Below are 144,179 nucleotides of genomic sequence, written 5' to 3'. Positions count from 1 at the left end.
TCTTTTAATTGGATAATCTAGAAATTGTGCTTGTAATTTAATAATTTGTACAAGCAATCTCACAAACGCCAGGTTGCGAGAATATAATAAACATATAGGAGACCATATCGTTGATGCATTAATTAACACCATAAAATATCTAAATGGTCCACATGATATATCTATAAGCCCATATATATCACTATGAATTTTTTCTAGAAATACCTCTACTTTATGTGATGAAGGTCTAATAATTAACTTTCCTTACATGCAAGCAACACATGAAAATTCATTTGATTTTAATATCTTTTTGTTTTTTAATGCATAGCCGTGTATGTTTTCAATGATTCGCCTCATCATTATAAATTCAAGATATCCGAGGTGATCATGCCAAAATTTTAAAATCATTAGTATTAGTAGACTTCTGATCTACTAGATGATGTATTTGGACTGCACTTATCTTCCTATCTACTAGATGATGTATAAGTCAGAAGAGAGTAAAGGCAACCTTTCTAATACACTTTTTTTTTTCAAAAATAGTACTTGTAATTAATAAAAATTGACCATTTGTCTCATTCATTGTCTCGTATGATATACATTTATGCAAATATCTTTAAAGTTCAATAAATGTTTTCGAGATTTGGGAAAGAGTGCATTATTTCTAATAAATTTAGTTCATCTAGGCAGAAATATGACAGGGTGCCGAACGTGTGCAATAATAAAAACCTAACTACTACCAAAAGCAGTCAACAATCAATTCCAGGTACTGGAGCAGGGACTCTAGATGTGCAATGGGTTACTTGATTCACCTTGGTTCCAAAGAGTTTGTTTAATCTGATATACCAGAATTAATTAACTGACAAAATTTACTAACTAGTAGACAGTGGCAAGCAGGGTCGTCTCCCCAGGGACTGGAAAAAAGTTCGTTTCTTTTTAAGTGAAGACAAACGGGGGGTTTGAGGATTAAATGTTAATAAATTGTTAATTAAATAAATTAACTGCAGAAAATAATTAACTGAGACAAATAATTGGGAAAACTCTAGTCAAAGATACACTTCAGAAATGGTTCATACAACTGATTATTGATTCAAATATAATCCTAACATTCATTAATAAGTAGGTTTTTAACTGTCAATATAATCTGACAGTCAGTCTCTCCTTACCGTTTCGATAGCCAAGGTACGACCATTGACTATTTCCCTAATTTAGGAATAACCCTAGGTACGACCATAAGATTTAATTTCCCAATTGCATTAGAAACTAGAGAAACTCTACCCTAATCAATAAATACACTACGAGAGTTTATTTAAATTAGATTATATGTTTCCCTGACGTAAACCCAATTATACAAGTTGCTACTGAGACGAAAATAATCGAACAATTACGGATTTAACTACCCTCAATTAGCAAATAGACTATGTGAATAATTAAATATTGCACAACTATTCAATCATACATAGTAGCTATAACCATTAAAAGCAGAAAACATACAAATACCAATGAACGAAAGAAGCGATTAAAATAATTTAGATCTCACAGTTATTGTTGAATCAAATCTTCAGTTGTCTCTTTGATTAGAAGTATGAAATTAGTTCTCCATAATTGGAGAGCAGGCCATACGAAAAGAATTGGGAAAAGTTATTAATTCTTGTCTCCAAAAATTCGATCACAAAGGAAAAGTAAAAGACAAGAAGAAGACTATTGCTGTTTCGTTGTTTTCTTCCCAATTTTTGCCAAAAGGCAAAAAAAGTGAAAGACCCAAAAGTGAAATTGCTCTCCTTTGCGTTTCTAGCTACACAAAGATGAATGAATGTCTCCTTTTGTGCGGCCAGGCCCACCAGGAAGAAACTCACGCTCCAGACTTGGTAATAGTCTAGAGTCCTTGTTCTTCTCAACTTTCCTAATCTCACCAAATCCTAACGTGAAAAAATGAATGCTAATAGCACTCAACTACCCAATAGAAAAAAGCAGTAATTATTCTAGCAGAGCCTCGGATTTGGAGTCCATAATTCTTTGGAAACTGCCCCCGTGCGTGTGAAATCCCGACAAACCCGTCCTAGGGACGTGACTTCAGCGTGCCCACACCTAACTGTCAGCAAGTCTTCTGGAATATTAATTTTTAGTACCTTTCTTCCATCAATTTCTGTAATTAACACCAAACACAAAACTTAAGTAGAATCCTCCAAATAGTGCAATATTTAGTCCAAACAATTATGAAAGATATACGAAATAACCCACTAAAATGCACCCTATCAAAATATAGTGGCTCTTTTAGAGTCTTCAATTAATTTTGCACTGTCACATATTGTATTGACATTTGTCTCTCCCATTTTCAAATAAGAAAAATATTCTTTATTTTTAAATATAGTTTGTGTAGTAGCACTATTGATGAGACAAATGTTATCATCACCATTAATTAATCTCACGTATTAGGCATCTATTTCTTCTTCAGGAAGAAAAGACAAAAGAAATTACAAGTAATTATTAATAAAAGATATGACAATAAATATTGAATGAAAAGCAAATTTTATAAAAGATACAAAATATCATAAATTTCTAAACAAACATAGGATATTTGCCACATAACCATTTGGCATCTTTAGGATGTTCCAAGAAATTAGTTACATCAATGTGTGTCGTATCAGTATCATCATCATCATCATAATCATTCTTTTGATCAATGTAATTTGTCTCGATTTTTTTGTCTTTTTTTTTTTCAATGATACTTGATAGAGGTCAACAAGATGATCAGTCGTACAACAGGTACGAGACTAATGATCTACTATGCCACACCGGTAGTATTTTTTTTCATAATTTTTCTTTTTTCCAATTGTTTTGGCATTATCATCCCACTTCTAGGAGACATTTAATTTCATGTTACGATTTTAATCATTATGAGGCATGTATCTATCAAGACTGTGTCCACGATCATGGCCATGGCCTCGATTTCTACCATGACCACGTTCATGACCACGACCAGAATTTTGAAATTGAGTCGCATTCATTTCAGGGAATGGACTAACATCAGTTGGTCGGGGCTCATGATTTTTTAGTAATAATTAATTACTTCATTCAACTAAAAGGAGGCATGCAATAAGTTGAGAATACTTCTTAAATCCCTTTTCTCGATATTGCTGCTGTAGAAGCATATTCGAGACATGAAAAGTAGAAAATATTTTTCTAACATATTTTCATCAGTCAAATTTTTGCCACATAATTTTAACAGAAAAGTAATTCTAAACATTGCTGAATTATATTCACTAATAGATTTAAAATCTTGTAGTCATAAGTGAAGTCAATCATACCGGACCTTTGCGAGAACGATCATCTTCAAGTGGTCGAATCTTTCTTTCAGATTATTCTAAAGTTCAAGTCGATCACTAATGGTAAGATATTCCACCTTTAATCCTTCATCAAGATAATGACGAAGTAATATCATGGCTTTGGCACAATTTTAATTTGAAGATTCGTTCTTTTTAATAATAGTATTTTCAAGACCCATTGACTAAAGGTGAATTTTTACATCTAGTGTCCATGACAAATAATTCTTTCCAGACTTGTTTCATAAGATTAGCCATAAAGATATAATAGATTAAAGAGGAAAACTGTTATTTCAAAAAATTTAACCAAGAATATCAACACGTGCCAAAAGTCAACCCAAAGTTTGAACTCGCATTGATCTCTCCAGTGGTTGAATCTTGTATTTTACCTTGGCTCAGGAGTAGAGTCCTATGTTGATAAAGTATTGTAAAACTATTGCTAATATATCTAAGTTGGTGGTGGTTTGTAGTTGTTGTAAATTGAACTATATATTAATAAAGTAAGAAAGTATGTGAAGAAATTGAGAGGAAGAAAATAGACAAGAAGTAGAGAGAATTTTATACTTTCATTTACTAGTTGTTCCAAAACTTCAGGATTACAAATCAAGTAGGGGTAACTCCTATTTATAGCGAGATCAAGATAGGAAATACATGGATTTTAATTAATAATCATACATGAACTTTCTTTGATGATAATTCATGGATCTACAACTTTAAGAATATGTATGTAGTAATTTCAAGAATTGATTAATGTACCAAATGTATCTAGGGAGAATACATGTATCCATCTTAATAGACATCCATATTCATGAAATTTATTCATAACATAAAAGAAAAGAAGATAAAGCAAAACAAAGAAACAAGAAAAGAAAAATATGTGAAATTATCAAATTACCATTCTATACTATAATTCACACCCGCTTACCAAATGTGTGCAGTTCACTCTTTGTTAATTTAGATTATTTTTGTCTATTTTCTAGATTAGTCCAGAGTACAAACGAGTAATATGGGGGTTTTCAAATAATGAGAATGCTCGTGACTGAATCTCAAACCACAAGGGGATTTTCTATGTTTTACCCTTAAAAAGTTGATGTTCAGAGATAAATATCCATGTACAACTTCCAAAATTCATATTTTTTATGTATTGATGAGTCTTTTCACTATATTAAGGAATGTTAGGTGTTGAGATGGAGATACAATAATAGGTTTATTTGGTTAGTGGGTTATGAGCAAAAATTTATCTATTTTCAACCATCTTTTTTATCTCACTTATATCACATCAAAAAAGTACTATAATTTTTTTTAAATATTCTAAATAATTTACTATCCAAACATGTTGTTTTAACGAAAAATTTTTTAAAAAAAAAGAGATATAATGAGAGGAAGTTTGGATGGAAAGAAGAGATACAGATTTTATTTAATTTCATTTTACATAATATGAAATTCCTTATAATCAAATGACCAATTTACCTTTTATTACTCTTAACCATAACAAAAAATTTGACTGTTCATTCTAACCAAAAGCACAAGGGAGTTTTATGTAGGTTTCAAAAGTATAGGGGGTTAACGTGAACATTTGGATTACTATAAGGAGGTCTTTTGTAATTAATCCAAAAAAAAATTATAAAGAACTATTAAACAATATCACCAACTCACTATAAGAGTTACGCTTAGGGAAAAATACGAATCGAAAAGTTGCACCTCTTTCAATTTTCTCTAATTCTTGGAATTCTCCTCCATAACTATCTCCATGATGCTATAAATCAAATCTCCCCATGAAAGATTCCCAAATTTCACTCTCTCCTAATGACAAATTTTGAACATGGTTAGTGAAATTCTTCTTTTGCAAATGTTGGAAAAGCCATACTGGCTCCTCCTCCTAATCATAAATCCCTGTAAATAGTAAACAATATCATTGATTTAGAGCTCAAATATAACTACAATAATCACAATGTATGCCAAGGATCATGGCCAGTTCCTCATTTATGCATTTTATTTTAGTTACAAGTCTTAGTACATAACAACCAAAGGAATAAATGTATGTTGAGGAATATGATGCTAGACCAAACTAATTGTCATCATGACTCCTCGAAGTACATTAGAATTGAACTAATAATAAAGACTTCTATAAAGTTCAACTTCCTATAAAATTATCCTTAACTCCAATTTGTGGCATACATTTAGCTAGCAAGGATTGAATTAATTCCATAATACAAGCATCTCTTCTCCAACCTACCATTCGTATTCACTTTCTTCATGCATAATAAATGAAATTTTAATCTAAGAAGTATTACTAGATTTTCTTAGAATATCCAACTCGTAAGCCTCCATGAAAGGACCTTTCAAGAGAAAAATGATCTTTTCAGCAAAATGATCACTTATTCTAGATCTTTTGTGGAAGTCTAGCTTGAAGTTGATTTTTAAAGAAAAAAAGAAACAAAACCCATTGGTTAGCAAGAGTCGAGAAGGGTGTTTATGGGTTCCATAACAAAGGAAAAGTGGAGAGAAAATAAAGTAGAAATAACAAGGCAAAACCAAGCAGAGGTCGACTGAATAATGTTTAACTACTCTTTATGGGGGATAAAGTGTATATGTTTAAGTTGAAGGGGGGCAAAAGGTGACTACCCCCTCAGTTTAGGAAGGCAAAGTGTTTCATATCTATTACTACTAGGGGGCAATTCCCACGCCTTGTGCGGGAATTTAAACATATACATTGGTTTTTGTATACAAAATTATAGATCTTTATAGTTATAAGTATAAGTGTATCAGTTGTAGTGTGTGGGAGTTTAATTTTGTTGGTGAACTCAAGCAATTTGTAAAGAAGTATAATTGCAAGAAAAGAATTATGGACACTATCATAAACAACCACAACAAATTTATAATATTTACAATAAGCACGTCATATTATTACAAACAATCATAACAAATGGAGCATAAGACATATTAAATTTAGCTAAATTGAATTGGAAAAGACTTGGGTATAAAGATATTCTACAACTAAAAAAGTAACATTTCATCACTAAACCTGACTGTCATGATAGCTGTACTTCTGTTGAGTGCTTCTCGCAATGGATTGTTGTGTTGCGCCTTTTAGACTTAATCCCCCGAATCTAACACATAGAAGACCAAAGTGCTACTGTATGATTCTGTTACTTTATGAATCTGAATTAACCTATAAACTAAAACCGTGCTATGAGATATACTCACCATTCTTCTTTATCACGGTTTTAAAAGGAGATCCTACATTTTTGTTGGTTGTTTTACATCTCTTATAACCTTGATGCTATTTTTCACAAATTTTTTCTTTTTGTTCAATAGATAATGAAGCATATCTCTTTTTTGATCGTTCATTGCGAAATTTTTTTTAGCATTGAGTTTATTATTACATCTATCCATTTTAAATTTCGGTGCAAATAAGGTAAAATTTGCACCTGCTATTATAACAATGCCAAATAGATAAGCGTCTAACAATTTAGATCAGTTCTAACCAACAACAATATAGTTCCAACCAACAAAAGTGAGTTCAAAAGAATGATCACAAAATAAATCGTCAAATCAATTGTTTTGTAAAATGGGCTAAATGAAGCATTAAACTCAATAAAGAACAATATGTAGATACACCTTCAAAAACACTCGTAACATTCAATAAAGAATAATTAGGACATAATTAACAATAAATAATTGATATGTACCACTTGTGAAGTAAAGATTGAGACCTTACCTTCACTACAAAATTCTATTAGGTAGATCACTTTTATCCATAGTTCAGTCGGCTACAAAAATCAAAATGACATTTTGAAGATGCAATTAGGAGATATAAAAAGGTTTTCTATGAATATTAATAGGCATTATGTATTTCTTAATGAAATTTTTAGATTCATACAAAAATTTATAAGAAAAAATCTAGATCTAATTTACTTTCTCAACACCACAAATGCAGAAATTGAGAAATAGAGTGAGTATACCTTTCCAAATTGCAGTAACAACAAATAGTCGACAAACATATAAACCAACATTCTCAATATCAACAGCCTCCATTATTGCAAGGAAACTCAAAAGGATTGCAATTATACTTATAATTGAGTGCAAATGATTTTTCATTTGCTAAAGTTACACTCCCAATCAGTTACACAAGTGTTTTTCTACATAGCTCGCATTAAAGCTCTCTTTAACAGAGTTCAATTGCTCATTTATGTGAATCCCATGCTTTTTAGAATTGAACTCCATCTCCCTAATTTTGACTTCCTTCTCATCTGATAGAACACTTACAACTGATTTTTCATTGTTGAAATATGATAACTTTTCCTACAGATTTACTAGATTATATTTGGTATCAGAATAATTTAGTTAGTAAAAGAATAAGTGTATTTGTTAACCAAAAAATCATATTGGTTTGTTAACAAATATTTTAGTTAAGATTTGTTAGGTAGAAAATCATGTTATCAAATAGTTTTTTTTGAGATTTTTAGGATAATTATTAGTTAGATATTTAGTTAGTTTGTTGCTTATAATCATTATAAATAGAAAGTTAATGAATGAATAAAATAAACTTATTTTCAACTTCAATACAAGTCTCTTATATGCTTTTTTTGCAATACTAACGTGTTGTTTTTTAGTTTGTACCCCAAAAAATCAACAAAACGGTATTAAAAGCTTATGTTTTAAAGGCCTGCATTTTTTTTAGAGCGAGTGTATTAGGTAAGGATCATTTATAAATTCAAGACCACGATAGGAATGAACTTTTCATCAAATGCTTCAATTTTTAGTGGTCAAACTTACCAAATTTGAACCATTAAATTTTGGACTTATTTGGTAGTCAATGATCTATGGGATATAATGGAGACAAATTTTGTTTCACCAGTATTTGAAGAACTGATAGATACACAGATTAAATACCACAAACTTGCAGTTAGACAACTCTCCAAGGCCAGCGCTCACATATTATTTTTTGATGCTATTTTCACAAGAATAATGGTTTAGGATTTGATTGAGAATAGATTATTCTCAATTAAAATGAAAAGTAAAAGTTTCACTTTGAATTAGTCAAATTTTGACAATTTTGAAGTGAAATATGAAGAAATCAAGAATTCAAATCCTGAAATATTTCAGAGGAGATCATTGATAAGTCAAGAGTTTTCAAATTAATTCTTAATATTTATCAAGATTATAATGCTGCTATTTTTGAGTCTACATGATGTGGGCATGCGATTCAAACTTTTCAAACATCACATGACTCAAACGGTGATGCAATTCAAGTTTCAATGGGACCGATTATAAGGGCTCGTGCAAAAAAAATGAAAGATGCACTTCAAGTGTTAATTTGCTTCAAGTTAATGATGAAACAAACTACAGATCATATTGTTTTAAAGTTTGGAAGGCATTGGTGTAATTCATCGTCGAAGAAAAGCGCGAAAAAAGGTAGTGAACCAGAAATGCGAACCAAATCCGCGATCTCTAGTCCATGGATCTAGCATCACAGATCTACTGTGCATTCCTTTTAAGGTGATGTCCGGTCATTTTCGGACCAAGTTTCCTAATTTTTAGTGATTTTTCGGAGTTTTAAATTATTTTCTATTTCTAGCATCCGTTTGGGTCTTGTAAACTTATTAAAAGGCATCTCAGCATGCTTGACACAAATATTAGTGTTATTATGATTTAGAAAGTTGTGTTTTGTTAGTCGAATTAGGAAACTTATGTTATTTCCAAATAAGATTAGGGTTTGAGTTTTGTAAGGTTATAAATAAGCCTAACTTGCAATGTTTTCTTTAGAGAAGAGAAGATATTTTATCCAAATTTCCAAATTTTCATTCTTGTGAGAAAGAGTTCTTTTGGCATGTGAAAGCTACCCTTGAGCATCTTATAATAGTCCTGAGGTGATTTTTAACTTATCAAGCAAGCAACACACTTGGTTGTGGCGTCATTCTATTCGTTTTAATCTTTCTTGAGTGGTCCAAGATTGATCAAAAACTTCCATCCCAAACATTGAACCTAATTCTAGATTCAAAATTGTGAATCGTGTTCTTGATTCTTCTTGGGGGGGGGGGAGTCGAGACTTGTATTAGTTGGTGTCAGAATTAGTTGGTAATTTTCTAAATTATATCCTTTTGATTTAGGAAGTCACTAGGTCTGTGGCGACCCCACTTTCCCCTGAGGCGAACCAAAGGGTTGGCGGATCGTCTGCCCAGCTCTCGCCAGGACTCAAGCACGCATTTCAAACCTGAATTCCTCCGAAGAAAAGTCTAATCTATTACATCAGCAATTCTTCCAAGTAAAACTTTATAACTCCACAGTATCTTCAGGGATAACAGTGACATAAGTCAGCCTTTCGACGGCTCTTAAAACTATCGTTCACGCGCCTTACAAGAACAAAGTCGTACAATCCTAACGTACAAAAACCCAAACAGCGGAAACATAAAAAAAAAATACCCAGCCATAGGTCACCACGAGAGCCACACATTTTCCAGCTTCAAGTGGTAACACAAAGGCGAAAGTACGCAAGCAGGATTACACGTTACAAACTGAAATTTACAATTCTTAAAAACCACATTGTCCAAACACACGTATAACCAAATAAAAACAGCATCCAACTTCTCAAGCCTCAAAACCTGTAAGGAAAACAAATAAACGTGGGGTGAGCCGAAGCTCAGTGGTGCCCCAAAACATGCATCCAAATAAACATTTAACAGATAGAAATTTGCAGCATTAAACAAGTAGGAAAGCGAGTAACAACACAGGGTAGGATACAGGGCTCTCAGGAGCCAATTTCCACGCTTGATTAGATACCATCGTAGTTGACCCTCCGTCAACTTTCACTACTTATAGTCCATGTAGATCCACTTATTTTAATCCTAACCCGTCACCATTCATACCTCTGCTTTGGGCCCAAACTTCATCTACCGACGCAGTATACTCGAGATATACCCGTAATAAATTTGTCGAGGGATTCACCCAACGACGTTTTGGTAGTTGGATTCAGATGTCGAGGGATTCACCCAACGACGCAACTACAGATTCAGATGTTATGGTAGTTGGATTCAGATGTCGAGGGATTCACCCAACGACGCAACTACAGATTCAGATGTTATGGTAGTTGGATTCAGATGTCGAGGGATTCACCCAACGACGCAACTACATTTAGATTCACAGATTCATTAGAAAATGTTTCACACATGTCACCACTCGAACGGCTAGTGCGATAAAGTACACACTGCTCACTTCGATGGATCAAAATCATTTATTGCATTTTGACAATTATCACATAGCGAATTGATAAAGCGCTTAACCACATAACATAGAACAAGCAGGGACACTCACCAAGAGTGAAGTTCAGATATTGGATTGAGGATCGAGTTCTGCGTCCTCGTAAAATCCTAGAATATCAGAATTTAAGCCATAAGTTTTCTATTGGAACTTTTGGCTTGCACATGTAGAGTTTTCTAGCATGTTGCTAGTTTACTTTTTCTCAAAATATTTTACTTGGAATCGAGCTTGTGAGAACCGTACAATATTTCTTATAATATTCCTGGAATACTTTTCCTCGAAGGAAATACTATTATTATTTTCTTAAAATAAGTCGGCAAGATAATTAATATCAAGGCTAAAAGTATACCTTGGAAAAAAAAGTTCACTGGAGTGGTTGTGCCTACAAAAATCTTTGCTAAGGCTTTAGGGTAAGGTCTATTGAAAAATGTTGCTAAAATAAGGGTTTTTTTTTTTTTCTTCTTGCCAAGCAGGTTTCTATGTTTAAAACTAAAGTGATCGAGTTTCACCTTTTAAATTTTCCTTAGTTCCGACTAGCCTTAAACGATTTATAAAGAAGGAAGGAATTTGGAACAAAACTAAGGTTTTGAGTCTGGGAGAATCATTTTCCCAAATTGATAAGGCTAGTCTAACTTAAGGGATAAAAGTCATGTTGCCCAAGTTTCTAAGGCAAAAATAGTAGACACTATGGTTAGCAATACGATGCTAAATCTGTACCGCTCGAGACTTAAAGCAAAATATTTTTCATTTACTTAGTCAAGCGTTTACTTGGAGTCACAAGGTCGGTACAACTTCTCACATTTTCGATTCCAATCCAAAATCACATTTCCTCAATATTGCACAATTAGAATTTAAACAGTAATAACACTAGGGCTCGTCAATTCTTAGCCCTGTGTTCCAACAAATTTATATCTAAGCATAAGCAGGAAAATTTACCAAGGCTTCGTCAATACTTAGCACTTGGTAATCAGTACTTATATCAACTCACAGTTTCACAAAATAGTAGCACAGATTTCTAAACAATTTCAGCAATTCAGTTATCCATGCAGGGTGGGAATTCATAGAGCCCACCACCAACCAATTTCCAATAAATCAACCATCAATTCAAAAGTGGGAATTCGTAGAGCCCACCGTCAACAATTTCGACACATTATGCTCCAATGAAAAATAATGTCGACCATTAGCTTTGCGGACATTGGAATACAAGTAGAAATTGTTTCACTAGCCAGGCTTAAGCATACGTTTAGCAAGTACCTTCTTACTCTCTAATTCTTTGAAAATTTCAGGAACACCCTAGGGTCAAACCACAATCATTAACATCAATATTTTCCATGTGTTTCCAATCATTAAGGTTCAAGGAATAACTTCACCATCGAGCTGGAAATTCTTACTCAAACTTTGGCAACCACAAGGAAAATTTCCAGCATTGGTACACCCACATTTTTGGTTGAATCTTTCTAGATATCAAAACGTTTCATTGCTAAACAGCTTTCACAGATTAACGTGTACATTTTGTCATGCGTCTCGAGCTCATAATCCCCCAAGGAAAAATTCCAGGAACCACTTTAGAAAAAATTCAGTTCAACCTTTCGGTCATTAAAATTTCCAGCACTTCGTTGTTTATAAATTCACAATTTTCGTGGCTAAGACATGCTATTAAGCTCTCAGCTTCATCATACACTTTCTTAGCTAAACAATGAACATTTTCAGTTCAAGAGTTGAATTTAAACAACTGTTATAATCTTCAAAATTTCCAGGTTCAAATTCACGGCAGTTTACAAAGAAATTTCCAGCAATTGTATGTTCTTAACTCCAACTTTTCTTTGGCCAAAACAGGGTATTAGGCACTCAAATTCAACATGCCACCACTTAGCTAGGTAATTAACATCTCTCGTTCAAAATCAAATTCAGTTAACAACTACAAACATCCCAAAAGTCCAGGAATTCATTCGGCTTTTCTTGGATAATCTTGCATGTAGCAGATTTTCTTATTTGTTTTTGTTTCTAGATTAGCCGGACCAAAACACTTCATGCAAGGCTTAATCCTTTAGTTTTAATTAGTCAAACACCTAACCAAGTGGAAATCAAACACGTTCCAGCAAATTCATGCTAAAATACCCAAGTAATTTCCCAAAACAATTTCAACGGCTAATCTGGAAAATCAGTTCAGCAGTCCAGAAAATTTTTTTAATAAGTTTTCCAGATCAAGTTCTCGGTTTGAGCTGCACAAAAATCCGGTTGCATCTTATTTTTATTTTCAGTTCTAGCTCAACTAATTCAGCTACATGCAAAGCTAAAATTTCTTGTCATTAGCTAGCTAAATATGATTATTGGCTTAAAACAACAAAATTAAACCAAATCAAGATGCATTACTTCCAAACAACCTCACGGCAGGACCATTACTTCCAAAACAGAATTTCTAACAATTTGATTTCATCATCCAACTATATAAAATGATCATGCAAGGCCCTAATCACAATAATCATCCAAGTTCCAGTTAATTTATCACCATTTCAGGCTCAAATCACTTCAGAAAAACACATTAAAATCATCTTCTCGGCTAAGACATTTTCCTCTTAAAACAGAAGTTTCTTAAGCTTTACCATTATCATCCGAAAGCACAATCTACATGCATGGTCTTAATCATCCAGTTTTCATTCAGCTAAATACACTTAGGTGCTCAGATTACTCAAGGAAAACAACATTAGAGCTGCACTATCAGCTCGGCTTCTTGGCAGAAACATCAACATCCAAACAGAAATTTTCTATTGGCTTAATATCATCATCCGACTGCCTAACCACTCATACCTGTTACTAGATGACTTGGACTTCTTGTTTTCAGGTGATTAATACACAAATACAAACTCTGATCATCCCACAAACAACGAATTAAAGATACAACATTCCAGCTCAAGCTCACGGCATTTCCACTTCTTTTTCAAACAGATTTTTCTGTGACTTAAACTATCATCTCACCACACAACTATCACATGCAGGCCCCTAATCATCATCATTTACCCTTAAACACTAGTCTAGTTCCAGAAATTACCTTAGCTTGAAGCCTACAACACACAACTAGCAGCTGCAACAATCCTCCACTCTCGGCTGTCCAGAAAATTTTAGCCCGCTAGCTCTTCCTCTCCCTCTTCGATGCTCGCGGACAGAACCAGAAATGGAATTGCAGCTCTCAGCTTCCTCCCTCACTCTCGGCTATATAGAGCAACTCACCTTCCTTCACTCTCGATCGATGATAACAATGTGAAGGTGAAGTGTGGTCTGGGATGAAAGGTTGCAGAAGATATGGAATGGAGGTGGAGTGTTGGTGAGGGTTGAGTGCGCAGATGGTGAAGGAGAGCATTGGCCGGATGGAGAGGTGCATGATCATTGTGTCCGAGGGAGTGTTTGGCTGTGCAGGGAATTTCTGCGGTAATGTTATGGTGGTGTGGAGAGGAAATAGAAATGAGCTACGGATGAGAGTTGAGTGTGCAGGTGGAGAAGTTTTCTCATTGGCCAATTGGGGCGGTAATGGAAGGCTGCAAAAGGAATTGTTTGGCCGTGCATAGTGATGGTTGTGGTGCAGTGGGGATTTGGTGAATTACGAAGGGCATTTTGGTCCTTTCACTTTGCCCCCTAACCTCTTCTCAATCCTCAATTCTATCTTAATTCCAACAATTGTCCCCAAGTGTGATTTGATGGCCTAATATACGATAGTATACTTAAACCGTTTTATCGAATATTTTTATAGATTACAAATTAGTATTAAGGTTCCCAACATTCTTACTTTATTAGTTTCTTATTAAAATCAAGTTTGACCTTGTAATAAAAATCTAACATTTGATTTTAAGGCGAAAATTTAATCCAACCCTAAAGATATTAATTTAGTCAAATAAAACCAAGAAATTTCATGACTTTGGAAAAGTGTATTATTTTTCACCTAAATCTATTTTTACACACTTAATTGTGAACAATTAAAAGTAATGCTAGAAGTTATCGAACAATGCAAATGAAATATGCACTAATTTATATATCTATTTTTCAGGGTTCTCACATCCTCCCCTCCTTACAAGAATTTTGTCCTCAAAATTCATACTTTCTAATGAAATAAATCAGGATACTTTTTCTGCATTTCCTCTTCTAATTCCCAAGTTGCTTCCTCGAGTCCATGATTTTTCCACAAAATCTTCACCAGAGGAATTTTCTTATTTCTCAGCTCCTTCACTTCTCTTTCCAAAATCTTAACTGGTCCTTCTTCATAGGTTAGTGTCTCATCCACTTCAATTCCTTCTAGTTGCAGCACATGGCTTGGGTCAGGGTAATATTTCCTAAGCATGGAAACGTGAAATACATCGTGAATCTTAGCCATGCTTGCAGGCAATTTCAGCTGGTATGCTACATTCCCAACTTTCCTCAAAATTTCAAAAGGTCCGATATACCTTGGCTTCAGTTTCTTACCTTTCTTAGATACTACTCCGCTCTTCAAGGGTTTAACTCTTAGGAAAACCTTGTCCCCTATTTCAAATTCCAAATCTTTCCTCCTTGTGTCGGCGTAGCTCTTTTGTCTACTTTGGGCAATTTGAAGCCTTTCTCTAATTAGTTTCACCTTCTCCTGGGCTTCTTCTATCCAAGGTATGGCTGTAGGATCTATAATCTTCTTTTCTCCAACTTCATCCCAATGAATCGGAGATCGACACCTTCTCCCGTACAAAGCTTCATAAGGTGCCATTTGAATCGAAGCCTGATAGCTATTATTATATGCAAATTCTACCAAGGTCATATATTTACTCCATTTACCTCCAAAATCCAATATACACGATCTTAGCAGGTCCTCCAAAGTTTGGATTGTCCTTTCCGACTGCCCGTCGGTTTGGGGATGATACGCAGTACTAAATTTCAACTTGGTCCCCAAAGACTCTTGAAATTTCTGCCAAAAACGCGAGACAAACCTTGGATCTCGGTCGGACACGATACTCACGGAAATACCATGTAACCTTAGGATCTTTTCTGTGTACAACTTGACCAATTTCTCCAATGAAAAACTCATGCTTACAGGTAGGAAATGTGCAGACTTAGTGAGTCGATCGACTATTACCCAAATGGCGTCAAATCCTTTTTGACTTTTAGGCAGTCCCGTTACAAAATCCATTGTTATATGTTCCCATTTCCATTCAGGGATTTCTAACGGTTGCAATAAACCAGAGGGTTTCTGATGCTCAACTTTTACTTGTTGGCAAGTCAAACATTTCTGCACATACTCTGCCACATCCTTTTTTTTTCAAACCTTCCCACCAGTATAATCCTTTCACATTGTGATACATCTTGGTCACTCCTGGATGTATGGTATACTTCGATCGATGTGATTCTTCTAAAATCTCTTTCCTTATCTCTTTATCTGCCGGAATCACAATTCGATTTCGGAATCTCAATACTCCTTCAGGCTCTAACTTGAAATCTTGGTTTTCCCCTTTTTGCACTTTCTCCAAGTTCTTCTGGATTGTAGGGTTCGTTTTCTGGGCCTCCTTAATACGCTCTAGTAATGGTGATTTCAAAAACAAATTTCCAAATAATATCTTCAATTTTTCCAAGCGTGGGTTCCAACTAGTAACTTCTTCTAACATGGCCCACTCTTTAACCATTAGCCCTGCTATTTGGGCCTTTCTACTTAGAGCGTCAGCTACCACGTTGGCTTTTCCTGGGTGGTAGTTAATTGAACAATCATAATCCTCCAAGAATTCTACCCATCGCCTTTGTCTCAAATTTAGTTCCTTCTGGGAGAACAAATACTTGAGGCTCTTATGATCCGTAAAAACCTCAAAAGTCACGCCATACAAGTAGTGTCTCCATTTCTTTAAGGCGAAAATCACTGCTGCTAACTCTAGGTCAGGAGTTGGGTAGTTTTGTTCGTGCGGCTTCAGTCTCCTGGAAGCATAGGCAATCACTTTACCATTTTGCATTAAAACACATCCCAAACCTTCCCTAGAAGCATCGGAGTACACGGCATAACCTTCGCCTTCATCAGGTAACACCAAAACAGGAGCGGATGTTAAACGTCTCTTTAACTCCTGAAAACTTGACTCGCATTTTGGAGTCCAAATAAACTTATTACCTTTCTTGGTTAGCTCGGTCATGGATCCTGAAATCTTCGAAAAATCCTTGATAAATCGCCTATAATAACCTGCTAATCCCAAGAAACTTCTAACTTCAGTTGGAGTTTCTGGCTGCTTCCAATTCATAACGGCTTCGACTTTTGCCGGATCCACGGCAATTCCATATTTGGAAACCTTGTGCCCTAGAAAGGAAATCTCCTCCAACCAAAACTCGCACTTGCTGAATTTTGCATACAACTTATGCTCTCTTAGTATCTGCAATACTATCTCCAAGTGCGTAACGTGTTCCTCCTGAGTCTTAGAGTATATCAAGATATCATCTATAAAAACCACTACAAACTGGTCCAGGTATTTCTTAAAGACTCTCTGCATTAGGTCCATGAATGCAGCTGGTGCATTAGTTAAATCCAAAAGGCATGACTGCGAACTCGAAATGCCCATATCTTGTACTAAAAGCAGTCTTGGGTATATCTTCCTTCTTAATTTTCAACTAGTAATACCCTTGCCTTAAGTCGGGCTTAGAGAAGACCACTGATCCTTGCAGTTGGTCGAACAAGCTATCAATCAACGGTAGAGGGTATTTATTCTTAATGGTAACCTCATTTAACCCTCGGTAATCGATACATAGCCTCAAACTTCCGTCCTTTTTCTTAACAAATAGAACGGGTGCTCCCCATGGTGAGTCACTCTCCTTCACGAAACCTTTCTCCAAGAGGTCTTGTAATTGAATTTTCAACTCTTTTAACTCGGCAGGAGCCATTCGATACGGAGTCTTAGAAATTGGAGCCGTTCCAGGCACCAAGTCAATCTTGAACTCCACATCTCTTTCTAGTGGTAAAGTCTTTAATTCATCGGGAAAGACATCCGGAAATTCCCGTACCACTGGTACATCCTCTAACTTTACTTGATCGCTGGGAGTATTGATCAAGAAGGCTATAAAACCTTGAGCTCCTTTAGATAACATTCTCCTTGCCCGTATTCCCGAGACCATAGCAGAAGATGCTAACCTACCCTTAACATCTAATTTCAGGGTCGCTTCTCCAGGTATACAAAACTCCACCACTTTCGCTCCGCAATCAAGCTTAGCATGATGGTGACCTAGGAAATCCATTCCTATGATAACATCATAATCTTTTATGTCTGGAATAGATGTGCAACCCGTTAGATTACCCTTTGACCTTGTAATTAGGACACCAATGGGTAATAAGAAGGTAATCACTAGCTTAGTTTATAAGAATTGCGAATTCTGGGTTGGAGAGCGAAAAATATTAGTGGATCTGATCAGTGGGATCGTTTGCCACGAAACCTTAACTAAAGGAATTTGGTCTTAGTGTTTTCCCCGTAATTTAAGTGTCGAATCGACTGTTTTCCCAAAGTATATAAAAGTTCAACTACTTGAATTTATAATTTATCTGCGCGTCATACTCAATTAAAAATTCTCACCCAAGATAGCATTATCACTCTGACATTATCGCTCCCTAGGCTCTATATTTCTCACAACGGTTTGATTTAAAATAAGTAATAACCAATTATGCATACATACTATTACGGTTAATTTCACTCAATATATATCATTAATACCAAGCAAATTCATGATCAATTTAATTATATCACAGAACAAAGTCAATTACAACATATATCAAGCTCAAGTACCCTCTAATCAGAAATCAAACAAATCTCTTTTTAAAATGCATTTAATATCCAAACATGGCAAAGTTCCGACTCCAACATCCCATCCTATTGACTTCTATCCGTAATAGAGTTGGTAAATCCTTGAAATTCATTCACAAAAGTTCAGTTTATTTCATTTTTTTTCCCATTCACTGGATCTATCAAGTCATTGCTTCAACGTTGGCCTAACCTTTCTTCTAAAGGTATGAGCTGATAAATAGATCGAGTTTACTAACTTTTAAATTTTATTCATGTTCTTACCCTTTCCTATTTCTGGTTATTAATAATGGTTATATCAACAACTTGTATACATGATACGATAACTATTTCTTTAACTCATAAACTACAACGATTTACCAAGACATGATTGCCCTAATAATCACCACCAACTCCATATATTATATATATATATATTTTTTTTTTCATAGTTCTATACACCACTTTGGTTACCAAAATTCACTCAGGTTAGTAATTATTTAATTTCCGGGACTAATAAATATTGCAGCGTTACAAAAAAAAAAATGAAACACGTAATCATCAAATTATATACTTCACAATATAAGTCACATTGCATACCAAATTCACACAACTTCAAAAGCTAGATAATTCACGAATACATTCAATATTTTCATACATAACTCAAACTTCAATCATCATAAACATGAAAGGAAACAATACAACAATACACAAATTATTATAATCACATAGCTAATAGCTCAACTCTTAGTGTAGATTCAACTTAACCTTCATTAGTTTAGTCCTGGACAATCCCACTAGACCCCTTTGGTAACACTAATCAAATTTCCTTAGTAAATTGTAGATCTACTATGTCTAATATCGAATCAAATAATATGATCATTACTTAAGTACATCAGTGGCTCTTAAGTATTCTAAATGATCTCAAACATTTCATACATTGGCTTTTCTAATATCCTAACAACTAGTTATCTTTATCCTTTCGAACATTAGCCCCAATAATCCTCCAATAAAAGACCACCATGTCATCTAGAACTCACCTCTAGTTATTTGCAAATGGTAGCATACTAAACACATGATAAATTCATCAAACTTATCCCTTTCCCAGATCTAAAGCCACTCACAACTGAATAGCTCTTACTTGAACTGCCATTTCACTCAGATTCTAGATCTAAAGCCACATTTTAGGATAAGGGATGGTAAAAAGTTCATTTACTATCATAAAGGCTAGTAAGGCCACCAATCAAGCCTTTTCACTTTTAACTTCCAAAAGCTAACCTTGGTCTCTTTAATTCCTTTCCAAACTTAATCATGGTTTCTAGTCACATCGTAATGCAGTATACTGGATTCTTTTCAATTGCAAATACTCCATTAAATGTAATATTTCGTACTCGGGTACAAGAATCCGAAAATGAGATGATTCACAACTCAAGCTGGCCAGTCCCAAGCATGAATCACCTATATTTGAGATTCCTACCCAACGTACATATCTAATTCCCTTAGCAATAGTAATTAATTCAACACTTAATAGGCCATTCCCCATGGTCCGAGAACCTTTTCCCGGTTTAAGCTCGATAGGAGCTCTGATACCACCTGTGGCGACCCCACTTTCCCCTGAGGCGAACCAAAGGGTTGGCGGATCGTCTGCCCAGCTCTCGCCAGGACTCAAGCACGCATTTCAAACCTGAATTCCTCCGAAGAAAAGTCTAATCTATTACATCAGCAATTCTTCCAAGTAAAACTTTATAACTCCACAGTATCTTCAGGGATAACAGTGACATAAGTCAGCCTTTCGACGGCTCTTAAAACTATCGTTCACGCGCCTTACAAGAACAAAGTCGTACAATCCTAACGTACAAAAACCCAAACAGCGGAAACATAAAAAAAAAATACCCAGCCATAGGTCACCACGAGAGCCACACATTTTCCAGCTTCAAGTGGTAACACAAAGGCGAAAGTACGCAAGCAGGATTACACGTTACAAACTGAAATTTACAATTCTTAAAAACCACATTGTCCAAACACACGTATAACCAAATAAAAACAGCATCCAACTTCTCAAGCCTCAAAACCTGTAAGGAAAACAAATAAACGTGGGGTGAGCCGAAGCTCAGTGGTGCCCCAAAACATGCATCCAAATAAACATTTAACAGATAGAAATTTGCAGCATTAAACAAGTAGGAAAGCGAGTAACAACACAGGGTAGGATACAGGGCTCTCAGGAGCCAATTTCCACGCTTGATTAGATACCATCGTAGTTGACCCTCCGTCAACTTTCACTACTTATAGTCCATGTAGATCCACTTATTTTAATCCTAACCCGTCACCATTCATACCTCTGCTTTGGGCCCAAACTTCATCTACCGACGCAGTATACTCGAGATATACCCGTAATAAATTTGTCGAGGGATTCACCCAATGACGTTTTGGTAGTTGGATTCAGATGTCGAGGGATTCACCCAACGACGCAACTACAGATTCAGATGTTATGGTAGTTGGATTCAGATGTCGAGGGATTCACCCAACGACGCAACTACATTTAGATTCACAGATTCATTAGAAAATGTTTCACACATGTCACCACTCGAACGGCTAGTGCGATAAAGTACACACTGCTCACTTCGATGGATCAAAATCATTTATTGCATTTTGACAATTATCACATAGCGAATTGATAAAGCGCTTAACCACATAACATAGAACAAGCAGGGACACTCACCAAGAGTGAAGTTCAGATATTGGATTGAGGATCGAGTTCCGCGTCCTCGTAAAATCCTAGAATATCAGAATTTAAGCCATAAGTTTTCTATTGGAACTTTTGGCTTGCACATGTAGAGTTTTCTAGCATGTTGCTAGTTTACTTTTTCTCAAAATATTTTACTTGGAATCGAGCTTGTGAGAACCGTACAATATTTCTTATAATATTCCTGGAATACTTTTCCTCGAAGGAAATACTATTATTATTTTCTTAAAATAAGTCGGCAAGATAATTAATATCAAGGCTAAAAGTATACCTTGGAAAAAAAAGTTCACTGGAGTGGTTGTGCCTACAAAAATCTTTGCTAAGGCTTTAGGGTAAGGTCTATTGAAAAATGTTGCTAAAATAAGGGTTTTTTTTTTTTCTTCTTGCCAAGCAGGTTTCTACGTTTAAAACTAAAGTGATCGAGTTTCACCTTTTAAATTTTCCTTAGTTCCGACTAGCCTTAAACGATTTATAAAGAAGGAAGGAATTTGGAACAAAACTAAGGTTTTGAGTCTGGGAGAATCATTTTCCCAAATTGATAAGGCTAGTCTAACTTAAGGGATAAAAGTCATGTTGCCCAAGTTTCTAAGGCAAAAATAGTAGACACTATGGTTAGCAATACGATGCTAAATCTGTACCGCTCGAGACTTAAAGCAAAATATTTTTCATTTACTTAGTCAAGCGTTTACTTGGAGTCACAAGGTCGGTACAACTTCTCACATTTTCGATTCCAATCCAAAATCACATTTCCTCAATATTGCACAATTAGAATTTAAACAGTAATAACACTAGGGCTCGTCAATTCTTAGCCCTGTGTTCCAACAAATTTATATCTAAGCATAAGCAGGAAAATTTACCAAGGCTTCGTCAATACTTAGCACTTGGTAATCAGTACTTATATCAACTCACAGTTTCACAAAATAGTAGCACAGATTTCTAAACAATTTCAGCAATTCAGTTATCCATGCAGGGTGGGAATTCATAGAGCCCACCACCAACCAATTTCCAATAAATCAACCATCAATTCAAAAGTGGGAATTCGTAGAGCCCACCGTCAACAATTTCGACACATTATGCTCCAATGAAAAATAATGTCGACCATTAGCTTTGCGGACATTGGAATACGAGTAGAAATTGTTTCACTAGCCAGGCTTAAGCATACGTTTAGCAAGTACCTTCTTACTCTCTAATTCTTTGAAAATTTCAGGAACACCCTAGGGTCAAACCACAATCATTAACATCAATATTTTCCATGTGTTTCCAATCATTAAGGTTCAAGGAATAACTTCACCATCGAGCTGGAAATTCTTACTCAAACTTTGGCAACCACAAGGAAAATTTCCAGCATTGGTACACCCACATTTTTGGTTGAATCTTTCTAGATATCAAAACGTTTCATTGCTAAACAGCTTTCACAGATTAACGTGTACATTTTGTCATGCGTCTCGAGCTCATAATCCCCCAAGGAAAAATTCCAGGAACCACTTTAGAAAAAATTCAGTTCAACCTTTCGGTCATTAAAATTTCCAGCACTTCGTTGTTTATAAATTCACAATTTTCGTGGCTAAGACATGCTATTAAGCTCTCAGCTTCATCATACACTTTCTTAGCTAAACAATGAACATTTTCAGTTCAAGAGTTGAATTTAAACAACTGTTATAATCTTCAAAATTTCCAGGTTCAAATTCACGGCAGTTTACAAAGAAATTTCCAGCAATTGTATGTTCTTAACTCCAACTTTTCTTTGGCCAAAACAGGGTATTAGGCACTCAAATTCAACATGCCACCACTTAGCTAGGTAATTAACATCTCTCGTTCAAAATCAAATTCAGTTAACAACTACAAACATCCCAAAAGTCCAGGAATTCATTCGGCTTTTCTTGGATAATCTTGCATGTAGCAGATTTTCTTATTTGTTTTTGTTTCTAGATTAGCCGGACCAAAACACTTCATGCAAGGCTTAATCCTTTAGTTTTAATTAGTCAAACACCTAACCAAGTGGAAATCAAACACGTTCCAGCAAATTCATGCTAAAATACCCAAGTAATTTCCCAAAACAATTTCAACGGCTAATCTGGAAAATCAGTTCAGCAGTCCAGAAAATTTTTTTAATAAGTTTTCCAGATCAAGTTCTCGGTTTGAGCTGCACAAAAATCCGGTTGCATCTTATTTTTATTTTCAGTTCTAGCTCAACTAATTCAGCTACATGCAAAGCTAAAATTTCTTGTCATTAGCTAGCTAAATATGATTATTGGCTTAAAACAACAAAATTAAACCAAATCAAGATGCATTACTTCCAAACAACCTCACGGCAGGACCATTACTTCCAAAACAGAATTTCTAACAATTTGATTTCATCATCCAACTATATAAAATGATCATGCAAGGCCCTAATCACAATAATCATCCAAGTTCCAGTTAATTTATCACCATTTCAGGCTCAAATCACTTCAGAAAAACACATTAAAATCATCTTCTCGGCTAAGACATTTTCCTCTTAAAACAGAAGTTTCTTAAGCTTTACCATTATCATTCGAAAGCACAATCTACATGCATGGTCTTAATCATCCAGTTTTCATTCAGCTAAGTACACTTAGGTGCTCAGATTACTCAAGGAAAACAACATTAGAGCTGCACTATCAGCTCGGCTTCTTGGCAGAAACATCAACATCCAAACAGAAATTTTCTATTGGCTTAATATCATCATCCGACTGCCTAACCACTCATACCTGTTACTAGATGACTTGGACTTCTTGTTTTCAGGTGATTAATACACAAATACAAACTCTGATCATCCCACAAACAACGAATTAAAGATACAACATTCCAGCTCAAGCTCACGGCATTTCCACTTCTTTTTCAAACAGATTTTTCTGTGACTTAAACTATCATCTCACCACACAACTATCACATGCAGGCCCCTAATCATCATCATTTACCCTTAAACACTAGTCTAGTTCCAGAAATTACCTTAGCTTGAAGCCTACAACACACAACTAGCAGCTGCAACAATCCTCCACTCTCGGCTGTCCAGAAAATTTTAGCCCGCTAGCTCTTCCTCTCCCTCTTCGATGCTCGCGGACAGAACCAGAAATGGAATTGCAGCTCTCAGCTTCCTCCCTCACTCTCGGCTATATAGAGCAACTCACCTTCCTTCACTCTCGATCGATGATAACAATGTGAAGGTGAAGTGTGGTCTGGGATGAAAGGTTGCAGAAGATATGGAATGGAGGTGGAGTGTTGGTGAGGGTTGAGTGCGCAGATGGTGAAGGAGAGCATTGGCCGGATGGAGAGGTGCATGATCATTGTGTCCGAGGGAGTGTTTGGCTGTGCAGGGAATTTCTGCGGTAATGTTATGGTGGTGTGGAGAGGAAATAGAAATGAGCTACGGATGAGAGTTGAGTGTGCAGGTGGAGAAGTTTTCTCATTGGCCAATTGGGGCGGTAATGGAAGGCTGCAAAAGGAATTGTTTGGCCGTGCATAGTGATGGTTGTGGTGCAGTGGGGATTTGGTGAATTACGAAGGGCATTTTGGTCCTTTCACTTTGCCCCCTAACCTCTTCTCAATCCTCAATTCTATCTTAATTCCAACAATTGTCCCCAAGTGTGATTTGATGGCCTAATATACGATAGTATACTTAAACCGTTTTATCGAATATTTTTATAGATTACAAATTAGTATTAAGGTTCCCAACATTCTTACTTTATTAGTTTCTTATTAAAATCAAGTTTGACCTTGTAATAAAAATCTAACATTTGATTTTAAGGCGAAAATTTAATCCAACCCTAAAGATATTAATTTAGTCAAATAAAACCAAGAAATTTCATGACTTTGGAAAAGTGTATTATTTTTCACCTAAATCTATTTTTACACACTTAATTGTGAACAATTAAAAGTAATGCTAGAAGTTATCGAACAATGCAAATGAAATATGCACTAATTTATATATCTATTTTTCAGGGTTCTCACAAGGTCTTTCTTGATCATCGCGTCTTAGTTTTGTTCATTCTGATAAATTCAATCATTTCTTATTGCAATCTTAGGGCTATCCAACACAGCAACAGGAGGAGTGACGAACCTATTAAGGGCATAAAGTTGAAAATTCCTTCCTTCCAAGGAAAATCCGATCTTGAAGCTTATTTGGAATAAAAGAGGAAGATAGAGATGATTTCGAATGCAACAACTATAGGAGGAGCACTTACAGCTATTGAATTCACTAATTATCTCATGATTTGGTGGGATCAATTGCGCACAAGTAGGAGGAGAAACTGTGAACATGCAGTGGAAATTGGGGACGAGTTGCAACGGTTGATGAGGAAAAAGTTTATATCTAATTATTACCATTATGATTTAGACCATCAGCTACAAACACTCACTCAGGGAACATGTCCATAAAAGACAATTATAAAAAGATGGAGATGTCCATGATGAGGGCCGATGTGCAAGAAGACTTGGAAGTGACAATATCAAGGTTTTTGAATGGAATGAGGTCTGAAATTGCTGAGGTAGTTGAGCTCAACACTACATGAAAATGAACGAAATGTTAGATAAAGCAGTGAAAGTGGAAATGCACCTCAAGAGGAGGGGTAACACTAACCCTAATGCTAACTATCAAGTTGGAAATTGGCATAATCCTCTATCCCGAAGTGAAGACAAGTCCGCGGGGCCTTCACAACAACCAAAGTCGAGGCAAAGTGCTACTATATTTTGATGGTAATAACAAAATTTATGAAAAAACATACAGAATTTCATATTTTCTATACATGTTCAAATATCATCGAATGATGTTCTTTGAACCTATGAGAAGGTTATTTGGAAACATAAAAAAAATGCTATCTCTAATTTAGAGTTTGGCATGAGAAGATAAAAAAAAGTGCTTTGTTGCAAGAATAATGTTTAACTTGTATAAAAATTCAAAAAAAGAAGTTCATTGCAAGGCTAATCATTAGTTGTAGAGCTTTTTACAAAAGTCTTGTCCAAAATAATATTCAAAGATTTGAGAAGACAATTCAAAATTTGCAGCAAAAGTGGCAAGGAGGTGTGATGAAATATGCCAACTTTTCCTCCAAATTTTACTAAATTATGTTTGATATTAGAATAATTTAGTTAGTAAAAGAATAAGTATATTTGTAGCTAAAAAATCATATTGTTTTGTTAACAAATGTTTTAGTTAAGATTTGTTAGGTAGAAAATCATGTTATCAAGTAGTTTTTATTGAGATTTTAGGATAATTATTAATTGTATATTTTGTTAATTTGTTGTTTGTAATCACTATAAATAGTAAGTTGATGAATGAATAACATAAGGTTATTTTCAACTTCAATACAAGCCTCTTATAACCTTTTTTTGCAACACTAATGTGTTGTTTCTTAGTTTATACTCCAAAAAATCAACATTTATCTTACACATTAAAACTCTCTTAAACAGAGTTCAATTACTCATTTGTGTGATTCTCATCCTTCATAGAAGTTGAATTGCATTTTTGTGTTTCCATCAGGTTGTCCATCTAACTCACTCCCTTTCATATTTGTATTATTGGCAAATTTAACAGGTACTAAACATATTAAGCTTATCATTTAAGAGAAGTATAAGCACTTAAGAGAGTGCTCTAGGCATCCATCTTGGAAGGAGTATTACAACATTGTATTCTAGGTTTTATCATTTCCCTCGCACTTGTTCCCTTCCAAATTTACCCTTGTATAGGATAGTTAAGAATCCCCCAACAATCAGCAACAAACTAAGCTGAAAGGCTACCATAGGCAAGACATTGCTAGTGAAAAAATGGCAACATTGCACTCTTCACATAAACTTTGCCAACATACTTTTTCTCTTTTCAAAAATACCCCTACACATGTTAGATGAAAATTTTTCAATAGTTAGCTGCAAACTCCTTTTTATATATGTATAGGATAATAGAACTAGTAATAGATCGTAAAAGTATTCAATAGTTTGAAAAATTTCTATTGTACATCTAAGTATTTTGATCATCCCATTTATCAGTCGAAATTCAAAATTATTATACTTTTGAAGTTTATTTTTAAGGAGAGTATTAAGGAATCGATATTATAAACATGCATTTTCTTTCACATACTCTGGTTTTAAGTTGATAATAAAGATAGAAATCATAATACCAAAACTTGACTTAGTAGATGGATACTTCTTTGCATATCCAATTTTGGGCAATAATTGATTTTCATAACATATTAGTTTTTCCTGCTTTAGAAGAAATTTTATCTTCGTCTATTTCTATTTGTTCTCAAGTGATCACGTATTGAATAAGTTTTAAACCTATATAACTTAATAATGGTACATATGTGATTGTATACTAACTAGCATAATCCTTAGCATAATCCCATCTTGTGATCAATCTTGATGCTTGCCATCCCCGTTTGATCAATTGGCAGTTTATAGATTTTTTTGAATCAAAATTTTTTTCATAATTTGAGTTCTTGTCTCTTTTGTAGATGTCTTCATGCAAACTTCTTATTGTTTAGAAAAAAACTGAAATTGTTTGTGATACATCATTTTGTTTCATATTATATGTCTCTTACGAGAGCCACCAAACAAATTCTATTCTTCGAGCTATATGCATTGTTGATGGCAATCATGTTGTCTTTTGGAAGTAAAGTATCATAGAATATTCTCATTTAACTAATTATTTATTTTTTTTTGGAGATTTATGTGTAAACAAATTAAGACAAATTTTATAAAAAGAATGAAAAGATTACAAATCATTTTAAAATAGGTGCTAATAAGAAAAAAAAGAATTAAATGAACAGTTTGTTAATAAAGAAAAGGGTAATTCGTAACATCTATTTTGATTACTTTCATTTTGTTAATCTTTTGTCTACAATATTATACGTAAAAATAAGACAAATTTTAGTACGATCAAACAAGTACGTGCACTTTATTAACATGCACAGGTACTTTACTAGTGTGTTATATGTGTGTGTGTGTATGTATATGTATATGTATATAAGATTGTCAATATACGTAAAATTAATTCATACAAAAATGATGATAATGAAAACTATGAAAAATCATCATTTTTACTAATTATCAAACTATTACTTTGTTCTATTGAATAAATTGTAATATAATATTCCTTTATTGATCAATCCACTTACCACTTTTATTTAATTTGTATGAACAGTACAACTTTTAAAAACAAATAGTAACCCTCTGTTCCTTCACCAAAACCCACCACAAACACCGTATTCTCACTGTCTCTCACTGTGTGTGTCCCCTTTTTTTTCACTGATTTTCTTGGTATAATTTGTACTATTTTTGTTTTCACTTCAAATATTGGTTAAGATGAATTAAATTTACCAACAACTGGAGCCCTTGGTATGATTGTGCTTTGTTGACGAGACCAGTTAGAGCAGCCTCTGGGTTGAGCTAGCAATGCAAGTACCACCAAAGCTCCATTACTCAATAAACTTGTGTTCCTGTTACCTTCCATTTTAACCTTTTACAAAATAGAATTCAAGAGACTGAATTTCACTTTTCCAAGACGGGGTTGGTAAATAAGTAAAGGAAAATGGGCAGAGAACTAGAGGAGGGCAGGAAAAATTTTGAAGGTATTTTTTGGGCCAGGGGGTTGGTGTCAGAGAGGTGTAGTCTGAGGTCACACTGAAGTATCTTAAAAGCATAAATTCATCAGACTACACTCCAAAACACACGGTATATTAAATGTGCCTACTAAATTATTGTCAAATAACACATTTAAAATTGGATTCAAGTAACTATCCTATCTGAGAAATGGTAATTAAAAACTCTATATTCATCACACACATGTAGAAAAATTGGCATCTGCTAATTTGACCACAATCTCTGTAACAACCCCACCTCCCTCTAGGGTAAATGTCAAGATTTGGCGGATTGCCTACTTAACTCTCGTCAGGACTCACTCATGCACCTTAAAAATAATAATAATAATAATAATAATAATAATAATAATAATAATAATAATAATAATAATAATAATAATAATAATCTCAATAATAAGAGCAATAGCACTTTTAACCTTATTTATGTACATTCATAGATATCGAATGCCCAGACAAGCCCTAAAAAGGGCCAGGGATTCAACCTTATAAAATGAAATCAAACAGGTCTAATATAGACCTAAGAAGTACCCACATGAATAATAACAAAACATAGACAAAGGTTCTGCGTCCAATTCCCACTCTCAAGTTCTCGCCCTCTGTAAGAAAAATAACCGGATGAATGAGTTTTTACCCAGTGAGATTCCAAGAAAACATGCAAGTAAACTAGCAGGTATGATACAATTCACAGATATATATCAAGAAACAGGTCATATCCTGATAAGTCATGACATAATGTACAGTAAAGTAGGTAAACCAGATAGATCATGCAATAATGTACAATAAAGAATACATTCATGTCAAAGGATATAATCTACTCTCAAGAGTAGGTTCCGCAGCAACATGTCCAGGGTCTATTGACACTTTGTCAACCAATTATAATGTCCATAGACTACCACTTGTCTCCAGTTCCGTTTCCACTATTATCTCCCTATACTAGGCCCGCACATCAAACAAGTACCCATGGTTCGTCAATCTTCTCGATCAAATCCTTGCCGGCTCGATTCGACCAACTAGTCATGGGGTTGGGTTTAAAGCCCCGCGTGTTCAAGTATTCATGATTTGGGGTTGAAACTCCAAGTGTTTAAGTATTCACGAGTGGAGTCGTTGGCTGTCACCCAACGCTCAAGCATGTCACGATTGGAGACGTTAGCTGTCACCTAATGCTCCAGTATTCAAACATGTCATGAGTTCAAGTCACTAGTAAACAGGTTAGGAAATTCTTCCTTTACCCAAAGTTGTACAGCTTACCCGACCGCTCTAAGGTTGGTCTCAAGTAAAAATTCCAACGAAGGGCCCAGTTCAACAATTGCCGATCTACATTCATGTATACGTATACGTAACTTAAGGCTGTCTAACTTACGTAGTGTCTTAGATAAGGGTGCCAACGAACAGCCCAATTCAATCGCTGCAAGAAGATATATAGTCGGCTTATATTCATGCACATGTACATTCAAATCCGCATGCAGGATCAGGTAATTCAAGTTCACGGAGGTCGAGTGCGAATAAGTGCACACTCGCCTAACCAAGATCAAGTCGAGTAAACCCAGCATGTCAAGCATTTCAAGTCAAGTTGCAAGTCACATGTATATCAAGTTACTTGTACATGTATATCCATTTACATATAAACAAGATATCAAAAACTCAGTCAAGCTAGGTCGAATGTAATAAAGTACACACTCACCTATGAAATAACAAGGTAGAATCCCTAGCAATTTCTAACAACACATTTGATCAACAAGTAACATAGAACATGCAATTAGAACACTCACCAATTAATCACAATCTTTCCACTTCAAACCCTGGTTCTTTCTCTTGGTCACTCTTAAATCCTGTGGTCATATCATACATCAAGAGTCTAGCCACTTCATGCCAATATAAATGTATAACTATGAGTTTCGAAACTTCACTTAGACAATAAAGCAATTTGCAGGTTTAACCCCTATATAGCTATCAAAAATGCAAAATTTTCTAGTTCAAATCTAGGGAAAGAACCCTCATGTATGATAGATTAATGTCTCAAGTAACATATAGGGCACAAGAACATCACTTATAGTTAAAACTTCAATGAAAATAGGACAAGACCTTTGGGGTACAAAGCTGGAAAATTCAAGCAAGAAACATTTTAGCGAAAACTCATTTTCCTCTTCTTGTCTCTCTTTGTTTTGGCTTAAACCAACATACATGGGAAGATCAAAATCTTGACAAGTGTTTTGAGCAAAAGTGTATTAAAATCACCATACTAATGCGAGCAATAAAACTAAGATTCTTCCAACTATAAAACATGTTTGGGGTAACCATTACTTTCCTCCTTTTAAATCACTTGGTTTTCACTAAAATCCAACCTATGTATGAAGGGAAGGTGGTTGCAATTAACTTAAGTAAAGTAGGTCCAACTCACCCTAAATTTACACCTCAATTCTCACTCTCTCTATTTGACCAATAAGGGAAAAAATTTCAGTAATATGTCTCCAAATTCTTCGAGTTAATCCTCTAAATTTTGACCCAATTTTCATGGCAAAACGTCTAGCAATCAATGTCACTTGTTATGGGGTGTATGGTCTCCGCTCTAGGTGAAGAAAGCCATCAATTTGGGATACATATAAAGCTCTAACCAAGTTACACCAAAGTTGAAAATTTCATATCAAAACTAGCACATCCCCTAGTAAAGTTGAAAATTCATATCAAAACTAGAAATTCCCATATCAAAACTTAAAAGTTCATATCAAATCTAGAAAATTCATCGCAATGCTGAAAAATGCATATCATGGCTGGAAAATTCAATAAACTTAATAAAACTATGAAATTTTCCATAAAATCTTTCATAATCAAGTCATATGTCAACTAAAATGCAAGATAAGAGAAAGAAGAGAAGTTTCTTAGTATACTACCTCAAAACCCTAAGAGAAAATGCAAAACAAGAGCTTTTCTTCCTCCAAAAACTCCACCAAGATCTTCCCTCCAAGTTTCACTCACGATCTATCAGAGTAAATTAGAGTTACTCTTTGAATTTCTGAAGAATCAAGTACGAAATCAAGGTTAGAACTTGAGTTGTTTTCTCTCCCTTTCTCCTCTCTAGTTTCGGCCAAAGCAAGAAAAAAAATTAGCATGATTAGTGAAAAAAGAAAGCCTAGATTGGATAAGAAGGAACTCTAGCCTTGGTCAAAATTCCATGGATGATTGACAAATGGCGCCACATGATTCAAACTTATCTCTTTGTCTCTCCAATTGTCTCCAATCACTAACATATCTAATGCCCCTCTAATTAACTCTTAACACCTCTTGTCACATAATTTCTTTTGCACAAAACTCCCTTTATTCCTCCAAATTTATCACACATACCTCACTAGTTAGTCACACTAGTATCATGCACTATAAAACTTAGCATGCATCACATTCAATATGCATCAAGTTAAATAAGGTAATAGGTTAAAAATCATGATTGAACCAATAAATCAACCAAGAATTCAAGGCAAGTAAGTTCAAATATGAGCTATAAAACAAGTAAAATTTCGGAGTCTCACAGTCTCCAGATATATGGTGCATGATATTAAGGTTATGATAATAAAAAGACTCATTCGTTTTAAATATTGAAGGTAATGAAAAATTGGTCCTTAATAAATTATAGATTTGATAACTTGTGTGATACAACATGAACTTATTACACAAGTTTTTCAAATCTTGTTAATAGAAGTCTGTAGCTTTATTTAAATGCAACAAAATGGGTTATGAATAGATAGCAACAAAATTAGTAACAAATAATCATCAAAAGGGATAAAGACTAAGCAACTATATTGGGAAAGAAATAAATGTTAGAGATTAAATTGGTAGACACCTACTAAGCAAGAGAACCCGATAATCCAAGAATATAAAACAAATACATGAACGTATAACATAGTCTTGTCTATCTTGTGATCGGTAGTAGATATTCACCTCAATTGTTCCAACCACATAAGTTTCTTCTCATTCTACTCCATCCAAGCTATGGTATGAATTCATTTGGCACCAGAGCTAATCTTTTGTTTTTCCTATGAAATGGGCACTCCTATTCAATAAAGAAAGTATGTCTTAGAAACCATCCTCAAATTTTTAAAAGCAAAAATGCTAGCTTTTCAAAAGGCATTTCTAGTTTGGAAAGCAACTACATTAAAGACTTGCTAAATAGTGGCAAAAAGAAAAGGTAGTATCATAATACAATAATTGAAGGACAAAAGTTAAAGAAAACATACGTGCAATTGAAGTGATTGATCGATTCACTTCCTTGTCCAAACATTCGGTTCCTGAATTAAAGTTTCTGACAATATCTCCTTAACATAGGCGAAATTAGGGTTGTTGATTGTGGTGGATGGTCCGAATGTCGACCAAAATGCCATGACTTCTGACCAGTTAACATAAAATTTGAAAGGGTCTTGAACCGGGAGTCCATCTTACATTTCCTATTTATGGGCTGAAAGTCATTATATCATCACATTCCAATGAATAATTTTTTAACATGAATATGTTAACTATGATATGCAAGTTTGTATCTTATTGGTAAGAAAAGTTTACGTATCATGACCAATTTTTCTAAATTTTATCTAAGAATGACATATTTTATAGATCAAATAAAATGTATACAATAAGCCAAAAAAGGACAGGCTTACAGGAGTTCTATTCTTCAATAAAGCAGACATAGCATGAATTTGCTAAATTGAAATCATGACCTTCCAATATCATCAGCATTGCATTTGCTCCTGATCAGAACCAAATACATTTGGTAAAGAACAATTCAATGAATTGCAACATTCCTATAAGATCGGTTGGTGTGAATATTCTGTCACGCTCTGTCATAAACCAAGATAGCTGTGAGAACCCGTATTTCTCATTTTCTAGGTTATATATTTTTCATGGCTTGTTTTCTGCATTTTCGTGATTAGAAAAAATTTCTAGATGAATTTAAGGAGCAAATATAATTTTTAGATGTTTTTCTAGTATCGAATGGATTTTGAGAAATTAAGAGCGTATACCGGACGTGGGACCCACTAGTGCGAAAAGTTCCGAAAAATTCGACCAATTAGGTTAAGTTTTGGATACTGGAATTAATTTATCGGGTGTTAAGAGATAAGTAGAGGTTGCAATTTGGATTGGTGTGAGAGGAAACAAAGTGATAGACTTGCATTAAATGAAGTAACACATGTCACCATTTGAGTGGTTGAACCTTAAGACCACTATTCATGGTCTTACCATTTGACTTAAATAAACCAAAAATGACCCAAAAATCATCAAAAAATCCTCCATGGTAGCCGGCCCTCTCTTTCTCTCTTTCTCTCTCTCTTACTCTAAGCACAAGGAAGAAAACTCTTCAAGCTTGTTCCAAATCATCAAAACCAACCATCCAACCTTAATTTTGCTCCATAAAACCACTTAAGGAGGTGTTGGTGAGTTGTTGTGTGAAGTTATTTGGAAAGTTAAGGTGTCCAATAGTTCTCTCTCTCTTGTTTTAAGGTAAGTTGTGAAGAACCACCCTCCTCCCTTAATTGATGCTTAAATCATGCTTAGTGGTAGTATGAGATGCAAGTTTATGGGTTATTCTTGATTTGTGGTTGAAATGATGAAATTTTATTATTTTTGGGGATTTTTTCTGTTTTAATATAAGCATGATTGTGTGGCTATTTATGATGATTAGAAATGGTATATAATGACTCTAGGAGGTGGAAAAAGTGATTAATTGCAACCAATTTCTGGTTTGGAAGAAATTTCAGAAAATTAGGGTTTTTGAGGGAGCATTCTGCCCGAATTTTTAGCTCCTAGTTAGAGGCTGAATTGGCCTTGGCTTAAAACATAAACGTTGTAGGGAATAATATTTTAGAGGTGCCTACAAAATTTCAGGTCAATCGGAGTAGTGTAGAATGAGAAAAGTCAAAATTACTATTGCTGTTCTGGTTTTACCCGAATGTAAGAATTGCGCCTGTAATTGGTTGTTTTAGCTGGAATTGCTTCCAAATTGGTTGTTGAGGCCTTGTGATGAAATTTAGACCTGTTTCTTAGCTTTCAGGTGATTTTGGAATTTCTGGATTTGGACTTGGAGAGCTTGAGTTATGATGTTTCCGCTAGAATGCGTTTTGGTGAATCTGTTTTATTTTTTTGATGTAGTATCTTGCATTTTGACCTATTTGCACTCAAAACTGGGTTGAGTGACCTTCTGTGATGTTGTAGCCCTGTCTTTTAGCTTCGAGATGGTGGGTCTTGCACCCTCACCCGATAATCGTAGTGAAATTGATGCCATTACCGCAAAATGAGGACAAAAACTGTTTTTTTCTCAGGGCCAAAACTAGTTACATTTCCGAAATTTCTGGTTTCCTTTAATGTTTGTATATGCTTATGGAACCCTATTTGTTTGGCTTTGGTTTATGACTCGTTATCGAGTCTCATTGTATTTGTTTGCATGTTTTAGGACGTGACCATGGTGCACAACGTTCTTTTGACGGAAGTGCATGAAACCACATTTGCGAGCTTGGTGAGTGTACTACTCACTTGTGTGTTATTATATGACTTTGATACTTGAACTTGAGATGTTGAATGTTAATTGATTGAAGTGAGAGTATACTTTATCACTCTCACTTATTGTTTCGCATGTTATTGGAAAGTTATTGGAATGTTATATGAAATGAAATACATGACTTGGTGTCGTTTGGACGAGTCTCCAACGACTACAATTGTTATTCTTGAGCTCAACCCCATTGGTAATTGATTGAATCGAGCCGGCGAGGGCTTGGTCGTGCCAATTAATGTGCCTTGGGACAATGTTATATGGAATCTTGTAGTATGAGAGACTCTCGATTCTGGTTTACTCGAGTAATACCACAATGCAAGTGTTTGGATTTCGGGCCCGGTTGGGGAATGTTAGGTGGAAGGAATAGAAGTAAAGTGGAGTCTACGGTTGGTTATTGTTGAACATTGACGGAGAGTCAATGACGTCCGATCAAGAAATGCAAACGAGGAAAGGGCTCTTGAGAGCCATCTGTATCCTTTTATCACCATATTTGACGTGTACCTTTGCTTATTTTTACTATATTGAATGAAAGTTTGATGCTTATATGCACTTGGTTTCGTAAGTGATAGTATCTCACTGGGCAATTAGCTCACACCGTTCCTTTTGTTTTCCTTACAGGCATATGACTACTTTTGGAATGATTCTTGCTAGTTGGTTGCTGAATGAACTAGATGAATATCTCTTTTGTATTGTATATGAAGTGGGACTCTAAATGTATCTTTAGGGCCGTTTTCACTTGAATTTGGCAAACCAAACATGTAGTAACTTTTGGATTACTTTTGTATGCCATTGTGGCTTGTAATTGCTAAATGTCAAGTGTATATGTGTTTTTGATGTTTGATGGGGTTCTGACGGGTCGGTTACTATTCATGGCCGACTTCGAATTTCATTTTTTTTAATTTTATTTTGGGTTATTTTGCCATTTTGACTTGTTTACGCGCGTTATAAGTTCCGGAACGCAATAGATCGCTCTAAACTGCACCGTTAGTCTTGGCGAGAGTTGGGCAGGCAGTCCGCTAACCCCTTTGGTTCGCTTTAGGGGAAGGTGGGGCTGTCACAGGTGGTATCAGAGCCTAGGTTTGAATTAGCCTGGGTGTTATAGGAATGCTTGATTTGAGGGTTTATTGTTTATGGCCTTTAAGATTATTTATGGTTAATTTCTCTTTCGGTGTAGGATGGACGGATCTAGTGGACCAAGTGGTGACTCTGTAGGCGAGCGACCTCGCGGAGCATTCCCAGTGATTCCGTACCAGATACGGCCAGGAGGGGCCGTCGTGAGCTGGAGCCCGTCTAACCGTTTCCGACGGTGTGAGTGTAAACATAAGTTTGCCTATCCGAACGCTCTCGTGTTTGCAGTGGACAGGGAGCGTAAGGAGTTGGCTGGAGAGAATGCTCGACTTGAGGCCGAGGTGTCTCAACTTAGGGGCGGCCCAGCCGGGAGAGGCCAAGGTGAAAATTTCCAGAGAGGCTCAGGTTCGGCGTCTCGTGGACCTTACGGGTACTGCGGAAAGCCGAATCGCTTTGAAGACAATTGCTGGAAGAAGGGAGGCAAATGTCTGCGTTGCGGAAGCGCAGACCACCAGCTTGCTCCCTGCCCACTCATAACGCAAGACGGAAGGGGAACTCAAACCACGCCAAAGACCAATACGGGACCGAATAAGGGGAATGAGGTGAAACCTAAAGTGCCAGCTCGAGTCTATTCCTTAGAACCTCGATAGGTCCCAGAATCCTCAGAGGTTGTAGAAGGTACGATCCCTATTTTCCACCGTTTTGTCAAAGTTTTAATTGATCCTGGTGCCACCCATTCCTTTGTTAACCCTGAATTCATGTGTGGCATCGATATAAAACCTGCTAGTTTACCATACGACCTAGAAGTTAGTACACCTACGGGGAATCAACGCTTGGTTACTAGTATGGTTTATAGGGATTGTGAAGTGTGGGTAGGAGAGAAAAGATTGTTAGGGGATTTGATAAGTCTGGTCATTAAGGGGTATGATGTGATTTTGGGTATGGATTGGCTAGTCAGGTATAATGCCCAACTGGATTGTAAAACAAAAGTGGTGAAATTCCGCATTCCTGGTAAGGCGACCTTAAGGTTGGATATAAGGGGTAGGTTAGCCTCATCTGCTTTGATTTCGGGCATTCGAGCTAGGAAATTGCTAAGCAGAGGAGCGCAAGGATTTTTGACCTTTTTGATTAACACCTCCACGGAATAAGTTGAAAGTGGAGGATGTGGCCGTAGTGAAGGAATTTCTGGATGTGTTTCCTGATGAATTAGTAGCCTTACCTCCGAAAAGAGGAATTGAATTCAAAATAGACCTGCTACCGGGAGCCTCACCCATCTCAAAAACACCATACCGAATGGTTCCTGCCGAGCTCAAGGAGCTAAAGTTGCAATTACAGGACCTTCTGGAGCGGGGATTCATTCAAGAGAGTGGGTCTCCTTGGGGAGCTCCTGTACTGTTTGTAAAGAAAAAAGATGGTGGTTTGAGGATGTGTATTGATTATCGGAGCCTGAATAATATTACAATTAAAAATAAGTATCCACTGCCCCATATCGATGAGCTATTTGATCAGTTGCAAGGAGCGGTGGTTTTCTCGAAACTGGACCTCCGCCAAGGGTACTACCAGTTATTAATCAGAAAGGAGAATATTCCGAAGACCGTCTTCAACTCGAGATATGGGCATTACGAGTTCGCAGTTATGCCCTTTGGACTAACCAATGCTCTTGCCGCCTTCATGGACCTAATGCATAGGGTTTTTAAGTCCTACCTGGATCGATTTGTAGTAGTCTTCATCGATGACATCTTGGTCTATTCCAAGACCCGTGAAGAGCATGAGCAACACTTGAATACTGTTTTGCAAACCCTGAGAGACCATCAACTGTATGCCAAGTTCAGCAAGTGCGAATTTTGACTAGAAAAAATTGCTTTTCTGGGGCACGTAATTTCTCAAGAGGGTATTTCAGTCGATCCGGCGAAAGTTGAGGCTGTGACTAATTGGAAGAGGCCAGAAACTCCCACAAAGGTCCGCAGCTTTCTAGGACTGGCTGGATATTACCGGAGTTTTATCAAGAACTTCTCCAAACTAGCTGGTCCTCTAATCGATTTGACGAAAAAACATGGTCGGTTCTTATGGAACGCCCGAAGTGAGACAAATTTTCAGGAATTAAAGAAAAAATTGACCATGGCTCCAGTTCTAGTCTTACCAAACTGGGTGGACGGATATGCTGTGTACACTGATGCATCCCGAGAAGGCCTGGATTGTGTATTAATGCAAAACCGAAATGTGATCTCTTTTGCCTCGAGGAAGTTAAAACCTCACGAGCAAAATTACCCGACCCACGATCTGGAGTTAGCTGCAATTGTTTTTGCTCTGAAGAAGTGGAGGCACTACTTATATGGAGTAACTTTCGAGGTTTACTCCGATCATAAAAGCCTGAGGTATCTTTTCTCACAGAAGGAATTAAACATGAGGTAGCGACGGTGGATGGAATTTTTGGAGGATTACGACTGTACCATCAACTACCATCCGGGAAAAGCAAACGTGGTGGCCGATGCCCTAAGTCGCAAAGCTCAGGTCGCGAGTCTAATGATCAAAGAGTGGGAATTGTTAGACTCCGTGTGTGAATGGAAACCCTGCCCTGGGAGCCATAAGGTGATTTTTGGCAATATTAAAGTGACTTCTACCTTCTTGGAAAGGATTAAAGAAGCTCAAAAGGAAGATGCACTGGTGCAGAAATGGGGAGAGAAAGTGGGAAAAGGAGAAACCACTGATTTCAATTTTGGTCCTGAGAGTATTTTAAAATACCGAAACTGAATAGTGGTGCAAAAGGATGAATTGTTGAAAATGAAAATTCTAGAGGAAACTCATCGATCTAAGTATACGATCCATCCGCGTAGTAGCAAGATGTATCAAGATCTGAAAGGAACCTATTGGTGGGATAATATGAAGAAAGAAATCGCTCTGTACGTGCAAAAATGTCTCATATGTCAACAAATGAAAGCAGAGCATCAAAGACCATTGGGCTTGTTACAACCCCTTGAGATACCTGAATGGAAGTGGGAAAACATCACCATGGACTTCGTTTCAGGTTTGCCGCGAACGCAGCGAGGACACGATGCCGTTTGGGTGATCGTCGATCGATTAACCAAGTCGGCCCATTTTTTGCCGGTGAACATGAAGTATTCCATGGACAAGTTGGCTCAACTGTACATGAACGAGATCGTAAGGCTGCATGGTGTGCCGGTGAGCATCGTCTCCGATCGAGATCCACGTTTCGTATCTTGGTTTTGGCAAAAGTTCCAGGAGACTCTAGGGACAAAACTCAACTTGAGCACGACCTATCACCCTCAGACGGATGGACAATCGGAACGAACCATTCAAACTCTCGAGAACATGCTACGAACTTGCATTCTAGATTTTAGAGGCAACTGGGGTCAACACATGACCTTAGTAGAGTTTGCGTACAACAACAGCTACCATTCGTCGATTCAAATGGCCCCATACGAGGCACTATATAGACGGAAATGCCGATCACCGATCTACTGGGACGAAGTTGGCGAGAGGAAGGCATTAGATCCAACCACTATTCCTTGGATGGAGAAAGCTCGAGAAAAGGTCAAGTTGATACGGCAATGACTCCAAACAGCTCAAAGCCGACAAAAGAGCTACGCCGACAACCGGAGAAAAGACTTGGAGTTCGAGATTGGAGACCATGTATTTCTTAAAGTCACCCCTTTACGGAGTGTCACAGCAGGCAAAGAAAAGAAGCTTCAATCGAGGTTTGTGGGACCTTACAAGATCTTACAGAGGATAGGTGTGGTAGCGTATAGACTAGAACTGCCATCAAGTCTCTCGAGAATCCACGACGTATTTCATGTCTCAATGTTCAAGAAGTACTATCCCGACCCAACCCATGTCTTACAACCAGAGGAGATCGACGTAGATGAATCGCTTGCTTACGAAAAGAAACCTGTCCAAGTGCTTGACCGAAAAGTCAAAGAGCTAAGAAACAAACAGATTCCATTGGTGAAGATATTGTGGAGAAACCATGGGGTAGAGTAAGCTACCTGGGAACTGAAAGAAAAAATACGAACGAAATACCCTAACCTTTTCGTGAGTTAAGGTGAGAAATTTCGAGGGCGAAATTCTTTTAAGGGGGAGAGAGTGTGAGAACCCGTATTTTTCATTTTCTAGATTATATATTTTTTATGGCTTGTTTTCTGCATTTTCGTGATTAGAAAAAATTTCTAGATGAATTTAAGGAGCAAATATAATTTTTAGATGTTTTTCTAGTATCGAATGGATTTTGAGAAATTAAGAGCATATACCGGACGTGGGACCCACTAGTGCGAAAAGTTTGGAAAAATTCGACCAATTAGGTTAAGTTTTAGATATTGGAATTAATTTATCGGGTGTTAAGAGATAAGTAGAGGTTGCAATTTGGATTGGTGTGAGAGAAAACAAAGTGATAGACTTGCATTAAATGAAGTAACACATATCACCATTTGAGTGGTTGAACCTTAAGACCACTATTCATGGTCTTACCATTTGACTTAAATAAACCAAAAATGACCAAAAAATCTTCAAAAAATCCTCCATGGTAGCCGGCCCTCTCTTTCTCTCTCTCTCTTACTCTAAGCACAAGGAAGAAAACTCTTCAAGCTTGTTCCAAATCATCAAAACCAACCATCCAACCTTGATTTTGCTCCATAAAACCACTTAAGGAGGTGTTGGTGAGTTATTGTGTGAAGTTATTTGGAAAGTTAAGGTGTCCAATAGCTCTCTCTCTCTTGTATTAAGGTACGTTATGAAGAACCACCCTCCTCCCTTAATTGATGCTTAAATCATGCTTAGTGGTAGTATGAGATGCAAGTTTATGGGTTATTTCTTGATTTGTGGTTGAAGTGATGAAGTTTTATTATTTTTGGGGATTTTTTCTGTTTTAATATAAGCATGATTGTGTGGCTATCTATGATGATTAGAAATGGTATATAATGATTCTAGGAGGTGGAAAAAGTGATTAATTGCAACCAATTTCTGGTTTGGAAGAAATTTCAGAAAATTAGGGTTTTTGAGAGAGCATTCTGCCCGAATTTTTAGCTCCTAGTTAGAGGCCGAATTGGCCTTGGCTTAAAACATGAAATTTGTAGGGAATGATATTTTAGAGGTGCATACAAAATTTCAGGTTAATTGGAATAGTGTAGAATGAGAAAAGTCAAAATTACTATTGCTATTCTGGTTTTACCTGAATGTAAGAATTGCGCCTGTAATTGGTTGTTTTAGCTGAAATTGCTTCCGAATTGGTTGTTGAGGCCTTCTGATGAAATTTATCCCTGTTTCTTAGCTTTCAGTTGGTTGTAGAATTTCTGGATTTGGATTTGGAGAGCCTGAGTTATGATGTTTCCACTAGAATGCGTTTTGGTGAATCTGTTTTACGTTTTTGATGTAGTATCTTGCATTTTTGACCTGTTTGCACTCAAAACTGGGTTGAGTGACCTTCTGTGATGTTGTAGCCCTGTCTTTTAGCTTGGAGATGGTGGGTCTTGCACCCTCACCCGATAATCGTAGTGAAATTGGTGCCATTACCGCAAAATGAGGACAAAAACTGTTTTTTTTTCAGGGCCAAAGCTAGTTACATTTCCGAAATTTCTGGTTTCCTTTAATGTTTGTATATGCTTATGGAACCCTATTGGAGTCATGTTTGGCCATGGTTTATGACTCGTTATCGAGTCTCATTGTATTTGTTTGCATGTTTTAGGACGTGACCGTGGTGCACAACGTTCTTTTGACGGAAGTGCATGAAACCACATTTGTGAGCTTGGTAAGTGTACTACTCACTTGTGTGTTATTATATGACTTTGATACTTGAACTTGAGATGTTGAATGTTAATTGATTGAAGTGAGAGTGTACTTTATCACTCTCACTTATTGTTTCGCATGTTATTGGAAAGTTATATGAAATGTTATATGAAATGAAATACATGACTTGGTGTCATTTGGACGAGTCTCCAACGACTACAATTGTTATCCTTGAGCTCAACCCCATTGGTAATTGATTGAATTGAGCCGGCGAGGGCTTGGTCGTGCCAATTAATGTGCCTTGGGGCAATGTTATATGGAATCTTGTAGTATGAGAGATTCTCGATTCCGGTTTACTCGAGTAATACCACAATGCAAGTGTTTGGATTTCGGACCCGGTTGGGGAATGTTAGGTGGAAGGAATAGAAGTAAAGTGGAGTCTACGGTTGGTTATTATTGAACATTGACGGAGAGTCAATGACGTCCGATCAAAAAATGCAAACGAGGAAAGGGCTCTTGAGAGCCATCTGTATCCTTTTATCACCATATTTGACGTGTACCTTTGCTTATTTTTACTATATTGAATGAAAGCTTGATGCTTATATGCACTTAGTTGCGTAAGTGATAGTATCTCACTGGGCAATTAGCTCACACCGTTCCTTTTGTTTTCCTTACAGGCATATGACTACTTTTGGAATGATTCTTGCTAGTTGGTTGCTGAATGAACTAGATGAATATCTCTTTTATATTGTATATAAAGTGGGACCCTAAATGTATCTTTAGGGCCGTTTTCACTTTAATTTGGCAAACCAAACATGTAGTAACTTTTGGATTACTTTTGTATGCCATTGTGGCTTGTAATTGCTTAATGTCAAGAGTATATGTGTTTTTGATGTTTGATGGGGTTCTGATGGGTCGGTTACTATTCATGGCCGACTCCAAATTTCATTTTTTTTAATTTTATTTTGGGTTATTTTGCCATTTTGACTTGTTTACGCGCGTTATAAGTTCCGGAACGCAATAGATGGCTCTAAACTGCACCGTTAGTTCTGGCGAGAGTTGGGCAGGCAGTCCGCTAACCCCTTTGATTCGCCTTAGGGGAAGGTGGGGCTGTCACAATAGCTCCATAACAACTTCAACTTCCCAACTTACAAACAATCATTCATTTGAAATTTATGAATTAGATTGTTCTCAACTTTTTGATGTTCCTATTCACTTAGAATTGTCTCCTCAACATAATCAATTTTCTGGTCAAACTTCTGCCAATCACCAATCCAATATTCTTGAGGCTGGCATTGTTGGTCAGAATCAATTCAACAATGCCTTCTCTAATATTAGCCACCTCTCAATCGACCAATCTTCAAGAACAATTCATTGTCCTTTGGCATCCAACTCACATCACTCTAGATATATTGATATTACTAGATACCAAATGAAATCTGATGCTAATAGTCAAACTAATGGCTCATCCATAATGATATGTGTCCGTCACCTCTTCAAGGTATGTATCATATATAAATTTAGTACATAGTTTAATTTATTAGAACATATCAAACAATATCATTTTGAACTTTTGTAGGAAGATCAATTAAACTTTAGAGTTTTGGACCGCCAACCGAGGTATGTGAGGATTGTGGAGCTATTATGTGGCATGAAAAGAAAACTAATAAAACCGTTGACATTACAAGACTTAAATTCTCTCAATGTTGTTGATAAGGAAAGATTAAATTGCTGGTACTTTGTGAACCTCCTACATTCTTGAAAAGACTACTGACTTAAAATGGGGATAATTTATTAAAAATTTTCAGAAAAAGATTAGATTTTACAATATGATGTTAGCTTTCACTTCTTCTAAGGGAGTTATTGACAGATAGATAAACAATGGTGGTGGACCATATGCTTTTTCACATAAATGGTCAAAACCATCATCTGATTGGTTCATTGTTGCTAAATTCTGGCCAGTCAGGAGGCGGGTACAATTGTATATTCATGACAGACAAAATGAAATCAACAATAGAATTCGCTGCCTATCTTCATCTGAAGAACATAGTGGTCTTGACTTGACAATAATCAAAGGCTTGATATAAATGGTAGACAAACACAATCCTTTGGTTAAAGTATTTAGAATGGCCAGGAATAGTTTTCAAAGTTCAGAATGTAGAGATGTCCATATTAGATTGATTAGTAATCAGCAATGAGATAGGAGATAATATAATTTACCGATGACATCTGAGGTTGCTACACTAATTGTTGGAGATGGTCAACAAGCAACATGTAATTGGGTTGTTATCATTGAAGAAATTGGTGGTGGATTGAGAAGGATAACTAAATTGCACCCAAGTTTCATGGCAATGTAGTATTCCTTTATCTTTCCTTATGGAGAAAATGGTTTTAGAATTGATATTCCGCTAAATAACATCCATGAAGACGGGATCATGAAAAAAAAGAAGGTTTGCCAACATGTGTAAGTATTACGCTTACAGGATACGAAATAGAATTAATGAGGCAGACACTTTAGTTTCTACAGGGCAGCTGTACCAACAATATGGTGTTGATGTATACACTTCAATTGAAGAATCAAATTTAAATTAGGTCAGAAAAAAATAAAAAATAAAACTTAGAGTATATTTGTACAAAGGGTTACGAGATATAGTGGTTGGAGGAAACACAACACCAGCTTTTACTGGAAGAAGATTTATCTTGCCATTAACTTTTACACATGGGTCAAGATATATGGTCCAAAACTATCAAAATGCAATGGCTATTTGTTGTTGGATATGTCATCCTGACCTTTTCATCATGTTTACTTGCAATCCAAAATGGTCAGAAATTCAAGACTATTTAAACTTGATTTCGGGGCAAAAAAAGTATGATCCACCTGATGTTGTTGGTCGTGTTTTTAAAATAAAGGCCAACCAATTAATGAGAAATTTGGTAGAAGAACAACATTTTGGCCGTGTTATGACAGGTAAATCTAAAATTGAAATATTCTTCATCAACAAATTTTCATTTGCATTTTTCAACTAAACTTGTTTAAACTATTTTTTGCAGCTATATATACAATTTAGTTCCAAAAAAAGGGCTATCATTTGTACATATATTACTTTTTTTATATGCTAATGCTAAACCGTGTAGTGCATCAGATATAAATAAAATCATTTTAGTTGAACTCCCAAACAAAGATTCTGATCCATTAGCATTTGAATTAGTGGTTTAGTATATGATACATGGGTCATGTGGTGTTGGTTATTTGAATTCTCCATACATGAGTGATCGTAAATTTTCCAAACACTTGCCAAAGAACTTCCATGCTGAGACAACAATCTCTAAAGATGGTTATCCAGTGTACAGAAGAAGAAACAATGGAAGATTAGCAATGAAAGAGGGGATATTAATCGATAATAGATGGATTATATTACACAATGTTGATCTTAGGGTTAAGTTTCAAGCTCACGTTAATGTTGAGTGGTGTAATCAAGAGCAGTCTATCAAATACTTATTCAGGTACGTGAACAAGAGAAAATATAGATCAACTTTCATTGTAGAAGAAAATGTATCTACTAATGGAGCCATTGGAAATCAAATTATCATTAAAGTTAATGAAATAAAAAAGTATTAAGATTGTCAATATTTTTCTATATTCGAAGCATGCTGGAGAAGTTTTGGATTTGACAAATAATATTGAACTCTAGCAGTCCAAAGATTAAGCTTCCATCTACTAGATGAGCAAAATATTGTCTTCGATGATGAAGATGATTTGAATGATGTGATTAACATGGAAGGTGTTAAAAATACAATGTTTATAAAATGGATGAAAACTAACAAGGTTAATACAATAGCTAGAGGCCTTACCTATGCTGACTTTCCTACAATAGCAAGCAAAAGCAAAGAAATGGTATTTGAGAAGTGAAGCATATCCATAGGAAGGATTTATTATGCGCATCCAACATCTGATGAAAGATTCTACTTGTGTATGCTTCTGAATATCGTTAAAGGAGCAAAAAAGTTTGAGAACATTAAAACCGTCAATGATGTGATTTATTCCACATCTAAAGGCTATCTATCAGGCCATGGGATTGTTGAGGGGTGATGATAAATGGCATCAAGTAATAATTGAAGCATCCACCTGGCAAACTGGTTATCAACTAAGACTGATTTTTTTGACAATTTTGTTATTTTGTGAAGTTGTTGACCCTTTGCAATTGTGGCAAAAGAATTGGGAATCACTTTCAGATGATATTCAATATCACCAACATCATATATAGGGAGATGATGATTTGAATTTGACCTCTCAACAAATTCAGAACTATACCCTTTTTGAGATTGAGAAACTGATGAATGGGAATAATAGAACTTTGAAAGAATTCTCCTCTATTCCTTATCCAGATATTTCTTTGACAAATGAGGTTATAAACAAATTAATTATAGAAGAATTGAGTTACAGCAAAGAAGCTTTTGCTACAAATTTTGTATAGTGGCTAAATGCAGAGCAACAAAATGTTTGTAATGCTGTTATGGATGCAGTAAGTGTGGGAAGAGATGGCCTCTTTTTGTGTATGGTAGTGGTGGAACTGAAAAGACTTTACATATGGAAGACTATAATTGTAACATTATGATCTGAAGGAAAAATTGTTCTGGCTATTGCATCTTCAGGCATAGCTTCCCTTTTATTACCTGGAGAAAGAACTTCACATTCAAAATTTAAGATTCCGATCAAACTTGATGGTGATTCGAGTTGTAATATTAAACAAGGATCACAATTGGTAGAACTAATATGCAAAGCATCATTAATTATATGGGATGAGCCCCCAATGGAACATAGAAATGCATTTGAGGTAGTTGTTATTACATTTAAAGATATAATGCGGGTACACGATCCTTATTCTGAAAGCAAGGTTTTTGGAGGAAAAGTTGTGGTTCCAAGAGGTGATTTTAGACAAATACTACTAGTAGTTCCTAAAAGTGGTAGAGAAGAAGTAGTTGGAGCCTCAATTAGTAAATCTACCAGGATTTAGGATCATTGTAAAGTTTTGTCTTAACTACGAATATGAGATTGAGGGATACATCATTACATCTGAAAAGCATAAATTTGCTCAGAGATTTTAGGCAATGGGTGCTAGACCTTGGAGATGGTAAACTTGAAAGCTATTCAGTTAGAAAGGATAATGAAACTTCTTGGGTTAAGATTCCTGATGATCTTTTGATTCGAAAGGGAGATAATCCAATAGAGGAAATTATTAGTAGCACGTATCCTCATTTATTATCAAACTATGGTGATCTATCTTATCTTCGAGATAGAGCCATTTTAGCATCGACTAATGATGTCGTAGATAAAATCAACTCATACGTCCTTCAATCTATTCTAGGGAAACTAAAACTTGTCTTAGTTCTGACAAAATTTGTCCCAGTATAGGTCTAACAAAAGAGTAATCTGCTTTATATCCAGCTAAATTCTTGAACAGTTTGAATTTTTCAGGGCTGCCAAATCATGAAATTCAACTAAAAATTGGGGTGCCAACAATTCTTCTGAGGAATTTGAATCAAAATAGAGGACTTCGCAATGGAACCAGAATGATTGTTACAAAGTTTATGGAAAGGGTAATTGAGGTTGAGATCATTACAGGCAGCTGTAAGGATCGAAAACAATATAAAAGGGGGGGTGAATTAGGTTTTTCAAAAAATCAGTTAAGATATATGTCACTTTTCTTCAAAGCCTACCTTTCTTTTCTCAAAGATCACCCAATGGATAAGATTACAAGACAGCACAGGTATTCGTAAGATAAAGAGGAGAACAGTTTATATAGAAAAGCTGTAAACGAAAATAGAGAAACAAACCGGGCTTCAAACTCAACTGGAGTTCGAACAGCACTATTATATACCAGGTTACTTCAAGTTGAACAAGCTTGCAACCAATATCCTGTGTACAAGGGAAGGATCACTTCCTTCTTGCCCCAAACCTCACTTGGTCAAGCAAGGAAGTTTTACAAACACTAGAAAACCCTCACAAAGCTACACTATTGAAGAAGCTGTGTCACACTTGAAAAACTACAAGAAAATTGCACAAGCTAAGAATACAAATGTTCCTTTTGGAGTATTCTAACACTTGAATCACTCACGATCTGATGTAGACTTGATGTGCAAAGTTGCCCTAAGGTGGTTGACTTTGTTCTTTTTATAGGAGATCAGAAAATTCTTCAATTAATGCTGTCAACGAGTAGAAGGCAACTGAAGAGTCAACTAGCCGTTGGTGCTGTCGGACGTCCGATAGTCAGTTTTTATGCGTCCGAACGAGATCAATGAGTTCTGGAAGTTTTCTTGAATCTCTTAGGACGTCCGATCCCCTATCACCATGCGTCCGAGGGTAAGATGCATACTTGGAATTTCCTCTTCAATTCCTTCGAACGACCGATGCGTCCAATTGTGTTGCGTCCGAAGTGCAGCAACGCTTGTCGGACGTCCGATACTCAGGTGTTGAGCGTCCGATCGTGATCAGTAATCGTAGAAGCCCTGGCTTGTCGTCTTCGGATGTCCAAGTCTGAGTTCTTCACATGTCCGAAGATACTCAAAGGATGTCGGACTTCCAATACTTTCCTTTTGTACGTCCGACATCTTCCCCAGCACTTTTCATCCTTTTTTATCTTCTTTTTTGCTTTAAGTCCACAGACCTGTTTAGTGTCATTTCTGAAAAGGGGCTCTACAAAAAATATTAGTAACATCCATTTGTTTTGTAATCATCAAAAGATATGAATTGAGATAAACAATCTCCCCCTTTTTGATGATGACAAAACATTTGGATAGAGCAAAAATATACGAATTGGAATATAACAACTCCCCCTAATGAAGTGCATGAGTGTTCAAGAAGAAACGCAATCTACACCATCAGTATCAGTGCTAATCTAATGCAAACTCAACTTCCCCTGAAACTCACTCCTCCTAACTAGTTACTCTATACCATCAGTGCTAATCCAATTCTCCCCTTTTTTGTCATCACAAAAGTGAGTGTTAGTTTTGATATCAGCAGTATCAGATAGCATCAGTACGATCCATCAGAAACATTAGCAAAAACACGCAATTTGATAACACAGATTTTTCAGTCAGATAATATCAACAAAATCCATTCATGTTCAGCACAAATTTGAATCAACAGAAACATTCATAACAAACACCTTCATTCAACAGATTCCATAACAAACAACCATTCATAACAACCATCCATAACAAACATTCATAACAGTAAAAAGTATCCAGTTGTACAAACCAGGTGTACAACTTAGTACATAGCATACGGAAAGTTTTGCAATGCAAAAGATGAACTATAGTCCTAGATTAAGGTGCAGTGATCTAGTAGTGCCTAAATGGTGATTTTAGATGATTCAGACCTCCTCCTGGCCAGACGAAACTGTTCAGGGTCCTCTTCTTCCTCAGTTTCTTCATCATCATCTTCATATGGTTCCTCAGTTGCTGGAGCCTTGCCTTTATCCTTGGGCTGAGAACTGGAAGTTGGTGTGGTCTCAGTACCAGTAGTTGGCCCTGGGCTCAGGTCTTGGCTCATTTGGTTTTGGAGGGACAAGAAGGTTTCTTTTCACAAATGGAATCCACTTGTTTCTCAATTCTTTCACCTTACGATTAAAAAGCTTTACTGGTTTCTCCTTGTAGGTCAGTGTCTCATTAATTTCATTTCTTTTCGATTGTAAAATATGAAAAGGGTTTGGGTGATATTTATTAAGTATGGACACGTGGAAAACGTTGTAAATCCGAGACAAATTTGGTGGCAATTCCAACTTATAGGCCACATTTCCTACACGTTGGATAATCTTATACGGCCCTACAAATCTTGATTGTAATTTCTTTCCTTTTTCAGACATTAAACTTGCTTTCAGAGGTGTAATATTAAGAAATACTGGATCTCCAACTGCAAATTCTAAATCCTTCCTTCGGTTATCTGCATAACTCTTCTGACGACCTTGTGCGGTCTGAATCCTTTGCCGTACTAACTTCACCCTTTTATTAGCCTCCTCAATCCAAGGCGTCTAAGATTTTGTGTTCACCTATTTCATCCCAATAAATCAGAGATTTATACTTCCAACTATAAAGTGCTTCATATGGGGCCATTTGAATAGAAGAGTGGAAGCTATTATTATAGGCAAATTCCACCAATGTCAAAAATTTACTCAAACTCTCTCCAAAATCCAAAACGCAAGTCCTTAACATGTCCTCAAGGGTTTGAATCGTCCTTTTAGACTGTCCATCGGTCTGGGGATGGTATGTAATACTAAAGTTTAATTTAGTCCCCAATACTTCTTGCATCTTTTTCCAAAATCTTGAAACAAATCTTGGGTCTCTATCGGACATGATACTTACAGGTGTTCCATGTAACCTGATAATCTCATCCAAATACAATTTAGCCAATTTCTCCAATGGGTACTTCATATTAATCGGCAGAAAATGAGCCGATTTGGTCAATTTATCTACTATTACCCAAATGGCATCATGATCTCTTTGTGTTCTTGGTAACCCTGTCACAAAATTTATGGTAATGTTTTTCCATTTCCACTCAGGTATCTCCAAAGGTTGTAGAAGTTCTGATGGTTTATGATGTTCAGCTTTAACATGCTGACAAACTAAATAGGTCTAAACAAATCAGGTAATCTCCTTCTTCATGCTCTCCCACCAATACTGACTCTTCAAATCTTGATACATTTTATTCTCTCTTGGGTGTACCGTGAATTTCGATCGGTATGTCTCTTCTAAAATTTTCTTCTTAAACCTTTCATCTTTTGGCACTACTATCCGATTCCGAAATCTCAATATACCATTCGTCCCCAAATTAAAATCCAACTTTTCTCCCTTTTTGACTTTTTCCACCCATCTTTGCACTTCAAGATCCTTTTCCTGGGTCTCTTTAATATGTCCCAACAAAGTGGAATTCACTACAATATTTTCAAGAATTACTTTCCTCGGTTCAAGTCTAGAATTCCAATAACTAACTTCTTCTAACAAGTCTAATTCCTTAATCATCAATCCGGCTACTTGCACTTGGCGACTTAAAGCATCGGCCACTATATTGGCATTCTCTGGATGGTACTTTATCGTGTAATCATAATCCTCAAAAAATTCTATCTACCTACGTTGCCTCAAATTCAGCTCCTTTTGAGAAAATAAATATTTAAGTATTTTGTGGTCAGTAAAACCCTCAAATGTTATTCCGTACAAGTAATGCCTCCATTTCTTTAAAGCGAACACTACAGCCGCTAACTTCAAATCATGAGTTGGGTAGTTTCTTTCATGCGGTTTCAACTTTCTTGAGGCATATGCTATCACTTTATCATTTTACATTAATACACATCCCAAGCCTTCCTTGGAAGTATCCGTGTAGACCACAAAACTATTTTTTCCATTCGGTAGAGCTAACACAGGCGCTCTTGTTAAACGTCTCTTTAACTCTTGAAAACTCTCTTCACACTTAGGATTCCATATAAACTTCCCACTTTTCTTGGTCAACTCAGTCATGGGTCCAGCAATTTTAGAAAAATTCTTAATGAATCTCTGGTAATACCCTGCTAACCCTATAAAACTTCGAGCCTCTGTAGAATTTTTCGATCGTTTCCACTTTGAAACAGTTTCAACTTTGGCTGGATCCATTTTTATCACATCCTTAGAAATTATGTGACCCAAGAATGCCATTTCTTTCAACCAAAGCTCACACTTGCTAAACTTAGCATACAATTGGTGTTCCCTCAGGGTTTGCAAAACAATTCTCAAGTGCTTCTCATGATCCTTCATATTTTTGGAGTATACCAAAATATCATCAATAAAGACCACCACAAATTGGTCCAGATAAGCTTTAAAAATCCTGTGCATCAAATCCATAAATGCCGCAGGTGCATTGGTCAGTCCAAATGGCATTACTGCAAATTCAAATTGTCTATACCTCGAGTTAAAAGCAGTTTTGGGTATATCTTTCTCCAAAATCCTCAATTGATAATAACACTGTCTCAAATCCAACTTCGAGAATACCACTGTCACTTGCAATTGGTCAAATAATTCATCAATGTGGGGCAACAGATACTTATTCTTAACGGTGATATTATTCAAGCCTCGGTAATCTATGCACAACCTTAAATTTCCGTCTTTCTTTTTAACAAATAAGACCGGGGCTCCCCACGGTAAGTCACTCTCTTTTATAAAACCCCGTTCCAACAAGTCCTGCAATTGTAACTTCAATTCTTTCAACTCAACTGGAGCCATCAGATATGGTGTCTTAGCAATAGGTGCAACTTTTGGAGTCACATCAATCTTAAAAGCCATTTTCCTTTTCGGGGGTAAAGACTCTAACTTTTCAGTAAAGACATCTGGGTACTCTTTCACTACAGGCATGTCCTCCAATCTCACTTTATCACTAGGAGTGTTGATTAGAAAAGCCAAATATCCCTGAACACCCTTACTTAACATTTTCCTAACTCGGATTCCTGAGATAAGTGCAGATGAAGCTAATCTATCTCTTACATCCAGTTTCAGGGTTGCCTCTTCTGGAACGCACAATTCCACTATTTTCATCTTACAGTTCAACTGGGCATTGTAACGGGCTAATCAGTCCATTTCTAGGATCACATCATACCCTTTAATCGCTAAACCTATCAGATCGGCCATTAATTTTCGTTTTCCAATCCAGATCTCACAATCCCTATATACCAAGTTAGCGATTAGATTTTGATCCCCAATAGGTGTCCTAACCTCTAAGTCATAAGGTAATTTAGTTGGTTTCAAGTCTATTCCTCCCATAAAATTAGGGTTTACAAAGGAATGTGTCGTACCCGAATCAATTAAAACCCTAGTTAAGCGGTGAAAAATAGGAATCATACCTTCAACCACCTTAGTCGCATCGGGTATCTGTTGATGGTCCAGTGCATAAACCCTAGCAGAAACGTTTAGTCGGTTTCCTCCAGCACTGATCTGTTTAGAGGTGGACTTTTCGGGTCTTTGGGTGCTACCTCCCACATTCAGTTTATTTGAACAAGTCGCGAGTTGGTGCTCGTTACTACTACAAACCAAACACTTCCCAAACTTTCTCTAACAATCATTCTCAGAGTGGTTGGGTTTACCACAGTACCCACAAGTAACTTGAGGGGTCACTGCCGAACCACTAGAAGGCACTCTCCTTGCTTGAACCGGTCCACTATGACCTCCTCTGGATAAAGGTCCCCTTGAAACTCCAGCAATCCTTAATCCTCCCATTCCTCTTCCTATTTTGAAAGGCTATGTATTCTTACTAGTCTGTCTAGAAATACGACTAGAAAAGTTCCTCTTCCTATTGTGAAAATCCCTTATTTGCGTTCTCGCACTCTCAACCCTTTGTACTTTCTCAAGAGTCTCAGTAAATATAGAGATTTGGGTTGCGGCTAAACCCTTCTAGATTTTCACATTAAGCCCCTGTACAAATCGTCTTATCATTCTTCGTTCACTGATCACTAATTCAGGACGTATTTAGAAAGTTTAGTAAACTTTCCTTCATACTCAACTACACTAAGCGTTCCTTGTTTCAACTTAATGAATTCATCCTCCCTCTTCTCTTGGATTAAGAGCGGAAGAAACTTTTCATTAAATTTCCTTATTTCTAGGGTTTGTATTTTTCAGTTTTGATTATTGATGTTTAGGTAGCAAATGTTGTTATTGAGCTTGGAAATGGAACTTGTGAAGTGATTAGTGGCATATTATTACTTTTTATAGTTGAAATTTGCATTTCTAGCATTTGGTGGTGAATGTCAGCTCTGTCCTATTTTTGGAATCAACTTAGGCTACAAATTTCTCTATGTTTTAGACTGAATCAACTTTTGGACAAAACATGAAATTTATAGAGAGATTTGAGTTAACCTTCTACCTGCAAAATTTCAGATCAATTGGATCATTTTAGCTTATGATTTGGCCAGAGCACTCCTAACTGCGCAAAAACTCTAATCTTCTTGACCTGTTTTTCACGTGCTTCTGACCGTCTATTTTTTACCCTGGAAATGCAAGAACTGGGTGTCGATGTTTTCATAGGAAATGTAGTTCTATGTCTTAGATTCGAAACTCCATAAAATTTACCTCGATCCGATATACCTATCTACAGTTGTGACCAAAATACCGAAAAATGACAAATCTGCCACTTATAATTTCTTCTCTAAACTGGTTTCCAGCTTTGATATCCATGGTGATAAGTTATTATTTGGTATGTTTGGTTGGTTTTGAGGCCTTGAATAGATGTATGTTGTTGGTTATCACTTGTAGTTGGATTGAAAGTTTGTTGGCTTGTAAATCCAAGTTGTACTTGGATGGGAAAAGTAAGAAAATAGGGGAAATGCTGCCCAAATTTTAGCTCGAAGGATAAGCGAGTGAACTTGAAACTTGAGCGACGATTTGAGATCGAAGTGAACTTAGGTTGTCTTTGGTGTTCAAGTTTCCGTTAGTAGAGGTATATAAACTGAAATTTGGTCGAAACTCGTACCCTTTAAAAGGCAAAAGTAGCGATCACTCGAAATATGTTTTCCTCGTTTTTTAGACCACTTTGCAAATTTAAAAGTTTTATTCACTTCCTTACCAAAACTAAAAGAGCGAGTATGAGTTTTCTAGGGTGTGATAAGCAAAATGAATACTAATTAAACGAGTTTCATTTACTTGATTTTCTTTAAGCGAAACTCCTATGTTTTGAACCCTAGTTGATTTTAAACTCTTAAATGATATTTTATCGCTAATTTGGACTCCAACCAAGGAGTTGCACCTGAGCGTGAACTTGAAAAGCACTAAGTCTTTAGTGAGTGCTTCCAAATACATGATTGAACTTGATACTTGATTTAAATTCTTTACCAACGTGATCGGATAATATTTGCTTGGTTTGGTCGGGCAAGAGTGTACTTTATCGCACTTGCCCTAATGTGATATATACTTGTTCATTTATTGCAATTGACTTTATATACTTGTGTATGACGTGAGCACTCTCTGGAATTCCAAAAACCCTGTGGCTAGTTACTCAAGTCGAGCCGACAAGGGATTGGTAGATTAGGTAACGAACCCTGGGTCTCTTGTTTTGTCGAGTGGAGTGTTATCTTCTCGACTAATCAGTATGCTCGACTATTACCACACGTGTTTATCTTGGCATTCGGGCTCGGTAAGGGGGTTGAATGGTGGACGGATATTGGCGTTAAGTGGGGTACTACTGGACTGGTTACTTCACTTTAAAGTTGACGGAGTGTCAACTACTACTTGATCAAGCTATGGCGGAGCTATTTTGCAATAGCGGCTGTATCCTTTACTTGAAAATGTTAGATATCCAGTGATTGGTTTTATGAAGTGTTATTGCTCATTTTCTTGACTTCATTTGCTCACTATTTTGATACTTATGTTTTTAAATCATGATCAAATCGCTATTTGGGTTTGTATGATGTTTTGGAACCTCACTGAGTTTTAGCTCACTCTATTAGATTTGTTTTCTTTACAGGGAGTACAAGTGAGAGCGTGAGGCTGGTACAAGTTAGCATAGTCTAGTTTTTGAATTTTTGTGATTGTACTCGCGTTAGTGCTCGGTTAGGGTTGAATGTATCTGGAATTCATATCTTTTATTATATTTGGAATTGTATGAATGTTTGGAATAGAAATGAATGTACATGTACGTTCCAAACTTGGGAATTGTTATTCCATTTATACTTAAGGTTGTGAACTATTTTATTTGAAGTAAGCGAGAGAGTCCTGGCGAAAGTTTGGTTGGCGGTCTGCTAAATCCTGGGGTATGCCCTAGGGAGAGGTGGGGTCGTCACACAGCCAAAGGTGTAATCGGATAGAAGGATCTTCTAGGTTCCAAAAAAAATTTCTGCCATTTTTTATTCTTGTTTAGCCGAGTTTTATAATCTGTCCAGCTCTATAAACTTGTGTTTTTGAGTCTTTTTCTAGTCTATAAATCGTGTCTAAGGAATCCAATAGAATCCAAATCAGTCTTGGTTCTTGAATAGTCCATAGTTTCCTAAATTGAGTCACTAGTCAAGTCGACACTTTTCTAATCTTGAATTATTCTTTACAAACAGAAACCTAGGAATTTCCAGCATACTTTTGGCTTCTTTTTTTGAGTCATTATAACAGTCCATTCCACCCTAAATTTCCAGTCATTAATCTGCCACATATTGGTTGATTCTTGGGTGAAAGTTTGATTGAAACTCGTTGAGGAAATTCTATTTTCTTTAAGAGAGGTAATCAACAACTTGAGAAGTGATTGGTGATATCATTAGAGTATTTAAACACTTGAGTGATGCACGAGTGTGAATGCATACATGTGAGGGTGTGTTATGAGGAAACTTTCCTTTGTTTTTTTTTTTGCTAACCTTTTTGCAGGTTAAGCATGTTCACCAAAGGAAGTTCATACCACTTTGATCCTACACTTATGTTGGAATCCATATTGGAGGACGTTGAAAGGAAGTTAAACAAGTCAATTGAAATCATGCATAAATAGTTTGATAGAATTGAGAACGAATCTCTCAAGAAGAGGGGTTCCACTCAATCTAGCGGTGCTAAAGTGTCAAACCATGAATTTCGTACCCTTAGCGGTGTTTATGAACGCACTTGTGATAGCTATATGGCAAACCAAAAGAGGACGTGCCGAGCATCTAAAAGGAGTTCAACCTCAACCAAATTAGTTTGTTCTTTTGAGAGGTCTCATGACCATAACCGAGATATGGAGCTTAAGAATTCTCGTAGTAGGTCAACATATAGTGAGCTAAAGGAAGAAAGATTGCTCAAAAGGGAAAAGGAGCAGATTACATCAATTTTTTCCAAGACTAAGCATGCAAGTACATCAACCATAGATGACATATGAGCACCTCCTACAGCAAAAGTAAGAGAAAAAGCGAGTTGTGCTTGCTAATGAAAAGTGTGAGGTAAAACTTGAGAGTGCACTTGAAGTAAAAATTGAGGGAAATGTAAAAGAGAAAAAGAGGGACCACTCAAAAGAATTGAGTGAGGAAAAATCCATGAGTGCCTCAACCATAGTGGAAAGAAAAGAGAGAAAGCAATCATTTATTGCAAAATTTAAGGATGTAAGGAGAGTTTCTTATTGTACTAACAATCTTAACTTGGCTTTGTATAGCATTTCTTGTTTTGTGCAGGTTAAGCGATGTGCAATTGTCTTGATGTTAAGTTGTTCAATTCCTACATCCATTGAAGAGTTAAAGAGCTTTCATAGACTTGGAGTCTTAAGTGTTAAGTCCCTTTGCTCTCAACAAGTGATCAAATTCTCATCTAGAGTTGATGTGCTTGTTGATCAGCCTCTTGACATTTCAAAAGGAGTAACTCTACTTGAGTCTTATTCTATAGTTCCTTATCATTCATCTAATGATACTCCATTACTTCCTTTTCGATTTTCTAAGATTTTTAAATCTGATTCTCTTGTTTCTTTTGAAGGAATTGTGGTTGATCAAGGATTACCAATTTTCACAAATTGTAAAGCTGTCTAGTTATGCCCAATGTCTACTCAAGAAGTGCTATCAACACCAAGGCATACTTTGGAGCTTACTACTATTGGCTTTAAGAGTTTGCTACTAGCTAAATGTTGCGATGTTGCAAGCATAATTCCGCCTCCTAAATCTAGAGTTCAAGTGTTCATTTTGTCAACTTTATCTTGTGCTAGTCTGTGTGCTCCATATGGAGTGAATTTCACTTCATTGCTGCCTCTTATGTAAGATAATGTGAACATGTGTGTCAATCAAGATCCGAATGTTGTTCTTACCTTGCTTATTCATGCTTCTACAAATGTGCAACAAGATTGGTTCATTATTCCATCTCAAGATGTGCAAGTTGTGCCAAATAGACAACAACAATTGATGAATTACACAACTTTGCATAACCAAATTCAGGAATTTTCTAAGCTAATTGAGCATCACTATGAAAATCCTTATCTGGTGAATGCCAATGGTAATTTATGAGCAGTTTTATACCTACAAATACTAATTGTGTTATTTATTGTGTAGGTCCAAATTTGACCAGCTATGACAAATGGCTGAATCGAGAGTTTTTGAGTGCTACATAGTGTCCACAAGTTTTACATAAGCTGTTTCTTGTCTTGGCGAATGTCTTTGTTCGAAAGCAACTTGAGGCTGACCAAATGACATGTAGGTTGGCTTGTGGTCCTTCATCTATTTCCAACATTGTTGTCTTCTAAGTACGCTATCAATTTGTGGACAAATCACTTTCAAGAGGAGGGGAATGATACAAACATAAATAACTGGTTCCCTTCCAAATCCATGAAGATTTCGCTTACTTAATCTTCAAAGTTGGTCATGCTCAACAAGCTTTAAATCGTGTCCAATTTGTCCAATTCGCATTGGTGAAGATATACGGACCATTGAAGGCTTTCAACATGAAAAGCTTCCATGTGTTACTTTGCTGGTTGCACTTGAAGAGTTATAAACGAGCTAGTTTAGTCTAACTAGTTGTGTCGTTAGTTAGTAGTGTAAGTAAGGGTTTAAATGTCAATTTCCTTGCTACTTTTAGTCATTTTATTAGGGCATTTAATTCGTCTAGATTACTCTTTAAGTAAGCCAAATTATAGTTCATTATTTTAGGGTTAATTAGTAGAAATCATATTAGGGTTTGAGTTATTGTAAGGCTATAAATAACCTAGTTTTCAAACATTGAGGGCTAATCAGATTTTTTCAGAAATAACGTGAGTTTATCACTTTTCTCTTATCTAAGAGAACTTATCTTGAATACTTGAGAGTTTCTTAAGAGTATTCAATCGAACTTCTCAATCAAGTATCCATCTTGGTTGTGCCATTCTTCTACAGACAACTTTGGTTTGCTAAGTTATTAAGTTGTGGGTTAAGAGATTTTCTTAGTTCATAGCTTCGTGACTTAGAAGGGTCAAGAGTTTCTGCAATTCAACTTGATTCTTCGTCTATATCCAAGGTTTGGTGGGATACGAGTTCATATCTTTGGATGCGTTCGTATCAATATGCAATTGAAAATAGTATCATGAAATGCATGCAACACAAGCACTCCTCCAAATGCCAAAAGCAGAGCCTCTGCATATCAAGAGATAAGTGTAACAGAAGATATGGTTGCTCAAAGTGAACTTGTCTTAGAAAGCACTACGACAAAGAGGCATTGCACAAGGTTTTAAGCCATTTATTTAAATATATTAAGCAAGTCCAAATTTTATCTTTAGAAAATACAAAGTTTGTTCAACAATATGATGAAATATACATTTGTATAGAGAAATGGATGCCAAATTTGGAACCAATATAATATCAGAGTTTGATACAGAAGAACATGTCCATCAAGCCAAACAAGTAACAATTTCTGCAAATTAATATAACACATCAATATCAATTTGAATTAAAATCACAGTACCTGGAATTGAAGTTATCATGGTAAAGTTACTTATTAGTCTATGTAATGTTTTATACAAAACCATTTCTAAGCTGTTAACTAATAGACTGAAAAAAGTCCTAAAGCACTGCATTAGTCCATCTCAATCTGCCTTCGTTCCTAGGAGACAAATTCTAGACAATGTTATTATTGCTCATGAACTTTTGCATTTTTTGAAAAGTAAGCGATCTGGCAAAGTAGGCTTCATGTCCATAAAGCTTGATATGTCTAAAGCTTATGATGGAGTGGAGTGGAAATTTCTAGGCAGATTAATGATGCACATGGGTTTTTGTCCTACTTTTGTTCACTGGATCATGACTTGTATTTCCACTATTTCTTACTCTTTTAATTTAAATGGACAAAAGGTGAGATATGTTAAGCCTTCCAGAGGAATTAGACAAGGGGATCCTCTATCTCCCTATTTGTTCATCATATGCACTAAAGGGCTTTCAAATTTACTCAAGAAAGCTGTGGAAAATAGGCAACTAACTGGCATAAAAATCTGCAAAGACAGCCCTATGGTATCTCATTTATTTTTTGCAGATGAGTCTCTATTGTGTTGTAAAGCAAGCAAACAAGAAGCTCAGGAGATCAAGGAGATAATTCAGCTTTACGGCAAAGCCACTGGACAGGTAGTTAATTTTGAGAAGTCTGCCATGTTTTTTACTAGAAATACTCCCAGGATGCTTAGAGGGGAAATTAGTGAGGTTTTGGACAATATGAGAGAAGCTCAAAGTGGCAAATATCTAGGACTTCCTATGACCTTTGGGAGAGCTAAAAATCAGGTTTTTGGGTATTTAAATAGCAAAATTAGTAGTAAACTTCAAGGTTGAAAACATAAGTTGCTAAGCCAATGGGGTAAAGAGGTTGTTATTCTTGGTTTTGATGATCACAAAAGTTTGTTTATACAGACCAAGAAAGTGAACACTTTGATCAGGTCTGTTGGAACAAAGAAAGCATATGTTCGTTTATCTCCTGACTACGTTGCTTTGGATGTGGCAAACAAGATTGGAATAATATGAATGAATTTAGTCATTGTTTTGTTTTCGATCAAAGATATTGTCTTTTAAGTATGTCTAGTTTGTCATTCTTGGTACTTTGAAATATTTGTCTAACCTTCTTCAAATACAAGTGTTTTTTGTCTATCCAAGAATCAGGTTCAAATATGTCATGAAATGTAAAACAACCAAAATGAGAAGCAAAAACAGGACAATCAGGTCGGACGGCCGAAAGGAAACTGTCGGACGTCCGAAAAGATAAAGAACATCAGGAAGGAAGCACCGTCAGACGCTCACATGGAAGCATCGGACGTCCGGAAGGATCGGACGCTTGCCATCGGACGCTAATCAACCGCATCGGACGTCCGAAAAATTCCAAGATAACTTGCTAGCTCTCGGCCCAAGGTCGGACGCTGTGCTGTCGGACGACAAAGAACTTATCGGACGTCCGAACCTCAACTTGGCTATCATCGGACGATTGGTTCGGACGATGATTCGATCGTCGGACGTCCGACAGCCCCAACGGCTAGTTGACTCTTCAGCTGCCTTCTATCCGTTGGAAGCATTGATGAAGCCCATTTCTGGATCCCTTTAAAATCAAACTGGTCTAAACGAAGTAAGGACTTTTGCACACTTTGTTTACAAGATCTAGTGAGATATTTTAGCTAGAAAATAGTCTCCAAAGCAGATTTGTTTTAAAGTGGTGTGAATTTCTGTTGAGCATTTCTTTTGTGGTTGAAAGGATCTTTAGTGTAGCTTTGTTGAGGGTTTTCTGAGTGATTGTAAAACTTCCTAACTTGACTAAGTGAGGCTTAGGGCAAGGAGGAAGTGCTCCCTCCATTGTACATCTAGTTGATCTTCGTTCATCAAAGAGAAGTTGCTCTTCCTAGTGTTTGGTCTTCAAGTTTGGGTAAAGCTTGGTAGACACTTGGTTTGTTTCTCTATTTTACATTTCTGTTTAATAAAATCTTCATTGCTTATCTATACTTGCTTCTCTGATCAATATTGCTATTGTCTTCTAATCTACTTGGTTGATCATTACTAAAAAGGAAGGTAAATTTTCATTAAAGAAAAAGTGTTTAAACTTGGTTAAGATTTTAATCAAACCAATTCACCCCCCCTCTTGGTTGTCTGTGGGACTAACAATTGGTATCAGAGCTTGGTCTCCTTGAGATTAAGCTCTAACGGCTTGGAGTAAAGATGACAACCAGTCATGCTATGTTTGTTGAGGGGCAATCTGTTACTAGGCCTCCCATGTTCAGTGGCTCTAACTATGTTAGCTGGAAAGAACGGATGATTATCTTTTTACAATCTATTGATATTGAACTATGGTTTATTGTGAGTGAAGGACCGCATGAAGCTAACTTTCTTGATGCAGATACAGGGTTGCTTCGGCCAAAAATGAGAGCTGAAATGAATGCTCAAGATAGAACTAACCTCACATTGAATGCCAAGGCCATGAATGTTATTTATAGTGCCCTAGATTCAAATGAATCAATCAGAGTAAAAGGCTGCAAATCGGCTAAAGAAATGTGGGATAAACTAAGAGAAATCCATGAGGGTGGTGACAATGTGAAAGAACAGAAAAAAGCCATCTTGGTCACAAAATATGAATCATTTAAAATTGAACCTCTTGAGGATATTGACAAAATGTATTGCAGGTTCACTGACTTGATCAAAGATCTCGAGGCGTTGGGCAAAGAGTACACCTTGGGAGAGAAGAACAGGAAAATTCTCAATGCTTTGGGCAAAGAATGGGAAAATAAAGTGACTGCAATAGAAGAGGCTAAGGATTTAAGTTCTGTGCCTATTGAATCTATCATTAACTCATTAACCTCTTATGAGTTGAAACTGAAATCTAAAGTGCAGGAGGAAGAGGATGCTAGAGCAAAGAGAAACATTGCTCTAAAGACTACTCAAGGTGAAGATGATACAGCTCACTTGGATGATGAAGACTCAGATGGTGATGATAATGATCTTGCTCTCATCACCAGAGGCTTCAAGAGAATCTTGAATAAAAGAAAGTTTAGAAGGGGAGGACCTAGCAATCAATTCCAGAATCAGCCATCTATCACAAAGTATAAAGGTAAACAAGATTTCAACAAGAAACAGTTGGACAAATGCTTCGAATGTGGACAGATTGGACATTATGCAAACGAATGCCCCATGAAGAAGATGAAAGATGGAAAAGCTGATCGAAAGCCAAGATTCAACAATTTTCAGATTACTTGGAATGAATGCAACTCCGAAGGAGAAGTTGAAGAAGAAGAAGAATCTGCTCAAATGGCCTTCATGGCTATTGGAAATAATGAGGTAACTTCCACACACTCTCAATCTGAAAGTGATAATGATGAAGATGATGATCTTGAATCTTTTGTTGAAAAGCTGCATAATGCCTTGAAGGAATCTTATGATAAAAACAAGCAGTTAAAACAGAAAATGGCTTTTCTCATTCAAGAAAATGCAAGTCTTTTTCAACAAAATAAACAACTAAAGACCGACAATGAAAGTCTTGTAAGAGCCGGATGTAATGTTCAAGATGAGCTTGATAGAAAGACAAATATTTGTGAAATGCTGAAGGAAAGACAGGGTGATTTAAAAAAAAGGATGGACAACTTGGATGAGACTCTGAAAGCAAGAAAGCAGGAGTTTAGCAAAAGGAACATGTTATTTACCCATCCTACTACTTTTCAAAGAACATTTACACACAACAAAATTGCACATGGGTTCACAACATATAGAAGAGGTGGATTGAGATATATCAAACCAGTACATGTTAAGGACTCTTCCATTGTGTGTGGTTTTTGTTGTCAAAGAGGGCATTTGAAAGGTAATTGCTATGTGAAAAGAAATCTGAACAAAGGGATGAAGTGCATGTGGTTAGTTAGATACAATGCTAACTATTATGGACCCAAAAATTAAAAAGGGTACCAAAAACCCTTTCTTTTCAGGAAAAATGCTCAAACAAGTCCAAATGGTTCATTGATAGCGGTTGCTCAAGGCACATGACCGGTGATCCTTCCTTGTTCATAAAGCTGAAATCAAAATCAAGTGGAAAGGTAACATTTGGTGATGATGTGAAAGCTAAGACAATTGGAATAGGTGATGTTGGTAAGGATGGTGAAACTTTTGTTCATAATGTGCTCTTGGTTGATAACTTAGGTTATAACTTGCTTAGTGTTAGTCAATTGTGTGATAAAGACTTGTATGTGTTGTTTAAAAAGCTTGAATGCATTGTACTTGATTCCAAATATAATGTTGTGTTCAAAGAAAAGAGGTTTAATGACATATATATTGTGATTCTTGATAAAGTTGATTCTTCTAGCTTAAAATGTCTTAAAGCTTCAAATGAAGATCCTTGGTTGTGGCATAGAAGACTTTGTCATTTTAACATGGACTTACTAAAGGAAATTTCGAAAAAAGAACTAGTTAGAGGCTTGCCAAAAATCAGTTTTGAAAAGGATAAAATATGTGATGCATGTCAATTTGGTAAGCAAACAAAAGTTTCTTTTAAAACAAAGAAGTGTGTATCTACTTCAAAACCCTTAGAACTCTTGCATCTTGACTTATTTGGCCCTACTCAAATCTCTAGCTTGGGTAGTAAGAAATACTGTTTTGTGATTGTGGATGATTATTCTAGATACACTTGGGTGATATTTCTTGCTCATAAAGATGATGCCTTCAAGAATTTTACTTCATTGTTTGCTAAAGTGCAAAATCTGCTTGGTTTAAAAATTGTTAGAATTAGAAGTGATAATGGAACCGAATTCAAATTTTGTGGTTTTCCAGAATTTTGTGATTATAATGGTATAACTCATGAGTTTTCTATTGCAAGGACTCCACAGCAAAATGGTGTTGTAGAAAGAAAAAACAGGACTCTCCAAGAGGCTGCTAGAACTATGTTGAATGAATGTAGATTGCCTAAATACCTTTGGGCTGAAGCGGTAAACACTGCATGTTATGTGATGAATAGAATTCTCTTGAGACCTATTTTGAAGAAAACTCCTTATGAACTGATTTTTGATAAGAAACCTACGGTTGGTTACTTCAAAGTATTTGGTTGTAAATGCTTTATTTTGAATCTAAAGGAACATCTTGGCAAGTTTGATAAAAAATCTGATGAAGAAATATTTTTGGGATATTGTGAAAATAAAAGAGGATATAGAGTTTTTAATAGAAGAACTCTTGTGATTGAAGAAGCTATACATATAACATTTGATGAAGCCAATGATGATAATTCCAAAAGTTTGTGTGAGGATGATGATGTAGGTGTTCGAGAAGGAATGGAAAAGCTATCAATTGGGAATGAAGGAAGTTCTAAACCAGCAGCAACTGAAATGGAAAATGAAGTTCATAATGATCAAGAAGTGGAAGATGAAGACAAAAATGATGATCCACTCAAAGATCTTCCCAAGGCTTGGAAATTCAGCCAAAATCATCCAAAAGAACTTATAATTGGTGATCCATCCGAGAAGGTAAACACTCGTTCCTCATCTAGAAAATTGATTGATAATTTTGCTTTAGTTTCTCTTTTTGACCCTAAAAATATCAATGATGCTTTAAAGGATGAAAACTGGATTTTGGCTATGCAAGAGGAACTTAATCAATTTGAGAGAAATGAAGTTTGGACACTTGTTGATAGACCTCAAAATCAGCCTATCATTGGCACAAAGTGGATTTTTAGAAATAAGTTGGATGATAAAGGTGTTGTTGTAAGAAATAAAGCCAGATTAGTTGCTAAAGGATATGCACAAGAAGAAGGAATTGATTTTGATGAAACATTTGCTCCCGTAGCAAGATTAGAATCTATTAGAATGCTTCTTGCTTTTGCTTGCTTCAAAGGTTTCAAATTGTTTCAAATGGATGTTAAAAGTGCCTTTTTAAATGGTTTTATTGATCAAGAAGTGTATGTGGATCAACCCCCCGGTTTTGAAAATACAAAATTTCCAAGTCATGTGTTTAAACTTTCTAAAGCTTTATATGGTTTAAAACAGGCTCCAAGAGCTTGGTATGAAAGATTAAGTGGGTTCTTGATTGAAAAAGGTTTCAAAAGGGGTGTTGTGGACACCACACTTTTTACTAAGCATGTGTTGAAAGACCTTTTTATTGTGCAAATATATGTTGATGATATTATTTTCGGTGCTACTAATGAGTATCTATGTAAGGAGTTTTCCACCACTATGCAAAATGAATTTGAAATGAGTATGATGGGAGAATTAAATTTCTTCCTTGGACTTCAAATACATCAAGCTCTTGAGGGAATTTTTATAAATCAAGCAAAATATACCAAGGAATTGCTGAAAAGGTTTGGCATGGAGGACTCAAAACAAGTTGGAACTCCAATGTGCACTTCTACAAAACTTGACAAAGATGAAGAAGGTAATCATGTGGATGAAAAGCATTATAGAGGTATGATCGGAAGCCTACTTTATTTAACCGCAAGTAGACCTGATATTATGTTTGCTGTTTGCTTGTGTGCTAGATTTCAATCTTGTCCAAAAGAATCACATTTGAATGCTGTAAAAAGAATTTTTAGGTACTTGAAAGGTACATTAGACTATGGTCTTTGGTATACTAGATCTAATGAGTTTGCTCTATATGGTTATTCGGATGCTGATTTTGGAGGTTGTCATGTGGATAGAAAGAGTACGAGTGGAACTTGTCATTTTCTTGGAAATTGTTTAGTCTCTTGGTTTAGCAAGAAACAATGTGCAATCTCTTTGTCTACCACCGAGGCGGAATATATTGCCGCTAGTGCATGTTGTGCTCAACTTCTATGGATGAAGCACACTTTGAATGATTTTGGATTGTTGTATGACTGCATGCCTGTATTCTGTGATAATACTAGTGCTATCAATTTGACCAAAAATCCTATTCATCATTCTAGGACAAAACACATAGATATAAAGCATCACTTTATTCGTGATCTTGTTCAAAAAGGTGAAATTTGTGTAAATTATGTTTGTTCTAAAGATCAATTTGCTGATATTTTTACGAAAGCTTTGCCATTAGAACAGTTCATTCATCTAAGATCAAAATTAGGAATAATCGAAAAATCATCTTAATTTTCTTTGGGTCTTCGGACGTCCGAAAGAAGATGAACGGACGTCCGATGATGTTCTTCAGTCATTTTCCAGATTGCGCCTGTTCGGACGCACAACTTCGGTCGGCCGTCCGACAGTGCAACGGCTCATTTTTTAAATCAACTTTCTTCCTTATTTGCTTCAGTCTCTTCATATCCTATTTCCTCTCGGACGAAAACTCTCTCTTCCCTCACTCTCAAATTCGTACCATTCTGTAGCTACCATTCCCAAATTGACTCAACCAAAACATTTCCCCATCGTTTGCGTTTCATTTCTCCTGATCATTTCACCAAACTGAGTAACATTTCGCAAATCCCCAAATTTTCCTCACAACCCTACTCTTGCATAACCGTTCTGTCAAATCTCGTTCAAGGTGTTTTTGTCCCAAAATTTCTGTGCGATTCACTTCCCTACTGCTGTGTGCATCATTTGCATCCTCCATTCCACACATTTAGAACAATGGTGAATCTAAGGGGAGGAAAAGTTACTGCCGGACGCAAGCATCCACTCAGGGATGAGGATGAGGATCTTCCTACTGTCAAACGGACATCCAAACGCTTCAAAAGGAGAGCTATCAAGGGTCAAATGTCACGGCCTACTCCACAACCCACATCTCAGCCTGAATCTGGACAGGGGACCTCCTCTCAACCGCCTCCAAAATCAGTCCCTCTCCCTCCATTCTTTGATGATGCTGCAAAAGACAAATACGCCTGGATATCACAGAAGGGTGTCATCCCTCAAAGAACCGTAAACCCCTCTGAATTTCACTCCATAGGTTTAGAATCCATTCTGAATCTATTTGCTTTCCAGAAATGGTCACATCTCATTTCCATGCCAAATGTCTACTACCCTGATATGCTGCATCAATTTTTTGCCAACCTTAGGAAAGGAACTGACCAAACTGAGATCATGTCTAGGGTAAATGGGGTAGACCTAATCTTTGATTCTGATACTGTCAATTCCATTCTAAAGACTACCATTGAACGTTCATGCAAAGATAAGGTTGCTAATTTCTTTTCTTATGAAGAGCTTCCTACTGCTGCAAATCATTTTGATGGGACAAAAATGTTAACCTATTTCAAAAGAAGTTTTTCCTCACCTGCTGATGCTAAATTGAATGATCTGGCTCCTGTGAATTTAATTGCTTTTTCTATCATTTCAAACCTGCTTGTGCCCACTGATGGGCACAGAACTGATGCAAACAAAATGGAGTTGTATCTCTTTTATTGTTTTCGAGAAAAAATTCGGATTGATTTTGGTTTTGTCATGTGCAAGTTTTTATTTCGCTATGCTACTGACTCTCGAAGAAAACTTTCCTATGGAAAGTTTCTTCAAAAGATTTTTGACTTTTACAAAGTTCCAATTCTAGGTGTGTGTCCAAAAGAAGCATCTTCTTATGCCTTTACCAGAGCATATTTTGAAAGAAAAAATCTTGTTTTTAAAGATAATCTGTGGGCATATAAGGGGGCATCATCTAGTGAACAAAGGTCCAAGACTGTACATGATCCTTCACCCATTTTACTCACTCCCATTCACCCTAGAAAATCTGCCACTAGACCATCTTCCTCTTCCAGTAATGAAGTAATTGAGCTTCTTCATGAACTCAAACAGCATGTTCTTCTTCTAGAACATGGCCTAATGCTCACCATGTCGTCTGAGCAGCAAACTGCCTTTCTTGACAAAAAAAATCTTCTTTTTCCTCCACCTGTGGTTGAGGAAGTCTCACATGACAAAGAACCTCGAACCACTGATCCAGGTTCATCAGTTCCAGATCCGAATCCAGCAACTCCTGTGACTCCTCATGGCCCTTCCACATCAGACAAAGGCAAGGCACCAATTGTAGAAGCTGCTGAAGATGATGAAGACACTGAAGAGGAGGATCTCGACCAATATCAGCTTTCTCGGAGGACACCTGGATCCACGTAGATCATCATTTAGGACATTTGCATTTTGTTTGTCTCTTTTAGAATATGTTATGTTATGGATATTCTAAGTTTCTTTTGGTGTGTTTTGATGGATGATCTAAGTACTGTGGTGTAATATAATGGATATTCTTGTTTATGTTTAAGTTCTGTGATGTTTCTAAGTATCTTGATGGAAGTTATTGGTGATGTTTAAGTACTGGTGATGTTTGTTTATTCTGTTTATGTGAATGGAATGAATTGTTTTTGGTTTACATTTTGGATAAGATGTATTTGTGTATAAGATGGATGTTTTTGGTTTGCTCTTTTGTGATGACAAAAAGGGGGAGAGATCTGATTGATGATTGATAATGTTGGATATGATGAATTGATTGATGGTTTAATTAAATTTGGATTTTGATGATGGATTGAATTGGTAATATGTTGGTTGTGAGTTGCTTAATTGTCATGTTTTGGAACTCGGTTGGGCAGCCTAGTGAGGGGGAGGTTTTCACATTTTTTTTTATGATTCACTAAGAAAGGGGGAGTTCTAGTCTATTTAGAAAGGAGGAGCTTTCATTGCAATCAGCAATCAATCAAAATTCATTTCAAACTTTTGTTTTGTCATCATCAAAAAGGGGGAGAATGTTATTCTTGGTTTTGATGATCACAAAAGTTTGTTTATACAGACCAAGAAAGTGAACACTTTGATCAGGTCTGTTGGAACAAAGAAAGCATATGTTCGTTTATCTCCTGACTACGTTGCTTTGGATGTGGCAAACAAGATTGGAATAATATGAATGAATTTAGTCATTGTTTTGTTTTCGATCAAAGATATTGTCTTTTAAGTATGTCTAGTTTGTCATTCTTGGTACTTTGAAATATTTGTCTAACCTTCTTCAAATACAAGTGTTTTTTGTCTATCCAAGAATCAGGTTCAAATATGTCATGAAATGTAAAACAACCAAAATGAGAAGCAAAAACAGGACAATCAGGTCAGACGGCCGAAAGGAAACTGTCGGACGTCCGAAAAGATAAAGAACATCAGGAAGGAAGCACCGTCGGACGCTCACATGGAAGCATCGGACGTCCGGAAGGATCGGACGCTTGCCATCGGACGCTAATCAACCGCATCGAACGTCCGAAAAATTCCAAGATAACTTGCTAGCTCTCGGCCCAAGGTCGGACGCTGTGCTGTCGGACGACAAAGAACTTATCGGACGTCCGAACCTCAACTTGGCTATCATCGGACGATTGGTTCGGACGATGATTCGATCGTCGGACGTCCGACAGCCCCAACGGCTAGTTGACTCTTCAGCTGCCTTCTATCCGTTGGAAGCATTGATGAAGCCCATTTCTGGATCCCTTTAAAATCAAACTGGTCTAAACGAAGTAAGGACTTTTGCACACTTTGTTTACAAGATCTAGTGAGATATTTTAGCTAGAAAATAGTCTCCAAAGCAGATTTGTTTTAAAGTGGTGTGAATTTCTGTTGAGCATTTCTTTTGTGGTTGAAAGGATCTTTAGTGTAGCTTTGTTGAGGGTTTTCTGAGTGATTGTAAAACTTCCTAGCTTGACTAAGTGAGGCTTAGGGCAAGGAGGAAGTGCTCCCTCCATTGTACATCTAGTTGATCTTCGTTCATCAAAGAGAAGTTGCTCTTCCTAGTGTTTGGTCTTCAAGTTTGGGTAAAGCTTGGTAGACACTTGGTTTGTTTCTCTATTTTACATTTCTGTTTAATAAAATCTTCATTGCTTATCTATACTTGCTTCTCTGATCAATATTGCTATTGTCTTCTAATCTACTTGGTTGATCATTACTAAAAAGGAAGGTAAATTTTCATTAAAGAAAAAGTGTTTAAACTTGGTTAAGATTTTAATCAAACCAATTCACCCCCCCTCTTGGTTGTCTGTGGGACTAACAGAGGTGTTGATCAAATTTGTCATCATGGCTATGCCTACCTACATTATGTCCTGTTTTAAAATCCCTATAGGTTTGTGCAAGGCCAGTAGTGCTAAAATTGCAAGGTTCTGGTGGGGTGGTGGGGAATCAGAGAAAAAAGTGTATCGGGTTAGGTGGAGTAAACTTTTTGAGGTCAAAGGGAAAGGGGAGATGGGCTTTAGAGATTTGGAGGCCTCCAATATGGCTTTGCTTGCTAAACAAATTTGGAGAATTGTTACTAATCCAAATTTGTTAGTAAGCAAAGTTCTGAAGGCTAGGTATATGAAAGAGATTGACTGGCTAGAACAACAGCCACCTAACAATGCTTCTTGGTGCTGGAAAAGTATTCACAAGGAGGGAGAACTACTTTAGCAGGGGCTATGGAAGAGAGTAGGAGATGGAAGGTCTATGAATATTTGGCATGATAGATGGATACCTGGCACGGTTAATGGAAGGGTATCAACTATAAAACCATCAGGTTGCAAGCTCGAATTTGTTAATGAACTAACAGAGGGTGGAAGGTGGAAGAAAGATCTGTTATAGCTCTGGTTTCATGAAGATGATGTGGATCATATAACTGATACCCCCCTTAGTTTATATGAAAGGAAAGATACATTGTTCCGAAATTATAGTAAGTCTAGGATTTACACTGTGAAGACAGGTTATGTTGTTGCAAAGGGACAATGTGAAAGCATGAACCGAAGCCTAGAACCTAATCTAGAAACCAGCTGGGAAATTAGGAAGCATACAGTTTGGAAAAAATTCTGGAGCCTAAACGTGAAGATGAAACTGAAACATTTTCGATGGAGCTGTCTGCAGAATGGTCTGGATACTAACGAAGCCATCTACAAAAGATTTGGGAAAGGCAACAAGATATGCCATTGCTGTGGGGAGGAAACTGAAACCATTGAACATATTTTCTTCTTTTGCCCAAAAGCTAAAGTAGTATGGAAGTTAGCTCCTGTGAAGTGGGAGGGTTTAGTTGCAATGCAAGGTAACTTGTGGAGATGGTGGGAAGCTGTGATGCAATCGGCAAGGAAGACACAAGGAGAAGACAGAATTAGGCTCACGGTAAATGTCTTGTGGCAAATCTGGAAAGCTAGGAACAAGTTGACATTTCAGAGTGAGATTGTGGATGCAAAATTAATGGTAGATAAAGCACAACAGGAATGGATCGAGTATGAGGCAGCGAATGAATCAGATTCACGAGCAAATTCATCACTAGAAATGGAAGGACAGGTCCTAGCAACGATGGGAGCCTCCTAAAGAAGGTATAATGTTGATCAACACGGATGCTGCAATTTCAGCTAAAATGGTCATATCAGGAATAGGGATTATAGCAAGAAACTGGTGTGGGGAGATAGTGAAAGCGAGGGGAATCACCGAGAGAAGGAAAAGGGGAAGCAGCCACAGAGGAAACTCTAGCAATTCGAGGTGCACTAGAAATGACTCAAGGTGCAGGATGGACAAACATAGAAGTCCAATCTGACTGCAAGTATGTTGTGACAATGTTCAGGAAAGTAGGTTACAAACTATCTTGGAAGACATTGATGTCCTGAAGAAATGCTTTGAACGTTACAGTTTCTCTTTTTGTTCCTAGAACTGCTAATAGCTGTAGCCATGCACTGGCCCAATTTGCAGTCAAGTCTACTAGAAATTTTGAATGGGATGGTTTATTCCCAAATTGGCTAGCAAGTTTAGCTAGAAAAGATATGGGGTAGTTACCCCTTTTTGTAATTAGTTTTTGTATTATCAAGTGTTAAGATCTATAAAAATGTTATCGTTTGTCAAAAAAAAAAAAATTGTTACATAGATATAGGTAATGACATATTGATGAACCTTGCATATTCATAGAAGTGCCAAAGTGATTCTATTTCCTTAACTTTCATGACAGTTTTTATTTACCTCTAATCAGTTCTTTACTTTGAATTTGAAGTTTACCAAACCTTAGCATGCTTCTAACTTCAAATGATTTGAGACTCCAGTGTATATATTATTCCTTTATTGATTAATATACATGTTTATGATTTTGAAGGACCTATGAGTTCAAGTATTGAGAATGGAACAGATGATGAAGATGTGGAATAGGTGACTGATTTGTCCATGCTCAATGCCATGAGTTAGGAATTAAACGAATGAATAATTTGGGGCAAAAAACCTCAGCGGCCATTAAACTATTGGCAAGATCATGTTTTGACTATCAAACTATTTTTTGTCAATAATTGGCCACTAACCAATTTAATCCGTTAACCCGTGACCATTTCGTCGTTAATTGCTCTTAAGTTCTGAAATTAGCATTACATGTGGCAATGTCCAGGGGCAATTTTGTCCAGCACAATAGAGGAGCAATTAACGATGGAACAATAGAGGAGTTGCTGGACCTTCAGCATCTTCCACCGAGTAGCCAGCCAAACCCCAAGTCACATCCCTCGGCGTTCCTCACACCGTTGCCAGAGGAACTGCCACCACCCGCCGGAAGGCCACCGTGACGGTCCAAAAAGATGAATCTGAAACTACTTCACACCCTTCTACTAGGACTCGCCATTCAACCAGAGGACTGCCGGTCACTGCAGCCGGAGGAGATGTCCCCCAAACTCCGCTCCCGCCTAAGCAAATGAAAGATACGCTTGCCTGCTTGCTTCGAAGAAAAGTTGATATCCAATGCTTTCAAGCTGCAAAAGGTGAAGCATCGAAGCAAAGCAAACCAAACTGCCCCAAAATTCCCTAAAAAAGATTCTCGCCACTTATAACTAATCTGATGTACATGAGATATTTGATATATTATTTGGGTGGGTGTCTTGAAATATTGGAGTTTTGAGAAAGGAGTCCAAGCTCAAGAGTTCAAAACTCCGACTTTCTCTATTTCTCTCCTATACGGCACTAGCTGTTGCCTGGAACTAGAAGATATGGGCACTTTGAGTACCAGTCCTCTGCTTCCAAAAGACCTAAGGCCTTCTTCACTCTACAGAGAACACCGAAGCTCAGTTTTTGTGTACACAACAAGAAGAAGAAAATCCAAGAAAAGCCAATCCTTGAACCCTGTAAGTCTTACCACTATCACGTTCTGAATTAAAATTCTTAACTTTATAAACAAAGATCAAAAAGGGGTTCTCTTTTTGTTTTTGTTTTTATGTATTTTAATTATGTTGAGTTTTGGATCAGGTTGCCAGGTTATTTGGACCTGCTATTTTTTAAGCATCGAAGTTGCAGGTTGTTTTCTTAGGAGTTGATGAGGAGAAGCATCCAGGACAGCTACCTAGACCCTATATATTTACACATAGTGATGCAACCTCAAAGCTCACTAGACAAAATTGCCTCGGACATTGCCACGTGTAATGCTAATTTCAAAACTTAAGAGCAATTAACGATGAAATGATCACGGGTTAACGGATTAAATTGTTTAGTGACCAATTATTGATAAAAAATAGTTCGATGACCAAAATATGATCTCGCCAATAGTTTAATGGCCGTTGAGGTTTTTTATCCAATAATTTGCTATTTAATTTATTTTCATTAGATTACGTTGATGTTGTTTTTAATAAACAGTTAGACAATTTTATTGTTTCATTAGGTCAATTTGACAATTATATTGATGGTACTTTTGGTTTGTATACAATCTCTTCGACATTCAGCTTTAGATTCAAGTAATAAGTACATAGGTCCCCCTTCAGACATTCAGATTGAGTATTTCATTGGATCACAATTTGCCAATTTGCGTTTTTTATTCTGTATATGGTTCACGTCTAAGCCTTTTTGAGTTCATCATTGCTGATATGGTTTTTCCTGGAATAAATTTCTCATAGCCCTCATATGCCCAAAAAAAAAAGATAAAATATTGATACTCCTATGTTCTTTCAATTGTATATAACTATAGACATACGAAGTGACCCTAAAGGAAATAAATACTATGCAATGAAATTCACAGACTCCATTGAGTCCGTAACAAACATCATCGCCCAACTTCCTTAATTAGAATGTATTAGCATCAATTAGTTTACTAGGACAATATCAGCTAAACATGTTTAGCACTGAAGTGACGTGACCGGGTAATTTTTGAGGCATCATTTTTCTTAATAATTATACTCTTACACCATTAATTCACTGCAAATTTGTACATACAACTATTTAGAATAACTGTATTTACTTTTTTGCAAAAAGAAATTGATAAATAAAATACACATATACTAACACATGAATTATATGTATATTTATATGATAAAATTTTTACATGATGAATTATTGACTAAAAATAGAAATTAACAATCAATTTAAGTGATAATTATTCTAGTATTATTCATCAGTCATATATGAACCAATAAGACATTAAAAAAAAAGTAAAATGTTTCCGTGCCTTGCACGGAGAAGGGGCAGGTCCCTGCCAATTAATGGCCAAGATTTGGCCAACAAAATTTGTATGGTCTAGATTTAAATATGTGTGGGATTCATAAAATATTGTTCTAGTGTTACTCGTTATTGTTCTAGTGTCACATCGTGTACAAATGATATTATACCGTGTTCATTTTGCACACAAGCTCCGCTCTAGCCCCGGGTCCGCCTTGCACGGGTTAGCAACTAGTAAATTGTAGTATAATAATATTCCTTCCTCGATCAATCACTTGCCACTTTTACCGAATTTGCGTGAACAGTACAAATTCTAAAAGTAAATAGTAACCCTTTTATTCCTTCCCAAAACCCACCTCAAGGTCTCAAACACCCAGTTCTCGCTGCCTCTCACTGCGTGTGTGTGTGTGTGTTTTTTTTTTCACTGATTTTCTTGGTATAATTTATACTATTTTTGTTTTCACTTCAAGTATTGGCTACTGATAATCGATGAGAGAATGGGGAAAACATCGGTGATAATCTACATTACTGTAGCCATAGTTCTCCTCCTCCTCATCTCAAAATCCCCTCAAAATTCCAACCACGATAGTCACAGCCACCGTCACCGCCGTCTGAAGCTCCGTTCCAACTTCACCTTCGCACCACCGTCGTTAAATCACCATGAACGTCACGTCCCTTTCGACCCTTTAGTGGCGGACATTGAGCGGAAGCGGGAGGACAGAGAATGGGAGAAGAGGTACTTGGAAAGTCACCACCCCGAGTTGACTCGGTCGTCGATGAGTCAACACGGAGAAGCTATGCCTGCTGAATCGCAGCCCGAGTGGGAGGATTTTATGGATGCTGAGGATTACTTGAATGACGAGGAGAGGTTTAATGTGACTCATAGGTTGGTGCTTTTGTTCCCGAAGATTGATGTGGACCCGGCTGATGGATTTGTGACTGAGCCTGAGTTGACTCGGTGGAACTTGGCGCAGACTGAGAAGGAGGTTTTGCATAGGACACAGAGGGAGTTGGAGATCCATGATAAGAATAAAGATGGGCTTGTGTCCTTTTCTGAGTATGAGCCTCCCAGCTGGGTCAAACCTTCAGGTAATTGAAATATTTGGACTTCATATTTTTTATAATTGATGTGATTGTCTATGTTTGTAGGTGGGCTTGAATGTGATTTTCTTTTTGTCCATTTTTCAGCAGAGCATTGTTGATTCAGTGCATTAGAAGCTAGTTTAATTTACTGGATTTTGGATTACGTGGGCATGAAGTTAGGATTTTGAACGATTGGTAACATATATAGGGAAAATTGGATTAACAAAGTAAAATTGATGTGACTACTGATGCAATCAATTAGCGCAGAGAAGCAATGGAGCAAGTCTAGTAGGTGTAACTCTGATTGACCTTAGAGTATGATATTGCATAGATGTGCAACATGGTCTTCTTGAATAAGAAAAGAAAAGCAATTGCTGTCTTGTGAGGTGGTTCTGTTTGCCTTTTCTACCTACATTTCAAAGCCATCTGCATTTAGGTACTTATTTAGTTTCATGAAACGAACAAAGAAAATTCTGTTTGTGCATTGAAGTAGCTACTTTTTTGACATTATTAGAGATGTTATCCTTGTAATAATGGATTCTTGTAGATTTGGGTCCATGAAGCCTTTGGGTGCATCATATATTTGAAGTATATAAGTGCAGAAAGACTTGGCTGTTGAATTGCACATATAAAAATTAAAGCATGAACCTGCCTTTCACAGATATGAGAATGCTAATTGAAGGATATGATCTATTTTTCTAACTGAATTAAGTATGGTTTGGTGAGACCCTCCCCTCCCAAGTTGTTAGGGTACTACTAAAGCTTGGTCTCCTTAATCATACAGTAGCATCGTTACTTTTATCAAGCAGAGCCAGTGGACTTTCTGCTCACACAGATTCACAGGACATAAACTTACACTCCTTTCTGGCATGGACCTTTTGGTGACATGATTTGGGCAGGCATGAATTTGAACTTTACAGCTCATTCAAATGTTTTTATGGATATAAGAAATTTCTGGATATTTTGAACAGCTGATGGCAGGGGGGGTGACCCTAATACTTACTGTTCGGTATTCTGTTCAATGTTTTAAAAGGAGTGCACTTGGATGAGGTGGTCCAATTTTGCCGCAGGGTTTTTTTGTAATTTTATTTGATAATTTAATTTCACCAGGTAGTGATTCCTCGGGAATTGATATGGGTTGGTGGAAAGAAGAGCATTTTAATGCATCAGATGCAGATGGTGATGGTCTTTTGAATATTACAGAGTTTAATGAGTAAGTTTTGTTCTGCTTGGAGTTGCTCTTAAAAACAAAAGGAAGATGTAAAATAAATCTTTTCTTTGCCCATCTGTCCTAAATATCTCAATGTTCTCATCAACTTATTTGGTACTTTCATTGCAATTTTGTAGCTTTCTGCATCCAGCTGATACAAAAAATCCCAAACTACTTAATTGGTTGTGCAAGGAAGAAATCAGGTATGACAATTTCTGTTGAGTGTCTGTTTCACAACCTGAAAGTACAATTTCTGTTGAGTGTTTGTTGCTCATGCAGTCCTTTTGCTTCTGCTTCTTGTTCGTTTCTGCCCACCATTCTTGGCAACTACTAGGAGCAATGTGATATGTGAATGCATTGAGTATGCCAGCTGAATTGCTGAGCCCTTCTTCTTTGCCCATTTACATGTGCACACACAGACACACACACACACGTGTAGACATCTATGTTTACTGATTCAAGTGTGTATGTATATGACTGGGAAAGCAGGAAATTTTTTATCAGTAGAATTTTTTTTTAAATCCTTATACTCTTTTTTTGTGTGTTGATACTTGTTTCGAACTATATGCTTGAATAATATTCTTAATGTTGGTTGGATGGATTTTCATAGTGTGTTGGAAGGTAATACCGTTGTCTGGAAATTATGAAACAATTATTCCACAGATGATATTTGTTTATCAACTAATTATCAGAGTACTTTAAATTTGTTTTTAAAAAAACCATGTCCTTTTGCATGTTTCCCTGTACAGAATGTCACCATTGGTTAAACTGAAATTTTCAATGTTGCGATTTTTGTTTGTAATCATGAAACAAGAAAGCCATTGACTGGTAAGACTTTGCTTTAATTTGTTATGAACTTGATGCTTTATGGAAGTAGTCTTACACTAATGAGAATCCATACATATTTTGAATTTTCTACAAGTGGCTCATCTTCATTTGCACGAGATTTTCATTTTTGATACTTCTTAAGGATTAAGAAACGAGACAACTACTAGAAAGTTTCCAACTTTGGATTGATGGTTTTGTTAAGTTACCATGTTCTCCATAACCTCATCAATTCCTAATCACTTGATCATTTGCACATTTCGCTTGTAAGGTTTGGTTTTTCCCTTTTGTACTATTGCCTATTTTTCTTACCATCCCAAACCTATTCTGATTTCGTGGACCATGTCTCTCCATCATTAAATATTTCAGAGAAAGAGATTCTGATAAAGATGGTAGGGTCAGCTTCAAAGAGTTTTTCCATGGGCTTTTTGACCTGGTAAGGAACTATGATGAAGAGGATCACAATTCTGAGCACCAGTCTGATGATTCACGAGAAGCCCCAGCCAAGAAGTTGTTTTCCCAGCTTGACAAGGATGGCGACAGGTAATTAACTAGATGTCCTTTAAAAATATACTGTATAATCTATCATTTGTTATATGCTGTGATTAGTTGCTTATAACCCAAAACTCTGCCCTGTAGGTTCTTGTCAGATGTGGAACTGCTACCAATTATTGGAAAGCTTCATCCATCTGAACATTATTATGCTAAACAACAGGCAGACTACGTCATACAACAGGTACTAATTAGTTTTGATGGTGTTTGTTCTTTCTTGGTCTATATAAGTTGGATTTGAAATTGCTAAAGGATAAAGATGGAGCTAAAAGCATAACTGTAGCCAAATAGTGTGTTTTTATCTGAAAAATTTTGTTACACAGATTGGTTAAGTTGTCTTCTTAGAAAAATTTTCTAATTTTCTTAATGTGTTGTTTTTCCTTCAGCTAGTACTGTTGATTTTAGCTTTTTGGCATTTCAGTGTATTGAAGTCTATTAGTATGGTCAAATGCATGGTATTAAAAGTTTGTTCTCCCTGGCTTGTTATGAAGTGGGATTCAGATATTTGTTTTCTTTTTTCTTTGTTTCCTTCGTTTCCTTCCACGTTCCCTTGTAGCACGAGTTGAATAAGCTGCCAACGAAGAGTCAAGGGGATGTTTGATAACATGAAGCTTGTTTCAGAGTTGAAATAATTCACCTAGTAGTATTTGTTATAAATGGTACTCAGTAGTAACGTGAGTTTGATGTGTTTTTTTTGGGCTTTTTATTATGTAGGTTTATGATGTGATTTTATGGTCATAATTTTTTATAACCACTATGACTTTAGCAATTTATTACTTCGTTTGACAAGGGAATATTTAGTTGGTTTGGAGTTGTTCTATTATGTAGTTGTTTTGATTGAGAGGCACGTGATAGATTCCCACCGGAGGTCTTTCTACAGATAGTGGGAATCTACCCTATTGTCATGTTCTATTTGGAGGAATAAACAAAACTTGTATCTTGGAGCTGAGTGGTTGATAGCCCTGGTCTTGAAAACCAGTATAGTTATCAAGTTGAATCCCCCTCTCTCCTTTTTTGCTCATTGAATAGATTTGTTTCTTTATTGTTTTTCCCGGACGGGTATCATAAATCAAAAAGAAGGGGGAATGGCTTGGCTATCCCATCGAGCCAAAAATAGATTATATAATGAGTTGAAAAAAAAAAGCAATACTTTTTTTTTATTTTGAGTATGAGCTGATTGGAATACGTATAAAGGAACGAAAAGGATTCCCATTAACCCTGCCTTAAGGTGCAAGGTCTTGCAGGTTGTAGTAGTCATTCTAGGTTTTTCTTCATTTGCCATCTTCTAATTGTCTGGAGTTACACCAGCAATCAACCCTAAAAGCTTGTCAAAGTTAAGGTCTAAATCTCAGTCGGGAACTGTTGTCACTTTGACAACTCATGTTCACTCTTTTGTGGGCATGCTTTCCAACAAGATTCAACAATAATCACATCATCAATTTGTTTGAAAAAATTCTTTGATTATTGAGTAGAAGTGGATGAATAATTCAAAATTTTTTTTCTCTGTTGTAATCGGTTGTATTTATCGATTTTATCATTTCTTATAATTTTTTGAAGAGGCATTGTGATAATGTAAGACCGTTCTTATTAAGAAACAGTGGTGATGAATTCTTTATCCCTCTCTTTTTATCTCTCCAATTAGTATGCTTCATTACTATAATTTAAGTCAGTTATCTCGTTTTCTGTTTTTCTGCTTTATTTTTCATGTTTTATTCTTGAAAGAGACCTTATTACTTCATTAGAAGGTATGATAACTTTTGATAGAGAAAGTATATCAGTTTGCTCAAGAATGATAAGTTATTTGGCTGTGGTTGCGTGTTGAGTCTTCATCCCGTATGTCGTGTTTTGCCTTGGTAATTCCTAGTATGTGTTACTTCCCCTTTGAGTTCTTTTATGTTCAACTGTTGTATCTTCTATGCTCAAAACTGGGTGAGTCCCAGAAGGTCACCTGGAGAGAACTATGGTTGCAAAAGATGCTTTTATAACATTGCCACTTTGTTCCTTTACTGTATGTGGGAGGGAGTGTTTGGTGGAGAGTTCTGGATGATCTGCTTCTAGCTTTTCGTGTGTGCAGCGTATGACATCTATTGATGTTAAGATGACTTTTTCATCTACTAGGTGTTCCACGATAATATGGATATTGATAAATTTGTAGATGACAGTTATGGTCAAAATTGCTCATCCTTTTCCTAATTGAATGGTTAGGTGGAAATTAAACTTCCACTCCTGCTACTAACACAGTTAATACCTTGTGGGGCTTGCTTATCATTGGGGTTAAATGGTACAAATTCTGATTGTTCATTGATGTATACGGCAGAGGAGAATAATGGTTACTTCAACCTTATAATTGCTGTTGTTTCTGTTTTTCTAGTTCTTTCTAAATGGTTACTGACTCTTACCATTTGCATCCAAAGCCATTTCTCTGTTGTTTGGGTTCCTAAAGTGAAATATTGAATGAAACAATGACCGTGTTTGGTTAGTAGACTATTTAGGATGATTTAAAAAAAAAAAAAAAATACTGTAGTACTTTTTCGATGTTATATATGTGAGATAAAAAGGTGGTTGAAAAATGTGTTGATGGTGCAAGTAAATAAATTTTTATAAATAATTCACTATCCAAATAAACCCAATGTTGTCATGAAAGAACTTACTGGTGCTTTGGAACTTTCATAAAATTACTTTAATGCCTGTGATTGGATTTGCATACGATGTGTGAGGAGAATGGATGCACTTCCTTTTCATCGAACTTCTGTTGCAGGACTGAGCTTTTGCATGTAGTCATCCTCAGCTTTTTTTTCTCTATCTCCTTTTTCTGTTTAACCTGTTTTTTCCTCGTCTCTTATTTCTGGAGGGTAGATTTTGTTAGTCTTGATATTTACCAGAGGAAGTTTATGAAAATGCATAATAATCAGATCCAACTAAACCTGATAACCTTGTAGTAAACAACGATGGATGCTGATGATAATAGGAAAGAAATGCCGGGCACACAGCTGATTATCTGCACTTCTGGTAATTGGTGTGGAACAGAATGCTCATGTTTTATTAACTCCTTTGCAGGCTGATTCAGATAAAGATGGACGCCTGACATTGACTGAAATGATTGACAGCCCATATGTATTCTATAGCGCCATATTCAGTGATGATGAAGATGAAGACTTTGAATATCATGACGAGTTCCGTTGATTGATAACTAGGTAAGGTGAATATCTCTTATCTGTGGTTGAATAAGCAATTGGAGCAATTCTGTTTCTTCCTATGACCTTTCGATATTTGGTGACAGGTTTTCAGTTTGGTACAGATGAAACATCTAGAACTTCTCTTGATCAAAGCTCCTACTATAGAATTATAATCACCAATGGTGGAGACATTGGCAAACGTCATGTGAATGATGTCCAAAATTACATACTTTGGTGCGTTTTCTTATTTGCATCAGAATGCCTTCTTGATATTTGAGAATCTTAAGGATCACAAGCTCAAATTTTCTTGCATTATTTCGGTTTATGGATTTTTGGTAGTTTTAGTTGAGTTATTGGCTAGGGACAATTTACCAGGCTAAGGATTTGTTGTTTAGTTGTCCACAATTATTTTACCTTGTCAATCTGCACCCATTATTTTAATTTATTTGATGCTTTAGGAAGTTGAGAATATATTGTATTACAGATATAATGCTGAAGTAAAGATGAAATATGATGTTGATTTACTTCACAAGACATCCTAGCATTTGTAAAATGTGATTTCATAAATGGCATTTTTTTCTTTGTGTGCGCGCTTGTTGCATTTAATAGTGCTGTTGTTACTCCCCATTGCTATAGGGTGTGATTTATGCAGGGACGGCAGTTGGGGCAGGTATCCGTGGGGGGTTGATTGGGCAGGGCAGGGGTTTATTTTCTCCCCTGGTTGAAAAATGGGTAGGGGACGGGGGAGTATACCCCTACCCCATCATCCACCTAAAAAAAATAAATATATATTATAATTATATATATAATATATTTAATATTGGTAGTTATAATAATTATATTATTAGTTATACTAATAATTATACATTTATACTAATACAAATTACTGATTAGTTATGCTAATAGATTTATGAATTTGTTTTTTTCTCAGGAATTGCAACATTTCCCCTTCTCATAATTCTTTTTCTGTTAAATGTCCAATTGTCTCTTGCTTTTTCTTCTTGTCACTTCCTTCCCTCTGTATCGTTTATAATAGTTGAAGCTGTGTAGACGTTGTGTTTTTGGCATGTGCACGTATATGAATTTTATGTCGCAACCAGTTTAATCAAACATAAAATGCCAGAGCTATGCGATCATGTGTATCGCTGTTTTGCTGAAATTCAGTTCCTTTAGGGAATTGTGTGTTGCTGTTTTGCATGCTAATGTATAGACTTCATGTAAAATTAGTGTTGTAAAATTCGACTTCATGTATAGGCAAATTTCTATTAGCCTTTGCCTGCGGGGAAGCGGGGCGGAGTGTGGGGAGCGGGTGACAGGGGTGGGACGGGAGTGGGGGGAATGTTTGGGCAACGAGGCGGTTCCCCCACTCCACCCCCGCCCCATTGTCAGTCCTAGATTTACGTGCAATCTCTATCCTTACAAAGCACTTTAATCTGTAATAAAACTAGAATATGGATAAAGCACTTGGTTCATTTAAATTGTTAAGTGCTCTCTTTTATGCGAGGCCAGTTGAATTTGAAAATTAAACTTGGTTTTAGCTGATATTTTCTCAACTCGGTCAATTCGTTCAAGAATCAAGTGAAACTGGGGAAGGTGATGGAGGTTTTGGTTTTATGGATGTTTGTGGTCTCCTGGACAAAACTTGATAATCAGCATATATTACAGAGGAATATTCTTAAAAGCAAAAAGATAGAAAATACGATTACGACTAGACGAATTAAGTGGTAAAAATAAAGAGCAAGATGCTTCACTTTATGATCGCTTCTCATTTGCCCTCTCTTTCACAGATAAAGTTAATCCTGTGGTCCATATTAATTGCTTTGGAATCTGGCGTCGATGTTTCGCGTAGTATAGCAATGCTGTTCTTAAAAATAGATTTTTTTAAAATTTGATATGAAATCATGGTCTGTCAAAATATTTCTCTCTCTCTCTCTCTCACTTCTTTTTTTTTCCCCACAAAATATGGAGTCCAAATGGCAGCCGAGAAAATAGAAATGAATTCAGAGTGCTCCTAGTTAAAGATAAACTAACCTGTACAAAGCAGTATAGGGACATTATCCCCCTTCATACAAGCGGCATGAAAATTGTTTGGTAAAATAAAGTTTGGTTGAACTGCAGGGAAAGGTAAGTTGCATTACCTTTTCGGAATGGAGACTTGTTCTTTTCTATTGTGATTTGCAACTTTATTGGTTATTCAGTCTTAAAATGTTCTTTTTGTTTTATGATGTTGTGTTAATAGGTATGAAAGAGTTTTCTACTCTATTACCAGTGTTCTGTAATCATGAATCTGTAAAGTAGGATACTGTATTTAATGTGTAAATTTTAAAACTCTGTTGGATTCTAAAATCATCTCCTTCCAAAATTTTTACAATTTCTCTACATTGCTTCAAATCTATAATTTTACCTCAAAAAAGGAAATCAAGTTCAAATAATGAGATTCTGGGGAAGGGTTAGGTTGGGTGGTAAGGTGGAAAGGATTGTAAGCGTGGTTCAAAACCACGGTCACTTGCGGTTGTGGTCGTGGGCCAGACTGTTCCATATTGATTTTGGCATATCGGTCGCAGTCTCGACGGGACATAAATTTTTGAAATATTTAATATTTTAAAAATTATAAAAAAAATGATAAACAAAGATAATAAAAAATTAGCAAAAATAATAAAAATCGAGTTAACTCGCGATGACTCAAGGCGAATTGACTGTTTCTATCCGTTTCGGAGGCATTTTGATCGAGTTCTTGGTGACTCGGTCGAATTTTCGGCGATTCATTATTTCGGAGTCATCTCGTTCCGATATCAGATCGGAAGCTCAGTTTTGGTGACGACTTGGCCAAATCTTTGAATCATAATTGTAAGTAGGAGATTTTGAATTCAAGACTTTCAACTTACCAAAAAAAAAATGTTCAAATACTGAGATTGTAAAGTACCAATTCTTGTCATTTACAAGTATTTTCAGATTCTACAAAGAACACAACCCGTTGCAAGAGCGATGCATTAGTTGATTTCATGGTACAGGGACGTACCTTAAAGAGGAATTTCTGTAATAATGCAACACTAGAATACTTTTAAAACCGTATGAACAAAATGAAGATCTGTCCCAGTAGGAAAATTTTGATGTTGCAAATGGTCATTCCAAAACAAAACCAAAGAGAAAAGAAAAGGCTGATCCAAAAACTACGTAAATATATAAATGTCTTACTTATTTTGTCATGTTTGGAAATTTAATTTTTTAAAAATAGTGATTTGATTGTGATATTTTTGTTTCTCTTTCCAATCTGATTCAAATTCAAAATTTGAATTTCTCAACTAAAGGGAGTGACTATATAGGAGGGAGAAACTAATAAGTGCTTTAATTTTCTCAACATAAAAAATATTTTGGGACATTTCAAGATGAAAAATATGACATTTCTAACAGGATGGAAGAAGTACAAGAAAATTTTGAAGTCACTCAATCATGCTTTCCACTTTTATAGGTGTTTAAGAATCTTCTGCTGGTTCACAGGAAAAGCAATAATCTGGATGTAGATATTAGGAGCTTTACGTATGGGATCAGCTCCATAAAGTAAATACTTCACCAGGACAAGAATGCGCACTTGATTGTATCCATCCTCAGCACTATACAAAATTCCAGTCGTACTCATCAACTCTCCAAATATGGGATTTAGAATCTGTTAGAAACAAATAAAACATAGGATGTCTGGTTTGCCTCCCATGAGTAACAAATTTGCCAAACAATATTTTACAGACATTTGAAGAAACCATGGTGATAAATCAGAACGCTCTTATACAAGATTGTCTTCCATCCTTCAAACTCTAGGATTCCATTGCCTTCACCTCTAACAGACGCCCACTTTCTTCATTCCGGAGAGGCATCTGAAATTATATTGGCATGTTAGTCCGGCTAGTGAAAGACCAAGTTGTGGCCTAAAGCATACAAATTCGGTAAAACAAAGAGTTTTCAGCATACTGGATTCCCCAAGAAAGTAGACCACCTCTGATGTTTATAGCATCTACGTTTTTCTGATGTTTAACTAATTTAGGCTCATTTTGGAGCATCTGCTTTTCCAGTTTCCTGGATTAGAATAGTACCAAAGCAATTTCCATCAAGAACATAGAGCACAAATAGGTTAATAGCACCATGTTTTCTGCAACTAAAATTGCTAGCTGCATATGCAGCAGTAGAAGGAACAATCATGACTTCCTCGTACCTCCATGCCAACTCCCCTCATGAATGACTATTCTTACATATCCTTAGTACTTCTAATGCCACCCTTGCTTTCAAGGATTCGTTCTTTGCTAAAACTTTTCTGTTTCAATCTACCTATTTGGTTTTAATAGAAGGCTTCTGGTGATACTTCATTTTGTTGGACTGACCAGCAAGGACAATTAAAAAAAAAAAAAGAAAGAAAAGAAAAGAAAAGCTAGCAAGATCAACAATTCCAAAGACTTACTCCCTTTGATTATCTTGGTGTAGCTAAACCAATTGGACATTCCTAGAAGTGCACTTTCATGAGGACAAGATGAAAGGAGAGCAAATATATATCTACCAAAATAGTGCATTTTGACGTAATCAGAACTAGTCTAGAATCAGCAAGCTTTGAATCATTACAAAAGTCTCTAGCAAGTGAGGTGCCAATAAATTAGTAGCTGAAAGAATACACTTTGTCTCCTGGCAAACAAATACTGAATAATTTAACTTAAATTAACTGACCTCTGAACATAATGCTGCAAAGCTCCACCAAAAATTCTGGTGATGATCAGAAATCCCATTCTGAACGATTGATTAGAACCTTCAAATCATCATTTTCCCATCATGTGTTGTTCCTCCTTTATTCTTCTGACACACTCTTCTGCAGATTGTCTGCACAATTGCACCTCAATGATCTCCAGTGTAGGGACATATCCTAAACCAAAGGGGACTTCCTCAAGCTGCCTGCAATTTCGCAAAACTAAGTGTTGAAGATTGGGAAAGTCATCACTGGTGGCATTCCACTGGACAAGGTTCAGAGTGTCGAGCTTTAGGAATTTGAGTTTAGGAAACTCCCCTTCTTTCATGTCCCACACTTTCCCCTCAAAGGCCCTAGAAAGCAATTTGAGAACCTCCAGGTTCGGTAATCTACCAACTTCCAAAATGCAGTCCCATGGCAGGCGAAATTTTGATAGAGTCAACTTCTTCAGTTTCAATGGGAAGTCAAACTTAAAAGGATGAGCAATTCTACCAGAACAGAGAATTTTGAGCGACTCTAGTTCTGTGAGACAGTTCAGTACTGGAAATTGATTTGAGTTCCCAACATCAACCCTTGATTCTGAAAACAGACATCTAAGTCTCCGAAGTTTGAGAAACCTTCGCATGATATTCTCTGTATGTTTACCAAAAGAGAGAGATGGGGTGGAAAGACTGTCCAGATTTCCTAACTGCGTGGCCTTTTCTGTTTCATTGTCTTGCATGCTGAAGACAGCATTACTATATACATGCAAATGTCTCAACTTTTCCATGCTCCAAATAGTATGTGGCAGTAGGACTTTACCTTTTAGTCCTTTCACAATCAAGGTTTGGGTGAATTCTTAGTTTGTGATGAAAAAAAAAAAGAATTCTACAACGAGGGCGTTTCCTGGGGGAGTTTCTGTAAATGGGGGGTCTTCGCATTTTGAGAATGCGAGCTCAGTGAGCTCGCATTTTCACAATGCGAGCTCAGTGAGCTCCCACTACCCAGCGCCAAGACCCCATTTCAATTTCAGTATGTCAAATGTTGTGTAACCGGTGATTTTTATCTAAAAATATCTACATTCGCATCAATTGTAAAAGGTAAAACACGCAAGATTTAATCGTTAGATATTTGATTTCTTTTCCTTTTCAACTACCAAACAAATAACATGCACCTCATAAAAATAACTTATATAATTTTTAATTAGCATTGCGTTATGGAATTTCTAAAATTACAATAAAAAAATTGTAACAGATATTAATGACTATTAATTATTAGATTCTTATAACTAATATTCATCGTTGTCAACAAATAAATACGATTCATTAATAACAAAGGAAAATTAGAATTTGATAAATAAATTTATTTCACAAAAAAGGATCAAAAGTTAGTATTTTATTCATAAAATATAGTCAACACCTTACATGTTAATAATTTCATTCTATTTTTACATTGATCTAATTTATTTCCACCATTTAAATGTATTATAATAAAATAACGTATTTCATAAATTTTTTTTAAGGAATGCAAACGCGCATGTGACATCTTAAAACATTTTGTTTTAGTACAAAAATATAAATCTCTGCCTCCAAAAAAAAAAGAAAAAAAATTTGCATCTCTGTAATGCGAGCTCTGTTGAGCTCGCATTTCAGGAATGCGAGCTCTGTTGAGAGCTCGCATTCGTGAAATGCGAACTCTCCTGAGCTCGCATTTCACGAATGCGAAGACCCCCCGACAGAATTCCTCGCCACAATCACCCCTTTTGTAGAATTTTTTTAAAATCCATCACAAACTTAGAAATTTCTCATCAAGGTTTCCAGATTCCAGAGGTTGGCTATTGAAGCTGGAATATAGTCTATATCACCACAAAGGGCCAAGTACCTCAAATGAGCCAATAACTCTATTCCACTGAAGAAAGAATTACCCACATTGATGCATTCCAAATCCAGCACTCTGAGAAGTTTGAAGTTCTCGAAAATGAAGGAGATGTTGTAGGGACATCTTGGATACAAATCACTGCTGGCAGAGTATAGTAGAGAGCGGACACGTCCACCAGGCCTTGACATGATGAAATGATTTCTCTTAGAACAAATGGATAACCTCCGTTTTGCATATGTTGTGCAATTTGTAGGATGATAATCTGGATCAACACCATAATCTGAATCATCATAAGAAGCATCAAAAGGGAAATTATATCCAGTTACTAAATGCAGAAAATTTTCTTCCTGACATCTCAGCAAGCATAAAGTACGCAGCAGGTCATGAACACAACATGTTTTAACTCCACCATTGGATCTGCTTTTCGAAGCTATTACTAGGCTTCTGCCAATGAGGTCCTTCAAATATTCTTCTGCAAGATCTTCCACACGTTTTGACGCCGTACTTCGTACAAATCCTTCAGCAACCCATAACCATGTCAACTTTCGGACTGGAATTTCTTTGTTCTCAAGAAATGCTCCAAGATAGAGAAAGCACGGCTTCAAATAGTCAGGCAAATGCTTGTAGCTTAGCTCTAGGATCTCCATGCACCTTGTTTGCGGATCACTAGCAATGCGTGAGCATAAACTTTCTGATACTTTTTTCCATGAATCTAGAGTCATTTCAGTTCTTTCAAGGATACCAGATACCGCAACAATTGCAAGAGGTAGTGCCATCCAACTGTCACCAGTTCAACTTGACAATCTTTTGTCTTGAATAACTTCTTCTGCAACAATTCCCAGCTTTCATCATGGGAGAGTAGACGAAGACGATGAGGAATTCTATATGCTTTAATTTCCAAAGCCACATCAGGGAGACGACTTGTGATTAATATTCTGCTTCCATTTTCATCATTTGGGAACGTTCTTTCTAAATCATGCCATGGTTCAGTGCTCCAGATGTCATCCATAACTATGAGATACCTTTTTCTCTTGAGACATTGATATAACTCTAAGTCTAGATGATCATCACTCATTTCAAGGATACTATCAGTAATATCCATAATGCCACCCAGCATTTCGAGCAATAAATCTCTTTTGCAGTATACTTGAGACACAGAACACCATGCACGAATATGGAAGTGAAAGATAACTAAAGGATCATTGTATACCTTCCTGGCCAGAGTCGTCTTACCTAGCCCAGGCATACCAACAATCGAGACAACATCTTGCTGTCGTGATCCTCTTGTAAGCCTATCAATCATAATTTTGTTTTGATCAGCAAGATCAATGACCTCTTCATCAATTTTGGGAATTCTTGCTGGCGATGTCACCTTTCTCAATGCCTCGGGACCATTAGAGATATTGATACCGCAAGTCTTCATAGAGATCTCTGAAGCCTTAATCTTAAGAAGTCTGATATCTTCTAGGAGATCAGTAACCCATAGCGCATGATACCATAAAACACCTCCTCTAACCACAAATGAATCAACAAGGTATTCCACCTCATATGCCACTTGTATAATGTGTGAAACAAGACATTTTATATCCAAGTGCTCAGTCCACTTTTCTCCAATGTTGCAGAGTATCGACCTCAAGAATCCCATCTCTCCATGAGCAATTTGAATTGGATATTTCAGAGAACCAATCGATTTAGCTTTGGAGTTCAGCAGCTCCATCAAATTTCCTATAAGAAAATCCATAAAGCCAACTCCCTCAGTCTTGGGGAAACTAGATTTAAATGAGCTTCGTGCTCGTAGATTGATAGGGTATCATTTGTTAATAATTTTATTATTAATTTTCCCTTTTATCCCTGCCAAATATTGTATTAATTGTTGATATCTACTTATATTTGGTACCATGACTTAATTTCAGAAATGAAGCAGAAAACTACCAAAAAGGAGGGACTTTATGGAGAATATGGAGACTTCTAAAGGCTTCAATCCTTGGGCCTTTGAATTGGTGGGGGACCACAAAGCTAGTGAAAGATATTTAGTCATTTGGGCTCTTCAAAGAAAGCAACGTAGAGAGACTTGGAAGAAGAAGTAATTTGGAGGCTTTGTCCACATGTGTGGGGACCACCTAGATAACTTTTAGTCATCTTTCTTTTGGTGCTTTAAAAAGGGACAACGTACAGAAGCAAAGGACGACCTTTTAGTTTTAGCTTTTAGTTTAGTTCTAGTTTTCTTTCTCTTGACTGGCCTCTAACACACGCCAGGTGTTCAACAATATTCCCCAATGGGAAAAACATCTTTCATCCTTTACTTTCTAGTAAAAAATCGCAATGTTTATGCAATCCATTAATTCGTGTGGTGATTTAATTATGCGGCGTGGCTAAACCTTCTATCTAGTCAAGGGTCAACTCGACGGCGCAGTCCCGAAAATCTGTGAGATCTACTTAGTTTTCACGCGTTCCTTAATTTATTAATATTTGCACGTTGCCTGCTTGAATTTTCTTGGGATTATTTTATTAATTGGATGTCAAGGGTCCGATGTTCAATGTGATTTATTAATCTCGTGCCAATTTGGTCAATTAAATCCGTAATTGTTTGATTGATTAATATTAGTGGCAACTGGTGTGTTTACACATCAGGGGAACGTGCAATCTAATTTAAATAACCCTCGTAGCGTGTTATTGATTAGGGTTAGGTTTTTCTAGTTATTAATGCAATTGAAAAATTAATTCCTACGGTCGTACCTAGGAGTATTTTCTGGTTAGGGGTAATCAATGGTCGTACCTTAGTTATCAATAATTTAAGGAAAAATTGGTCGTTAGAGTTTATCAGCGACTATAACTAGCCTATTGAGAAATTAAGAGAACCTCCCTTGCATCGATGATCGGATAAATGGACTGTGTCTGAGTAGTTGTATCCTTGGCTAGAATTTATTTATTTTTGATTTAACTCCTGCTATATTTGTGCTAGTTAATTATTCATTTTTAGTTAAATTGTTTAATTGTTTTTAATTCCATTCCAGTGAAATCCCCCTTATCAATTGGAATTTAAAAGAAGTAAATATTCCCAGTCCCTGAGGAGATGACCCTACTTGCCACTGTCTACTTTTCAGTAATTTTTGTCACCTAATTAATTCTGGTATATCGGATTAAGCAAATTCTTCGGGAACAGGGTGAATCAAGTAACCCATTGCACACCTAGAGTCCCTGCTCCAGTACCTAGGATTAATTACTAACCGCTCTTAGTGGTATTTAGGATTTTATTATTATTATTATTATTGCACAGGCTCGACATCCTGTCAATTTTTGGCGCCGTTGCCGGGGACTGGCGTCAATTATTTGTTTCTTTTCAATTTCAATTTTGTTCTAATTTTCTGGTATTTTTTCTAGTTTATGCCTCGTTCTTCTCACACAGAAGAATTAATTTTCGATCTTGAAGTAGAGAAGATCGCGCGTAGAACGAGAAAAGAAACCAGACAACTCAGAGAGGAGCAATCCAGTGTGACATCTCAAAGACTAGATCCAGAGGCTGAGTTGACAGATTTACGTGGCGATAATTCGAGTGATTCGTACCAAGAGAACGTCGTCATGGCAAACACACAAACATTAAGGGAGTTGGCTGCTCCAAACTTGACCCAACAACCTCTTTGCATAACTTTTCCTCGCCTTAGTGAGAATGCAGCTTTTGAATTAAAACCTGATCTAATACATTTGTTGCCTACTTTTCATGATCTGCCAGGAGAGGAACCCCATAAACACATACAGGAATTTGATGTGGTGTGTTCGAGTATGAAGCCTTTGGGAGTAACTGATGAACAAATTAAATTAAGGGTCTTCCCTTTCTCTCTCAAGGATTCGGCAAAGGACGGGTTATACTGTCTACCTGCAGGCATTATCACCACGTGGCCAGAGATGAAGAAAAATTTTTTTGAAAAATATTTCCCTGCATCCAGAGCTGCTAGTTTGTGAAAGGAAATATGTGGCATCAAGCAATTTCACGGGAAATCCTTATCTGAATATTGGGAGAGGTTCACCAGGCTGCGTACCCGATGCCCTCATCACCAAATAAGTGATCAACTGCTGATTCAGTACTTCTACGAGGGGCTACTGATGAACGATAGAAATATCATTGATGCATCAAGTGGTGGTGCACTGGTGAATAAGACTACCCAAGAGGCATGGGAACTAATCGAGCGAATGGCAGAGAACTGCCAGCAGTTTGGTACGAGAAAGGATGTTCCTATGAGAAATGTCAACGAGGTAAGTTCATCTTCCATTCAACAGCAGTTATCTGAATTAACCTCATTTGTTCGATAGATAGCTGTAGGAAATGTACAGTAGGCCAAAGTGTGTGGGATTTGTACGAACATTGGTCATACCACTGACTCGTGCCCGCAGTTACAAGAGGAGGGAACTGAGCAAGCAAACATGGCTGGTAACATGCCCATGCCACGTAGACAGTATGACCCCTATTCTAACTCATACAATTCGGGTTCGAGGGATCATCCAAATCTGAGTTATGGGGGAAATAAGCAACAAAATTTCATCCCTAATAGACAGCAAGGCTTCCAGCAACAATATCAAACAAGGAATCAACCCTCCTCTGCCTCAGGTATGTCCCTAGAAGACATGGTTAAAACCATAGCCTCTAATACTATGAAATTTCAGCAGGACACTGAGGCCAGCAGTCAAGAGATGAAGGTGCGTATGCAAAACTTGAAAAATCAGATGATTCAATTGGCCTCAATTGTCAACCGACTGGACTCCCAGGGAAAGGGAAAACTTCCATCCCAACCTGAGGTGAATCCCAAGAATGTAAGTGCAATGACCCTCAGGAGTGGGAAAGAGGTTGAAGGACCAGCACCAGTGGCTCCGAAGGACAAGAATGAGGACCGCATTGAGAAGGAGCTTGAGGAAGAAGGAACGCCTGGCACAAATAAAGAGGTAATACGTAACCCAGTGATTCCAGTTAAGCCTAACCCACCACCTTTTCCTAGCAGGTTGGAAAGGCCTAAAAAGCAAGACAAGGAAAAGGAAATTCTGGATATGTTTAGGAAGGTGGAGATAAATATCCCCTTACTTGACGCAATTAAGCAAGTACCCCGGTATGCCAAATTTTTGAAGGACCTATGCATCAATAGGAAGAAATTGAGGGGAGATGAAAGGATAATTGTAGGAGAGAACGTATCCGCAGTGCTTCAAAGAAAACTTCGGCCCAAGTGTGGAGACCCACGTATGTTCACTATCCCTTGTAAAATAGGGAACACTAGCATTAGGAATGCCATGTTAGATCTAGGAGCCTCTATAAATGTGATACCCAAGGTTATTTATGCTTCTCTAAATTTGGATCCCTTAAAGGAAACTGGCATTATAATTCAATTGGCTGATAGGACTAATGTTTATCCCGATGGGGTGATAGAAGATGTGTTAGTGCAAGTGAACAATTTAGTGTTCTCGGCTGATTTTTATATTCTTGATATGGGTGATGAACACTCTCCAAATCTATCACCAATTTTGTTGGGGAGGCCCTTCTTGAGTACGGCTCGTACAAAAATTGATGTTAGTGAGGGCACCCTAACGATGGAATTTGATGGACAAATAGTTCATTTCAATATATTTGAGGCTATGAAATATCCGTGTCATTCTAATGCTATTTTTGCTGTGAGTGTAATTGACCCTTTTGTGTAAGAAGTATTTGAGATTAATGGCAGGGATGAATTGGAGATAGCAATCACCAAACATTTGGATCTGGAAGCAACCTGTGAAATGGCGTTAGGCGTCAATTTGCAAAGAATGGTTGGAGCCTTGCATTCACTAGGCCAAAGTTCTCTAAGGTATGATGTCGCTCCTATATTCGTGCCTGAACCACACCTAAAGCTATTACCTTCTATCGTGCAGGCACCTGAAGTGGAGTTGACACCCCTGCTCGAGCATTTAAAGTATGCCTATCTAGGTGAAAAAGAGACGTTACCAATGATAATCTCATCCAAATTATCACCAAGGGAGAAGGATAAGCTGCTACGGGTTTTAAGGGAGCATAAGGAAGCCATAGGTTGGACAATTGCGGACATAAAGGGTATAAGCCCGTCCATATGCATGCATCGAATTCGCCTGGAAGAGGATGCTAGGCCGATAAGACAACCACAAAGGAAATTGAACCCCATCATGATGGAAGTGGTCAAGAAAGAGGTAATCAAGCTTCTGGACGTAGGAATTATTTTTTCTATCTCAGATAGCCCATGGGTGAGTCCGGTCCAAGTAGTGCCAACGAAAGCAGGGGTAACTGCGGAAGAAAATCATGAAGGGGACATCGTTCCAATTCGAAAGCCTACGGGTTGGCGCCAGTGCATCGATTACCGCAAATTGAACGCGGTGACCAAGAAGGATCATTTTCCTCTTCCATTCATCGATCAAATGGTTGAAAGGTTAGCTTGTTGTGCCTATTATTGTTTTTTAGATGGTTTCTCTGGTTATTTTCAGATAGCCATTGCACCAGAGGATCAAGAGAAAACAACTTTCACTTGCCCCTTTGGCACTTTTGCTTATTGAAGGATGCCATTTGGATTGTGCAATGCCCCTGCAACATTCCATAGGTGTATGATTAGCATTTTTTCTGAGTATGTGGAGAGAATAATTGAGGTATTCATGGATGATTTCAGTGTCTATGGTAATAGTTTTGACGATTGCTTAGATAACCTGACATTGATTTTAAAAAGATGCATTGAGACTAACCTAGTGCTCAATTGGGAAAAATGTCACTTCATGGTTGAGCACGAGATAGTTCTAGGACATGTAGTGTCGTCTAGAGGAATTGAGGTTGATAAAGCTAAAATAGATGTGATATCTGCTTTACCTTACCCCGTAACTGTACGGGAAGTTCGTTCTTTTCTAGAACATGCAGGTTTCTATCGCAGATTTATCAAGAATTTCTCAAAGATCGGGGCACCACTTTTCAGGCTTTTGCAAAAGGATGTCAGTTTTGAATTCAACGAGGAGTGCAAAGAAGCGTTCGAGAAGTTGAAAAAATCACTCACTTCTCCACCTGTCATCCAACCCCCTGATTGGAATCTCCCATTTGAAATTATGTGTGATGCCAGCGACCACTCCGTAGGAGCAGTTTTAGGACAAAGGGTGGAGAAAGCGGCGCACGCAATATATTACGCCTCTAGAGCTTTAAATGGCGCCCAACTCAATTAGTCCACTACGGAGAAAGAACTCTTAGCTGTTGTTTTTGCTTTAGAAAAGTTTAGACCTTATTTGCTAGGTGCTAAAGTAATTGTGTATTCTGACCATGCAGCTTTGAGGTATCTGGTGACCAAGAAGGACGCTAAACCCCGTTTGATAAGATGGATATTGCTCCTGCAGGAATTTGACTTGGAAATCAGAGATAAAAAAGGAGCAAAGAATCTGGTAGCTGACCACCTCAGTCGAATATTGGTAGCAGAGAAGGAATTACCATTAAGGGAGTCTTTTCCTGAAGAGCATTTACTTTCTATTAATTCATCCCCTCCTTGGTTTGCAGATATTGTGAATTATTTGGTTACTGACAAATTGCCCGCAGGTTGGCCCAAGGCGAAAAGGGACAAACTAAAAAGCGATGCAAAGTACTATGTCTGGGATGATCCCTATCTTTGGAAACAAGGTGCTGACCAAATAATGAGGCGATGTGTAAGTGAAAGTGAATTCCAATCTATATTGACTTTCTATCACTCTTTTGCATGTGGGAGTCATTTTGGACCTAAACGGACTGCGAGGAAAGTGTTGGAAAGTGGATTTTATTGGCCTACCTTATTTAAGGATGCCTACTTGTTTTGTAAGACATGTGATAAATGTCAGAGGGTAGGCAATTTATCCCGAAAGGATCAACTGCCACAAGTGCCCATACTTTTCATTGAAATTTTTGATACTTGGGGTATAGATTTCATGGGTCCCTTTCCTAATTCTAGTGGATTTTTATACATTTTACTAGCAGTGGATTATGTCTCGAAGTGGGTGGAAGCAAAAGCCACCCGCACTAATGAGTCTAAGGTGGTAGCAGGTTTCATAAAGTCTAACATTTTCGTGCGATTGGGAATGCTACGGGCAGTTGTGAGTGATAGGGGGACGCATTTTTGCAACAAGACAATTGTTGCTTTATTCAGGAAATATGGTGTATTTCATAAGGTTTTCACTTCCTACTATCCACAGACCAACGACCAGGCTGAAGTCTCGAATAGGGAAATAAAGTCCATTTTGGAAAAGATGGTCCGCTCTGATAGGAAGGACTGGAGTTCAAGGTTGGAAGATGCTTTGTGGACATATAGGACCGCTTACAAGACACCTATAGGGATGTCTCCCTATAGGTTGGTATTTGGTAAGCCTTGCCATCTTCCAGTGGAGTTCGAGCATAAAGCATTTTGGGCGATTAAGCAATGCAATATGGATATTGAGGAGGGCGGAATTCAAAGGAAGTTACAGTTACAGGAGTTGGAGGAGATTCGAAATGAAGCCTATGAGAATGCGGCAATTTATAAGGAGAAAAATAAGATTTTTCATTACCAACAAATCTCTAGGAAGACATTCGTTTGTGGGCAAAAAGTTCTACTATATCACTCCAAATTGAAGTTATTTCCAGGTAAACTACGTTCTCGTTGGATCGGTCCCTTCATTGTAACTAATGTCTTTGATTATGGTGCAGTGGAGATCCAGAGTCTAAGGACGGAGAAGAAATTTGTGGTGAATGGTCATCGTCTCAAGCCATATTATGATGGGGCTCCAGTTGAACGGGTAGAGGCGATGCATTTAGAGAACCCGATTTGCTTGGTTTAAGCAAATTATGGGCTATGTCTAGCCAAAGACATTAAAGAAAGGCGCTTTTTTGGGAGGCAACCCGAATATTGGTTTTATTGTTTTTAGTTGTTCATTTCTTTTATTTTGTCGTTTCCTCGTTGGGTAGTAGAAATATTAATACTTTTCTTCATTGTGACTAGGAAGTGCAATCCTGGTACGCGGTGTTTGTGCATCCTGAGGAGGTGCAATCCTGGCGTGCCCACGCGGTGTTTGTGTTTCCTGAGGTCAGTGGATGTTTTGTAATCTTGGCATGCCCACGCGGTGTTTGACGATCCAAAACATGAATTCAAATAAAAAATATATATATATTTTATTATTATTACTACTTTCATTAAAAGAAAAAGAAAAGATTATTTTTTTCTTCCTAAATTCAAAAAAATTCGAAAAAAAATTTAAAATTTTTTTTTTGTTTTTACAACAGCAATTTCAAATTTTGGAGAATTTCGGTTAGAATAATTTTTGAGAAAAAAAAAACCATTTTATTTTATTTTATTTTCTTTCTTTTTTCTCTTCTTCGTTCTTTCCTTCTTTTCTTCTTTCTTTCTTTCTTTCTTTTCTTTCTTCCTCCTTCCCCGCTGCTTTCTCTTTTCCCATTTTCTTTTCTTCTTCACCCATTCACCCAACATCCCCAACTGTCCGCCGCCATCTCTCTCTCTCCGCGCGCCTCCGCCACCAGATCTCTATCCCTCCCACGCAGCTCCATCGAGCCTCCAGGCCACCATCGCACGGTGCCACAGCCTACGACCGACGCCCGCTGACAGCCCGTGAGCGCAGCTAGCAGTCAAGCGCCGGGGCTCTTTCTGCCTCACGCACAGCTCCTCCTGAGCTTGCGCGCTACCACCAGCCCTTCAAGTCCACGCAGCTCGCAACCCCAGCCTGCGCCGCCCATAGCTCCTCGCGCGCGACTGCCTACAGCCGTACACCGCCATATCTCCTCTCTCCACCGTCACACGCGAGCTCTTCCTGCTCCACCTCGCGCGCGCGTCACAGGCTCGCCCAAGCGCCACCTGCAGCCGCTGGCCTGTCAACCTCCATTGGCACCACCAGCTCCATTGCCGCACGTCGCCACCTGTCCACTTTCGACAGGTGGAGGTATTGTAATTTCTTCCCCAATTAGTTTGAGACTCTGAAATTTGTGGGTGGTTTCTTGATGGTTAAAGGAAGGTGATATTTTGGGCATTTTCTAGGGCCAATTTTGGACAAAGTTGGGTTTAATTGCTGCCATAGTGGGGATATTTTCTGCTATTTATTGAATTGTTGGCCGTTTAATTAATTTTTCCCTGTGACTCACTAGTGGTACTGGTTGAGATCTTGTGCCTATCGTGTTGCGGCTATTTGAGAATACTTGCTTATTTTAAAGTTTAAGTTCTTGTGGTTGAGTTGCTGCCGTTGAATTTAATACTTTCTTGTCTGTGCACCAGTGGTACTGGTTGCAGTGTTGCTTTCCATTTCTTAATCCTCTGTGCTGGACTGCCTATTTGATTCTTGAGTTTTGGTGCCTATTGCTTGGCCCAAGTGCTGATTTTGAGCGTTTGACTTGGGTATTTGACTGTCCAATCGGTGGCATTTGTGGAGTTTCATGTGTTCCAATTGGTTGATTTCATTGCTCTGTTGGGTTCCCTGTTGGTATCACTTGAGTTCTACTTTGTTAATTTCTGTATCGTGCCCCTTGATCCTATTTTGACTGAATTAGAGACCCAGTGCCTATTCATTCAATTTGCTGTGTTGTTAGGGTCCTTTTTCTAGCCTTTGGGGTGCCTCAGTTGTGCATTTTTATTAATTGGGTTGGCCGTATGGTTCCCTTCTTGCCTGTGCATGCACCAGTGGTATTGGTTGTGCTAGTTTTCTTCCAATTTCTTATTTCGATATGATTGAGCATCTGTGACTGAATATCCTTCGCTCTTGCTGTTTTGTTGGGTTCGTTTTTGGTATCAATTGAGTATCATTTGGGTACTTTCTGCCTGCAGTCTATTGAGCTGCCTTTGGTTGGGATTTATTGCATTTAATTGGTGCATTGGACGGCTCCTGGGCCATCTCCGTTGCTTATTGCAATAATTGCCTCTATTTGCCTTGTTTGGGGGCTATTGTGCCTTTTGCTCTGCTTATTCTGATTGTGTAATTCTAGTAAGATTGTTAGGCTGTTTTATTTTGCTTTTACCTTAATTGGGGCCACCAGTGGTTATTGCTTGAACTTGCTGTCTTGTTGAGGTTATTTTTATAGCTTGCGGGTGCTTGAATTGTACTTTCTATTGATTGAGCCAACTACTAGCCACCATGGTAAAATCTCGGTCTTCCTCTTCTAGGTCTAGGACCCCTAGGACCCCTCAGCCCCCTCCACCCCAGCACTCCATTCCCGCCTCTGACCCCTCGCACGACCCTTCCTCCTCTGGGAGGAGGGCTCGTCTTGGGAGACAAAGAGGCGTCCATATTTCTGACTCTGCACATTTTGGGGGTCATCTGGACTTTACCCGGGCAGCCGACAAGCAGCGATATGCTACGGCTTGTGAACGGCGGATTATCCCATGCCGTTATCGGGACGCCGCCACCTTGGGCCTCCTAAATATTCGAGTTGGATTTGACGATTTGATTGAGGTTATCGGGTGGCTCCCCTATTCTCGTATTACTGATCTCCCGGCCTTTGTTGAGTTGGTTAGGGAGTTCTATGCCACATTTGAGTTCGACTTCCCCACGGGTTACACAGTTTCTACCCCTAATGTCATCCGCTTTCGTTTAATGGGTCAAGAGTTCCACCATTCCATAACCGACTTCAACTTGGCCCTTGGATTTATTGATCCTGCCTATGCTGAGTCTCGGGAGTATGCCGAGAGTGCATGTGACTATGTTCAGCCGTTTTTCTCCCGCTATCCCTATATTTGGGATGATATGTCCGTAGACAGGGATAACTATGACCCTCGTTTATCTAAGGGCTTTTATCTGAAGGACCCAGCGTCTCGCTATATCCACCGCTTTTTGGCTTATAGTTTCTCGGGTAGGCGAGATAGCTCGGGCATTTTGTCTAAGCCAGAGTTTTTCTTTATATGGTGCATGCATAATAACATTAAAGTTAATTTGGGGTGCTGGCTCGCTTCTCAATTTAAGTCTGTTTTGCCCAAAAAGAAACACCCCTTGATTCTTGGGTCGTATATTACCCATTTGGCTGTTAACTTGCACTTGCTTGATCTCTCTAACCATGATTTGCATGTCGCCTGTCATATGGAGCCTTTGGACATCCCGTGCTTAGAGCGAATGGGGTTGGTAAGGGAAGGTGACAGCGGGTGGGAGGTTGTTCCCCCGGGACCGATTCATGCCCCCCCGCGATCCTCTTTTGCACGACCTTCCACTACCGGCGGTGACCCCGGTCCATCTACTTCCGTTCCACCTCCTCCTAACCCAACGCCTGAGGAGTGGCTTCAACTTCGGAACACGGTTGAGCGGCTGGAAACTCGGTTGCAGCACATTGATGTCAACGTGCATAAAATGGCACAGAATCTGGCGGCATTTATGCAGCAAGCCGGGTTTCAACCTCAGTTTGCGCCTAACCCTCCCATGTTTTGACGACTACAGGGAAGTACCGTTGCCCTTTTCTTTACTTTTGTTATTAATTTACCACATTGGGGGCAATGTGTGACTTAGGTGTGGGGGGGGATCAGTTTGGGTGCTAGATATTTCTAGTTTTCGTTTCTTTTTGGTTGTTTTCCTTTTGTTTCCTGTTTAGGTGTTGTCCTTTATCCCTTTTGGGTGATTTTCCATTGCTTTTATCTTGGTGAATATGTTGGCAGCTCACTCATTTATTGTTAGTTGTGGTTTATACTATGAATTGAGTTTCGGTGGCAAGTAAGAGCATGCTGTCTTGGTGAATATTTTGAGTTTAACAACTTGGTACAATTTATGGCTAACTTGTTTAGGCAATGTAAATATTTTGCTGGCATTGTTGTGTGGATTGGTCTCCTGTTGACCTTAGTTCTCCATATTTAAGACATGACGCAGGCTATGATCTTTAATTACTTGGTATTTTGGTGTTTATTGGTGAATAACGTATGGTTATACTCCGCTAGTGTCGCCACCCAGTAACCGGGAGTCTTCACCACACGTGTCGGCTCTCGCGTCAAAAAGTAGCGATATCTATGAGTAAGTGGTCCTGGAGCTGTGAAAAGTTGAATAACTGGACTCTTTCATCTAAAAATGTCAAAGTTCACGTCAAAAGACTTGAATAGCTTGGGACTAAGCTTTATTCGTGCATGCAAAAAAAAAAAAAGAAAAAAAAATCAGATGCGGAAAATATGAGTTTATGATCATGTTGGCCTGCCGATCCTTGGTTTGCAATGTTGAGATTTTGGTCACCAGTTGACTTAATTGCTGACTGTTGCTAGTTAATATTTGGATTTCTTAGGTGAGTTTGCCATGAATGGGACGGGTCTATGAACTTAGGAGCTAACCGGGAGGGATATGACTTGACACTTAGCCACTGAATCTTGATTTTGGTATAAGCACAACTGGCAATGATAATGTTAAAGCTGGCCATTGTTGGGTTGAATTGTCCCTATGCTGGAGGGCAAGCATGATTCAGGTGTGGGGGGAATTTATAGGGTATCATTTGTTAATAATTTTATTATTAATTTCCCCTTTTATCCTTACCAAATATTGTGTTAATTGTTGATATCTACTTATATTTGGTACCATGTCTTAATTTCAGGAATGAAGTAGAAAACTACCAAAAAGGAGGGACTTTATGAAGAATATGGAGACTTCTAAAGGTTTCAATCCTTGGGCCTTTGAATTGGTGGGGGCCCACAAAGCTAGTGAAAGATATTTAGTCATTTGGGCTCTTCAAAGAAAGCAACGTAGAGAGACTTGGAAGAAGAAGTAATTTGGAGGCTTTCTCCACATGTGTGGGGACCACCTAGATAGCTTTTAGTCATCTTTCTTTTGGTGCTTTAAAAGGGGACAACGTACAGAAGCAAAGGACGACCTTTTAGTTTTAGCTTTTAGTTTAGTTCTAGTTTTCTTTCACTTGACTGGCCTCTGACACATGCCAGGTATTCGACAATATTCCCCAACGGGAAAAACATCTTTGATCCTTTGCTTTCTAGTAAAAAACCGCAATGTTTATGCAATCCATTAATTCGTGTGGTGATTTAATTATGCGGCGTGGCTAAACTTCCATCTAGTCAAGGGTCAACTCGACGGCGCAGTCCCGAAAATCTATGAGATCTACTTAGTTTTCACGCGTTCCTTAATTTATTAATATTTGCACGTTGCCTGCTTGAATTTTCTTGGGATTATTTTATTAATTGGATGTCAAGGGTCCGATGTTCAATGTGATTTATTAATCTCGTGCCAATTTGGTCAATTAAATCCGTAATTGTTTGATTGATTAATATTAGTGGCAACTGGTGTGTTTACAAATCAGGGGAACGTGCAATCTAATTTAAATAACCCTCGTAGCGTGTTATTGATTAGGGTTAGGTTTTTCTAGTTATTAATGCAATTGAAAAATTAATTCCTACGGTCGTACCTAGGAGTATTTTCTGGTTAGGGGTAATCAATGGTCGTACCTTAGTTATCAATAATTTAAGGAAAAATTGGTCGTTAGAGTTTATCAGCGACTATAACTAGCCTATTGAGAAATTAAGAGAACCTCCCTTGCATCGATGATCGGATAAATGGACTGTGTCTGAGTAGTTGTATCCTTGGCTAGAATTTATTTATTCTTGATTTAACTCCTGCTATATTTGTGTTAGTTAATTATTCATTTTTAGTTAAATTGTTTAATTGTTTTTAATTCCATTCCGGTGAAATCCCCCTTATCAATTGGAATTTAAAAGAGATAAATATTCCCAGTCCCTGAGGAGACGACCTTACTTGCCACTATCTACTTTTCAGTAATTTTTGTAACCTAATTAATTTTGGTATATCGGATTAAGCAAACTCTTCGGAAACAGGGTGAATCAAGTAACTCATTGCACACCTAGAGTCCCTGCTCCAGTATCTAGAATTAATTATTGACCGCTCTTAGTGGTATTTAGGATTTTATTATTATTATTATTATTGCACAGACTCGACGTCTTGTCATAGATAAATCTTTTTTATCCCTGCATTGACAGGCTCAATCTTTTCTACCAACTCTGGAAGCAAAAGAACAAGATTCGTTGCCATGTCTTCTGTGACTTTATTGGCATCAACTGAGCAAAAAACTGATATTACGTCCCTTACCACTAATTCAACATGTGCCAAGATCAATTTACCATCCTCCTCCAGTGGACCCATAAGAAAAGTTCTGAGGACTGTCAGCCCCTTGTAAAGGGTTTGTGTTTGATTGTACACATCGACCATCATATTTGGACGACTGTTTAGAAGCTCGTGCAAAAGTATCTCCATCTTGAAAAGTTTAATCCTCTCAAGCGACTTGAGAAGCTCAAGGGTGGGCTTGTCTTTGGTTACTGACTTGCGCAGAAATTCGAGATATACATTACCAGCATCCCTAGCTAGAGATCCAATATTTGTCCATATGGGCTGAGGAATTTTCGTGCCATCATCTCCTAGAAAAATCTGCAAAAAATTCAGTCCATCATGGAAAGAATTAATTCGTTTCTTCACTAAAGACTCCTCCATTATTCCGGGCTGTAGCAACTCGATGAGGAACAGCTCTGCATTGAGAAGCTCCATCTTTTCGAGCAACCTAAAAAGTAGAGGATAAGCATCCTTAGCGAGATCTGCTACTGTTTCCTTTGCATGAAATAAGTAACTGAAAGATCCAAGCTCGCTAACCATTTCTATAATATCCATTGAAAGCAGCTTTACATCATTGTCTTTATAAAAAGATGGTGGCTGGATGACCAACATTATTAGGTATTCGAGCCCTTTTTGAAGAGTCAGAAGCTGATTCTTCTGAGGAATGAGAAATCGGACAAACTCTCTACAATTGTATTTGTGATCCTCCAGTAACTTGAAGCATATCCTTGTAACTTGAGAAGCATTAGGCTTTAGCTTTTTCAGTAGGTCAACAAGCTTAGGAATCATCTCATTTTTCAAGTTTTCATCCAAGCCATCAATCCAGCACACATAAGAAATATATGCTGTTTGGACAAGTATTGCTCCAAAATGAGCCAAGCGGTGTCTATATTCTTGTTGGTTAGCATTCCACTGCTCTATCGCCATAAAGACCCTTAGGTTTCTTATCATCTTGGCCATGACTTGGATGTGCGGCTTGATATGCACATGAAATGTGTCCTCTCTAGACAGATCTACCAGATTATCCAGTAGAGAGCCAGAGAATTCATTCCAGAGAACATAATTACTCAGGGGAGAGTAAGAAACCAAAGGAGACTGGCATTGAGATGAACAGAGCTCGTGCTTGGATGAAACATGATCATAAGCTGCTTTAATCAGTGGCCCGAAAAGCTTGAACTTTTGTTGCCACTTAGAAATTACAGGATACAAGTACTCGACACTTCTTTGAATTTCATTCGCAGGAGGAGATCTAAAATCTGTAATTGCCTCCATGAATGCAGCTTCAAGATCCTGGACTAGAGACTGCAGCAACAGACCAACATCTTTATGAAGATCATTCCAACTTCCAACGTATATCAGAAACGTTTTCAACAATCTTAATTCTACTTTGAGAATATGAATTTGTTTGTGTGCTTCTTTTTCATCTTCATCTTGACTTTCTGACAAGTTCCACCAGTCACCCAGTTCCATCAGGAGAAAATTCACAGCATTAGTTGGAGTGCGATCAGCTTTCTTAACAAGCTTAGTTGGAAATTCCATCAGCAGATCCTGCAAGAATAACCAGAAAAATAAATTAAATCTAGTTTGGGTGAAGGGATTTGGAAAAATAAAAAGGAAGAATCTATAATACTTCAACCAAAAAAAAAAAGCTATCATACTTGAACAAATATTCAGTCATATTACCACCTAATGCAAAAGCTAAAATTGGTCCAAATACGTAAGAAGTGGATAGTTTCAACATTGAACTTTATGGTTGATGAAAACTAGATACATCAGTAGATTGGTACATACTTTTCCCAGAAAACTAGCAATGGATCTTGATTTTAGCAAGATTTAAAGCTTCTTCTTCTTTCTTCCCGGTTCACTCTAATCAGCTATCTCCAAGGGGCTAAATAAAGAAATTGATTATTGTGACGAAATTTCTCTTGTACATTTTTTGTCAACCAATTATCATTTCGGTTTAATTTTGGGTGGTTGAGGCCGTTGCAGGCCCCTCCTTCGGTCCTAATCTCTGTGTGCCATCTTCTTTCGGTCATATTTGCCGTCTGTCTTTTTTGGAGTTATCTAAATTTCTTCTTCTGTATTATAAGCATCCGGAGCTAAAAACTTGTAAAAGGTGTAATTGGTGCAGCCCCAGCCCCTCCCCTAATGCGAGCTCAACAGTATATTGCATTTATGCACGATGAAATTCAGTAATAGTTGTAGAAATTAATAAATGAATAATACTCCTACCCATTCCTACCTAATCCATTAGGTATAATTTGTTCTGATGTGTGTGATTGATTATAAAGTTAATAGGCGTGACAACTTTAAGTTAATTTGCATTCTACTTGGTGTAAATATTAATCATATTACCTCAATTTTTTTGTAAAAAAAAAAATGAAGAGGGTAGAAATACTTTATTTCTCTGAGGGGCTAAATTACCTTTACAGTCTAAGTTTCAGCATATGCGAGGGGTATTCGCAAAAGAGGCAAATGTGACATGGAACTGACAATTTTATTCAAAATAAATGTTTAAACCAAGTAGAAGGGTTAATAATCGCAACGAATCTTCTATTATACAAGTAGGTGTTACGCTCCTCAAGTTGGTGTAATTCTTGCACTATTTAATGCATCTTTCTTATGGGTATAAATTAATATTTGGTGTAACTTATACACCAAATTATTGGTTTACACCAACTCAGTGAAATGATACACAAAATATTACAAGATTTACACTAATCAAACAGTGTAATGGGGATGTAACGCATAAATGGGTAACAAAAGATTCAAAACCGTTAATCACTCATTAGCAATTTGTTCAAAAGCACAAACCCATCTATCGCACAGATATCATTGCTAAGCATAATATTTACTAGCCGTGGCCCGTATATCTCACAGATATCATTGCTAAGCATAATATTTACAAGCCGTAGCGGAGGCAAAACCTAGAGTTTAGTGCTTGCAATCACTTTCACAAATGCATTTCAATAAAGAATGCAAACAAAATAATGTCATTGAAGTTTACATATATATATATATATATATATATATATATATATATATATATATATATATATATATATATATATTATTTTATTTAGGGGCTTTCTAACCTTTCGATCAGATTATTCCCCTAAGAATGTGTAGAACATTGCCCCAATAATACACAGTGTGGTAGCACACGGGTATCGATCATGGGATCTATTGGTAACCACAAGGTTGCGGAACCAGTCGGACTACTTGCAGAGCCATTGAAGTTTAATTGAAACATATTCATATTATCTCTATTTCGGTGGTGGTGTTTTAAATTTTCAATAGGATAAAAGCAAATGGATAATTTTTTTTTTATATATAAATTTTGTTGGGCAACAATATAAGAGGTAATGGAATTTTGAAGAATTGCAGGGGGTGACAATGCAAGACAAATTAACAACATTACAAATTTTTATTTGCCCCATGTCTAACTTTTTTAAAGTACAAGGGGACAATTCCCCACATCCTTTTCAAGTCCTTGGAACTCTAAGCCAAGATAGTGTAATTTCAGGGCAGATGCTCATACTAAATATGCCTTATAAAGGTCTTTTGATGGGAAATGTAGCACTTATCTACACATCATTTGCATTCAAATTTCTTATTGTCCAGTTCTGACTAAAATCTTATTAGATTTGAATTTTTTTTAGGCAAACATTACTTATTGTCCAGTTGTGAATTTCTTTTGACGAGAAATTTGTGCTGAAATCATAGTCGGTTAAATATTTCTCCTTAATCCTTTGACTGACAAAACAGACGTTCAAATGGCAGTTTAAAGAAAATTAAAGATGAATTTCGAGTGCACCTAATCAAAGATAAATTAATCTGTACCAAAGCAATATGGCAACACTATCCCTTTTCGTCCTTCGTTTTCCTTGTTATACTAGCATCTTGAAAATTCTTTATTTGAGAGCAGAAATGAAAGATGTGTAGCCAAAGGTCAGTTGCTTTGCCTCTATAAAATTTGAGAACTTTTCTTTATTACTCCATTGCTTGTAATTTTATTGATTTGCAGCTTTAAATTTTTCTGCTTGTTCTACGTTCGATTTATTCATTGTCATTAAAAGGAAGGGCAATTAATTCGTAAAATCTGAAATTCCTTTGGATTCTAAAATCCATCAACTATGGAAAATGTTCCATTAGAACTCCGATCATCTTTCAACGCTTTTTCAATTTCTTCTATATCACTTGATAATGTATGGCTAAATTTTGTCTCGTAGAAATTAATAAGATTTCGAATCCTTGGATTTCCTTTTTGAATCCCTGGATTCTAATTTAAGCTCTACAGCATTAGTTCAGATTTATCCTAATGAAATTGTGTTTTTTGATTAAAGAAAAAGAAAATAAATAAGAAGTGATGTATTATTTATTCTACATGGTACAAGGAGGTAATGTAAAACAGGAATTTCTCTAATAAAGGAAGACGAGAATACTCTCAAACCATATTATCAGAACAAAAGCTACCATAGTAGGACAAATTTCATACTGCAGAGTTTTTATGCTAATCACTTCTTAGACTAGAATGGGTATTGTTAATTAATCTGTCGAGTCCAAAATTTCTTTGAAGTCTGCCATTAGAGTAGTGATATAAATCAAATCATGTTGGATCAATTTCCAGCAATTTGTTAATGAAATTTGCTTTTAAAAAAAAACTTATATCCTAAGAAAAATTCACAAATTTAATAATAGATCTTCAATCCCCACATTTTAGGAAGAAAATGAACAACCAAAAAAGGCAGTATACAGAATAAAAAGGGCAAAAAAAAAAAAAGAAAAAAAAGAAAGAGCAAACCAGTTTCCATGATGCTTCGACTCTTGTAAGTTTCGAATGCTTAAGAGTAACTTCTACGGCTGGTTCACAAGAATTTACATTTTCTAGTGTGTTGCTGCATGATGTAGACAATATTCATGAACGATTTTGTCTTGTGAAAAATTTACTGCATTATTGAACTACAAAGTTAAGTCTCGGTGATACAAGTAAACAGTGGTGGAGCCAATACTCTAGGGTCAAGGGTTACAAATTTTTGACACCACATCAAAAGGCACTTATGTTAAACATTATTTTTTTCATTATGTCAATTATATTTTGACATCTAAGTTGTGCTATAATGTAGTGGTAATTTAGAAACGTCAAAAGAGTTTGTTCTAGGATTTCCATCATTAATTAGCTTTAATTAGACCCAACACTATTGTGAAGTGTAAGAATTAAGATTTTTTTTAATTTACTATGGGAGGCCAATGCAAATAAAAAGGAGACATTAAAAAATTTTAAAGGGGTCAATATAGATAAGAAAGAGAATTTCAAAAATATTGAGTGGTAAAGTTGATAAGAATGGGAATTTGAAATATTTCAGGGGTGCAAATAAAGGAGTAACTTAAGAATTTTCAAAAGTGCTATATCTAAAACAGAATTTTCTCAAAGTTGAGGGTGGCGGAGGGGGCAATTGCCCACCCTCATAATCATTTGGCTCCGCCATGAAGTAAGGTTAGAAAGATATTCATCCTTTGTGACAGAAATGGAGAGCAACTGGTTGCCACGTATTTATCTAATGACATTTTCTTTGTAATCTCAACCAAAAGTAGGAACTTAAGAACTCTGGGGAGACGTAAAAGAGGCAGAACTTCTGAAGCTGATAAAAAGCACTCAAACAAGTTGGGCAAAGAAAAAGATATCTCTCCATAAGCTTCTCTGAGGACCAAAGTTATGCAGGCATCCGATTATCACTAAGGACAAGTATAGTAAATGAAGTAAGCCATCTGACATCTCTGATACAATTACTGAGAAAAATAAAAAAAAAATAAAGGACTAGACTTTATTTCTTTGTAAAGCTGATACTCAACTCATAACATAAAACTGCTTTGTTTATAGAGTTCAAAACAACTGCACTAACTATCCCACTAATTCCACTAACTCCACTAATTCCACTAACTAGGTAGAACAAAACAAACATGGCCAACTAAAAACAAATGAATATTTCTAACAATCCCTCTCTTAAACTACAAGTTTTCCAAATATTTAGTTTAATAGGACTTATCAACTACACAGATTCCAAACAGCTTCCTTAGTTTCTGAATCGTGGATAACTTCAATGGTTTGATCATTATGTCAGCAATCTGATCTTCATTTTTACAATGGAAAAAATCAATTATTTCATCCCTTGTGAATTCCCTTAGAAAGTGAAACCTCACATCTATGTGCTTAGTTCTTCCATGTAGAACTGGATTTTTAGAGAGTTTAATGACAGAACTATTGGTACAGTAAATTGTAGTAGCTTTTTCTTGTTGAAAATGCAATTCTTCAAGAATATTCCGTAGTCAAATTGCTTGATAAGCACGGGTCGTTGCAGTTACGAATGCTGCTTCAATTGTTGATAAAGTAACAACTATTTGTTTTTTTGAATACCGTGAAATAGCTGTTGAACGCATCATGAATATATAGTCGGACGTACTCTTTCTATCATCAAAATCGCTTGCTTCATCATTGTTAGTAAAACCAAACAGATCTGATTTTTCACCATCTTGTAAAACAACCCATATTCAATGGTTCCTTACAAGTATCGAAAAATTCTCTTGGCAACTAGAAGATGTGTCTCCTTTGGACTTTCCATGTATCTACTAATAAAGACTTACTACATGCATAATATCAGACCTTGTGACTATCAAATATATGTGACTTTCCACAAATTCCTTGTAAAGGATGCTATCAACCATCTTTCTTTCAGGTTTTTTGATGAGTTTTAAACCCACTTCAATTGGTATACTAACAGAATTACAATTCTTCATTTGAAATTTGTTCAGAATTTCTTGCACATATTTTCTTTGAGAGACAAAATTCAATAGTACATTGCACCACTTTAATGCCCAAAAAATAATGCATCTTTTCAAGATCAAACATATTAAATTCAGTCATCATAGATTTTTAAATTTCTCAAACATGGAACTATCATTTCCAATAAAAATAAGATCGTCAATATATAAGCAAACAATGAGCAATTTACCTCCATCTCCAATCTTTATAAAAAGTGTATGCTCATATGACATTTTTAAATTCCTTCTTAGAAAAAAAAAAAGCATCTATACAACTATACCAAGCACGTAAAGCTTGTTTTAACCCGTATAATGTCTTTTTGAATTTGTATACCTTATATTCACTTCCAACCTTTAAATAACTTGGAGATTGATCAATAAATATCTATTCCTGTAGATCACCATGTAAAAATGCTGATTTCACATCCAATTGGAAGATAGGCCATGAATGTTGTGCTGCCAATGCAATCACTATCCTAATCATGTCATACCTTGCGACTGGAGCAAAAACTTCTCCATAATTCACCCCAAATTCTTGCTTATAGCGTTTAGTTACTAAATGTGCCTTGTACTTGTCAACTTCTCTATTCTACTCCAATTTCGTCTTGTACACTCACTTGACACCAATTGTCTTTTCTCTTTCTAAAAGATCAATTAACTCCCATATGTTGTTTCGTTCAATAGCTGTAATTTATTCATCCATTGCCTTCTGCTACTTTGAATCTTTGATAGTCTCTTCATAACCCGTAGGATCACAATCAGAAAATAGAGCAAAATATATAAGTGGATCCTCAGATTGATCAATTCTAGTTAGCTTATAAATGATCATCCATGTAGGTCCTTTCTAATACGTTGAGACCGTTCTTCATCTTCTACTACTGTTTGGAAACTTGGAACATCATCTGAACCATCTGATGGAATTTGTTCTATCGGCTACTACCTATTTTTGCATCAATTCCATCAAAATCAGCAAGTATTTGTTATATAATAACATTGTTGCTACATGGCCAAAAATTTTTGCAATAAATAATTATATCCCGGCTAATGACAATTTTCTTAGTGATAAGATTATAAAGTTTGTAGGCCTTTGCTTGATCACTAACACCAAGAAAAATGCATTTCTCTCCTTTATTATCTAGTTTTGTCCTCTTTTGGTCAGGAATATGACATAGGTAGTGCGTCCAAAAATCCTGAAGTGATCCACTGCTAGTCTCAATCCACTCCATGCTTCCTCAGGCATCATATTTTTAACAGCAAGTGTGGGACTTCTGTTCAGTATATGAATATATGCTCCAGTTGACAGTTTCAAGCCATAAACTTTTTGAAACACTGCTTTTGATCAAAATGGTCCTCACCATCTTCAAGATTGTATGATTCTTCCTCTCTGAAACACCATTTTGTTGTGGTGTATAGGCTATTGTAAGCTGCTTCTGAATTCCAAGCTTTCCCAAAAAATTTACAAATTTTTGTGAGTTATATTCTCCACTACGATCGCTGTGAAGAATCTTTATGGACTTGCCTGCTTTCTTTTCAACAAGAGTAATGAAATTTTTGAAGGCTGAAAATGTTTTAGATTTTTCCTGCAAAAAATAGGCCAAGTTTTTCGACTAGAATCATCAATAAATGTCATAAAATAATGTTTTTCACAATTAAATGGCAGATTTATGGGTCCGCATAAATTGGAATGAACTAGTTCCAATACATTCTTTCCTCTCCACGATTGTTCTTTTGCAAAACTATCCCGATGTTGTTTGCCAACGACACTCTCTTCACAAACTTCTAAAGGAATTGTAATATGAGGTAGACCAGCTATCATATTTTTCTGCTGCAAAGTCTTTAATCCACTAAAGTTTAGGTGTCCATAACGAAAATTCCATAACCATGCCACATCTTTTGATTTTGTTGAGAAACATGAATGAATCGAGCTTTGCAAATAGAGTGAGAACATATGATTTGCCATTATCTTAACTTGAACAATTAAGCCCGACTTTGCATCTCAAGCCCGATATACTCCATTTTTTGATAGAAATTTCATACCTCTTTTCTAGTAACTGACCCACACTAAGCAAGTTTATCTTTAAGTCTGGAGCAAAAGAACATCAGTGATAGTGTGAGTAGAATTTCCTTTAGTTTAGATGGTTACCTTTCCTTTTCCCATAACGAAAATTATAGAGTTATCACCAAATTTGACAATATTATGGAATGACCCGTCCAACTAAGAGAATGTCTTCTTATCTCCACACATGTGGTTGCTGCAACCGGTGTCTAAATATCACATGTCTTGTTGAGTTTCTTCACTCATGTGACACACCATCAAAAGATACACTTCTTCTTTTTCTGCAAAGTTACTTCTTTCTGCATTTTGTCTATTTAAATTAGTTGGACATTCTGACTGATAATGGCCATACCTATAACATTTGTAGCATTCAACATTAGACTTGTCTGTTGATTTTAGCTTATGAGTTGTTGATTGATGGCCTCCTTATCCTCATCCTCTTCTTTGAAATTGATTTTCTTGGTGTTGGAGTTGTTGTTGGTTGCCACAATCATTGTTTCTTTTGCCTCTGCCTCTACCTCTGCCTTGTCCTCTATATCCTCTCACTACAAGAAATATATTTTTCAGTGACACAAATTTATGTGACAACAAAAATCTTGTCACAGATAACCTAATTCAGTGACGACATTAGGTGTCATCACTGATGAGTACAGCACAAGCATAATCAGTGACAACATTGGAAATTGTCATTCTCAACTCGTCACGAAATAGTTGGCGCGCATCTCATTTGATGCCGCGGGAAATGATTTTATGACAACTCAAGTAAAGTCGTCACAAATGCTCTCTCTACAGTGACAACATAACTTGTTGTCATTGAAGGTCTACCCGATTCCAATTTTGTGACAACTTTTTGCATCACTGTATACTACAGTATTTTCATCAACTTTCACTAATTCTACTATGACACCCTAATTTTATTTTTTAGCCTCCAATTCTTTTATATTAGCAAAAGCACCGAAGATATGACACCCTAATTTTATAATTTAGCCCCTATTCATTACGTATTAGCAAAATGCAAATGATATAATAACAAACTATTTTTAGATATTTGTAATTTTTGCTAAGTTGACATAATAGACATGTCTGAGCATAAAAATTTATTATTCCTTATAACAACCCCCAAAAATCAATAACTGAAATAATTTGAAAAAGTGTAATTGAATATAATTTGTAGTCTAGTGTTAGCACTGTGAAAGATTAGTATAACGTGTAATACATCATAAGTAATAATTATTTTCATATGGAATGGGTATATACGAAATTAAAATTATTCAGTAAAATATCTGTCGTGCAATAAGATTGAGAGTTGTAACACATTTAACAGAATATTTGATTACATGTTTCTTTTAATTTATTATAAAAACTAAGTAATAGACAAAGGGTAGGATAAGCATGAGTAAGAAGTGCTATACTGTATATAAGCAATTCTATAGTATTTTCATCAAATTTCACTAATTCTACTATGGCATCCTAATTTTATTATTTAGCCCCCAATTCTTTTATATGAGCAAAAGCACCGAAGATATGACACCCTAATTTTATAATTTAGCCCCTATTCATTGCGTATTAGCAAAATGCAAATGATATAATAACAAACTATTTTTAGATATTTGTAATTTTTGCTAAATTGACATAATAGACATGTCTGAGCATAAAAATTTATTATTCCTTATAACAACCCCCAAAAATCAATAACTGAAATAATTTGAAAAAGTGTAATTGAATATAATTTGTAGTCTAATGTTAGCACTGTGAAAGATTAGTATAACGTGTAATACATCATAAGTAATAATTATTTTCATATGGAATGGGTATATACGAAATTAAAATTATTCAGTAAAATATCTGTTGTGCAATAAGATTGAGAGTTGCCACACAATTAACAGAATATTTGATTACATGTTTCTTTTAATTTATTATAAAAACTAAGTAATAGACAAAGAGTAGTATAAGCATGAGTAAGAAGTGCTATACTGTATATAAGCAATTCTATGCATGTTAAATTTTTGAAACATGTTTTATTGTGTAAGTTTTATTGTAAGGTAATTTCTTAAATAATTTGTATATTGAGTTGTCCAAACCCAAAAAGATGTATATAGACACAAACAAGCACACATATATATACATGCACAAAAAAGAAACCAATATCAAATAATTTATTTGATATTTATAGATGAGATTAAGGAAAAAAAAAAGAGATTAAGTATGAAAAAAGAAACCTGAAAAAAAAATTGGCTAAAAAAAAAGAAAAAAGATGTATGAAGCAAAAGGCGTGAATCCTGGAATCTCAAAGACGTGCTTAGATGCCAAAAAAAAAGAGCGCCAGTCTGAAATCTGAAAGAGGCGCGAGGCGCGAGGCGGGTGGCTGAAATCTCTACAAAACGACGTCGTTTTGGTTGTTCACACACAAACAAAAGTCTCGCCGCTTCTCTCTTCCAACACTTAGACAAATTTAGGCTAGGTTTTAGAGGAGAAAAAGAGAAACAGAAGAGCAGAGAAGCGGCTAGGGTTCTTGGAAGGGAGGCCTTGAGCGTGAAAAGAAAAAAAATAGAGTGAAGGAAGAGTGGCGGCTGACGGGAAGATCAGGAGAGAAAGACGCGGCAACGGACAGAGGAGGAAGAACCAGGTCACCACCAGTCCGCGTCCGCTCTGCTGCTGTCTGCCATCGCCAACACCGCGCACAACCTCCTGGGCTGCTGCCGTTCTCTGTAACACTAGATGAAGGCTCTCGGACGAAGTCAGACCTAGTCATCTTCCAATTCCAACTCACCGTCTTCGGCTTCGTCATAATCGCCGTCGCCACCGCTCAAGTAAGAGCACTATAAGTCGCCCATTTTTCTTTGAATTTCAGTTCCTTCCCAAGTCCTCTAAGCATGTCTGCCATGGCTTCGTTTATTGCAATTGCCCCGTTGATTGTTCAAATTTTAGCATGCGCATGTTATATCATGATTGAATTTGAAATCCCTTGTACTTCTGATGATTTTGGGGCCAACCGTGGCTTCATTTGAGCAAAGAATTGCTGGAATTTTTCATGTTCGTTTACTGTTTGTTGAAATGCCCAAGTGGTCTAACAGCAGGCTGTAACAGGGCATTCGTTCAATGCTCATTGCTGCATTTTATCTTTCCCTATCCCTGTCTCAAGTTTACGCATTTGAGTCTAGTTGATGAACTTGTAAATCTGATTAGCATATCAGGACTGCCTCTGAGTTTCGTGATGTTTCTGCTACTTGGTTTTGTCTCATTGCCTGGTTTGATATTCAATCTGATAAGGAATCCGCAATTGAAAATGAAAATTGCAGCTAGTGTTGTCGAAACCTTCAGTTTGCCGAAATCTTCTTCCATTTCTTTTGCATGAAAGTCTCATAAAAAACTTGTATTCTCTTTAGTTTGATATTAGAAAAGTATTTTGTACTAAAGGCTGATGTGTCTATATCTAGGACATGGATAAAACTTGGATGAAGATTAGCAATAGGAAGGACAAGGCTTATGAACTCCGAGTCAAAAATTTCCTCAAGTTTGCATATTCTCAAAAAGTTGAAAATCAGAAAATCCCATGCCCATGTACACAATGCAATAATTTTTGTAACCAAACTAAAACAGTTGTGGAGGATCATTTATTGACTCAAGGCATTCGTAAAAGCTACACAAGATGGATACACCATGGGGAACAATTTCAACACCAAAATTGTGGGGATAGTACTGAACATGGGGATGGAGAAGAGGATAGTGATACTGAAGATTTAAATGACATGTTGCACGACATTGGGACAGCACAATGGGGGGACAAATTGTGAGCTATTGTGACTGGGGTGGAAGTAGTAGAGGCCTCAGGTATGCTTTTCTTAATTGCTTCTGCATTTCTTGCTCTTGTATTCAGAACTTTTGCCTGTACAAATTTCTTTAATGACTTGACTTGATTACATGTACGATATGATTTTGTCGTTGATTCAACCACAGGAAAATAGCAGAATATACTCAAAAGGACAAAAATTTGATCTTTATACTTTTCAAATCCCAGTTACTAGCAATCACCTGAGAATCGGTAAATCTGTACATCACAAATTTATCTTCTTGACCGTGTGATAGCTCTTTAGTTTAGATTAGCCTATTCTGAGGAGAATGTTCCAATTATAGCTCCTCAATGTATTATCTTAAGTCAATTTTAGTGATTTTAGATTCTTACTTTTGCATTTCGTTTGTTGTTGAATGTTTATTTGATATGTATGGTCAATGTCATTGGTTATACAAAGTGATTTTCAAGTGTATAGATAGTACTGAATTTCTTTCACCAGAGCAATGGATAGATAACATATCTAAATGCATGTAGATTGACTGCTACCACAATGTTTTGTAGGTTACGAATTTCCATTACTGTGAGGACTATAGAAGTTAAAAGGGATAACATTGAATACTGAATACATGTGGTAGTCATTAGAAATCCTACTTGTGGCAATATCAGGAACTCTATGTTAAATTGTGTCCACTCATTTTTCTTGTTATGTAAGCGGACACTTTATATGACACAGGCCCTAATTCAATCATACTCCAAAAATCTATATATCTGGGCCAATTCCAACTTGACAGTGCAAGTTCCTATGCTACTATTTCTGTCGAATCTTTTAAATATGTATTAAAGGAATGGTTAAATTATAGTCTACTAGGCATTGTTGCTGCTTTTGAATGGCATTTTGACTGTCCAGGATGTGGTCTTATAATACAATTTGTTTAGCTTATATAAAAAGCGAGTTTTCCCTGCTTTAGATTAGTTATCTGCTAGTTTACAAGCACAGTTCCACCAAAAGAAAAGCAATTTTGATAAGAAAAATATCATTAATATAATCTTAATGATGAAGGACAATTCTCTTTAATCTAAATGGGAGAGAGTATGAAATAAAAAGTTGTAGATTCCTGTCGTCTTCTAGCGCAATGAAAGGACTAACCATGTCCGTAACACACCAGGGCTTTCATGGAATCTCATTTGCCAGCATTTAAAGAGATCAATCCCCAGCTGGAGGTGGTAATTGAGCTTAATTGTGGTCAGCATCCATATTTGAAGGGACTATACCGTAAGAACATTTTTACAATCTTGACAAACCAGTTCTCTGGAATTAATGTTTCATTCTTAGTCTATGCCTTGAATTTCACTTCGTTTCAATCTCTCTACTTTTTGTAATTTTAGCCCCTTAGACACAGATCAAAAGGATATATGGTTGCAAAGTTCAGTAATAGATTGAAATAACATGCATGTCTTTGTAAATGCACCTTCTGAGCTTTGTGTTCTGTTGATCTCATTGATTATGCCTATCCAGCTGCAAAACTAATGGATGCACCTGGACAGAGGTTGTCCTGTTACTCCTGTACCTTACTACCATGGAAACATTTTTGTATACTAATTTACCCTGAGCTGCTGATCATGACACTGGCAGTCAAAGCACATTGAGATGTAATAGATGGGATTGGTTTAGGTTCCTTTGTCCTGTCATCTCTCAAAATGCGTTATATTGCATCTACTGCTCCAAGTGGAAGTGTAATTTATCTACAAATATTTTTAGCATAGCTATTTCATCTCTTAATTGCTAAAGACAGTCAAAGTTATTATATGTGGCATATGTACACTTTGCTTGTTCTGCACTTCAATATGTCTTGAAGGTAAGAGCAGTTGCCTTCTACTTGAAACATAACTTTGTGGCTCTCAGGCGGGAGTATGCCTTTGTGGCTCTCAGGCGGGAGTATGCCTTTGTGGCTTCTTGAAACATAACTTTGCGGCTAGTTGAAATATTTTTCCTTTTAAATTAATTTGGCAAGTCTCATTGAGGCAACAGTTAGGTTTCGTGAGTTCCCCTTTTGAGATGGTTTTTCACTTTGGGATGTATTCCACTTTTTTCTTTGTCGAACTCATCTAAATTTTTCTGTATCAGAATTTTCTTTTTGTGCTAAGGAAAAAGAGGCACCTGTGATTGTGTGTGTGTGTGTGTGTTTTTTTTTTCTTGATATATTGTGTGGTTCACGATCATCTAGGCTCTCAATGATTTTAGGATTTTATTGTTGTTATTGTTATTGTTATTGCATATATATTTGTGAACATGCAGATATTTATTGTGTTTGTATTGTTATTCTATATTTCACAGAATATACATTCATTGTCTTATTTGCTATAATTTCACTTTATTTTTGTGTTAAGCAATTTACTTAGATTGCTATAATTTCAAATTAGAGTGACATTAGTTTTTATAATATGGTGCCTATCTAGAAGTGTAGTTCCAGTTTTAACACCAGTGCTCATTGCTTCAATTTTGGTAACGTGTAGGTTCTAACACGATTCCCAAGAAGAAGAAGCCAGTCATTGCTGTGAAGATGGTTTTTGATTTGAAGACTACAAGGCCTATCGTGCTCATGTTTTGTTCTAGATGGGAATCGTGCTCATATTTTTGTATAGAACTTTACTACTCTCTATTGTGGATGGGAAATCACTAGTATTGTAACTGAATGGCTTATTTTGGATGGTGCATGCTTTATGACTCATTTGAGGCAACATTTATATATATATATATATATATATATATATATATATATATATGTGTGTGTGTGTGTGTGTATTTGGGTTGATCTTCTATTGGAAATGAATGTTGGCTTTCTTTTCGTATGTTGGCTTTTTTTTTCTCATTGCTACTCAATGAACGTTTTATGATTGTTGGCAGCTATGTTGCGTAATTAACATTAGATTATTGCTTTTTACAAAAAAAATAAATGACAATAAAAAAGTTGTCACTGCCAACAAGTTTCACTAGTGACACCAGAAAGTGGTCACTTTTTATGGATGGAAAACAATGACAACAAAAGTCGTCACTGAATGGAAGCATAATGTGACAACTCTAAGGGTTGATTGTGACAAGAATTTAGCCAGCTTAGTGACAATAAAAGTCGTCACATAATGTACAATAATGAGTGACGACAAGAGTCATCACAAAAGCGAAATCGTTTGTGACGACTTTCAACAGTCGTCACATGGACCCCCTTTTGTGACATAGAGCTAGTGACAGCTCTGTGACAGCAGTAAAAGTCGTCACTGTTTTTTTTTGTGACGACTTCTGAATTTTTAGTGACGACTTTCGCCTGTCACAGAAACGCAATTTTCTTGTAGTGTCTTGATGTTGGGTGACTTTTGAAGTCTTCAATGCTTGCTCCTCTTTCTCTTGCTGGTTAATTTTTTGCTCATGAACTAGCAAAGAGTTCTGCAACTCATCAATTGAAAGTGCATCAATATCTTTTGATTCATTCCTCTATAAAGTGCATCAATGGCAGTGAAATCTGCCATTGATTGAGAAATCTTCTCGACAATGGTGACGTCGTCCAAATTCTCTCCATGGATCCTTATCTTGTTAGCAATTGTCATCGTTCTTGTGAAATAATTTATGACCCACTCGCTTGATTTTATGTTTAAAGTCTCAAATTCGATTCACAGAGTTTGAAGCTGCACCCGTTGTGCCTTCATATTTCCTTGATATTTCTTTTGCATGGAGTCGCAAATGTGTTTGGAGGTATCTTTGCTGAGAATTGTCTTTAAGATAGCTCGATCAATAGGTTGAAAAAGGTAATTCTTGACTTTAAGATCCTTTAGGTTCAATGCTTCCAACTCCATTTTTTGCACATTTGACAATACTACTTCGTCTTTTGGCTCTACTACTCCAGATTTGACAACCTACCAATACTTCTTGGATCTCAAGAATTTCTCTATTAGCATGCTCCATTGATCATAGTGACCATCAAAGCAAGGAATTGCTAGCTGCAAAAAGTTGTTGGTGCCCATCGTGGTACCAACACAACTCTCACAACTCATTTATATTTTCACTCACGAACCTGGCTCTGGTACCACTGATACAATTACTGAGAAAAATAATAAGAAAAACAAAGGACTAGATTTATTTTTTTGTAAATCTGATACTCAACTCATAATATGAAACTGCTCTATTTATAAAGTTCAAAACAACTCCGCTAATTATCCCACTAACTCCACTAACTAGGTAGAACAAAACAAATAAACATGGTCAACTAAAAACAAGTGAATATTTCTAACAATCTCACATCAGAATCATAAGAGCAACAGCCCACGGTTTCCATCCCGTTTATCTCCTTGCATATATAGTTGACACAATATATGTTTTATCATACTAAAAGGTCCATATATAGTTGACACAATATATGTTTTATCATACTAAAAGGTCATTCTATATCATCAGATTGTAAAAGGAAAAGAGAAACAATTGGCACTGGAAAATAGAAAAATTTATAGTTTAGCAAATGATTAGTTTGGCTTCGAGAACATGATCGAGCAGCCCAACATAGGTACAGATTGTATGCACTAGTAGGATTCAAAGGGATTACCTACCTCCGATTCCATAAATTAAATTCTTCATTCATTCATTCGGCTGTATGCTTATTCATCAAAATAATTACTAAAAGAGAGCAACATCCATTCTCAGAACGAAGATGCTTAACGGTACAGTAAATCATGTCATGCTCTTAATAAAAGGAAACTGAAAAAAATCTTTTGCATGTGGTTCATAATCTGGTGGAAACAATAAAACATAGAATCTCCGGGTTTCCATTTCCATAAAGAAAGAAAAATTTTTTTGACTTTACAGACACCTGCAACCACCACTCTACAGAACTTAGCATTCCTTGATGCAAGATTTTATCCGGATTCCTTTTCTCCAACATCTGCTGATAGAGCAATTATTGGGCATATTTTGCACTATTATTCTGTCCTAATTTTGGCTACTCATGATGCTAAGAATTGAGAATTTGCTCATATTTGATATGTGTAAATTGTAGGTGGTTGGTGTTAAAAGTGATCGCGTGAAACAAATTTCCAGAAGACTCTCTATTTCATGATGTGCCCATGCCAGAAACTCTAGAAGAATACCCAAAGCCGGACCCGCGGGATTGGTAGCAGCAGGGCCAACTAGGAAACCAGGTCCACGTGAACCAGATGCATAGGATCAAAACCCAGCCCCCTAGAGAAAGTGAAACTCTCAGACGTTTTCTTCTTCTACTAGCGGCGCTACAAAAAGAAAAAAAAAACAAGCTAGATTGATGGCTAATAGATTAGAGTAGCTTTAGTTTCAATTTGGGAGGGGTCAGACGTGTGCTTTTCTTTTTCGGTAGTGAATAGAGAAAAGGCCAGATTCACGCGAGCATAGTAGATTAGCTTTATTTTTTTCCTGGAGAACAATTGATGTTTGGCCATTGCTTTTGTACGAATTGAGTAAGACTTTTGCTTGATTCCTTTTCTTCTCCGGACAGACGCGAAGCAAGAAAAGATACTTAAAGACTTTTCTTTTTGCTTTCTGCGTTATTTCACTTTTCCCAATTCTTTGGTAATTGCGTGGATGTTATCAATCAAATCAAACGAAAGTGACACGATGAGGAGCAGCTAGGTTTCTCTCCTACCCAAAGGTCGACGCGAGGGCGCGATCCATAACATCTGTGAGATCTAATCGAATTTTCATTATTTCTTCCAATTTGTTACTATTCGTGCGTTTCCTGGATTAATTGTTCATGGGTATTTTATTAATTGAATATCAACGGTCGGGTATTTGATTTAAGTTAATAGCCTACTGCCACATTAACTAAATTAAATCCGTAATTATTCGTTTAGTTGATATCTAGTGACAACCACCATAATTGGTTTTATGTTGGGGGAACGCAAGATCTAATTTAAATAAACTCTCTTAGCATGTTTATTGGTTAGGGTTGGGTTCTTTTAGTTTTAATGCAACTGGATAATTAAATTCCTACGGTCGTACCTAAGGTTGTTTTCTCGTTAGAGAAGCAGTCAATGGTCGTACCTTGACTGTCGAAAAAGTAAGGAAGAACTGGTTATCAGAACTTGTTGATTGCTATAACCAACCTAGTGACGGATGAATGAAATATCGTTGCATCGATGATCATTTAATTGGACAGTGCCTGAAAAGTTGATCCTTTGGGTAGAATTTTATTAATTACTATTTTTAGTAAATTGTACTTGTGGAGTTATCTTTTGAATTTTATTTATTTTATTTCCATTTTCATCCCATTAATCATCCCCAATTTTATTCTATTGACTTGGAAAGAAACAAATTCCTAGCCGTTCCCTGTGGAATCGACCCTACTTGCCATTGTATGCAAACTGAATATTTTTATAGACAATTCTGGTATATCGAACCAAGCAAACTCTTTGGGAACAGGGTGAATCAAGTAACCCGTTGCACACCTAGGGTCCCTGCTCCAGTACTTGGATTTGTTTTATAATTAATTGTGGTGGTAATTTGGACTTTTTAGTTATTATTATTGCATAGGCTCGACACCTGTCATCTGCTGAGAATTTGATTTTCTTCTCCTTGAAAAGAGATCTACTTCAATTTTCAAGAAAGCCAACTCAAGCAAATATGGGGATGCTAGTTTAATGAACTACAGGAATTATTTTCATGTCTTTCAAGTAGATTTTCCATCACAATTAGGAGAACTGGTGCCCTTGCAACTAGAATCAAAAACCATTTCGTAACAATACTGACAGAAACAGTAGTACTAATGAGCCTATATTGCATCTGGTACAATTCCTTTGTCACCAGAATAGTGTACATATAAGAAAGCAAAACTAAATTGAAAAAGCCTAGCTTCAAGATTCGCAAGTGAAATAATCATGTTTAAGTGGTGAAAGAAGGTGGAGGATCCAATAAGTTGGTAATAATAAAGCGTCCTGCTATGTGAATACATATAGAATCACAACAAAATACCCATTTGTTCATGATCTAATATTCTAATACAAACCCAGCCAATCCTTAGTGGTACGTACGAGTACTTCTGTCACCAGAGGCATCCCATTGAGCAACATTTAGATTGTCAAGCTTCAAAAGTATCTAATCCGATCTGACCTAGGCAAATGCTCAATATTAGGAGCTAACCCTAACAAAAAAAATCGAATGCTATATTATAGTGCAAGCAACAGAATTTTCAAGTTGCTATCCAAAACCAAATTGAACATGTTCAAAGCCGTGAACTAACAACATGTATAGGCAACAAAATAGGTCCTTAGGACCAACTAATAATGAATTTATACCATTAGATACAAATCACTATCTCTAATCACCTTGAAGAAGAGGCAAAAGTGCACTCATAGGTGGAACCCAGGAACCTTACATGTCTTATATCCTTCCTTCCCTACTGTGGAAGAGATGAATACACAAATAATCACCTGTAACATTCAAAAAATTGCAGTAATCATAGAATGACGAATGATTAACTTCATGGCTCCATTTAATAGGGAAAAGTCTTTACTTTTCTGATACTTGCAATGGAGGATATGAAATTCAAAGATCTGTAGTCTCTATTCATGAAACTACACCGGGATGCCCTTAAAACTTTACCAAACATATCACCGGAATGTCACTAGCCAAACAGATCCAGCTGTAGTTTCCAGTTTCTTTCACTGCTAAATACCCAAACTTTAAAAGCCTAAAATTTGTGGCTGAATTAGAAATTGTTTTCAAATATGGGTATAACTTATATTTGTAACAAGAATATGAGGGAGAAAAAACAAAATTTGCCTATGTCTATCTCATCCTGCCGCCAAACTCCTTTCTGATTCTTTTATTCTTGTTTGAAGAATTAGGAAACAGAGAACGTAATAGAATGTGGTGATCTTTATGAACCAAAAAATGATGAGTTTGATAACTATTACTTGGAAAATGAGAGTGGAAATCCATAATCGGAGTGATTTCTTGCACATATTGCTATTGGCTTGTAACCAAGCATCTAATATGGATATAGACAAGGAATTGGAACAATTTTAATGTTGATAACCAAGAATACCTTGAGTTTTAAGCAATTCCATAGCTAACCGTCACCTCTGCACAATTTTAGGAAATGGCGATAATTTGTCATAGGAAAGTCAAAATTGATTGCCATCAATTGCATTTGAAAAATATGAGTTTGATCACTATAAGTTGGGAAATGAGAGTGGACAGTCGTAAATCGGAGTGATTTCTTGTACATATTGCTACTGACTTGTAACCAAGAATCTAACATGGATATACACAAGGAATTGGAAGAATTTTAATGTAGATAACCAAGAACACCTTGAGTTTTAAGCAATTTCGCAACTAAGAGTCACCTCTGCTCAGTTTTAGGAAATTAGTCATAACTTGTTGTAGGAAAGTCAAAATTAAGTATCGTCAATTGTGTTTGAAACTAGATTTGAAAATGTTTTCAGTGGTATAAAATTCCAACTCTGTTCATTGTCTGTTTTTTTTTTTCGAAACGATAAGATGATTTCATTGCTTTAATGGTAAAAAAATTACATGTACGAGCAACGGCTCGATCGAAACTCTACAACTAGTGTTCAAAGACATTGAGGAAACTGTCGCTCCTCATTGTCTGTAAGTACCAGAAAATTTGCAAAGTTGGCTGGAAACCGTAACCTACACAGTTAAGAAATGAAAATAGCATTGAATTGTGACTCGAATTGGACCAGTTTGTGGCCTGAATCGTCTAATGATGTCTTTTAAAGATTTTTAGCCTTTGAGTCTAGTTTCTAATGGTGCAAATTTTATGATTTTTTGACCTATATAGCTTGATGTATACCCATTTAACTGAGCATTAGTACCGCTGAATATTGGGTGCTAGCAAATACTTTACCTAGCCAATTTGGTTTCGTATTAGAATGCCACGGTAAGTAGTTTTAATTGCGAATTACCTTTTAGGTATACCAACAGTACCTTACAAACTGAATTGTTGTTGTGGGGAAGGCTAAAGAGATACTTCTATGACTTTTGATAGGATCCAGAGTTACCCTACAAGTTTAGGATGTGTCTTGGCCATAGTCAGTTTAGCATAATGAATATGTATTGATAAATGATAACAAAATTACATGCAATTTTATAACTTTCTTAACACTCAATTTTTTCCCTAAAACCTGATTTGAGTATAACTTTTGGAACTTGTACAATTTTGAATCATGTTTATTTTAGACTATTGAAAAGCGGACGTGTGAAAATTCTAAAAGGTTGAAACATGACATGGGAACCAAAGCCCTTTCATTTAAATAAACTACTTTTTAAATTTGCAATTCCAGTCATGTATTATGTAGTGAAATTCATCCACATGACATCGATTTTGACTCAAGCTTTGAAATATTAAATGAAAGGAGTTCAGTGTTTGACTTGGCCATTATATTGAATAAACTATACACAGATCTTAGTTTTTCCAATTTGATTATTCAAGCTATATTTACCTAGATCATTAAATAAATTATGCCAAGTCTTCATGCAAATTCGGGGACTTTGGAGACGGGGTAAAAATTACGCAATTGTATTCAGTTTAGCACAAACATTTTGGACAGTTAATTATTTTTCAAAATATATTTGCTTATATCATCATTACAATTTTCAGTACACCTTTTTATCTCACATACATCACATCACAAAAAGTATTACAGTACAAATATCTCAAATAACTTATAATCCAAACAAACCAAATTGCACATCTATGTGGCACGTTGAGGGATATTTACAAACTTGAGATTTGGCACACTTCCATTATGATTTGCAAATGTCTGATTTTGTTCGGATAAGCTCCTTTGGCCTAGCGAACATGAGTTTTGCAATCTGATAAGGGATAATTTCAGAAACTTCTCTCAAAGTTTTTGACAATTTCACTTAAATACCCTCTAATATTAAAAATTACACTCCCCTCCCCTTGAATGACATATATAACAATTTTAGTCCCTACCAGCAAAAGCTTTCTTAAAATTTGAGAAAAAGTGCTGATACATAATTTTGTACCGAATTTGCCCCCATTGTATGTAGGAGCAGTAACGAGTCATCGTTTACTTATCAGGCAAAACTATAACTTGGTAATTTTTGAAGATACAGCTGACTTCTTCCAGGGCTTAATAATTCCAGTAAAACTGATTCTGTCATTACATGTAATGACTAGCGCAAAATAACAGTCCTAGCCAAGTGGTTCAACTCCTCAATGGCAGCAATGGATGTTCATGTTGCATCGTCTATTCTCCTCAAACCCTTTTTGAAATGGCCATCACGTTGAAGTTGAGTGAATCTGGGTTTTTCTCAATCATCTTCCGAATAACTTTAGCTGCATCATGCAACAAGCTGCTTGAAGAGGAAGAATCATGTGCAACTGGTCCAGACCTCCTTCCATCAAGCCCATAAAGTTGTCCATTCACGCATGTGAAACAAATAAAGTGGGTGTTCACGTTATCTCTAGCCTCTGTGTCACCACCAGTAGCTGCCACAGAATGAGCAACTTCCATTTCTCTATCATTTTCAAGGAATGCCGCATGTTCCTCTGGGTTCATGTTTGCCGTAGTTTTAAAGAACTTGTCCAGGTATGAGCCCTCAACAAGATTTATCTCTGAACTAATATTCCCAATGGCATGAAGAAGCTCAATTGTTCCACAGGCATTTCCGACAGTTTGTTTCATAAAGTATACTCCAGCACTAGGATCCTTGATCAAGCTGTCTTTTTTTATTCTTGCTTCTTCAGTCTGTGGCGTGATGGGATACAGGAACAGCACAGCAAGCACTAGCTTTGGAACCATTTCCAAAAGTTCTTCATCCAATCCAAAAACAGCTCATTTTCATGCCTCTTGAACATTTCAAAAACAACTTCAGTGTTCACATCCATAGTTTTGCCACTTCTTGGAATAACACATCTCAAATGTAACAGATAATTAAAATTCCCAGTAACTTCATGAAGTGCTCTTTCATAAACATCATTAAGAAGCACTATGTAAGAACACTCATCAGGATCCACATTGGGAATTCTAATTTTCTTCTCTTTGTAGTGAAGAATAATGTCATGGACAACTGCACTCGGCATCCTGTTTTCACACTTTCAAGCATTAGAATTGCATATAATGATTAATTCGAGCTTAATGATGCTCATTGTCCATTACAAAGTTAGAGAATGAGAAAATTTTCTTGCATGAACAGAAAATAAAGCTGTTCAATTAAACGTGCAAGGTCTAGTTGACTAAGGCCCTAATCAATGATCAAACATCTTTATTTCTACTAAAATCTCAGCACATATTCTTCAGATCATCAACAATGAACTATCAGTACAGTACAGTGTAGGAGCAGACTTCATCATTAGTCTATGTCCAAAACACTTGCTCCCAAAAACATCAAGCACTCCACATGCATGTCAAAATCAACCACAATAGACATAACCTCTGATTTATCTTCATTAGACAATGAACACCCACAAATGAGGATTATCCCTTTAGCCTACTTTTACAAGCAATCTAACACCTATATCTTGGCCACATGCTGCTGTGAGGAGCTTCAATGCTAATATGACAAGTATTAAGATGATCAACAAGATACGGTACTTAAAAAACTTCTAAATAAGTTCAATAAATTAAAACAATTTGATCTTTTACCTGTAGTGATGTTGATGGAGCTGAAATAGCTATATATGATGCATTTTTTTGCCCAAATTCTTCACCGGATGAAGGATCACCAACTAGAGGAAGCTTTGGTTTCTTGAGTCCATTCCTTTCAAAAGTAGTTTGGTTTCTCTTGGTACCATGTAACCAATTGGCACCTCAAGTTCTTACATCACCCGCAAATGGCGCCAAGAAGCACTAAAAAAAAAAATTTATTGATGCAATTTCATTTTCTCATTTTTACAACTTTTTCAGGGCAGTTTAGTCATTTGGAAGTTATTGATGGTGACATTTGGTCATATCCAGCTGAAAAGGGAGAAGAGTGTAATTTTAAATATTAGAGGGTATTTAAGTGCAATTATTGGAAATCTTGAGGGAGCTTTCTGAAATTATCCCATCTGATAATTAATAATTTTATATAAATCCTTGTATGTGTTGGAATTTATACTCTTTGCGATGTGAATCCAAAGTAATGTTAGGGAGGCTGTGAAGCCAAAGTAACTTTGGAGAGGCTGGACTCTTGTCAAGTGTTAGTTCACATTCTTCGAAAAAGTGTTGAACTGACGGAGGATCAACTTTCCGGAGGATCTACGTTTTCTTTGACATACGTTCCTTTATGGCAAAGTTATAAGGTTAATTTTGCTCATATTAGGTATTTAATAATACAAATTATTTTGTTATATTTTGAGCTTGAGGCAATTGGTGTGTTGACATTGAACAAGTCAGGCACACAAATTTGCCAGGATGGATAAGGGTAATACTTTGTCAACAGTTTTTTTTTTTTTTTTGCCTTTGTTTATCTGGTTAAACTTGGATATTATCGAACTTTGTTATTCGTTTAAATTTGAACATTTTTCTAAATCTTCTTCTAAATATTTGTACATATTTATACATATTTTGTATAATAGAAAACACTTATTTGTACATATTTTGTATAATAGAAAATAAATATTTTTAATTAAAAATATTATCTGTACTACATATGCATACAAAATTCCCATTGGCCTCATTAGCTCACACATTTTGTTTTTGTTGATCACAAAAATAATTTCAGATATATAGGATGACCGAGCTCGATTAAAACAATTTGATTTGTGAGGTCTTCAAATGTGTTATTAGAAATTATAGTTAACTGACCAAGAATATTAACATATTGTACTTATAGTGAGATTTTGAAATTATATTCGCTAGCAATCGTATATTTGTTTTTGGGCATGTACTCCTAATTTCGATTTTAGTGGAAAATTTAATATTTTCAAAGTGTAAGTTTAAAGGTTCTAGTTTTATGGCTAATGTGAAAACCTGACAAATGGCCAGTTCTCTCCTTATTCACAAGGTCGAATTTGGTCGTCACATAGATTTTGGAGGGCACGGTGAAATGGAGGTTTCAAGGGGTGGAGATGGTCTAAGATTGGAAGACCCGGTGGGCTGGCTAAGTGGCATTTTATCTTTATTCTGCACAGAACATCGCCGGATGAGTATGGAACTAGTAATCATGATTAATGTGCAGCGGAAGACCTCCGAATCCAAGGCCATGCTTGAGAAGCTAAGGCAAGTGATGTAGCTATATAGGCTTCACACATTATCTATCTGATATAGGCAAACAATAATGGCCAAAGCGACAGCAACATTAGCCTGATGTGGGTGACAAAGGAGGAGATTGTAAATGTAAACACATAACTAATACTAATTTTAAGCACAGATAGAGATTTATTGTAAACACAAATAAAGGTTTTAACTACTCGTACAATAATTAAGAAATGTCTTGCAGGCCACTTGGTGATAACAACTTGATAGCTTTGTACCACCAAAACTCACAGCTTCTAGTTGTTGGCTTTCAAAGTTGAGAGAGAAGCAGAATTGATTCTTGGCGTGGAACGCATACGGCCTCCAAATGTTTAGCCTTCTGCAGAGTGATTCTATCACTAAAGTTAATGTCCAAGTCACCATCCTGTTCGACTTTATCCCAATCAAAACATTGGATGAATGTACCGATTGCCAATGAAACACTCCGAACGCCTAGATTGGCTCCTGGACAAGCTCTCCTCCCCATCCCAAATGGCAAGAACTTGGAATTGAACTCTTCTTTGTCCATCAATTTCTTCGCTTCGAATCTTTCTGGCATGAATTTCTCTGGCTCCTCCCAGAGTTTTGGATCCCGATGCACGGCCCAGGCATTAGCTAAAACAATTGTACCTTTCGGAATGTCATACATCCCTACCTTGCAATCTTCAGATGCATAATGAGGTAGCAGAAGTGGCGCTGCGGGGTACAGTCTCATTGTCTCATTGACAACACAACGAAGATAAGGAAGCTTTGGGATATCGGATTCTCTCAACAGTCTTCCATGTCCTATGTTGATGTCAATCTCAGTCCTGAGTTTCTGTAGTGCCTTCGGGTTATTTAGCAAAAGCAGCATAGCCCATTCGATGGTCAGCGTGGACGTTTCTCTTCCTGCTGTAAACATTATCTGGATCAAGGATTGCATATGTTAGGCAAAGTAAAATGCTTAAGATTAGGGTAGGAAAGAATCCCAGAAAGGTAGCTTTTAAACACTTTCTCCAACGCCAACAAGATCATCCTTCTGAAAATGCTTTACTAAGCACAAGCAAGGGAAAGGGTGATGACAACCAATGAGCTCAAATGCATCAAGGCCGAGGTTCTTATCATTTGAGAAGATTGTTTTGGTGAAATTAAGGGGGGGTTGTTTACACGAATTTGCTAAGTAAAACCTCATACTCAAATCTTACCTGCTAGCATCACAATTAACAAAACTAAGAACAAAGTATCAGATTGTGACCTTGATTACTAATCTTATCTTAGTATCAGAATCCGAGTTTTGGCATTTAAATCCCACAGGCAAAGAATCAATGGCTAAAGGTTCATGTAGAGCTCTCACTGATGCCTCACTGTAGAGTGCAGCCTAATGAGTTTAACTAATAACCATATTAACTTTATGTTGCTGAAGATAGCAATTGAGCAAGTGAAACAAGTTCTGCAAAATAATTAGTTCATCACAAGTGTAAATGCATAAAAAGAGGAAAAGGGAAAATAAAGTATATTCTGCCATTCCAAATTTCACTGAAATCGGATAAGCTCGTGAAGTAAGGAAAACATGAGGCATATTGCACTTACAAATGCAAAACTCTTTATGGCGTCATCTGATAAAAAATCAGAATCTTTTTCCTTGCGAGAAAGTAGATTTGCAATCAGTGCCTTCCTCTCCTTGTCCAGCAGAGTATTTGAACATCGAAATTCATCTATGAAACCCTGACCGAAATTATCTCTCTTCTTCTGCAAAGAGATCATTTCCTTTTCCAACCCTTTGTAGCCAAGCCACCTTAACACAGGGAAGAAGTCACACAAATTCATTGAAATGCTTGAACCAAACATTTCTCTGAATTCTTCAATTATTTGCAGGCCCATCTCCTGTCCAGCATCCTCCTCTCTGATGGAGCATCTTCCAACAAGCATCCTCATGATAACATTGAGTGTAAAAACAGAAATCCAATGGCTCAAATCAACTCTTGCTTGGCTTTCATTCTTTGAAACTCTGTAGATTGACCTGAGAATCATCTGACATTCCTCTTCCCTGATAACTGAAGTCCTCTGGAGGCTGTTGAAAGAGAGAGATTCAACGACAAAGAGGCGACGAAGAACCCTCCACAAGTCGCCATAAGGGGCCACCCCAAGGCCTGTGTAGTTATAGGTAAATCTATCTCCAGCCATGGTCCGAGGACGGTTTGCAAGTGTAATATCATTCTTGGTGAAGCACTCTTCAATGGCAGCTGGAGATGACACAACAACAAAGGAACGCCAACCGAATTGGAGAGAGAATATTGGACCATATTTAGCTGATAATGAAGTTAAGTCTTGGAAGAGTGAGTTCTTGATAAGGTAAAGATGGCCAATTATTGGCAGAGCAAGTGGACTTGGCGGTAACTTCTTGTTCTTGACATGGTTGAATAGCAAGTTTTTGGAGATGAGAAGCAAAGAACACGATAAGATGGTGATGAGGCAGCAGTAGAGATTCTCCATGGCCAAAAAACTGAAAATCACAAGAGACATTTTAGTTAACTTCAGAGCTGACAAGGCCAAAGTTATTGGATAATACGTAGTTGTTCATGAAACAAGATGGCTTTAATAGTGAGAGGAACTTGGTCTTTGAAGTATATAAGCTCACTAATTGAGAAACACAATTGGCAAGAATTACACATTGGAATAATTGCCGGCATCGATCATTAGCAGAAAGGGAAGCTTTAAAAACTTAAAAGCTTGGTGCGAAGAAGGTGGAGCTTTAAAAAATTAAAGCTTGGAGCAAAGAAGAGTCAAAATTACTTGTAGCTTTTCACTTACATGCCAAGAGAACTTTCAATTGTTTGGATACATGGATTAGTATGGAAAATGAGAGTTTTCTTTTTCTTTTCCAACAGGGGAGGGGGTAGGATTTGAACTACAGAATCTAATTCTCAGTGTCTCAACTTTAGCCATAAGATCATGACCTCCTTGACGAGAATTTAGTAGTTTGTTTAATTGTGTATGTTGATTTTTAAGGGGAAATAAACGTTTCAAAATTTTTTGCACTTTCTACCTGTTGTAAGTTGTAACTAGCAAATTTTGGAGAAAATTACGCACTAAAATTTCATGCATTATAAATGGGATTAATTCCCATAAACTGGCTTTGAAAATCGCCTCTTCCTCACATTGTCCTCCTGAATATTTAATTGAATCAATTCACCTCCATGCTATTATAATTTTTCTAGTCAGGTACAATTACATCAGACAGCCCAATTTCGGACTAAATTTAGCACGTGCAATGCACTTGGTTTTGTAAATTGACCAAATTACCTCCAAGTTTTTAGTTACCAAAATTTTTAATTACTTGCTCTTGACGAAAATTTTTGTAAAGCAATTTAGTTATTATTGATATCACTAAAAATTCTAATTTTATGCAGCTTTTGGTTTGTTTTACCGTATATTAGCTTATGGCTACTCTTTTCGCTATCTTTCTTACAATTACAAAAATCTGCTGGAAAAATGTAATTGTTGACTATATTGCAACTTTTTTTTTTGTCAATCATTGCCGTCTACCATACTCCCACAACTTATTCTAGTGAGGACGTCGAATTGAACCCATTGAAGAACCGATAGAGACTGAACGATTATTGGACCAGACCAATACACTACATACCTATATGGTTTGAAAAAACCAAATATAGTAGCAAAGTGATTGTTGACTATATTGTACTTTATGTTTTATAAATTCAAAAGTTTTTACAATAGTGTTTAATAAGGTATGCTATTCTATAATACTATTAGGAAGGTATGGTATTGTTTGATAATTGATGCATCAAACTGTCTTTAACGGGTACTATTTTCTTTCAGTTCACACTTGGATAGAACCGTTTTTTAAAGATTCAATGATTCAAATTATACCACATTATTTGGTGATGCAGCGTGGTATAATCTAAATCATTGAATTTTAAAAACTGAGTCTACCCAAAATTTGGACATTTCTTTTCGGCTACAAGCTATAGACATAGACCCGTTAATAGTTAATTAATGATAATAATCCAGGAGACATGAATAAGGTATTTCCTATTATCGATGAAGTGGATGCCGACTGGGCCGACTCCACGGCTTAATTTGATAAATAGTCTTGGGTCAAATATCCTGTTCAGCATGGTGTCCTTTTTGGGGTTTGTACTTTGTGGGCTTCGGATGCCAATTTGGTGCCCCGAACAAGCGGAACGCAACCCCCCCAAAAAAAAAATGAAGTATATGATAGTAAATACTCGAACTATAATGCTCGGATGGTACATGTTGTATTTATTATTCAAAAAAATTTCTTACTTCATACATTTCAAAAATACTTTGAAAATGTTCGTACTTTTTAATTAACTGTATACAACACATAATAAACTTTTAACATATTATACTTCACGAATTATACTTAAAATTTTGAAAAATTCTTAAATTTTGAATAAAGATAATGACATACTTTTGAGCTATATACAATATAAGAGTTACACAATTGCATATTTATACATGCTTAAGTAATAAGGTGATAAAATTTTAAATAAATTTAAAATCTCATATACAAAAATAAGATTAAAATTGGTACAAATGTAGCATAGTTTTTGAAAACTATAGTAAATTTATCCATAATTTTACTTCCGTAATTTTCAAACACGGTCATACTATTTACGTATGAATTTATATGCATGATTTTATTGAACATGTATATTTACACTGAACTCTTAATTGTAATTTTGAAACTAAAATCTGTATAATATGAGTATTATAATATTTTATATTATACCAGTTCCTTATTTTATTAACTATGGGACATATTTATATTGTGAAGAAACTATAGAGTATTCTTGTTAGCAATAAAAGTAATAGCTATTAGTTTTAGGAATTGGGGATCCTGGATTCAAATCTCTGTTGCCTCCTCTCCGATTCTTAAACCTCAGTCCTATCATGCTGAAAATTTTTTTTTTAAAAAAAAGTAATAGCTATTAACAATAGTCGTGGTAACGATAAGTCTAAGATTAAAATTCAGTTTAGAATGTTCTAGGTTGACAAGAGAACTCTAAGGAGATTGATTTACTACAGCAACTTTTTTTTTTTTACAATGCATTGAACTATTCAACTAAATTTAACACAAATGTCTCTTAAACAATATCAACAAAATACTACAAATTCTAACCAATTAAAACTAGTCAAACTACTAAAAACTAAAAACATGAAACAATTCTAACAACCAACTGGCAACTTAACTTCTTCAACTAAATTGACCAATTCTAAAGTTAGAAAGCTGCAGTAGAAGTCGATTCATTCCACCAATGTTGGATTCTATACTTGTTAGCTTCACTACGTTACTTGCATTCCCCTAGAAACAAACGCTATAGTTTAATAGGTGCTGTTGTTAAAACTTAAAATTAGTATTCTATTTTGGATGTGGCCACGAAGTCGCCGTACAAAATTTGGTGAAAGTGACTTGTGATTTATAAGATTTGTGTACATTAATTTGTTACGTGAACACTCAAAACTAATACTAACTGTAAACACAAATAAAGATTTTAACAGCTCATTATACAATAATTAAGAATAGTCTTGCCGGCCGCTTACTGATAACTACTTGATAGCTTTGTGCAACCAAGATATAACATTGGCTAATTGGCAGACAACTAGGAAATACCTATATTTCATATTGGCTAATTGAAGCATATCACTACAAGAATTTTGGTCATCAGTGATAACTACTTTTCGTCACAAATAATCAAAAAGTCGTCACTGATGACCATTATTGACAACATTTCAGTTGTCGCAAGGTCGTCACTGAATCTCCGTCGGTAAAAGTATACAGTGACAACTTTAAAGTCGTCAGTAAATAGAACCTTTTTTATGACAATCTATGTCGTTAGTAAAAGATGAAATTATATAGTGACGACCTTAGAGTCGTCAGTGAATGAAACTATTTATGACAACATATGTCATCAGTAAAAGCTATAAATCTAGTGACAACACCTTCTCTTGTCAGTGATGCATGAAAGGACGACAGTGAGGGCATAGGGGAATTAGTGACGACTTTGTTGTCAATAAACCCCTGATCAACTGTGGCAACATTCCCTTATCAATAGACAGTTTTGATTGAGTGACAATAACAATTGTCAATAAAGACATCCTGCCTACAACACCTTACACATGACTTTCCTACTACAATAATATCTAAAAAATGAAAATATCAGCAATGTTTAATAAATAACAAATGTAGGCACCGTTACAATAGAATATGCCAAAATAATATATTAAATATTCAAATGTCATAAATAAGTGCAACATCATAGTACAAATAGTTTCATAAGTTTGAGTAGAACAAATACTACTCATATAAGTCAAGGCTGCACTAAAAAATATATTCCAAGTCCCAAAACATTTCCTGCGCTTCTGAAACATTTTCTAAACTTAAGACAGCACTATAACCATAGTTTTTGAGCTGACATGTAAGCCGTACTGCTAATCTTCTTCGAAACCTCCAAAATGAGCAATATATCTGCAATAAAGTAGTAAAGTTATTAGTAAAGTTATCAGGTGACAAAAGCAAAACAGTCTCTAATTGCTAAATAAACAACAAAAGTAACAAGCATTCACTAATCTGATACCACCGTAATGAATGCAGCAATTGCAGCAGAAATAGAGTGATAAGGGGGAGAGAAACTAGACTTGAGGAAGAAGAAAGAGAGATATTATTCAAAATGATTTTTCCATGTTGCCCAATCCGGATTTCTGCATTCTTATACAGCTCAAGAATAACAAAATAACTACTTGATTGTTGACTCAGCACAACAGTCTAACTAACAAGGAAGATTCCCTTTAACTACTTGAAGGAAATACATTTCACATGTACTATACTGGTATTCTTCAAGTGAAATACTATACTAGAAATACATTAATTCTTCAAGTTGAAACTTACAATCCACTGCAGAGAGACCAAACAATACTATACTGGTATTAAAGGCTACACGGACACAAATTAATGGAAGGGGAGAAGATGGAGAAGGGGAGAGTATGTGTAACAGGTGAGCAAGGAGGACTAGGTAGGTAGGTGGTAGTTCTTCTCATGGCTGGTAAGACATAACAAAACTGTTTACCCCAATGAAGAAAAAGCAATCTTTAGAACTGAAGTCTGTAGAGCTGAATCGGATTCCACCCTGCATGCCATCCGGAGGATTGTAAATGGATTGATGGTCTGTGGAAAAAAAAAATTAGTGCACAGGAGTGTGTGTAGGAGGAAAGAGTTGGTGGATTGGATTGATGATCCGAATTTGATTGCTGAAGACATCGGTGGGGTAGAAAAATCTTGTTTCTGCAAATTTTGCCTGGATGTCAAGAAATGATATGTTTTTGCTGCAATGGATGGAAACAGGGAAAAACTGGGAACTGTGATAATTGCAGGCCTTATCTACTACACAAGATGCCTTGGTTGACTACCAAAGAACGAGGAGTGTTAACGGTTGTAAAGAGGAGGTTTGTCACAAATGAAGACCAATTTTGGCATCAGCAATGTTTCTTTAATCTGTCAAAATACTGTCAAAGATGAATAAATCTTCTGTTTTGTTCGTCCATCACTACTATACTACCACTCTGCTATACAAGAGGAATATTCCTTTTAGAATAGTCACGTAATCAAATCAGTAATCTTACAATACAAGTCAGCGATTGATAAAATGTTTACGTAATCAAATGCAGTATTCTCCCAACCCAACACAAGTCGGAGATTGATTAAATTGTTCACTTAACACTTGGGACTGTATATCTTGTTCCGTCAAAAGTTTTTAGCTAACTCATTGGCCATGAAAAGTTTTTAGCTAACTCATTGGCCAAATGACAATAATAATCTTTTCTATTCTTTAGCCCTTCTGTGCTCCTCAAATTAATATCATGAAACAGAAACACTATTGAAGCTTTTTTTTTTGTGTAATGTTATTGTTTCATGATAACAAAGCTATGATAAAGCCAAAAATGTACTCCCAGGATCAAAACACCATCTGATTAGAACCTTGTGTTGACAGAAGTAATTCTTAAATGTCCCTCCTCAGTCTTGATATTACAAGTTAATATTGTCACCTACCAATAACTAATTTGCAATAACTTATGTTAACTTTAAACCATAGCAGCCATTATATCTATTTAGACAAGTATATATAGTTGAAAATTGCTTACCAATCAGTTCGTTCAGATATGCCTTCATCGTCTTACTTGTTGGCTTGCAGCTGTGCTTTCAAAGATTTAAGGAGATCTTGCATTTCACTTTGTTGGTTCTACATTTCACTTTGCTGGTTCACAAGCTTCTCCATAAGTTGTTGTTGAGATTGGACCGTTATTTCCAATTCAGCTGAGCGCTTCTCCGCTTGTTCTGCTCTTTTCTTGAAATCATCTATCTCTGCAAGCTTTTGGGCAATTATTCCAGCTTTGGAGGGACCACGGCCATGTACGTATCCGGTTACACGTCCAGTTACTTCAATGGATAGGTTATCTAACATGTCACAACTACACATTTGGTTCATAAATACAAAAAGGAAACTAACTGTCAAACATGTCACAAATACATGAAGGTTATCTAATTTTCAAATTTGTTAAGTATAATACTATAATGTGAGCTTCACAATATGACCACTTTGCTTTATTCCAAAAAAAAAGTGATGATAATAAATGGATAGGAACAAAACCATCCGAAATGGGACTCAAATCAATATTCAACATTAATTGGTTCACATTTTCCACAAGTCAACATCCCATTTTTTTTAATCTGGATTTGCTTTGAAAGCAAATTGATACACAAATCCAAGATAAAAATAAGAAGAAAACGAGTGAAATATTTCCTCAATAAGGACAGTCTTCATCCAGCATTTGCTGTGATTGAGTTATTATGGGTCCTAGACATAAGACATTTTTTCTTTCTTTTTCCTTTTCTTGGTGCGAGTATCCATAAATTGTTATTTACCATCTGGACTACACAACTATAACAAAAAATAGTTCACAATGATGCATAACACCAGCCCCAAAAAATGCTATTATCAAAAACTCCCCATCAAAAGATACAAAGCACAGCTTTAAGAAAGAACAAAGGAGCATCCAAAACTTCAGGTTCCTAAAATTTCCTAAAGGTTTCTGGGCTCCGGCAGACCGAAGCTTTCTTTGCTCCCACAAAGCAAACTCTTTCTGCTGCAACAATTGCAGCTCAAACCCAAACAGATTCAGCAGCCAAACCGACATTAACTTTCATAAACTCATAATCAAAATGCCATGTTGTACATACAAGAGGATAAGAGCTAACAAAGTGAAAGTTTGCAAATTCTAATTCATTCAAAAGGTCTCCACCAGTTCTGAATTTACCTATGGGAGTTCACTTAACAAGTTAACACTCACACTTGGTCGGCATTATGAAAAGGAAAACAGCAGTGAAAGTCTTGTTTCATGGTAAAGCAAGTCAAAATCTCTCAAACGGGCTCTTAAGCAAAACTCCACAGAAACGTAAGAAAACAGTTACTTAAACAAGTGAACGAACAGGAGCACAATAGAAGGTAGCAGGCTTACTGATTGCTGTTTTAAATCATAGCATACTCATATATGAGATTATTATCAAACAACAAACCAACCAAAAAGGAAATTCAAACCATTCCAGAAACTTCAACAATTCAAAAGATCAAAATTTTTATTGCTGCAATAGAGAATAGGGCTCTAATCTGTCTACATTGCTGCAGTAGGACAAGGAGCACCGTCCTTGTTGCAGCAACTCTCAGCTACTGGAATTGCTCGCATAACAGCGAGGGAATGGGAAAAGAGGACAGTGTGCCTTTAGTTCAAGGCTAATGACTTTCTAAACACAGCCCTGATAGCTGATATGTTCATAGTATCCCACTCCAGTTGCAAACGAAAACAAGATTATCAAATGAAACCACAACTTTAGCAATCCCAGAAAGAAAAGACTGCTGCAACAAGCCGATAACTTCGAGCTTGTCGCAGCGCATCCTTCGATTGGACTCCAAAGGCCCTAACAGACCCAGGTTATGCAAATAAGGACCAAAGATGTAGTCTTTGGCTTACCAGATTGGAGAAAGTTAAAACCTTTGGATCAAACAACAAACACAGCATCACATCAAACGCTATCTCAGCGACCGAAAGGCCAAAAAAGATTTTAAAAAAAAAAGTACCGGAAACAGTTGCAACAAGCAAAAGGTTTCATCTTGTTGCAGGTGTTCTAACAAAAGCATTAATCACTACCACAAGTAAAGGAATGGAACGTTGAAACAGGAAATTTATGTGATTTTTCTGATTTTGGCCTGTCAAAACATAAGAGGGCAACCATAAACATCCAACGAAAGACCTCATGGGTTTATCATAGACTGTACCAAGAACCTTAAAATCATAAGTATGGCAAGGCTACCTCGTCATCGTCAAACAGATAGATAAGAAGTAACATACCTGGATAGCAAAAAGGAAGCGGATTGGAAAGATCTTTAGCGGACAGCGTTGCCCTTCAACGATGATGGAAACCGATGATGGAAAGCGATGGTTTTCTCCTTCACTCGCTGCTTTCCCTTTCCTTTTGCTTAGAATTTCTCAGCCTTACTCTCGGCTCTCTCGGTTTCTCTTCTCAGTTTTTCCTTCTTGTTTCAGTCTTTTTCCTCTCAGCTCCAACACCTTGCTCCCCTGTGCTTCCTCGACATAAATAGAGGGGGCAAAAGATTGGAAAAAAAAAAGGAGAAAAGAAAATGTAGTAGGGATTTGGAAAAATTGGGGAAAATGTAGTAGAATATTAGGGATTTGGAAAAATTGGGGAAAATGTATAGGAAGCTCTGTTTTGTGCTCAGTGCAGAAGCTTGTTTGTTTCAGCTCGGTGAAAGTTTGTGTTGCTCAAGTGTTCCGTTGCTTTAACTCAGACCAATTGTTCCGTTGCTTTTGTTTTCAGAATGTGTTCCGCTGCTTTGGTCTTTGCTTTGCTTTGGATATTGTTTTTGTTGCGCGGCACTTTCACTATGATTTGATCAAAATTTTGACTTCACTCATTTTCCCCCCATTTGATACCAAAAATCATGTTTTTTCTGGATTTGTAATATGGTTTGAACCATAGATTTTAATGCTATAGTATTATTCTTTATTTTTTAGCAAAAAATAAAAATTTTCATCAACATAGGTGGCAAAATTTGTTAATTTCATATAATTGAAAATGTACTTTTATAATTTGCTAATATTTTATACTAATTTCTTATAATTACAGCACTAAAGAACATCATGTAATTCAAAATAATTAAACTCAAATTATATCGTTATAACATAGTTTCAATAAAAATAATCATTTTCCCAACATTTGAGACCAATCATCATGCTTTTTTTTTTATTTTTAATTTGGTTTGAAGCATAGATTTTATTGCTATAGTATTATTATTTATTTTTTAGTACAAAAACACAAATTTTCATCAATATAGGTGGCAAAATTTGTTAATTACATATAAGTGAAAATATACTTTTATAATTTGCTAATATTTTAGCCCTGCAATTTTTTATAATTGCAGCACTAAAGTACATCATTAATTGAAAATAACGAAAGTCAAATTCTATGGTTATAACAGACTTTCATTAAAAATAATCAAATGCTATTAATAAGACATTATTGTTAAGTCAAAATCAAAGAAAATTTAGTGATGACATAATGTTATCACTAATTTATTCAAGATTATAATGACAAGAAAAGTCGTCACTAATTAAATTGCTAGTTTTTAATATTGTCAATTGCTGGTTTTTAATACTTTTGTGAAAATATTGATAATGGTTGAGAAAATTTTGTTACGCACATTACTGCAAGTGATAAATGTACTTTTGTTCTTTTTCAAACATTTATTTTAATGTTTAATTTTGTTTAAAACTATTGTACTACTATAGATTTGCAAGACAAAACTTAAGTTCTTAATAGTTAAAAAATTCATTACAGAGAAAACACGAAGTAGTAGTTGCAAAATGTGTATAAATTACAGATATTTTAATGTGTATAAATTACAGTTTATTTTAATGTTTAATTTTTTTTGAAACTATTTTGCTAGTATAGATTTGCAAGACATAGATTTATGGGTAATTTCTTTTTTTTTTTTTTTTTGCTTTCACATATTTAATTTATGTTAAATACAAAACCTACCAATTTCCCTCTCATAAAAATATTAGTGCAACACTTTTTGAATTTTACTTACAAACATTTATGTATTTAACATAAATTAAATGATTCAGAGTGAAATGCCCATAAAGAGCAGAATATTTGTTCATGTAATGGAGGAAACCCACAAAGAGTTGGTACTTTATGGGCCATTTCTTTTTTTAAAAAAAATTAATTTATATTGAAAAGATAACCTACCAGTTTTCGTTTTGTAAGAAATCAGTGTAACACTTTTTGAATTTTACTTACAAACATTTATAAATTTATCATAAATTATATGTTTGAGAGTAAAATGCCCATAAAAAGTTGGTACTTTGAATAGATAATGCTCATTTGCCCATAAACTACACTCCCTGAAGGCTATTTTGTTAATTACTTTGTAGTACTTTGTTATTCCTTTGCTAATACTACTTGGCATGTAGTACAAAGGATAAATCTGGCATAAATTTCTTATTCCATTGATAAAAAGACCTACCTGCCTTATAACTATTGTAATGAAAGATATATCTTTAGAGTTTATAACAAATTATTGCTTAAGTTTGAAAAAATTATAAAATATTTATGCATAGTTTATGAAGATACCATTCGCAATTTCCTAATAAAAAAATAGGGGCTAAATTGTAAAAACTAGGGTGCCATAATAGAAATAATAAAATTGGTGTATTACATATGGGTGTTAAATTGCAAAAGTTAGAGTGCCATAGTAGAATTAATGAAATTAGTGAATTACATATGGGGCTAAATTACAAAAGTTAGGGAGTAATAATAGAATTAAAGAAATCGGTATACTACATATGGGGCTAAATTGTAAAAGTTAAGGTATCATAATGGAATTTTTTACAACATTTGGGGCTAAATCGCAAAAGTTTGGGTGGCACAGTAGAATTAATGAAAGTGACTTAGAAATAAGTACTTTAAACAGTGACGATTAATTCTTGTCACTAAATCTGAATCGATAGAGTGACAGTGACGATATTAGAAGTTGTCACTATATAGATCATTTTAGTGACAACTTTTTCAAGGTCGTCACTAAAGACTTAGTTGCTTTGAGCAATTATGACAACTTTCCTTGTCGTCACTAAACAATCATGTTTTGTGACGACTTTTGTCGTCACTAAAAGGTTGTCACTAATGACTTTCTTGCGGTGTAGTTTGTGACGAAAATAACGGGTCGTCACTAAACATTTAGTTGCTTTGATGCAATTGTGACAACTTTAGGTGTTGCGATTAAAGAAGTTCCTTTTGTGACGACTTATTGTCATCACTAAAAATTGTTGTCACTAATAAATTTTATTTTTAGTGATCAGTGATGACAACAAAAAGTCGTCTGTAAATAGTCCAAGCAATAGTGATGATGTTCTTAATGTCGTCACTATTGTGTGTTCTAAACACTCCCGCACTCTTGCTAAATCTTGGCGGGAATTTACTAGTGACGACTTTTCTAAGTCGTCACAAATGAGTTGGCTCCCATTAGAGGTTTGTGACGAGTTAGAAAGTCGTCAATAAAGGATCCACTTTTGTGACAAATTTTTTTCGTCACAGAGAAAAGTTAAGTAGCCATAAGTTTATTTACACTAATGAATTTTTTATTTTTTAATTATTTTTATTCTAATGAAATTATTACATATACAAGGCAATTAAACTAATAAGGAGGCTCATAAGTATATAACAGTTAAAAACCATTAGAGAACACATAATGATTACAAAAAATTAGGAGTAATAGTTACAAAAAGCAATCAATATTTTAAATCAAACAGTGACAAGACTAGGTTGTCACTAACGGCTATACAATGTTATCAGTGACAACAACTGCAAAGTTGTCAAAGAAAGTGCTATTAATACTGACAACTTTTAGAAAGTTGTCACTGTTGCAGTTCCCGCTCTCTTCATGGCTCCTGGCGGGAATCGAATTGTGACGACAATGCAAGGTCGTCACTGTTGTATTGGCTCCCTTGACTCAATTGTGACAACTTTCTGTATTGTGGTTAAAGGACCACATTCTGTGATAATTTTTTTTCGTCGCTGAGAAATGTTGTTACTAATGACCAAATTTCTTGTAGTGTATTTTGAATAGTTTCTTGTCATTTTTTTTTTTACATGTGTAACGTTTTATAAATAGAAATAGATATAGATAGATAGATAGATATTAGGGACGATTAAATATTGATTGGAGGGTACTCAAATCTTTTCTTAGTACATTTGTCAATAAAGTGTAGTTATGCAGCAGATGCTCATTGTAAACGTGGCTTAGCTAGGCCTTTTTGTGACAAATGTAGCACTAATCTACAGACCTTTTACATTCAAATTTCTTTTTGTCTGGCATGACTAAATTCTTTTCAGATTTGAATCTCCTTTGGGTGAACCCGTGTGATGGGAAGTTGTTGTCCGTTGAAATATTTCTCCTTTTGTCCTCGAGACTCAATTTATTTGGCAGGGACATTAGTCATGATTATGAAATCTCTAATTTGACTCTCACTCTCTTTCATTTTTCATTTTCTCCTTATAAGGTTTAGAATCTTCTTAAAAAAAAGACATTTCTCCTTGCATATTTGTATCACAAAAAGCTGAATTTTGGGTGCACCTAATTAAAGCTAAACTAATCTACGTTAAGGCAGCATGGTCAACATTATCCCTCTTTTATCGTTCGTTTTCCTTTTTATACAAGCAATGTTAAAACTCAATCCATTTGGATTAAGGACTTTTCAAAATATAAGTTTTTCATATTCAAATTTATAATAACACACTCTAAAAACAACTCTAACAAAAAAAAAATGCACAATCTCTAATAAAACTAACAATTTTTTTTTTAAAAATAAATAAACTCTAACATTCTCTTTCTTCTTCCACCCAACACCCACCACACACCAGCATCTATCACTGCCACCACCCCAACTCCCCGCTCTCCTCCTCTCTCATTGCTTTTCTTCCTCCTCCTCCCTCTTCCCTCCCCTCCCCTCCCCTGCAAACCCCATCCCTCCCTTTCTCCTCATCTGGTTGCGGGTGACGATCTAGATTGTGA

General features: G+C 36.3%; 6 protein-coding genes and 3 long non-coding RNA genes across 10 annotated transcripts; 4 read left to right on the top strand and 5 right to left on the bottom strand.

Moving 5' to 3' along the window:
- Nucleotides 1–19,975: 19,975 nt before the first annotated feature.
- LOC140016389 (uncharacterized) lies at nt 19,976–21,129 on the bottom strand. The gene is made up of 2 exons (XR_011822782.1): nt 21,030–21,129; nt 19,976–20,382 (listed from the first exon to the last, which is right to left on the bottom strand). It is a non-coding gene; the product is annotated as an uncharacterized lncRNA (long non-coding RNA).
- Nucleotides 21,130–57,709: 36,580 nt separating this feature from the next.
- On the top strand, nt 57,710–71,571 carry LOC140016455 (uncharacterized). The gene is made up of 4 exons (XM_072069979.1): nt 57,710–57,929; nt 59,928–60,212; nt 70,358–70,648; nt 70,967–71,571. Exons 1-4 carry the CDS (start codon nt 57,710–57,712, stop codon nt 71,569–71,571), a joined length of 1,401 nt encoding a protein of 466 aa, XP_071926080.1.
- A 3,375-nt stretch (nt 71,572–74,946) lies between these two features.
- Nucleotides 74,947–82,080, top strand: LOC113717342 (uncharacterized). Of its 2 annotated transcripts, none has more exons than XM_027242146.2 (7): nt 74,947–75,735; nt 76,840–76,942; nt 77,077–77,142; nt 78,134–78,307; nt 78,404–78,500; nt 81,374–81,515; nt 81,597–82,080. In XM_027242146.2, the coding sequence occupies exons 1-6, from the start codon at nt 75,144–75,146 to the stop codon at nt 81,497–81,499; spliced, it is 1,158 nt and encodes a 385-aa protein (XP_027097947.1). In that variant the 5' UTR covers nt 74,947–75,143; the 3' UTR covers nt 81,500–81,515; nt 81,597–82,080. The 2 variants fall into 2 exon arrangements, with proteins under 2 accessions (XP_027097947.1, XP_027097945.1); XM_027242144.2 differs by having other exon boundaries at nt 74,948–75,735; nt 81,374–81,510.
- A 2,978-nt stretch (nt 82,081–85,058) lies between these two features.
- On the bottom strand, nt 85,059–87,036 carry LOC113715455 (uncharacterized). Its single transcript, XR_011822882.1, has 2 exons — nt 86,200–87,036; nt 85,059–85,361 (listed from the first exon to the last, which is right to left on the bottom strand). It is a non-coding gene; the product is annotated as an uncharacterized lncRNA (long non-coding RNA).
- A 4,420-nt stretch (nt 87,037–91,456) lies between these two features.
- On the top strand, nt 91,457–93,751 carry LOC113715894 (uncharacterized). The gene is made up of 3 exons (XM_027240200.1): nt 91,457–91,840; nt 92,153–92,323; nt 92,462–93,751. The coding sequence occupies exons 1-3, from the start codon at nt 91,457–91,459 to the stop codon at nt 93,749–93,751; spliced, it is 1,845 nt and encodes a 614-aa protein (XP_027096001.1).
- Nucleotides 93,752–102,920: 9,169 nt separating this feature from the next.
- Nucleotides 102,921–105,047, bottom strand: LOC113716657 (uncharacterized). The gene is made up of 2 exons (XM_027241053.2): nt 104,915–105,047; nt 102,921–104,671 (listed from the first exon to the last, which is right to left on the bottom strand). The coding sequence occupies exon 2, from the start codon at nt 104,660–104,662 to the stop codon at nt 102,962–102,964; it is 1,701 nt and encodes a 566-aa protein (XP_027096854.2). The 5' UTR covers nt 104,663–104,671; nt 104,915–105,047; the 3' UTR covers nt 102,921–102,961.
- An 11,431-nt stretch (nt 105,048–116,478) lies between these two features.
- LOC140016371 (uncharacterized) lies at nt 116,479–118,520 on the top strand. The gene is made up of 2 exons (XR_011822755.1): nt 116,479–117,064; nt 118,306–118,520. It is a non-coding gene; the product is annotated as an uncharacterized lncRNA (long non-coding RNA).
- Nucleotides 118,521–125,954: 7,434 nt separating this feature from the next.
- Nucleotides 125,955–126,627, bottom strand: LOC113715361 (ubiquitin carboxyl-terminal hydrolase 3-like). The gene has a single exon (XM_027239545.2). It carries the CDS (start codon nt 126,595–126,597, stop codon nt 126,052–126,054), a length of 546 nt encoding a protein of 181 aa, XP_027095346.1. The 5' UTR covers nt 126,598–126,627; the 3' UTR covers nt 125,955–126,051.
- A 2,479-nt stretch (nt 126,628–129,106) lies between these two features.
- LOC113715352 (cytochrome P450 81C13-like) lies at nt 129,107–131,726 on the bottom strand. The gene is made up of 2 exons (XM_027239539.2): nt 130,582–131,726; nt 129,107–129,916 (listed from the first exon to the last, which is right to left on the bottom strand). The coding sequence occupies exons 1-2, from the start codon at nt 131,512–131,514 to the stop codon at nt 129,284–129,286; spliced, it is 1,566 nt and encodes a 521-aa protein (XP_027095340.1). The 5' UTR covers nt 131,515–131,726; the 3' UTR covers nt 129,107–129,283.
- Between the last annotated feature and the right edge of the window lie 12,453 nt (nt 131,727–144,179).

Source organism: Coffea arabica, chromosome 11c (genome assembly GCF_036785885.1).
Source record: "Coffea arabica cultivar ET-39 chromosome 11c, Coffea Arabica ET-39 HiFi, whole genome shotgun sequence".
Taxonomy (NCBI): Eukaryota; Viridiplantae; Streptophyta; class Magnoliopsida; order Gentianales; family Rubiaceae; genus Coffea; species Coffea arabica.
Note: the sequence above shows the minus strand (reverse complement) of the source record. Positions and strands in the feature narration are given on the sequence as shown.

Bases quoted from the DNA above. Each gene is read 5' to 3' on its own strand.
- LOC113716657 (XM_027241053.2), bottom strand. From the start codon at position 104,662: ATGGAATTTCCAACTAAGCTTGTTAAGAAAGCTGATCGCACTCCAACT.
- LOC113717342 (XM_027242146.2), top strand. From the start codon at position 75,144: ATGGGGAAAACATCGGTGATAATCTACATTACTGTAGCCATAGTTCTC. The intron at 75,736-76,839 runs GTAATTGAAATA...TAATTTCACCAG, and splicing joins CAGCTGGGTCAAACCTTCAG to GTAGTGATTCCTCGGGAATT. The intron at 78,308-78,403 runs GTAATTAACTAG...TCTGCCCTGTAG, and splicing joins CTTGACAAGGATGGCGACAG to GTTCTTGTCAGATGTGGAAC.
- LOC113715361 (XM_027239545.2), bottom strand. From the start codon at position 126,597: ATGGTTCCAAAGCTAGTGCTTGCTGTGCTGTTCCTGTATCCCATCACG.
- LOC140016455 (XM_072069979.1), top strand. From the start codon at position 57,710: ATGTGTGTCAATCAAGATCCGAATGTTGTTCTTACCTTGCTTATTCAT. The intron at 57,930-59,927 runs GTAATTTATGAG...TATTTTTTGCAG, and splicing joins TTATCTGGTGAATGCCAATG to ATGAGTCTCTATTGTGTTGT. The intron at 60,213-70,357 runs GTTGAAAACATA...AAATCCCTATAG, and splicing joins AATTAGTAGTAAACTTCAAG to GTTTGTGCAAGGCCAGTAGT.
- LOC113715352 (XM_027239539.2), bottom strand. From the start codon at position 131,514: ATGTCTCTTGTGATTTTCAGTTTTTTGGCCATGGAGAATCTCTACTGC. The intron at 129,917-130,581 runs GTAAGTGCAATA...TCCTTGATCCAG, and splicing joins CCATAAAGAGTTTTGCATTT to ATAATGTTTACAGCAGGAAG.
- LOC113715894 (XM_027240200.1), top strand. From the start codon at position 91,457: ATGCCTCGTTCTTCTCACACAGAAGAATTAATTTTCGATCTTGAAGTA. The intron at 91,841-92,152 runs GTGTGTTCGAGT...CTGCTGATTCAG, and splicing joins ACATACAGGAATTTGATGTG to TACTTCTACGAGGGGCTACT. The intron at 92,324-92,461 runs GTAAGTTCATCT...TCGTGCCCGCAG, and splicing joins CTATGAGAAATGTCAACGAG to TTACAAGAGGAGGGAACTGA.